At 37.7% G+C, this 144179-nt stretch overlaps 1 protein-coding gene and 1 long non-coding RNA gene across 2 annotated transcripts; one reads left to right on the top strand and one right to left on the bottom strand.

Annotated features, from left to right (window-relative positions):
* Window positions 1-54682: 54682 nt before the first annotated feature.
* Window positions 54683-139006, bottom strand: DTHD1 (death domain containing 1). The gene is made up of 10 exons (XM_015471609.3): window positions 138597-139006; window positions 136028-136640; window positions 132259-132589; window positions 128205-128384; window positions 126896-127140; window positions 110545-110709; window positions 108881-109170; window positions 99226-99470; window positions 63491-63548; window positions 54683-58485 (listed from the first exon to the last, which is right to left on the bottom strand). Exons 1-10 carry the CDS (start codon window positions 138865-138867, stop codon window positions 58124-58126), a joined length of 2760 nt encoding a protein of 919 aa, XP_015327095.3. The 5' UTR covers window positions 138868-139006; the 3' UTR covers window positions 54683-58123.
* A 35-nt stretch (window positions 139007-139041) lies between these two features.
* Window positions 139042-143413, top strand: LOC112447062 (uncharacterized). Its single transcript, XR_003035123.2, has 2 exons — window positions 139042-139252; window positions 143172-143413. It is a non-coding gene; the product is annotated as an uncharacterized lncRNA (long non-coding RNA).
* The last annotated feature ends 766 nt before the right edge of the window (window positions 143414-144179 follow it).

Raw genomic sequence — 144179 nt, 5'->3', positions numbered from 1 at the left:
CTCTTGAAGAATTTTCCACAGTTTATTGTGGTCCACACAGTTAAAGGCTTTGGCATAGTCAATAAAGCAGAAATAGATGTTTTCCTGGAACTCTCTTGCTTTTTCAATGATCCAACGGATGTTGGCAATTTGATCTCTGGTTCCTTTGCCATTTCTAAATCCATCTTGAACATCTGGAAGTTCATGGTTCATGTACTGTTGAAGCCTGGCTTGGAGAATTTTGAGCATTACTTTACCAGCATGGGAGATGAGTGCAATTGTGCAGTAGTTTGAGCATAATTTGACATTATCGTTCTTTGGGATTAGAATGAAAACTGACCTTTTCCAGTCCTGTGGGCACTGCTGAGATTTCCAAATTTGCTGTCATATTGAGTGCAGCACTTTCACAGCATCATCTTTTAGGATTTGAAAAAGCTCAACTGGAATTCCATCACCTCCACTACCTTTGTTTGTAGTGATGTTTCCTAAGGCCCACTTGACTTCACAATCCAAAGTCTCTGACTAGGTGAGTGATCACACCTCGTAGTCATCTGGGTCATGGAGATCTTTTTTGTATAGTTCTTTGTGTACTTTACTTAGACAATAACATATTTGGATTCCTTTTTCTTCCCTCGTTGACCTTCTTTCATATTTGGCCTATTTTCCTTGTGTTTGAACTCTCAAAGACTGGTGGTACAGAACATCTAACAATTCTCAGATGATGGTTCTAAACTAATACGGCTTTCAAAGATAGTTTTCCTAAAATAATAGGTTATACTCTGAGAGAATTTTACTTTTAAGTCCCAGAAGCTCCATCACCTTTCATTACATGAAAGCCATGATGCATTCTTTATAATAGTCTGAAATTCAGGTGAATGAAAAGTACACAATGACTACTGGCTAATGAAACAAAAGATACATTAATTTAAAATTAAATGAGGAAACACTTTGCCCTAGTTTCTATGACAACACAAGGATAACCCAATTCTACACAGTTTGATATTCAGATTCTTCATTGGCATGGGTTTATTCCATGGTAGATTCAATTATGTTAATGGCATTATGCTTGCATGCATTCTAAGCCAGCATTATGAGAAGTCTTTTTAACACATTTTATATCATTTGATTTTGCTCTATAATCTTGTTTGGTTGCTGTCATGTTCTAAATAGTTCAGCAGCAAGATTTTAAACCACTATCCCCATTAACTGGAGAAGGAAATGGCAACCCACTCCAGTATTCCAGTATTCTTGCCTGGGAAATCCCACGGACAGAGGAACCTGGTAGGCTGCAGTCCATGGGGTCACAAGAGCTAGACATGACTTAGAGAATAAACAGCAACAACAATCCCCATTTACATTGATTTGTTTCCCAGGAAATCTCAATGCTGTCTTTTTTCATTAGAAAATAAATGACTAACCAGTCAACCAGCAATTTTTGGTATCCTTGACAACAAAACAGGGTGACTTCTTTTCAATACAGACCCTAGAGAAATAAATCATCTGTGTTCTGAAAACATTTTTCTCAATTAATATTTTTAAAGGAAAAAGAAATATGCCAGTCTACTAATTAAATCACACTGGACAGAAACACGTGTGAAGTAAATTGAGAATCAAATCACATTTAAAAGAATAAACAGTTTTAAAATAGGAGGAAGAATGTTGCATAGGAATTAGCACAAAGAACCTACACCTATTTGTTACCTATGAATTATTAAATAGGTAACAGATTTTCATCTTGAAACTAATGCTTTAGTGTATTCCTGTACTTTCTCTTTTCTCATCTTCATCAAAGACAGACTAAGTTCTCAGGATCAAATGTACAGCATGGTGACTATAGATAATAATAAAGTTGCTGAGAGTAGATCTTTGGAATTCTCAGCACAGAAAGTAAGATAAAAAGGAGTTAACTGTGTGAGGTAATGGACGTGTTAATTATCTTGATTATGGTAATCAAGATCCATAATCCATTTTATCCCATTTGTGTGTGTGTGTATATTCATCTCATTGTATACTTTAAATATTTACAATTCTATTTATCAAATATTCACAATTCTGTTTATCAAATATTCACAATTATATTTATCAAATATTCATCAATAAAATCAGGAAAAAAGCTGAATAGGAAAGTTGTCCTATTTAGAATTGCTTCCTAAGAATTACTGGTTTAAAAGGAAAATCTTTCATACAACTTGACCTCAAAGCAATTGTGGAAGGAAATTGTTTATATTCAATTGGAATATTTGTCTTCTCCGTCTGAAAGACCTGGGTGGAGCTTCCTGCCCAAGAATGGGCTGATGAGATCTGAGCTAAGCAGATGTTATTTTTGTCTCTATGAAACAGAAGATTCTCAGGCTGGGTAGCGTGAACCAGGATATTTATATAATTCTTTACAGTTTACCAAGCATTTCCTTAAATTATTTAATCATTTAATCCTCACAGTAATCCAGTAACTTAGACACTGCTGCCTGTGTTTTTAAAAAGAAGAATTTGAGCCTTTGAAAAACTGAGTCCCTTGCCCAACTTCACATAGCATTTAGCTCATTCCTCACTTGAATCTCATAGATTTTTCTGTTAGAAAGACCTTACCTCTCAGATGAGATACCTTAGGCAATGCTTCTGTGTTAGCCTGCTAGGGCTACCATAACAAAATACCACAAAATACACCGTATCTGTGTAGCTTAAACAACAGAAATTCACTTTCACACAGCTCTGGAGGTGAAAAGTCCAAGATCAAGGAGGCAGCAGGGTTAGTTTCTGATGAAGACTCTTTCCCTGGGATGTAGACAGCTGGTTTCTTGTCATCACATGACCCTTCTGCTCTGTACATTCACAGAGAGAAAGAAAACTCTCTCACCTCTTCTTCTTATAAGGACACCAGTCCTACAGGATCACTTAACCTTTATTAACCTCTCCCTGTTTTCAAATACAGTCACACTGCGGACTAGTCTGTTTCTCAGGAGAAACCTAACACAGCTTTGTGTGCTCCAAGACTTTAGTGATATTCATATATAAAGTATTATTCTTATACCACTAGGATTGTACTAGGGTCTCTTAAAAGTATCTCATTGACACAATCCTCAGTTACATTGCACTGTGAAATCTTAGACACAGAAGAGAAGCCCAAAGACCTGTCACTCGATTTAAGAAAAAGGCTACAGTGATGACTTTTAATCACCAGGAGGCATCACTAACTCAGAAACTGGTTCTTTAATGCAAAGACATTTTATTACCAGATACATAGTTAAAGTTCCTTCACTTATTCAGAGAAATAATTACTGAATACAACACATGGGCCAAACAGTGTTCTAGATCCTGGGAGACACAGCTATGAATAAGAAAAATGAGATCTTTATCCTGAGCTTGTTTAGATTTCAGTCAAAAATGATGGTTTGAACAGCCTAAACTGGTAAGAAATATGACACAAACAAATGGAAAAAAATCCCATGCTCATGGTTTGGAAGACTTTATATTGTTAAAATGTCTATACTATCCAAAGTAATGTACAGATTTTATGCAATACCAATCAAAATCCCAAGGACATTTTTCAGAGAAATAGACAATTTTAAAGTTCATACAGAACCACAAAGGACCAGCAATAGCCAAGTCAAAATTAACAAAGAAGAAATCCATAGCTGATCTTTGACAACAGTATTAGGAATACACGTGAGGAAATGATAGTCTCCTCAAGAAATGATGCTGAGAAAATTAAATATCCACAATCGAAAGAATAAAACTGGACCTTTATCACACATCATTTACAAAAATCAACTGAAAATGGATTGAAGACTTAAATGCAAGATCGAAAAGTTTAAAACTCCTAGAAGAAAACATAAAACTCCATGATGTTAGTCTTGGCAATAATTTCATTGATGTGACACCAAGAGCATGGACAACAGAAACAAAAATAAACAGGTGGGACTACACCACAGTAGAAAGCTCTTTATAGCAAACCAAATGACCAGCAGAGTGGAAAGGCAATTTACGAAATGGGAGAATATGTTTGTAAACCATCTATCTAGCAAGGAGTCAACATCCCCAAAATATATAAGGAGCTCCTACAACTCAATAGGAAAAAAAAATGACCCAATCTAAAAATGGGCTTAGAAGTTGAATAGATATTTTTCCAAAGAAGACTTACATATGGCCAACAGGTATATGAAAAAGTACTCAATATCCGAATCATCAGTTCAGTCCAGTCACTCAGTGGTGTTCAACTCTTTGCGACCCCATGCACACCAGGCTTCCCTGTCCATCACCACCTCCTGGAGCTTGCTCAAACTCATGTCCATCAAGTCAGTGATGTCATCCAACCAACTCATCCTCTGCCATCCCCTTTTCCTCCTGTCTTCAATCTTTCCCAGCATCAAGGTCTTTTCCAATGAGTCAGTTCTTCATATCAGGTGGCCAAAGTTTTGGAATTTCAGCTTCAGCATCAGTACTTCCAGTGAATATTCAGGACTGATTTCCTTTAGGATGGACCGGTTGGATCTCCTTGCAGTCCAAGGGACTCTCAAGAGTCTTCTCCAACACCACAGTTCAAAAGCATCAATTCTCTGACACTCAGCTCTCTTCATAGTCCAACTCTTACATCCATACATGACTACTGGAAAAACTGTAACTTTGACTAGATGGAATTTTGCCAGCAAAGTGATGTCTCTGATTTTTAATATGCTGTCTAGGTTGGTCATAGCTTTACTTCCAAGGAGCAAGCACCTTTTAATTTCATGGCTGCAGGCATCATCTGCAATGATTTTGGAGCCCAAGAATCATCGTAATCACCAGGGAAATGTAAGTCAAAGCTACAATGACTTATCACCTCACATCTCTCTAGAGAGCTATTATCAAAAAAGCAAAAGACAGCAAATGTTGAATGTGAAGGACACAGAGTAATTTGAACCCTTTCCCAGTTTGTGGAAATGCAAAATGGTGCAGCTGTTATTGAAAACAGTATGGAAGTTCCTCAAAACTTAAAAATAGGACTATCATGTGATCCAGCAATCTCACTTCTCAGTATTTACATAAAATAAATGAAATCAGAATCTCAAGAGATATTAGCAGTTCTTTGTTCACTGTAGCACTGTTAACAATAGTCAAAATGTGGAAACAACCTAAATGTCTATCAACAGATGAATGGATAAGGAAAATGTAATATGCACTTATAACAGAATACTAGGCAGACTTAAAAAAGAAAATTCTGCAATATGTAACAATATGGATAAATCTTGAGGAAATTATGCTACATGAAATAAGTCAGGCACAGAAGATATATACAGCATGAAGGTAAAGACAGTGAAAGCAAAAGTCACTCAGTCATGTCCGACTGTGACCCCATGGACTAGACAGTCCATGGAATTCTCCAGGCCAGAATACTGGAGTGGGTAGCCTTTCCCTTCTCCAGGGGACCTTCCCAACCCAGGGATGGAACCCAGGTCTCCTGCATTGCAGGCAGATTCTTTACCAACTGAGCTATATCAGGGAAGACTGATAGCTTCTGTATATCATGCTGATATACATCATGATTCCACTTAAATGAAGTATCTAAAAGAACCAAATTCATAGAGTTCCATTCCACTCACCAAAGAGTGGAATGTTGGTTGCCAGGGATTTGAGGGAGGGAGAAATGAGAAGTTACTAATTGATGGGCATAAAGTTTTAGTCAAATAGGATGAAAGTGCTCTGGAAATCTGTACAATATTTTACTTGTCAACAATATTGTACTGTACCCTTAAATTTAAGGGTAAATTTCATGTCAAGTGTTCTTATCACAATAAAATAAAATAAAACAAAATTTAAAAATTGTTGAGGGATCAGACTATCATTTTATTTTGGACTGGATATTCAGTAGTAAATGAGACAAGGTGGCCCTAGTTTTCACTGACTTTACGACACAGTGTGTGCTAAGCCGCTTCAGTCCTGTCTAACTCTGCGACCCTATGGGCTGTACCCTGACAGGCTCCTCTGTTTGTGGGATTCTCCGAGCAAGAACACTGGAGTGGGTTGCCCTGCCCTCCTCCAGGGGATCCTCCCCACCGAGAGATTAAACCTACATTTCTTACCTCTCCTGTATTGGCAGGCAGGTTTTTATCACCAAGGTAGTAGGGAACACAGAACTAATTTTTAAGTGTCCAATTAAGACCAGTGATAATCTGGTAAATAAATTGCAAGGTGATAACACAGTACACAATAGGGTAACCCAATTATCTTTTTAGAGTTTAAGGAAAGCTTTTCTGAAGAAGGAGATGAGTAAAAATCACCAGGGAAATTTTTTCCAGGAAGACATTCAAGAGAGAATTAACTAAAAACAACTCAGTTAAACATGGCATGATACAGGGATGAAGGAAGAAGTGTTTAAGCACTAAGAGGGTGCATAGGAAAAGAGGCTGCATAGGAAGCTCTTCTAATTTTATTTTCTTCGTGGTGATCTGGGACATATCTGTTAATCTGCAGGTAGTTCAGAGTAACCTCAGCCTTACAACAGCCTCAGGACCAATCCAGAGCCATAGACTTCAGACATGTGCTGGATGTTGCTTGTTGAAACAAAGTAAAGCTCATTGAGTTTAATTAGGATGAGACTGCTGCTGCTGCTAAGTCGCTTCAGTCGTGTCCAACTCTGTGCGACCCCATAGACGGCAGCCCACCAGGCTCCCCTGTCCCTGGGATTCTCCAGGCAAGAACACTGGAGTGGTTGCCATTTCCTTCTCCAGTGCATGAAAGTGAAAAGTGAAAGTGAAGTCGCTTAGTCGCGTCCGACTCTTCACGACCCCACGGACTGCAGCCTACCAGGCTCCTCTGCCCATGGGATTTTTCCAGGCAAGAGTACTGGAGTGGGGTGCCATTGCCTTCTCCGTAGGATGAGACTAGCTCTCAACAAATAATAAATTAAATAGCAATACATGTGACTCATAATAGAAAATGATGGAAAACATGCCAAAAGTTCAGGGCAAAAATGCAGCATAATGCTACACAATCAAAATTAGTTTCATTTTAAGTAAGAATGGCAATTAGTGTGTCACAGGGTTGGAGATGGAGGGGAGGAGGGCCAACAAGAGATCAAGGTACTTTCATGAATCTGATAAAATGACAGCATAGATATTTTAGGCATATTTAGTTAGCTTCATGTATGAAACGACTCAAGTTTTTGTATTTTTCCTTTTTTTTAAATAGATCTGAGATGACTCTTTTTGAAAAGTGAAAGTGTCTTTTGTAAATAAAATGTATTATTAAGCTTACATATTTTTCTCTTTTGGCTTCCTAGGAAAATGATTTGAGAATGAGCTAAAATGTAAAATTAAAGGGAATTTTAAAAAAAGGACTCACAAGAGCTGAATAAGAGGATAAAAGAATGCCAAAACAGAGGCAGGGGAAAAAAAAGAATATTAGTTACATTTAATTATTTAGTAAAATTAGTAATTATCTATTGAACTACTAAATGACAAATACTGGATTAGACTCTGAAAATGAGACACTGGCAATATTTTAAAATTAGTAATATTTGCATCTTATCTTTAAGATTTTCCAAGTTTGATCCAGATGAGAAATACAAAAATAATCACAATACAACATGATAAATTCTGTAACCTAGGAGAATACAATCCAAATTCAGATGTGAGGAGAGATCAAAACAAAGAATAATAGAGTGCAGTAACTACCATAATTTTTGTCTGTTCATTATTTCTTCCCCCTCCTTTCTCGGGTGATGGAACTTTTGTTTCCTGGGAAAAACCATATCATGTGTTTCTGTGAGGCCATAAGGATATTTCTTGTGAGATATGCATATTTAGTCGCTTCAGTCATGTCCTACGCTTTGCAACCCTATGGGCTGTAGCCCACCAGACTCTGTCCATGGGATTCTCCAGGCAAGAACACTGGAGTGGGATGCCATGCCCTCCTTAAGGGGAGCTTCCTACCCAGGGATTGAACCCAGGTCTCCTGCACTGGTAGATGGGTCACTGGCACCACTTGGGAAGCCCTTCTTGTGAGGTAGGTCTACCCAAACAGGGCTCTGTAGAGCCCTGATCCGAGTGATTAGTGTTATATGCTAGAGAAATGTGCCCTTTTGTGACTCTTTTTTAAGGGCTGTTGGGAAAGATTATCCTTCCACTGAGGTTAGTAAACTTGAAAGATTTAAGTGGAGGGCTTCAGCAGCCATTTTGTGGACCACCTGAAGAGCAGAGATAGCGAGAGTTACAGAATCTGAAGGAGCCTTAGGACCTAGCCATTCATAAAAGCGACCATACCTCTTTACATCCAGGAAATTTAGTGTGAGGTTCTTTTTCTCCTGATTGAAAGTAAAAATAATTCTGACTTATATAGGTGACATCACTATATAACTGTTAACTAGTATATATATATTTTTAGAGAGAAAAAACATCTTGATATTCAATCTTGAGTATTTATTAAAGAATTATAAGGTCATAATTTTTCCATTCAAAGACAGACATGTCTAATGAATTCTGATTTCTTTTTTGCATTGCTAGTTAGGTAGATCTGAAATAGTTCAAAAGCCTAAAATAGAAAAGCAAGTTTATGAGATATTAGACTACAAGACTTCTGAGATGATTCAAACAACACAATGCCTTCTGTTAGATTCTGAGATTGTGAATCTGACATGAAGATGAAAATACACACAGGAAATGAGGTGGATTAGAGAGTGTGTGGAGAGAACCTAATTTAAAACTCATTGTAAAAATTACCTAGTAACAATTTAGGCCACTGTACATTCACTTATAAGTGTATTTTAATAGACTAAAATAAGAAGGAGAATTTATGAAGTGTTTAACTCCCAGCATAAAGCTGCTGGAGTTGACAAGTTCGTTTTTAATATTTGATTTGAAAATCTTGAGCACAGCAGTAGCAAGTTAAGATATGAATTAAATGTTTCAGGCAACAGCAGAGATGCACATTTTAATCGAATTTCCCATGAATAGAAGGTTATAATGTCCCCACTGGAGGGAAAGTATCATCATCTCACAGCCTGAATTTCACTTTGGATGGTTTGGAAGCAATTCTCCATGTTCTCTGTCTTCTTTTTCTGTTCCCCAGTTTCATGAAGAATCTCAGAATATTATCAGAAGGACTAGTAGAACATAAGCTTTATTTACTCCAATATAAAATAAAACATTTAAAAAAATAAAAGCAGTCAGTCAGTTACAAAGGTGACCAAGTGAATGAATTCCATGTGATTTGGGATTAGCAGCAGATGCCCTGATAAAGCAATTCATTCCTTCAAGGATATCTGCCCATGTAATGCTGGACTTGCCTTTGCAATTAAATGTCATCTGCAGATTTTTCTCTCTGAAAGAGCTCAGTGAGTCTAAAGTAAAAATTAAATCCCTTGTTCTTTGACCGCCTAAGGGCAGCCAGCCTTTTCTCTTCATGTACAGGAAGTTCTTCATGAAGCTTCATATTCAACTTTCAAGACAAATGCAGAAGCTTAAAAAAAAAACTGCTATTATCAACTCTACTAATGCTGTAATAAATTGCCATAGTCTTACCGTATTCCCTGAGAGACCCAGAGGCTCCCATGTGATAGGCTCCCATTTTGTGTCTAATGCTTTCTCCATAACACAGTAACCACACAGATACATAAGAGTTTGCTGAGAAAAGAGCAATACAAGAAGGAAAATGGCATCAGGAATCACATTTTGAGAGCAAGAAGATTATTACGTTCCTTTGCTGATGTCAATGATGAGATTTCAGAGAGAAGCCAAGGACTCAAAATAAAATACTATCAACAGAGAAATTGCAGAATGGGAGGTGAGAGTGTGGCTTGGGTCCAGAGCCCAGCTGTCATGTTGGTGGCTGTGTGAAGTCAGTCCAGTTCCAGGCAGAACTGGTCACCACAGTGGTAACTGAGACAAAAGACAAATGAAGCTGAAGGACATTGAAGGCTTGCAGAAAAGGTGTCTACGACAGGGGGACTGATAGAAAACTTAGATCCAAGTTTGTAGTCAGTGAGTGCTCAGAACCTATACCACACAATTTGACATAAACTCATTATTTTTAATTAACTGTTTAATCTGGGGGTCTGTCCCCAAACATCCTCATTTTTTTCTTTGCTTGAGAGTAAGTTCAGTTCAGTTCAGCTGCTCAGTCATGTCCGACTCTTTGCAAACCCATGAACTGCAGCACACCAGGCCTCATTGTCCATCACCAACTCCCGGAGCCTACCCAAACTCAGGTCCATTGAGTTGGTGATGCCATCCAACCATCTCATCCTCTACTGTCCCCTTCTCCTCCTGCCCTCAATCTTTCCCAGCACCAGGGTATTTTCAAATGAGTCAGCTCTTTGCATCAGGTGGCCAAAGCAGTGGAGTTTCAGCTTCAACATCAGTCCTTCCAATGAACACCCAAGACTGATCTCCTTTAGGATGGACTGGTTGGATCTCCTTGCAGTCCACAGGACTCTCAAGTCTTCTCCAACATCACAGTTCAAAAGCATCAATTCTTCGGCTTTCAGCTTTCTTTATAATCCAACTCTCTCATCCATCCATGACTACAGGGAAAACCATGGCCTTGACTAGATGGACCATTGTTGGCAAAGTAATGTCTCTGCTTTTTAATATGCTGTCTCAGTTTAGTTCAGTTTCACAGTCGTGTCCAACTCTTTGCTACCCCATGAATCACAGCATGCCAGGCCTCCCTGTCCATCACCAACTCCTGGAGCCTACACAAACTCAGGTCTATTGAATCAGTGATGCCATCCAGCCATCTCATCCTCTGTCGTCCCCTTCTCCTCCTGCCCCTAATCCCTCCAAGCATAAGGGTCTTTCCAATGAGTCAACTCTTTGCACGAGGTTGCCAAAGTATTGGAGTTTCAGCCTTAGCATCAATCCTTCCAATTAACACCCAGTACTGGTCTCCTTTAGGATGGACTGGTTGGATCTCCTTGCAGTCCAAGGGACTCTCAAGAATCTTCTCCAGCATGACAGTTGAAAAGCATCAATCCTTCAGTGCTCAGCTTTCTTTACAGTCCAACTCTCACATCCATATACGACCACTAGAAAAACCATTGCCTTGACTAGATGGACCCTTGTTGGCAAAATAATATCTCTGCTTTTTAATATTCTATCTAGTTTGGTCATAACTTTCCTTCCAAGGAGTAAGAGTCTTTTAATTTCATGGTTGCAATCACCATCTGCAGTGATTTTGGAGCCCCCAAAATATAAATTTAGCCACAGTTTCCCCATCTATTTGCTGTGAAATGATGGGACCATATGCCATGATCTTAGTTTTCTGAATGTTGAGCTTTAAGCCAACTTTTTCACTCTCACTTTCATCAAAAGGCTCTTTAGTTCTTCTTCACTTTCTTCCATAAGGGTGGTGTCATTTGCCTATCTGAGGTTATTGATATTTCTCCCGGCAATCTTGTTTCTAGGTTGTGCTTCGTCCAGCCGAGCGTTTCTCATGATGTACTCTGCAAATAAGTTAAATAAGTAGGGTGACAATATTCAGCCTTGACATACTCCTTTTCCTATTTGGAACCAGTAAATAGGTCTTTACAATTATAACCAAACTTATAACTGAAACCAAACAAAATAAAAAACCCCACTATTGATAAATACTATATCATACAGAGTTTATAGAAGGCAGGCAAAATTCAACATTGCATATGATGAACAAAAAAAAAGGTTACATTTCATAATGCTTAACTTAGTTGGATTTCTACCAGTACAAATCTCTGGCATCAGAAGCATTTTTTCCCTATAATAACCAAAAACAATTATTAATACTATATTGAAAATTCCTTTTGGCTTTTACCTTTATATCTTATTTGTGTCTTAGAAACTCAATAATTATTCCATTACTTATGAATTTCCACAATTATATTATTACATGTTTGTATGGATATGTAGAATATATTTATGTACATAAACATGAAATAAATACAAATAATATATATGTGTGTTATATATATATATATATATATATGTATGGAGAGACAGAAATGGGAGGGTTAGGGAGATTACATACACTTTATTATTTACTACTTGATGAAAACATAAAGTTGATGTTTATTTCACTTATTCTAATTGGTCTAATGCACATTTTAACATATTACATTAAACATATTTAATTTTAACATATTAAACAGAAAGCACTTTAGTAATGGCACTGTCCTCATTAACAATGATCCAGAGAAGAAATTACATTTCAATTTAGTCTGCAGCTATTCCTAGGAAATGTAAAACTATTACTGTGTGAAATTTTGCATATTTAAATATTTATACTTGGTTTATAAATATTTATACTTTAATAATTCTGTAGATTAAAAGTAAATGAAAATCTGTTATAAATATATACTACAACTAAGTGAATAACTAATATATACTACAATTAAGTGAATGGATGGTAGGTGGTAGTTTTCAGATTGCTCAGTGTTATAGTGGGAGGTTACATAGAAGCAAGGAGAAGAGGCTAGAATGACCCGCCTGGTAGTGGGTTACAGTTGGAGACATTAGTATGAACTCATTTAGCTGAATATAGATTCAGATGGTTACATGTGGAAATATATGTAGATATTATATATACATAGGTTACTATATACACCTTTATCTCCTTACTTTGTTGGCCTACAGGACATAGAAGCAACTTGGAAGCAATGAGCACACCTCATGCCCTGATCTTGGTTGCTGATACCATTCTCCAACAAAAGATACCAGGGCTCCTTGGGTCCTGGGAGAAAAGTTTGACCATGATACTGGTCAGGAAATACATAAGATGAGGTTGGAGCATTTTGTAGGGGCAGAAAGTAAGGAAGTGCTACATTTTTAAAAATATATAAAAAACTATGTTGATGGGAGTATGTTAAAGGCACCAGAGGAGCCAAATGAAAGAGCTCCAAATGCCAAAGTTGAGGAACAAAATAATATTGGATTATAACCCCAAATATAAAGCAGGTACCAATAAGTCCATTCTAATATAAATAAATGAGGTAGACTATAACTCCCCACTCTTTAAGTGTGCATTATATATAACAACTGTTACGGGTTAAGTTGTTATTGTTCAGTTGTTAAGTCCTATCTGACTCTCTGTGACCCCATGGACTGCAGCACACAAGGCTTCCCTGTCCTTCACTATGTCCAGAAGCTTGCTCAAATTCACGTCCATTGAGTTGGTGATGCCATCCAACCATTTCTTCTTCTGTCTCCCCCTTCTCCTCCTGGCCTCAATGTTTCCGAGCATCAGGATCTTTTCTAGTGAGTCGGCCCTTTGCGTCAGGTGACCAGAGTATTAGAGCTTCAGTTTTAGCATCATTTGAACTGTATTCCCCCAAACTTTATTTGTTAAAGCCCAAGCTTTTGCTACCTCAGAATTTGACTTTATTTGGGACTAGGACTATTGCAGATGTAATTAGTCAAAATGAGGCCATACTGGAGTAGGGTGAGCTCCTAATCAAATATGACTAGAGTCATTTTTTTAAATTAGTTTTTATTACAGTATAGTTGCTTTACTCTGTTGTGTTATTTTCTGCTATATGGAAAAATGCATCAGTTATAAGTATATCCCTTCATTTTTTGGATTTACTTCCCATTTAGGTCACCACAGAGCACTGAGTTCCCTGTGCTATATAGTAGGTTATCATTAGTTATCTATTTTGTACATAGTCAGCCCAATCTATCCCACTCTCCACCTCCACAACTTGGATTCCATATGTTTGTTATCTACATTTGTGTTTCTGTTTCTCCTTTTAAAATGGGGAAATTTGGACACAGTCATGAATGCACACAGGGACATCAAGTAAACTTGAAGGTAGAGATTGAGATGATGTGTGTACAAATCAAAAAACTCCAAAGATGCTAGCGAACAGCAGAAACTGGGAGAAAGGCATGAAGCAGATTCTCCCTTACTGTCCTCAGAAGGAACTGACCCTGCTGACTTTTTTGACCTCAGGCTTTCTTGCTTCCAGAACTGTGAAACAATAAATATCAGATATTTAAGCCAGCCAGATGGTGGTACTTTCTTATGGCAGCCCCAGAGAATTAAACCTTCCTTCAGGTTTAATTAAGGAAGCACCTTCCTTTCAAAGAGTAGAATATGGAAAGAGAAAATCGAGTAACCCTATAGTTGAGGAATTGGAGAGGGAAATAGCAACCCACTCCAGTGTTCTCGCCTGGAGAATCCCAGGGATGGCAGAGCCTGGTGGTCTGACATCTATGGGGTCACACAGAGTCGGACAGGACTGAAATGACTTAGCAGCAGCAGCAGCAGCATAGTTGAGGAACCTGACAACACCGTCTCAGCCAGGTGATGGGGTTAACATCAACTGTGATGAGTCACATTCATAGTATTTACCCATAATATGATGTAATTAAAAGGGCACCTTCCCTCTATGGTCTTCCTCCCCCAAACCTATAACCCCAGTCTAGTCATAAAACAACACCAGACAAATCCCAAATGAGGGACAGTCTACGAAATACATGGCCTGTATTCCCCCAAATTGTCAAGGTCATCAGAATCAAGGGAAGTCTGAGGGACTATCACTTCCTAGAGGAACCTAAGACCTGTTAACTAAAATTAATGTGCTGGATCCAAGAACAGAAAAAGGGCATCAGAGTAAAAGTAAGAAAATATGAATAATTTATGAACTTTAGTTACTAATATGTCAACATTAATTATAACAAATATGCAATATGTTCATAATAGACGGAAACTGGGCCTGGGTTATATAGGAATTCTCTGTATTTTCAGCTTTATGTTAATCCAAAATGTTCTGAAATTAAGTTTATTTTAAAAAGAAAATGAAAGAAATTGAATCTGTTACCTATCTGGTAATATATTTAAGATGCGTAAAGCAAAGTACTGTGAAACAGATATATTTCATGTGAAATTCAGTTTGCAATAATTCCCAACATGCTCATAAAAGTTACTGTGCCACATTAAATAAAAAATAGTCTAATCATAAATTATTAATACAAATTATGTCATTCAATGAGGCAGAATGACATTTCAAACATGATGTCCAACACTTTTTTTTTAATCATTTCATACTTGAGACTAATAAATCATTTTTTCCTATCAATTTACTATCATAATATTCTTTGACATATTATCCTCAGACAGTTACATAAACAACTTGTGGCTCATTTATTTTCAGCTGAATAATTTTTTATCTTCTACAGTAAAGACTTTAAAAAAATTCAAAGATTTATCAGTATTTTTTAATTCTATGTGTTACATGCAAAATCAAACCTGTTTGGGGATTTGGGACAGACTTATTCTGTCATTCTCTGCTTTGTCAATTTCAGGCTATTGCTTTTTAAAATCAAGAGAAGACAAGGTAGACCATTTTAAAAAGCAGCTGAACCACTAAACTACCAAGCCGTGTGTAATATATTAACTTTCCAAATAGGATAAACTTTTTTTCATAATTACTTTTTTGTGTGTGGGAAGCGGCAACATTTGAAATCTACCCTCATAGCTCAGTTGGTAAAGAATCCGCCTTCAATACAGGAGACCCTGATTCAATTCCTAGGTTGGAAAGATTGGCTGGAGAAGGGATAGGCTACCCACTCCTATATTCTTGGGCTTCCCTTGTGGCTCAGCTGGTAAAGAACCCACCTGTAATGCAGGAGACCTGGAGTAAGGGAAAGGCTACCCACTCCAGTATTCTGGCCTGGAAAATTCCATGGGCAGTATAGTCCATAGGATTGCAAAGAGAAGGACACGGCTGAGTGACTTTCCCTTTCCCTTTCTTCCTTTCTCTTAGCATAACTTTCAAGTATATAACACAGTATTGTTAACTATAGTCACTATGCTACATATTAGATCTCCAGAACCTGGCTTATAACTGGAAGTTTGTACACTTTGACCAACAGCTCTCAATTTTCCCCAGCTCCCAGCCCCTGTTAACCACCATTCAACTGTTTTTGTGAGTTTTATACTCTCTGAATTTAGCATTTTTAGATTCCAAATGTAAGTGAAATCATACAGAATTTGCTGTTTTTTGTCTGACTCATTTCATTTAGCATGATGTCATCAAAGGCCATCCATGTCACAAATGGCGTGATTCCCTTCTTTTTACTGCTGAATGTGTGTGTGCATATGCATTTATTACATACATGCACTCACACACACACACACATCTTCTTTATCTGTTGGTGGACACAGGTTGTTTCCATGTCTTGGCTATTGTGAATGATGCTATAGTAAATATGGGTGTGCAGATATCTTTTCAATATAAGAAAAACTTTATTATTTTTTAAAAATTTAGATATGGTTGATGTACAATATTATATAAATTTTACAGGTATTGAACACAGAGATTCACAACTTTTAAAGGTTATACTCCGTTTATGAAAGAAAGTGAAAGAAATTATTAGTTGCTCAGTCATGTCCAACTCTGCAACCCCATGGACTGTAGTCTGCCAGGCTCCTCTGCCCATGAGATTCTCCAAGCAAGAATACTGGAGTGGATTGCCATTCCCTTCTCCAAAGGACCTTTCCAACCCAGGGATCAAATCCAGGTCTCCCATATTGCAGGCAGATTCTTTACCATCTGAGTCACCAAGCAAGTCCATTTACTTCTGCTGCTTAGTCACTTTAGTCATGTCAAACTCTGCAACCCTGTAGACTGCAGCCTGCCAGGCTTCTCTGTCCGTGGGATTCTTTAGGCAAGAGTAGTAGAGTGGGTTGCCATGCCCTCCTCCAGGAGATCTTCCCTACCCAGGGATCAGACCAAGGTCTGCTGCATTGCAGGCAGATTCTTTACCACTGAGCCTACAGGGAAGCCTGAACCCATGTGTAGTTATTATTAAATATTAGCTGTATTCCTATGTTATACACTATATCCTTGCAGCTTATTTACTGTATACATAATAGTTTGTACCTTTTAATCCAATGCATCTATCTTACCTCTCTGCCCTTCCCTCTTCCCACTGATAACTACTCGTTTGTTTTGCATATCTGTGTCTGTCTCCATTTTGGTATATACACTATACACACTAGTTTGTTGTATTTTTCAGATTCCAAGTATAAGTGATATCATACATTATTTGTCTTTCTTTGTCTGACTTATTTAACAGTATAATACTCTCCAAGTCTATTCATATTATTACAAATTCCTTTTTATAACAGAGTAGTATTCCATTGACTCAGATGGTAAAGAATCTGCCTGCAGTGCAAGAGACCCAGGTTTGATCCCTGAGTCAGAATGATCCCCTGGGAGAAGGGAATTGCTACCCACTCCAGTATTCTTGCCTGGAGATGTCCATGGTCAGAGGAGCCTGGTGGGCTACAGTCCATGGGGTAACAAAGAGTTAGATACAGCAGAGTGACCTTCACACACACACTACAATATTTCATTGTATGTGTATGTGTGTGTATATGCATATATGTGTACGTCTTTTCTGTCCATTCATCTGTTGATGGACACTTTGGTGGCTTTAATATCTTAGATATTATAAATAATGCTGCTATGAACATTAGGGTCATTAGGGTCTTGTATCTTTTCAAATTAGTGTTTTATTAATATGCACCCAGGAGTGAAATTGCTGGGTCATATGATAGTTCTATGTTTAGTTTTTTAAGACATTCATGCTGTGCAGTGGCTGCAGCAACTTATATTCCCACCAACAGTGTATGAGGGTCCCCTTTCTCCACATCCTTGCCAGCAGTAGTTATTGGTGGTCATTTTGATAATTGTCATTTTGACAGATGTGACATGACAGCTTGTGGTTTTAATTTGCATTTATCTGATGATTAATGATGTTGAGCATCTTTTCATGTGCCTGTTGGTCATCTCTTCTTTGGAAAAATGTCTTTTCTGGTCTGTCCATTTTTCAATCGAGTTATTTGTTTTTTTGATGTTGAGTTGTAGGAGCTGTTTATATATTTTTGATATTAACCCTTATAGGTCATGCCATTTGCAAATATTTTCTCCCCTTCAGTAGGTTGTCTTTTTGTTTTGCCAATGGTTTAATCTCCAACCCACCTAGGCATGGACTGTCCTTAAAATATTTAGAGAAGCTAGGTCCACTGTTGGGTTTCTAACATATCAAGGGTCTCTACCTTCTTAGACCAGGAGAATCAGTCTTTTCTAACATCCTTATTATTCAACAGCATTACTCTCCAAACTCTTTACATGATTGCCCTCTTAAAGGCTCGTGGTGGTCATGTTGGATTTTTGCTTCACTCTTCAGACATTGTCGTGCTATCTTTGCTCAACCAACTGCTGTGACTTCCCAGCTCTCAAAGGCCACTTTATAACACTGTAAGCCGTGTGTCATGCTGTCACCCCTCTTCCTGTTAGTTCCTGGGTGTAGCAAATGCCACGGTTGTTTCACATAACCCTTGCCGTCTCTGGCATATAAAGAGGAGAGAAAAGTGTGGTATTTTAAAGCCTACAGCCATTTCTAAATTATAAGGCAAATGCCAGCATCCTCCCTTTGCTATTATAAGGACCTCCTTGGTGACTTTTTTAGCCTCGCATAAATAAGACCATGAGAAAATGAAAATGCTCATTTTTCAGATCAAGCTGTTGTTAATGTTTAATTATGTAAAAGACTTTGCTAATTTTGAGTTAAGTTAGTCTTTGCAAAGATTATTTTGTTGTTAAGACATATCGATTTTCTCTGCCTTGAGCAAGTTTGGAGAGTGAAATAGAGCTGAGAAAAGATGAATTTATGCCAAAGAAAGAGAAGCAAGCCCCAGTGATCTGGAAATAAGCAGCAGCTGACAAAGATATGTCTGGTGGGAGAACTTAGATTAAAGAGAATGAGATAACACATTAGAGGAGAAAGTCTTCAGATGATCAGTTTTAACCTTTTCTTCTGTAGATTATAATTCCCTTCCATTTAAGAGAATGAACTCTGCAGGCACTGTCTGGGATTAAATCCTGGGTTAATCACGTATTAGTTAAATGTCTTTGGGAAATTTACATACCTTCCCAATGCTTCAGTGTCTTATCTAGAAAACACGGATAATAATAATACTTTGTCATAGGATTGGTGGGGTAATTAAGTCAATATATACAGTCTCTCACCCTAGCAAGTGCTGAATACATTATTGTTATTATTGCCAATATTATGCTCTCAACACTTGGTAAAATGGCTAAAGATAAGAGTACTGCTCTAGCTGTGTTTAGAGGATTTTATCTATGTTTTGGGATGAAGTATGTTCAGGAATAAGAAAGTGGTGATGAGAAGCTTGGGGGCAATCTGTAAGGGAGAAAAAGAAGTGATAAGCAAGACAAAATAGATTTTTAGGACACATAAGGAGTGATATCAAAAATACTTGGGTAGAAAATTAGACTTCCCGCAATTATCCAGTATGGGAACTCAGATCATTGTGGAATGTATATTAAAAGTAATAGACATCCTGAAGGTCTGAAGAACTTCAGGATACTGAGAGTTTGATTATCATCTTAATAAAGATTTTTATATGTCACAGACATAATTTATTGATCTTCTGCGTATACCTGACACTTTATAGGTGTTAGAGATATAGCTAGAACATACATTTTGGTTGAGAAGAAAAATAATGAGCTAGTAAGCAAATACATACCAGATAATTACAAATGATGATAAATGCTATAAACAGCATAATGACAGAGAGTAATTTTATAACACATATTTTCTGTAATGTTATCAGGAAAGGGTTCTCTGAGAAAGGAGTACATAGGCCAAAATCTCAAATACATGAAAGAAGAAGCCTAAAATGTCAAGAGAATAATTTCCCAGGCAGAGGGACAGCAAAGTGCAAGTGTCCTGAAGCCAGAAAAAGCTTGATGTGTCCGAGAAACAAAAAGCAGACCAATCTGACTAACGTCTGGTGCAGCAAGTGGTTCACAGGGTGGTTCCCTAACATCCAGCAGACAGTCATCAGCCAGAAACACAAATTGCATTAAGCCTATCGACAGAAGACTTATATGGAATTGGTGAAGTGGATGCTGAAGCCCGGTAACAGCCAAAAGCAGCTGTAAGGTGAACACCAGATAGAAAAGGCAGGAAGCAGCAACTACCTCAACAAGTAGGAGAAGCAGATGGAAGGGTTTGGGACTATCAGAACCCTGAGTTCAGAGGAGTGGCCATGGAGATATGGCTCAGACATCTGAGGACCTAGTGTTGGGATGTCGGAAACTCAGAAGAGTCCCTAAGCTTTGCTCTGGTATATTAGAGGAAGGACCATTGCCCCACCTGCACTGATGCTTCAGAGGAGCAAATAAGGGAACTGGAGAACCAGACCTGGGACTGTGAGATTGTGGCTCTCTGGGGTCAAAATGAGACTAGTTATGAACATGCCAACAAAAATTGAAAACTAGAATCAAATTTTTCCCAGAGTGTAAGTGCCACTTCTAGAGTGATGCTGACAGGTACAAAGCAAATAGGAATCATGAAATTCCTTCTTTCCTTTTCCCACATTCCAGTCTCCTCCTAGTGAGCTCTGTTTGAAGAAACTAGCCAGCAATAGAGAAATATAACTTACAGAGTTCCAACCATCAACCTGCAGAACATAGAATCAGAATGCCTTGACTTCTGGGCTCTATTCATAGAAAGTCTGATTCACTAGATCTCAACTGAGAAGCAAAAATCTGTGTTTTAAGGTATCCAGGTGAGTCTGAAGTTCAGCTGAATTTGGAAACCGTGGGTCCAGAACAAACCCTTCAATCTACAGTGAGGAAACTGAACAAAGGCAGTGAAGTATCCCATGGTCTACGAGGGCTCATTGTATGTCTTAGTTTGCCTGGGCCATGGGGTACCCAATATATTTTAGTCAAATATTATTCTGGGTGTTTCTGTGTTTTGCATGAGTTTAACATTGAAGCTGATGGACTAAGTAAAGTAGTTTGCCCTCAATAATGTGGATGTGCTTCATCTCATCAGGCTCCATAGAGTAAAAAAGCCGAGGAGAGAACTTCCCCTCTCTGACTGACCTTGAGCTGGGACACTGGCTTCTTCTTGCCTTCAAACTGGAAATGAAACATTGAATTTCGAGCCTGCAGGTCTTTGAAATAAATCAACACCATTGACTCTCCTAGGTCTCCAGCTTATTGAATGCAGATATTGGAATTTATTTTGTTGTTTAAGATTTTTTTGGTTGGTTTTGTTTTTTTTAATTAAAGTATAGTTGATTTACATTTCAAGTGTACAGCAAAGTGATTCATTCATACACATGCACACAGAACACGTGTGTTCTTTTTCAGATTCTTTTCCATTACAGGTTATTACAGATATTGAATAAGCTCCCTGTGCTATACAGTAGGTCCTTGTTGTTTATACATTTTGTATACAGAGTACATAGCAGATCTTAGAATTTGTCAGCCTCCATATTTGCATGATCCCATTCTTATATCACTTTCAATATATATACATCCTAATGGTTTTATTTCTCTGGAGAATCCTGACTAATATATGGTCCGTAACACTGAAGTTCTGGTTAGATGTAAGAAAAAAATGAAAACTTATTATCCTATTTGTCATCAATAATCACTGCCTGCTTAGCATGGATCATTTGTTATTCTATAATTGGTTTATTGATCCACTGGCTATAAATTATGTTTCACATTTGCTTGAATGAAAACATACTCACATATATTAGATTATAATGATATCTTGTAGTTTTCCCCATATAATTAGGAGATAGCCATAGGGTACCATAAAGCCCAGCTGAATGATGTCTAACAAATTGTTAGACATTAGACATTTTAGATCTGGAAAAGAGAAAGATAGTAGCAAATATGTAAAATATGTGGATAATGCAACGATTATAAATGATGCAGCTAACAGTAAAGGGAAAAAATGGAGTAATCATATTTTGGGGGGATTTTATGTTTACAGAATGAACAGAACAGAAGTTAATATGGAAGAAAAATCCCAGTCAGTATAGTATACAGTTAGAAAAATATTCCAGTAAGATATGAGCAGCCTGAGAACAGGGTGTGACTGTGGGAAAGTTACTCTGTAAATTTAACAAACAGATTTGGTGGGGAAGAATAGCATGTTTTCAGTGTGTCATAAATCTGCATGATTTAGATTTCAAACTACCCAGACCATTGATCAAAGAACAGAATCAATGCTGTGAAAAGCACTCTAAATTTACCCTGTCCTCCATACATTTTGGAACAGCACAATTACTAAATTTACTAAATTACTATGAGGGCTAGAATGCCCATGGAGAATAATTAGAATAACTGTACTTTAAAATATAAAGCTAGGAATACTTGATTGCTTCTTTTCTTGAGTGTTTCTCTTCTCCAAACATATTAAATATCCCATTGCTTCTCTTCTCCTCAAATATATTAAAATATAAATTATCTTTAATTAAATTTACTATTTGCAAGGAAAATGGAGATAATCCTTGGTGTTTCAAGCCTATAAGAATTTTTCCTTGATTTCATACAGTTGTTCTACTTACCAACAATAAGTAGAAAAATACATGCACAGGACTCTGTGTAACATCTACTGGTTAAGGGTGTACATGTAGCAAAAGCTCATGTTTTTCCACACACATCAGTGAACAACTTCTTAAGGCTGCCCATATAAGGACAATGCCCACTGGACCAGGGACTTCCTTTCACCCAAAGTGTCCCACAGATCCATTCTTTAACAGCAGGATTTCATTTTACGTAAGTCAACACTAATAAATTAGAGGACAAAAGACAGTCTGATTGGAATGTCCTAACCTCCCCATCTCCCGTATCTGATTATTTTCTTGAGTGCTTTCTTCTGAAAACACAGTAACTTAGTAAACCAGAAACTGAAGCAAACTTGAAAGCTGGTGAATGATTTAATTCAGCAGTGACTTACAGTAACACAGAAGGTGCATGGTAGGGATGACAATTTGTAAGATCAGTATGATCTGAGGTCAAGAGGTAAGCCCTCATCACCCCAAAGTATTTCTTAACATCATCTTAAATTATGCTATTAGAAGATTCTATCTTTAGTTTAAGGTATATCTCTCATTAATATGTAATAGTTTATCCATTTGCAACATAAATAGAATTATTTTTGTATTCCAAGATCTCCGCTTAATCTCTCATCTGGATCCAGGCTTTAACATCTGCAACCCCAGGTCTCCACCAAAACAGAGTGCATCACGCAAGTTCCTTTGCTGGCTGGCTTCCGGCAGCTCTGGTCAATGGAAGGAAGCAGCAGGAGGACAGGCGGTAGGAGGAGGGAGTATCACGGAGTTTTTCCTTCCTACTTTCATGCCTGAGTGCTGTGCCTTTGGCAAAGGCTGAGTCTCTCCTGAGCATAACTCCTATCCAGGGCTCTTCATTCTGGGTTCATGAACTTGACATTGTTAGTTTCCCAGTGTCTCCACCATCCTTTCTCATTCCAGCAGCTTTGGTTATGCCTCTTTAAGTAGTGACTTCAATATAGCTCTTTTTTTGAACTCTATCTTCATTTACCAAGTTCTTTAATGATGATTTTCTAAGGGAGACCCACTTTCTGTAAAGGGGAAGAAGCACAAGGAGAGGAGGGTTAGTAGGAGAAGGAGGAAAGGCAATAAATGTTAAGGAGGCTGCAGAGTGGACCCCAGTTTCTTATTTGAGATGGACTTTCCCCAGATGACAACACCTTGGTATGTGAAAGCTCCTAATCTCCAAATTAACGTTCTATGTCTGAGGGCATTGATTTTGTATATTATTCTGGTAGATTTTTAACTTTATAAAAGTGGAGTAGTTTTTGGTTTTGTGTTGTTGTTCTTGACTGTTTTGTCTGCCAGTAACCTAATCCTAAAGCTGAGCATATAGTAGCTCATCAATAAGTATTTGTTAAATTGGAGAAGTGACAGGATTCTTGTTTGAATGTGTAAATTAATGGATAGATGAATGTTATAGAGAAGGATTTTACCTAGATATATTTGACATAAATACATTGTACAGTAATAAATAAATTAAACTTCCCAGCTATTGCAAAGAAACATGTTTATGTATTAACTATAACAAACAGTTTTTAACCAAATGTCTAGTCTATCTTCTGGATAAGTTACTTAAGCTCTTGATATTTCTATTTCTTCATCTACATAATAAGATACAGTATATTATACTCTTTACGAGCAGTGATGTGCTGGTAAGGAAAAAAAGCATGGAGCCTCTTTCTACCATTTGCTGAATTCTGTGCTATAAATATTGCCACTAACCTCCTTAGTTTTCTATTGCTGTCATACCAATTTCCTACTCACACTCATCTTTCTGAGTCTGCTTCTGTTTTTACATCTCTTTCTCGAACTACAGTTGGGGAAATTTCTTTACTTTTAAGGATTAATGTTATCAAATTAACCCACCTAGATAATCCAAGATAATCTCCCCACAGTCAGTATCCTTAATAGCATGTAAAAAGTCCCTTTTTCCATGAAAGAAACTTGTTCACAGGTTCCAGGATAGTTAGGACACAGACAACTTTGAGAGGACATTATTTTGCTGATGACTTTCACCATGGCCAGTTTCAAACTACCAATGTGATATCAACTGGCTCACGAGGTTCCTGAAAATTTAACAATCAGCTCTTGTGAGCCAGAAGAAGCAGCTAGTTCCTGATATCAGAATTCAGAGCGTAAATTCCAGTCAGAATGCCTAGATTTGAATCTTGATTCAGCAGTATAGAACTCTGTGTTTTGAGCAAGTTACTTAACTGCTATATATCTTAATCCTTGTCTGTATCAGGGCAATAAAAAAGTAAGATTTCATTGGACATTTGAGAGAATAGACAGCAGAGATAATACATGTAAAATAATCAGAAAATTCAAGCACTTTGAATTTTCTTTGTATGGTAACTCTTTGCTTTTCCTTGTATCACCTTTTTATGGAGGTACAATTGACATATAGAATTGTGTTGTACACATGAAATAAGTATAATGGTATATTTGTATATATTGCAAAATGACCACCAAATAAGTGCAGTTAACATCTGTCCACGTATATTGTGACAAACTTTTTTCTTATAGTGAAGATTTTTAAGATCTACTCTTTTATCAACTTTCAAATCTGTGATATAACATTATTAATTATAGTCACCCTGCTGTATATTATATCTCCCATTATTTCTTTCTTTCTTTATTTTTTTGTCTTCTTTTTTTTTAATTTTATTTTATTTTTAAACTTTACATAATTGTATTAGTTTTGCCAAATATCAAAATGAATCCATCACAGGTATACATGTGCTCCCCATCCTGAACCCTCCTCCCTCCTCCCTCCCCATACCATCCCTCTGGGTCGTCCCAGTGCACTAGCCCCAAGCATCCAGTATCATGCATTGAACCTGGACTGGCATCTCGTTTCATACATGATATTTTACATGTTTCAGTGCCATTCTCCCAAATCTTCCCACCCTCTCCCTCTCCCACAGAGTCCATAAGACTGTTCCATACATCAGTGTCTCTTTTGCTGTCTCGTACACAGGGTTATTGTTATCATCTTTCTAAATTCCATATATATGCGTTAGTATACTGTATTGGTGTTTTTCCTTCTGGCTTACTTCACTCTGTATAATAGGCTCCAGTTTCATCCACCTCATTAGAACTGATTCAAATGAATTCTTTTTAATGGCTGAGTAATACTCCATTGTGTATATGTACCACAGCTTTCTTATCCATTCACCTGCTGATGGACATCTAGGTTGCTTCCATGTCCTGGCTATTATAAACAGTGCTGCAATGAACATTACCATTTCACACCAGTCAGAATGGCTGCGATCCAAAAGTCTACAAATAATAAATGTTGGAGAGGGTGTGGAGAAAAGGGAACCCTCTTACACTGTTGGTGGGAATGAAAACTAGTACAGCCACTATGGAGAACAGTGTGGAGATTCCTTAAAAAACTGAAAATAGAACTGCCTTATGATCCAGCAATCCCACTGCTGGGCATACACACTGAGGAAACCAGAAGGGAAAGAGACACGTGTACCCCAATATTTCTTTATTTTATAACTGAAAGTTTTTGCTTCTTGACCCCTTTCACCCATTCCTCCCACCCACCCCCCAGCCCCTGCCTTTGGTAACCACCAACTGGTTTCTGACCTTGATTCTGTTTTGTTTTCATTCTAATGTAAGTGACATCATGCAGTATTTGTCTTTCCCTATCTGACTTATTTCACTTAGCATTAATGCCCTCAACATCTAAGTTGTCACAAATGGCAATATTTCTGTTTTGAAACTGAATAGTATTCCATTGTTTAGGTATAAAACATCTTCTTCATCCATTCATTCATCAGTGAATCCTAAATAATGCTGTAATGAACATGAGAGTATGTTCTGTATTGACTTTGTATCCTGAAATTTTGCTGAATTTGTTTATTAGTTCTAACATTTTTTTCACAGTCTTTAGGCCTTTCTATTTATACATGTCCTCTGCAAATAGTGACAATTTTACTTCTTCCTTTTGAACAAGTAACTCAATTTATCCAGCTAGGTCTTTCAAAACTATGTTAAATGTTAGTGGCAAGAGTGAGAATCCTTGAGTTATTCCTGTACCTAAAGGAAAAGCTTTGGTTTTTTCACTGTTGAGTATTAATATTATGTTAGCTACTGGCTTTCAGGTATCGTCTTCATATTGATATTAGGGTAACAAATGATCTTTATTCCAGTAAAAATAAATTATTAAATTTTCATGTATACAATGATCAAGTAAATAGAAAGTTCAAACCATTTATTTTCCTCCCAAGGCATTCTGGAATGCCAGACATTGTGGAATGCAAAGTCAAGTGGGTCTTAGGAAGCACCAATACAAACAAACCTAGTGGAGGTGATGGAATTTCCAGTTCAGCTATTTCAAATCCTGAAAGATGATGTTCTGAAAGTGCTGCACTCAATATGCCAGCAAATTTGGAAAACTCAGCAGTGGCCACAGGACTAGGAAAGGTCAGTTTTCATTCCAATCCCAAAGAAAGACAATGCCAAAGAATGCTCAAACTACCGCACAATTGCACTCATCTCACACACTAGTAAAGTAATGCTCAAAATTCTCTAAGCCAGGCTTCAACAGTACATGAACAGTAAATTTCCAGGTGTTCAAACTGAATTTAGAAAAGGCAGAGGAACCAGAGATCAAATTGCCACCATCTGTTGGATCATTGAAAAAGCAAGAGAGTTCCAGAAAAATATCTACTTCTGCTTTATCGACTATGCCAAAGCCTTTGATTGTGTGGACCACAACAAACTCTGGAAAATTCTGAAAGAGATGGGCATACCACACCACCTGACCTGCCTGTTGAGAAATCTGTGTGCAGGTCTGGAAGAAACAGTTAGAAGTGTACATGGAACAACAGACTGGTTCCAAATAGGAAAAGGAGTATATCAAGCCTGTTTATTGTCACCCTGCTTATTTAACTTATATGCAAAGTACATCATGACAAATGCTGGGCTGGATGAAGCACAAGCTGGAATCAAGATTGCCAGGAGAATTATCAGTAACCTCAGATATGCAGATGATACCACACTTATAGCAAAAAGTGAAGGAGAACTAAAGAGCCTCTTTGATGAAAGTGAGAGAGGAGAGTGAAAAAGTTAGCTTAAACTCGAACTTCAGAAAACTAAGATCATGGCATCTGGTCCCATCATTTCATGGCAAACAGATGGGGAAACAGTGACAGATTTTATTTACTTGGGCTCCAAAATCACTGCAGATGGTGACTGTAGCCATGAAATTAAAAGACTCTTGCTCCTTGGGAGAAAATTTATGACTGACCTAGATAGCATATTAAAAAGCAGAGACATTACTTTGCCAACAAAGGTCCATCTAGTCAAAGCTATGGTTTTTCCAGTAGTCATATATGGGTGTGAGAGTTGGATTATAAAGAAAGCTGAGTGCCAAAGAATTGATGTTTTTGAACAGTGGTGTTGGAGAAGACTCTTGAGAGTCCCTTGGACTGCAAGAAGATCCAACCAGTACATCCTAAAGGAAATCAGTCCTGAATATTCATTGGAAGGACTGATGTTGAAACTGAAACTCCAATACTTTGACCAACTGATGCAAAGAACTGATTCATTGGAAAAGACCCTGATGCCAGGAAAGAATGAAGGCAGGAGGAGAAGGGGACCACAGAGGATGAGATGGCTGGATGGCATCACTGACTCAATGAACATGAGTTTGAGTAAACACCGGGAGTGGTGATGGCCAGGGAGGCCTGGCGTGCTGCAGTCCATGGGGGCACAAAGAGTCGGACACAGCTGAGTGACTGAACTGAACTGAAAGCTTATGTAATTTATGTTCATAGTGATTATTTTTAAATATATCAAAAGACTCATGGACCTCCTGAAATTTTGAAGAAAAAAATGCAATGAATTTTGACAGGTTTGTGTTGCTTCTACTTTGTTCTACCAAAGTTCTTAGCTGTAATGTTGTTAGAATTTCAAGTAGTTACAATATCAAAACTTAAGAAAGGGAAAAGGACTCTAAAATAGACAGTACACTTGGAGTAAAATAGCATTGCAGTATCACCTTGGAAGAGAGAAAAAATGAAGTCTTTGGCAGTATCTGCTGCTGCTGCTAAGTCACTTCAGTCGTGTCCGACTCTGTGCGACCCCATAGATGGCAGCCCACCAGGCTCCGCCGTCCCTGGGATTCTCCAGGCAAGAACACTGGAGTGGGTTGCCATTTCCTTCTCCAATGCATGAAAGTGAAAAGTGAAAGTGAAGTCGCTCAGTCGAGTCCGACCCTCAGTGACCCCATGGACTGCAGCCTTCCACGCTCCTCCGTCCATGGGATTTTCCAGGCAAGAGTACTGGAGTGGGGTGTCATCTCTTTCTCCATTATTTAATTGCTAACAAATATTTGTTGTTATTATCCAGAAATTATTTACAAAAGAAGCCAAAGTAGGACAAAGAACATATGCGGTTCAGATAGGATCTGCAAGTTTACTTACTGCTCTCAGATCAGATCAGATCAGTCGCTCAGTCATGTCTGACTCTTTGCGACCCCATGAATCGCAGCACGCCAGGCCTCCCTGTCCATCACCAACTCCCGGAGTTCATTCAGACTCATGTCCATCGAGTCAGTGATACCATCCAACCATCTCATCCTCTATCGTCCCCTTCTCCTCTTGCCCCCAATCCCTTCCAGCATCAGTCTTTTCCAATAAGTCAACTCTTTGCATGAGGTGGCCAAAGTACTGGAGTTTCAGCTTTAGCATCATTCCTTCCAAAGAAATCCCAGGGCTGATCTCCTTCAGAATGGACTCGTTGGATCTCCTTGCAGTCCAAGGGACTCTCAAGAGTCTTCTTCAACACCACAGTTCAAAAGCAGCAATTCTTCGGCGCTCAGCCTTCTTCACAGTCCAACTCTCACATCCATACATGACCACAGGAAAAACCATAGCCTTGACTAGACGAACCTTTGTTGGCAAAGTAATATCTCTGCTTTTGAATATGCTATCTAGGTTGGTCATAACTTTCCTTCCAAGGAGTAAGCGTCTTTTAATTTCATGGCTGCAGTCACCATCTGTAGTGATTTTAGAGCCCAGAAAAATAAAGTCTGACACTGTTTCCACTGTTTTCCCATCTATTTCCCATGAAGTGATGGGATCAGATGCCATGATCTTCGTTTTGTGAATGTTGAGCTTTAAGCCAACTATTTCACTCTCCACTTTCACTTTCATCAAGAGGCTTTTTAGTTCCTCTTCACTTTTTGCCATAAGGGTGGTGTCATCTGCATATCTGAGGTTATTGATATTTCTCCCGGCAATCTTGATTTCAGCTTGTGTTTCTTCCAGCCCAGCGTTTCTCATGATGTACTCTGCATAGAAGTTACATAAACAGGGTGACAATATACAGCCTTGACGAACTCCTTTTCCTATTTGGAACCAGTCTGTTGTTCCATGTTCAGTTCTAACTGTTGCTTCCTGACCTGCATACAGGTTTCTCAAGAGGCAGATCAGGTGGTCTGGTATTCCCATCTCCTTCAGAATTTTCCACAGTTTATTGTGATCCACACAGTCAAAGGCTTTGGCATAGTCAATAAAGCAGAAATAGATGCTTTTCTGGAACTCTCTTGCTTTTTCCATGATCCAGCGGATGTTGGCAATTTGTTCTCTGGTTCCTCTGCCTTTTCTAAAACCAGCTTGAACATCAGGAAGTTCACGCCACATATTGCTGAAGCCTGGCTTGGAGAATTTTGAGCATTACTTTACTAGTGTGTGAGATGAGTGCAATTGTGCAGTAGTTTCCTAAATCCGCTTGGTGTAAATGTATTGAGCAGATCCTGAGTTATCTAAGGTCATAGAGTAATTTAGGTGTTTATTCTCTTTTGGTCCATGTGACTGATAAAGAAAAATGTGGAAGAGACATCCCAGATCCCTAAAGTTTTTGACAGAGATGGAAAATATGAAAAAATATGTACATGTGGAAGAGCTGAATAATGTTAAAGTCCAATAATCTTAAAATTTTGAAAATATCTGATTGGTTATCCAACAATTCACAGATCTGGAAGCATCCAGTGTAGAAGAAGTTTTAAAGAATTGTATAAAGCAAGAGGATTTTACAGACCACAGTGAAAGTGGAAGTCATTTAGTTGTGTCTGAATCTTTGTGACCCCATGGACTATACAGTCCATGGAATTCTCCAAGCCAGAATACTGGAGTGGGTAGCCTATCCCTTCTCCAGTGGATCTTCCTGACACAGGAATCGAACCAGGGTCTCCTGCTTTGCAGGTGGATTCTTTACCAACTGAGCTATCAGGGAAGCCCATAGACTGCAGTGAGCAGAACAAAGACGTTATCCTGGGTGTTTGCTGATTGGTTAAAGCAGGGTTTCTTTCTTTACCTGGAGCAAAGGGAAGTCTTGCAGCCAGGTCCGGAAACTTGAGCTGAGGAGCCAAACACTGAATGGTTGACCTTGGCTTTCCTTTTCTTGAACAGCTGAGCATATAGACTTAGTTAAGTTCTGGTTTGCTGATGTGGAGTTTAACATAAGCAACTCCATTTTGGGCTTAGTCTAGATACTTTAGTGGTAATAATTATGATCTAAAAAAAAAAATTCACGAAGCAACATTTGGTTAGGCAGAGAAATGGGCAATAGAGACAAGTCTAATGACTTCAAAGGAGATCACAGTGGTTGGAAGAGCCATGAAGGAGAAATATTTGAGAATTGTTTCATTTGGGTAGAAGGCTCAAGAGAAGAGTTTATTCCAGGTATAGATTAGTAGCATGTGCCGAGGGCCAGTGCTGTCTGTGATGTGCTTGTGGGTAATGAGGAGAACATTTGGAGTAACCTCTTACTTAGAATTTTCCCCTTTCAACCCCATATAATGACTTTTTAAAATTATTTATTTATTTTAATTGGAGGATAATTACTTTACAATATTGTGATTTTTTCCCCATATATCAGTATGAGTCAGTCATAGGCATATATACATCCCCTCTCTCCTGAACAACTCTCCCACCTCCCTTCCCACCCCATCCCTCCAGGTTGTCACAGAGCACCAGCTTTGGGTGCCCTGCGTCATACATCAAACTCCCACTGGCTATCTATTTTGCACTTGGTAATGTGTATGTTTCAGTGCTATTCGCTCAAATCATCCCACCTTCTTCTCCCAGGGTCCAGAACGCTGTCGTTTATGTCTGTGTCTCCTTTGCTGTCCTGCATATCAGATGATTGGTAGCATCTTTCTAGATTCCATATAATGGACTTTTTATTTCAGTCATTACAAACTACACTTTCCAGTTTTTCTTATATATATTAAAAAAACAGTCATTAAAAAACAGCCATAGCTTTTATTTTCTTCATATTACTTTCTTGGTGTGGCCTCTACTTAAAACCTATTTACTTATTTTTAAATTTCTATCTTCTAATAGCATTTGTAAAAGAAAGGAAATCTAATTCTAACTTTCTGCCCTGATATTTAAGGATGCTGAATGTCAAAGAATAAGACAGTCTGCTGGAGGGAAGTTTCCATGACAAGAATCCAGCTGTGTCACAATGCTATTCCTTTTAGACTCTTTTTGTACTGTGTGCTCAGAGGCTCAGTTGTGTCTGACTCTTTATGACTCATGGACCATAGCCCACCAGGCTCTTTGTCCTTGGGATTTTCCAGGCAGGAATACTAGAGTGGATACTGCTTCATGCCATTTCAATGTGAAGAAGTGTCCTGAAATATATATCAGTATATTGAAAACAATATACTGATAAAAAGAACATATTTATTACTGCTTCTCCACATTTTTATCAGTTTTATATCTATAATTGTACTTTCCAAAATTTATTTTGCATTGAGCCTAATATAATATACTAATATGAAAAATATATATCAGATTAATCTTTTTAGTTAACTGCTCTTGTTTCCAAGGAAAAGATTAACCATGGTTCCTCCTCCATATAGGAAACAGGCTTCTTCTTTTTCTTCCTGATTGTTTAGTTCTGAAAGAATAAGTTGCCTTTCTGGGAGTTTTCAGTCTGTGGCTCCACCCACAAGTCAGAGAACTTAGATTTTCAGTATTCTCAGCATAGCATTAAAAAGAAAACTGCAAAATAATGAGGGCAGACACCTGGCCACGTGTGCTTTTGTTTACTATTGTATCCTCAGAACATGGCATAGTATATGGCACATAGTAGGTGTTCAGATAATATATGCTGAATGAAAAAATGAATGAAAACTTCTTGAGAAAAAAATTTTCAAGCTGTTGGAGTCACAGCATCTAACATTCTACCTGACTCTAGCTGATTGGTGTTTAATGATTAATTGGATGACAAAACAATCATGAATGAATGAATGCAAGAAATGATCTCCATTGAAAAATGCACACGTGTTCAAAAGGGATGGGTACTACATCCCATTTGCTTTTCTCTAACAGGAGAGACTCAAAATTGCAATCTATCCACGGACTCTATTGTCCTAACACAGTCAAATGAATACACTGCCAGCTTGCCTCGTGAGCAGAGTCATATGGAAGCCCCAGGCTGCAGGCTGATGAATGAAGTACTTTCTCATTGACCCTTGCAAACTATGCAGGGCAGGCTTGGCTCTGCATCGTTACTGTTGCTCACAGCGCCCGTGTCACCACAGGTACACTTGCTGACTTTTAGCTCTCAAGGAAAGTATCTTTGCAGAGTCCAAGGAAAGATGCCTATGTTTTCAAGTATGTCTCTGGAGTTCAACTGTCAGATGAATGAATGGAACAGATATTTCTACCAAGAAAAAATAAATAAATAAAAGATAGAGTGGATCTCTTTCTCCAAAGCAAGAACCATCAGTCTCATACTTCTGCCAGAGCTCAGGGGAGATGCACTTCTGTTCTTACTACGTGGCCTCAGTGTTGATCCACGTGCTTCCTGTTCAATTATAGAGTCATTTATAGCATCAGTCCCAGTCTTGTTGGCATGAGACACCATTTCCATGGGGGACAGTTTTCCACGGACTCAGGTAGGGGGGCTGGTTTTGGGATGATTCAAGTGCATTACATCTGTTGTACACTTTATTTCTATTATTATTACATCAGGGCTTCCCTTGTGGCTCAGCTGGTAAAGAATCCACCTGCAATCCGGGAGACATGGGTTCAACCCCTGGGCTGGGAAGATCCCCTGGAGAAGGGAAAGGCTACCCACTCCAGTATTCTGGCCTGGAGAATTCCCTGGACTGTGTAGTCCATGAGGTCGCAGAGTCAGACACACCTAGAGACTTTCAGTCAACCAATCATTATTACATCAGCTCCACTTCAGATCAGCAGGTGTTAGATCCCAGAGGCTGGGACCCCTGCTCTATAGTCGACCTTAAGTTCCTTTTACTTTGACTCCCAATCTACAGGAGAAACCTTCCCAGAAGTAATGTTTCTTATAAAAGCATTGACATCTAGATATTTTACTGCTCAAAAAAATTTTTCTTAAAGGGTATGTAGACCCTAACTGCACTTCTGATCTATCTACAGAAAATTAAAGGTATTATAATTTAATTCTTTCATATTAGAGTGTGCTCTTCTTGAGGAAAAAACAAAACAAAACAATGTATTCATCTCTTTATTTCTGATAATATAGATGCTCAATTAATGCTTGCTGATTAGTGTGATGAATGGATGGAGGGACAGATGGACAGATGGGAGGGACCTGCATATGTATACCAAAGCATAGCAGCCCTCAACAGGGAAACAATATGAGGAGGAGTCATCTCATTTCTTTGCCCTTGGTCCCAGAAATGTTATGCTAAATAAAATATTTCTCCAATCCTCAAAAAATTTGCAATCTAGCTGGTAAGTGATGTAATAGAGTGCTTGCTTGGGAAACACTTCCTATAAATGGAAATTCTAAATTACTTTTGAGAAAGTTGTACCTGACAGATGATCAAAGCAGCATCTCTCTCAAGAATAAGCAACGTGGCAGGTGAGGTGGTATAGGGAGAGAACTGACTGCCTTTGGCCTCATTTGGGAAGAACTTAAACTGGCATATATGGTAAGTCAGGGGTGATTCATAGCGTTCCCAGAAACCAGCCTGGGATCATGGCCAAGCTAACTGGGAAGCATTTTTTAAATTTGAGAGATTGACATTTTGTTTCTCTTCTTCCAACAAAAAAAGATTCTGTACTATTAAATGGAACATTTTCCCTCTCTATATTCATGTGAATTTATTGTCTGTTTTGTCCATAATGATAATAATGGTAATGTGTTTTTACTTATATTTTTTGTTTAAAAATCAAGTTTCATGTATAAGTCATAAAATATTTTGGTAGAAATATGTGAAAAAAAACTGCTCCAAAAGAGCAGCCTCAAAATTAGGCAAATTTAGTAACCCCTTTGTGGAAATAATTGAAGGAGGCCAGGAAGGCTCTCACACATTCTACCATTGCCCCAAATGTCTGAATTTGTGCATTGAAATCTATACATCTTATTATCTAGCTTTTCAGGCTTTTGGAGGCTCCTTATGAGAGTGGTAACGTTTATTGGTATTAAATCATCTTTAAGTTGAGTTCTCCAGGTATGTGATGCATGATCCATCATAACATAATCATCTTCTCTCCTTCACTCATAAATTGGTCCCAGTACTCATGGAGTTAGAATCTTCAAGACAGATTTCTAGGCGGCCATGCCAAGGGGTTGAGATTGAGCTACAAAATGATGTCTATTTCTCTCCCAGTTCTAAATAGATACACTCAGACCTGGCAGAGAACAAGAGATTAACCTACCTTGATCTCAGAATAAAGCAACGCAAGTGATCACAGAAAAAAAAAAAAAAAAATCCCAGTGATAATTTTGCGCTTATCAATGATCAAAACGTTAGTCACTCCAAAGGAAAATATAGCAATCATCTAGGCTTTTAACACTTGCGATAAATGAGTGATGTAAAGTTAAGGAAAAGCACAAAGAAGCATTCATCTCCATAAAAATTGATTTTGTGAATAAATGCTCCATATCCATTTTGAACATTGTCATGTAGGACCCCAAGGAAATTGAATAAATATATATGTTTTGCCCTAATGAAGTTTCTAATCAAAAGGAAAGTTACATTGTTGAACTATGAAACCATAAAATTCCATTAAGGAACTGAGTAAAAATATAAAGCAAGGACTAAGAAATTCAGAAATTTTTTAAAAATTGGTAAATAACATAGCATAGTATAGTAACTTAACTGATTTAATACAGCATTTAAAAAACCTGTTTTTCCATACCATTTTCACAATTTTTTTTATCATTTCTACATATGACTTATATAATTATTGAGATAAGATTTAAATTTCTATTGAAGTATAATTGCTTTACAATGCTGTGTTAGTTTCTGTTCTCTGCGTGTGTGTATGTTCAGTCGCCAAGTCATGTCTGACTCTTTGCAACCCTATGGACCGTAGCCTGCCAGGTTCCTCTATGCATGGAATTTTCCAGACAAGAATGCTGGAATAGGTTGCCATTTCTTCTTCCAGGGGATGTTTCCAACCCAGGGATCGAACTCCTCTCTCTTGCATCTACTGCGTCAGCAGGCAGGTTCTTTACTACTGAGCCACCAGGGAAGCCCATAGTTTCTGCTATACACCAAAGTGAATCTGCTATCTATATATATCCCCTCCCTCTTGTGCCTCTCCCCCATCCCTCCGTTCCCACCCATCTCGGTCAGCACAGAACAACGAGCTAAGCTCTCTGTGCTGTACAGCAGGCTTCCACTAGCTATCTATTTTATACATGGTAGTGTAGATACGTCAATCCTACTCTCTCAGTTCATCCCACCATCTCCCCCACTTCGCCGTGTCCACATTTCCATTCTCTATGTCCATGTCTCTATTCCTTCCATGAAAATAGGTTCATCTGTACCATTTTTGAAGATTCCACAGATATGCATTAATATACGATATTTGTTCTCTCTTTCTGAGTTTCTTCATTCTGTATGACAGACTCTGGGTCCATCCACATCTCTGCAAGTGACTTAATTTGTTCCTTTTTATGAATGAGTAATATTTCATTGTACATATGCACCACATCTTCTTTATGCATTCCTTTTATGAAAGCCATTTGTATTGCTTCCATGTCCTTGCTATTGTAAACAGTACTGTAATAAATATTGGGGTACATGCATCTTTTTAAATTGTTTCTGGCTATGTGCCCAGTAGTGGTATTGCTGGATTGCGTGGTAGCTCTATTTTCAGTTTTTTAAGGAACCTCCATGCTGTTGTCCATAGTGGCTATGCCAATTTATATTCCCACCAACAGTATAGGAGGGTTGCATTTTCTCCACACCCACTCGGCATTTATCATTTGTAGATTTTTTGATGATGGCCATTCTGACTAGTGTGAGGTAATACCTCACTGGAGTTTTGATTTGCAAATCAAAGCAATATTGACTTTTTAGTCTATATGGAGTCTCTTCTTATTCTCAAACTTTATTTGATAATTGCTGGCATAGAATTTTTGTGAATGTCAAATATCACATTAGAAATATTTTTATTATATAAATCAAATAGAGCTTTTAATCTGACTGTCCTACTGACTTACCAGACTGAGCATCCCTGGTTATTGTGGGAGAGCAGTACTTCTGATGGACCTATGGGTTGGTTTCCAGGTTAAATGTGAGGTACAAAACCTTTAGTTTCTGTAAGCAAGGCACAGACTCCAGTCGAACCTTCTAGATCTGCCGGCCCCAAATCCCCATGTCTCCTTTGTGGTGATATGTCGAAACCAATCATATTTGTAGAACTCACACTATACACAGTATATCAAATATGATGATATAGTGAGGCATATATATAAGGAGGATGGTTTTATTCTTTTAATAAGCTTACAATCTCAAGGAAAACAAAGAGAAACAGTACCTAACGTCACCCAATGATGAGTGCCAAACCCAATACAAACAAACTCTTAGTTTCAAATATTGTACCATACATATTTTCAGTGCTAATAGCAACAATGCTAAAACTTAACTGATAGAATGACTTAAGGTACACACTGAATCAAAATCACCAGCTTGGTCCCAGAAATCTGAATTTTTAGAAAACTCAGCAGTGACTCTGATGATCAGCCAGAATTGGCAGCCACTGTTTTAAAGTTTAGCAAAGTGAGGAACATTCTGTTAAAACCATTTTTTACTTCTAATAAGATAATCACAGTGGTGTGGAGGGAAATGCCTTAATGAATGCTAAAGAAGGTAAGGCTTGCACTCAGGCCGGAGCAGATAGTACGAGCTTTAAGGAAAAACAGACAATGTTTAGCGTAAGGATGGAGGGGTGTGTTGATCACTCTGTTTCTTGTCACAATGAGTGTCCCAGAACCTGGTACCCTCTGCTCATAAGGATATATTGAGGACGGTCCAAATACTGTTAGGTGAAGGTCTTGATCATTTTGGGTGAGATTTCTTGTTTTCAGAAACAATTGGAAGAAGCTAGGACAGTCAACCCCCTGCATCCTCCAGTTCCACATCCACCAACAGTGAATCAAAAACATCTGGAAAAAAAATTCTAAAGAGTTTCAAAAAGCAAAACTTGAATTTACCAAGCATGGGCAAGTATTTATGTAGCAATTACATTGTATTTACTACTATTTATATGAGATTATATTATATTAATATATATTTATATATTATATATTTTTATATAAATTAAGTAATTATATTTATAAGTAATACAGAGATAATTTGAAGTATATGGAAAGATGTTTCTAGGTTATGTGCAAATACTACACCATTTATATAAGGACATCAGTGAATTTTGGTATCCATGGGGGTCTTAGAACCAATCCCTCAGGGATACTGAGAAATGACTGTATGCTACAGCCACGGGTGAAGCCAGCCTGTGTTCAAGGACAACTCATTGACAAGAGTGGATTTGAGAAGCTCACTGAGAATTAGTATAAAAGCTCCAAAGCCCTCCTTTTATAGGAGAGGATGCTCTAAATCTCTCCCAAACGATATACTTATCAGTAAGCTAACTCATGACTTCACTTTATTGTTTTCTCTGCTTTGAGTTAAATTTTGTCTTTTTTACACCCTAAACCAATGTAACAATTTATTTATTAAATATTTACTGAGCACTAATTTTGGATAACATATTATTCTCAGCACTTAGGAAATATTAATGAACAAAATAAAGAACCTGTCTACAGTTTGGTGACCAACTGCCATCATGTACTACAAGCTATTAATAACTGGAAATATTTCCTTCTTTGAGGGTAGGGAGCTATAGTGTTTGCACCTAGCCAGTTAGTCTAGTTTTTTGATTAATATGATCATTCATTCAGTAATGATTTATGGACGCCCTATAAACTAATAACATTAATTAATCTATTTAGTGTATGTACTTGTTAGTACATTAATAATGAGTTTTTTCCTTATATAATAGACTTTTTCAGTTCAGTTCAGTTCAGTTCAGTTGCTCAGTCATGTCCGACTCTTTGCGACCCCATGAATTGCAGCACACCAGGCCTCCCTGTCCATCACCAACTCCCAGAGTTCACTCAGACTCACGTCCATCGAGTCAGTGATGCCATCCAGCCATCTCATCCTCTGTCGTCCCATTCTCCTCCTGCCCCCAATCCCTCGCAGCATCAGAGTCTTTTCCAATGAGTCAACCCTTCGCATGAGGTGGCCAAAGTACTGGAGTTTCAGCTTTAGCATCATTCCTTCCAAAGAAATATCAGGGTTGATCTCCTTCAGAATGGACTGGTTGGATCTCCTTGCAGTCCAAGGGACTCTCAAGAGTCTTTTCCAACACCACAGTTCAAAAGCATCAATTCTTCGGCGCTCAGCTTTCTTCACAGTCCAACTCTCACATCCATACGTGACCACTGGAAAAACCATAGCCTTGACTAGATGGACCTTTGTTGGCAAAGTAATGTCTCTGGTTTTCAATATGCTACCTAGGTTGGTCATAATTTTTCTTCCAAGGAGTAAGCGTCTTTTAATTTCATGGCCACAGTCACCATTTGCAGTGATTTTGGAGCCCAAAAAATAAAGTCTGCCACCGTTTCCACTGTTTCCCCATCTATTTCCCATGAAGTGATGGGACCAGATGCCATGATCTTTGTTTGCTGAATGTTGAGCTTTAAGCCAACTTTTTCACTCTCCTCTTTCACTTTCACCAAGAGGATTTTTTGTTCCTTTTCACTTTCTGCCATAAGGGTGGTATCATCTGCATATCTGAGATTATTGATATTTCTCCCGGCAATCTTGATTTCAGCTTGTGCTTCTTCCAGCCCAGCGTTTCTCATGATGTACTCTGCGTATAAGTTAAATAAGCAGGGTGACAATATACAGCCTTGACATACTCCTTTTCCTATTTGGAACCAGTCTGTTGTTCCATGTCCAGTTCTAACTGTTGCTTCCTGACCTGCATACAGATTTCTCAAGAGGCAGGTCAGGTGTTCTGGTATTCTCATCTCTTTCAGAATTTTCCACAGTTTATTGTGATCCACACAGTCAAAGGCTTTGGCATAGTCAATAAAGCAGAAATAGATGTTTTTTTTGGAACTCTCTTGCTTTTTTGATGATCCAGCAGATGTTGGCAATTTGGTTTCTGGTTCCTCTGTCTTTTCTAAAACCAGCTTGAACATCTGGAAGTTCACGGATCACGTATTACTGAAGCCCAGCTTGGAGAATTTTGAGCATTACTTTACTAGCGTGTAAGATGAGTGCAATTGTGCAGTATTTTGAGCATTCTTTGGCATTGCCTTTCTTTGGGATTGGAATGAAAACTGACCTTTTCCAGTCCACTGGCCACTGCTGAGTTTTCCAAATTTGCTGGCATACTGAATCAGCACTTTCACAGCGTCATCTTTCAGGATTTGAAATAGTTCAACTGGAATTCCATCACCTCCACTAGCTTTGTTTGTAGTGATGCTTTCTAAGGCCCACTTGACTTCACATTCCAGGATATCTGGCTCTAGGTGAGTGATCACACCATCGTGATTATCTGGGTCGTGAAGGTCCTTTTTGTACAGTTCTTCTGTGTACTCTTGCCACCTCTTCTTACTATCTTCTGCTTCTGTTAGGTCCATACCATTTCTGTCCTTTATCGAGCCCATCTTTGCATGAAATGTTCCCTTGGTATCTCTAATTTTCTTGAAGAGATCTCTAGTCTTTCCCATTCTGTTGTTTTCCTCTATTTCTTTGCATTGATTGCTGAGGAAGGCTTTCTTATCTCTTCTTGATATTCTTTGGAACTCTGCATTCAGATGCTTATATCTTTCCTTTTCTCCTTTGCTTTTCACTTCTCTTCTTTTCACAGCTATTTGTAAGGCCTCCCCAGACAGCCATTTTGCTTTTTTGCATTTCTTTTCCATGGGGATGGTCTTGATCCCTATCTCCTGTACAATGTCACGAACCTCTGTCCATAGTTCATCAGGCACTCTATCTGTCAGATCTAGTCCCTTAAATCTATTTCTCACTTCCACTGTATAATCATAAGGTATTTGATTTAGGTCATACCTGAATGGTCTAGAGGTTTTCCCTACTTTCTTCAATTTCAGTCTGAATTTGGCAATAAGGAGTTCATGATCTGAGCCACAGTCAGCTCCCAGTGTTTCTTTTACTGACTGTATAGAGCTTCTCCATCTTTGGCTGCAAAGAATATAATCAATCTGATTTAGGTGTTGACCATCTGGTGATGTCCGTGTGTAGAGTCTTCTCTTGTGTTGTTGGAAGAGGGTGTTTGCTATGACCAGTACATAGACTTTTTAACATAGTTCAAATCCCTCTGCTTCAAGGAGGAACTTAAAATAAAAATGAAGAGATTTACATATTTTAGTTTCCTACAGAAGACTGCCTGCTATGTATGTAAGAGAACAGACATTATTTTCACCCTTAGCCATGAGTTAGATTTACTAGTGGTTACCCAAAACATGATTTTGAACTATATAAATGTTGTGTTAAATGCTACTCTTTTCCCATTGACTGACATTTCCTTCAGGCCCCCATTAGGTCATCTTCCTCTCTACTTTCTATCTAAGCTTCCTCTACTAGAAGGCTTGTAAATACGTGCCCCATCTGAATGAAGTCATCTAGCTCATAATCTCATATTCTCTGACACCATAGGGGCTTTGCCTGTCTACATTCCCAGCCTGGCTCTTGAGATTTAATAACAGTTATTCATATTTTAATGAGAATTTTACTTAATATGCTTCCTGTCTGGACTATTTCTACTTTGTCCATTTCTCCTTGTAATAAAAATGCCAAGCAGGTAAAGGAGACTTGTAGAGAAGGAACACATCTTGGCATGCTGTCACATGCCACAGGTGTGGCCACCAACTCATCCTGTTTGTTCCAACCCTGCTTTCTTTTAATCCTGTCATCCTCTGAAGTTATTGAACTTAAAAAAAAAAATAATTCCTTAAATCACTTATGTTCCCAGTTTGATCTTATCTCTTTTATAGTTTCTGTCAATGTGTAGTCTTAATAAATTCCCAAAGAAAAGGCAATTTTTATGTGCTTGGTTCAAGACCTGCTAAAAGTACCCGTCACTAGTAGACTTTTTTGATATTTTAATAATTATATTATTCAGGCTGTAAATTCTCTAGGGAAAAAAAAACCTTGGTTCATGACTTCATTCCATGCTTTAAAATGGAAGACCCTAAAGTGTTTTTTTTCTTCTTGTTGATTATATCTGGCTATATTTATCATATTATAAATTAAAACAAAATTCATGACATGTTTATTGATAAATTTATTTAAAAATAACAATTATAAGTTAATTATATATTAATAGAAATACTATATTTTCATTAAAAATACTATATTTTCCAAAAGAGAAAAACAATACAGAAGAGTAGCATAGCTAGGTTAAGTAAAGTTCTTCTAAACAGCAGTGTTTCTCAAAATGTGATCCTCAGACCAGAAAATCACAAGTACCTAGAAACTTACTTGGAGAAGGCAATGGCCATCCACTCCAGTGTTCTTGCCTGGGGAATCACAGGGATGGCGGAGCCTGGTGGGCTGCCGTCTATGGGGTCGCACAGAGTTGGACACGACTGAAGTGACTTAGCAGCAGCAGCAGAAACTTACCAGAAACACAAATTCATGGGTCTTAACTCAGACATATTGAATCATTCACCAGGAATGGGGCCTAGCAATCTGGGTTTCAACAAATGCTGATGCACACGGATGAGTGGGAACCACTGTGCTAGCAGTCTATTCTACTCAGGAACAAAGTATATCCCACATTAAGAAAAGATGAGTAAATAAGACACACAGCCAAGAACTGGAGCAAAACCGGGCCTTCTTTGAGTCATGTAAAACTCTTTCAGTTAGCAGGTACGACAAGAAACATAGAACTCTGGATAAATAGGAGATTATTTGGGGACCATCTGTTCCTAGAGAGGTATATTGTTTCATGCTAAACAGTAACAATGTATGTTGAAAACCACTGAGTTTAAGAATGAGGATTTTGGCTGAATTTGGATGAATGATTGAATGAATTGTGCCACCATCAACTATGTGTTATGGATACGTAGACATGAGAGAACAACCCTCAAGCAGTATTTATGCTATCTTAAATGTATCTAACCCTTTCAAACTTAAGTGAAAATAGTTGAGACAAAGATATTAAGGAACTTGGCCAAAAGTCAACAGTGAGTGAGTTTCAGAACCTGAACTAGAGATTCAGGACATCTGACCCACAATCTAATACTAACGCTTTCACATATGTCATAAGGCAGTAGCTTCACAACCCATACGATGCAATTTTACATATTTTAACACAGACTCTTCTACAAAAAGCAGAGTTGTTCCTCTGCCAGATTTTATTAAGTAACTAAATAGCTCCTTTAGAACTGAGTACTGCATTCTGTTCAATGACTGGGAGTGGCAATTTAGCTTCTTTACATGTTATTCAAAACAGTGCAAGTCCCAAACAGACAAGACAAGAACAATTCTCTTCTAGAAAGACAACTTGATACATTAATTGAAGCAATGTTACTTAATCCAAAAGTAATTATATTCCCAAATACTTAAGAAGAATAAAGAGGGGGATTGTTTTCTTGAATAGAGACATATAATTCAATGTAATGAATTAAAAGGGAAAGAAAGGGAAATTAAACTTGGATAAAGGACATCCTGACAGTATATACTAATGAATAATGGAGCACACTGCAAGAGAAACGCAACGAACATCCATTACTTAGGAAGCTGCTTTCTCACAGCAAGATTTCCTTTTGTAAAGCTATAGGATGGAAGACCAGTTTTCTGCTTTTATGCCTTATTTTGTATTTGGAATAAAATATTTCATAGATCTTGGAAAGGGAAAGGATTCTCTTAAAATAAAGGTCATATATTTGCCATATATTTTAGTGGAACAACATTTCATTAGAGATACATATTACAAATAGGAAAAATTAAAACTATTCTTGAAGTTTTTGCTATAGAAGAATAGTAAGGTTAAAAATGATCTTGCACAAAAACTACAGGGATTCGTCCAAAAAAATCTTAGCTTGTCAATGAATATTTAACCTTTGCTGTATAAATGCAGAGAGAGGAAAAAGCCAAAGTGAATACAGGTCAAGATTATGGTAGGAAATACATACATTGACAGAAAAGACTATAGTAATGAAAGGGCCCTTACGTTTGTTCATACTAGTCTCAGGGAGAAACCTTTTGCATAGACTCCTGAGACTCATATAAGGAAACAATGAAGAATTCCTGTCCAATCAAAGTTATATATTGTGGGTAGACCACCACTGCCACAAACTTTTACCAGAATCAACAACTTAGTATATCTGGCAAAATTAATAAAATCCATAGAAGAACTTTGAAAAGAAGGGATTTTAGAGGTCATGAAATCATAGATAATAAAACCATAAACTTTGATATAGAAGAAAGCTTAGAGATCCTCTACTAAAATCATTTCTCATTGCTTTTCTTTTTTATTTTTTTTGCCTTGCTCTTTATTGAACATATTTCTAAACTCTACCATCATACTTTCCTACTTGTTCAAGCAAATAATTCTGAACATAAATTAAACTTTGAACTTTGATTAATGACTCAAAATTACCAGCCTAAAGGTACATGCATTTAGTTTTCTCTTGCTATACAGTAAATTACCACAAAATTAATGACCTGAAAAATGTGTCTTTATATGCTTATAGTTTTCATGGGTCTGGCCTGTTTTAGCCAGTCTACACTCAAAGAAATAGAGGAAAACAACAGAATGGGAAAGACTAGAGATCTCTTCAAGAAAATTAGAGATACCAAGGGAACATTTCATGCAAAGATGGGCTCGATAAAGGACAGAAATGGTATGGACCTAACAGAAGCAGAAGATATTAAGAAGAGGTGACAAGAATACACAGAAGAACTGTACAAAAAGGATCTTCATGACCCAGATAATCACGATGGTGTGATCACTCACCTAGAGCCAGACATCCTGGAATGTAAAGTCAGCTGGGCCTTAACCCTCTTACACTGTTGGTGGGAATGCAAACTAATAAGCCACTATGGAGAACAGTGTGGAGATTCCTTAAAAAACTGGAAATAGAACTGCCTTATGATCCAGCAATCCCACTGCTGGGCATACATACTGAGGAAACCAGAAGGGAAAGAGACACGTGTACCCCAATGTTCATCGCAGCACTCTTTATAATAGCCAGGACATGGAAGCAACCTAGATGCCCATCAGCAGATGAATGGATAAGAAAGCAGTGGTACATATACACAATGGAGTATTACTCAGCCATTAAAAAGAATACATTTGAATCAGTTCTAATGAGGTGGATGAAACTGGAGCCTATTATACAGAGTGAAGTAAGCCAGAAAGAAAAACAGCAATACAGTATACTAACGCATATATATGGAATTTAGAAAGATGGTAACAATAACCCTGTGTACAAGACAGCAAAAGAGACACTGATGCATAGAATAGTCTTATGGACTCTGTTGGAGAGGGAGAGGGTGGGATGATTTGGGAGAATAGCATTGAAACATGTATAATATCATGTATGAAACGAGTTGCCAGTCCAGGTTCAATGCACGATACTGGATGCTTGGGGCTGGTGCACTGGGATGACCCAGAGGGATGGTATGGGGAGGGAGGAGGGAGGAGGGCTCAGGATGGGGAACACATGTATACCTGTGGCAGATTCATTTCGATATTTGGCAAAACTAATACAATATTGTAAGGTTTAAAAATAAAATAAAAATTAAAAAAAAAAGCATCACTATGAACAAAGCTAGTGGAGGTGATGGAATCCCAGTTGAGCTATTTCAAATCCTGAAAGATGATGCTGTGAAAGTGCTGCACTCAATATGCCAGCAAATTTGGAAAACTCAGCAGTGGCCACAGGACTGGAAAAGTCAGTTTTCATTCCAATCCCAAAGAAAGCTCAAACTACTGCACAATTGCACTCATCTCACACACTAGTAAAATAATGCTCAAAATTCTTGAAGTCAGGCTTCAGCAAAACATGAACCGTGAACTTCCAGATGTTCAAGCTGGTTTTAGAAAAGGCAGAGGAACCAGAGAACAAATTGCCAACATCCGCTGGATCATGGAAAAAGCAAGAGTTCCAGAAAAACATCTATTTCTGCTGTATTGACTATGCCAAAGCCTTTGACTGTGTGGATCACAATAAACTGTGGAAAATTCTGAAAGAGATGGGAATACCAGACCACCTGACCTGCCTCTTGAGAAACCTATATTCAGGTCAGGAAGCAACAGTTAGAACTGGACATGGAACAACAGACTGGTTCCAAATAGGAAAAGGAGTACATCAAGGCTGCATATTGTCACCCTGCTTATGTAACTTCTATGCAGAGTCCATTATGAGAAACGCTGGGCTGGAAGAAGCACAAGCTGAAATCAAGATTGCCGGGAGAAATATCAATAACCTCAGATATGCAGATGACACCACCCTTATGGCAGAAAGTGAAGAGGAACTAAAAAGCCTCTTGATGAAAGTGAAAGAGGAGAGTGAAAAAGTTGGCTTAAAGCTCAACATTCAGAAAACGAAGATCATGGTATCTGGTCCTATCACTTCACGGGAAATAGATGGGAAAACAGTGTCAGACTTTATTTTTTGGGGCTCCAAAATCACTGCAGATGGTGACTGCAGCCATGAAATTAAAAGACGCTTACTTCTTGGAAGGAAAGTTATGACCAACCTAGACAGCATATTCAAAAGCAGAGACATTACTTTGCCAACAGAGGTCCATCTAGTCAAGGCAATGGTTTTTCCAGTGGTCATCTATGGATGTGAGATTTGGACTGTGAAGAAGGCTGAGCACCAAAGAATTGATGCTTTTGAACTGTGGTGTTGGAGAAGACTCTTGAGAGTCCCTTGGACTGCAAGGAGATCAAACCAGTCCATCCTAAAGGAGATCAGTCCTGGGTGTTCATTGGAAGGACTGATGCTGAGGCTGAGACTCCAATACTTTGGCCACCTCATGCAAAAAACTCTGATGCTGGGGGGAATTGGGGGCAGGAGGAGAAGGGGACAACAGAGGATGAGATGGCTGGATGGCATCACCAACTCATTGGACATAAGTTTGGGTAAACTCTAGGAGTTGGTGATGGACAGGGAGGCCTGGTGTACTGCGATTCATGGGGTCACAAAGATTCAGACATGACTGAAGGACTGAACTGATACTCAAGCTTTGTGTCAGAAGGTTGATTTCAATGAAAAAAAAAATATATAAGAGTAAAGAGTGTCTTGAAAGCTAATTTTGCTGTATTCTACTTTTATAATTAATATAAAGTGTTATTTGCCCAGTCATGTCTGACTCTGCAACCTCATGGACTGTAGCCCACCAGGCTCCTCTGTCCATGGAATTCTCCAGGCAAGAATACTGAAGTGGGTTTCTATGCTCTTCTCTAGGGGATCATCCTGACACAGAGATCAAACCCTGGTCTCCTGCATTGCACCCAGATTCTTTACTGTCTGAGCCACCAAGGAAGCCCTTATGATTAATATGTGTGCCTGCAGGCAATGGCACCCCACTCCAGTACTCTTGCCTGGAAAATCCCATGGGTGGAGGAGCCTGGTAGGCTGCAGTCATGGGGTTGTGAAGAGTCGGACACGACTGAGTGACTTCCCTTTCACTTTTCACTTTCATGCATTGGAGAAGGAAATGGCAACCCACTCCAGTGTTCTTGCCTGGAGAATCCCAGGGACGGGGGAGCCTGGCGGGCTGCCATCTATGGGGTCGCACAGAATCGGACACGACTGAAGCAACTTAGCAGCAGCAGTAGCAGCAGCTCAGTCATTTCAGTTATGCCTGACTCTCTGTGACCCTATGGACTGTAGCCTCTAGGTTCCTCTGTCCATGGGATTCTCCAGGCAAGAATACTGGAGTGAGTTGCCATGCTCTCCTCCAGAGAATCATCCTGACCCAGGATTTCGAACCTGCATCTCCTGCGTTGTAGACAGATTCTTTTCCTCTAATCCACCAAGAAAGCCCCAAATAGGAAAAGGAGTCAGTCAGTCAGTTCAGTCCCTCAGTCGTGTCCTACTCTTTGCGACTGTTTCTGTCATGAAAGTAAGCAGTCCATACAGTCACATACCACCTTACCAAGTCTCTCTCTTTTACCCTTCCCAGTTCAGTTCAGTTCAGTCACTCTTTCATGCCTGACTCTTTGTGACCCCATGAACTGCAGCATGCCAGGCCTCCCTGTCCATCACCAACTCCCGGAGTCCACCCAAACCCATGTCCATTGAGTTGGTGATGCCATCCAACCATCTCATCCTATGTCGTACCCTTTTCCTCCTGCCCCCATTCTTTCCCAGCATTAGGGCCTTTCCAGTGAGTCAGCTCTTCGCATCAGGTGGCCAAAGTGCTGGAGTTTCAGCTTTAGCATCAGTTCTTCCAATGAACATCCATCCTCTAGGATGGACTGGTTGGATCTCCTTGCAGTCCAAGGGACTCTCAAGAGTCTTCTTCAACACCACAGTTCAAAAGCATCAATTCTTTGGCACTCAGCTTTCTTCACAGTCCAACTCTCATATCCATAGATGACTACTGGAAAAACCATAGCCTTGACTAGATGGACCTTTGTTGGAAAAGTAATATCTCTGCTTTTCAATATGCTATCTCGGTTGGTCACAACTTTCCTTCCAAGGAGGAAAAGGAGTACGTCAAGGCTATTGTCTTTTAAGTCTCTGTTTCATTTATTTCCCTGCCTTCTTCAAATTAAGTCTGAATTTGGCAATAAGGAGTTCATGATCTGAGCCACAGTCAGCTCCCAGTGTTTCTTTTACTGACTGTATAGAACTTCTCCATCTTTGGCTGCAAAGAATATAATCAATCTGGTTTTGGTGTTGACCATCTGGTGATGTCCATGCACAGAGTCTTCTTTTGTGTTGTTGGAAGAGGGTGTTTCCTACTACCAGTGCATTCTCTTGGCAGAACTCTCTGAAGTTCTATGAAGAACTCTATGAACTCTATGAAGCAGCCTTTGCCCTGCTTCATTCTGTACTCCAAGGCCAAATTTGCCTGTTACTCCAGGTGTTTCTTGACTTACTACTTTTGCATTCCAGCCCCCTATAATGAAAAGGACATCTTTTGGGGGTGTTGATTCTAGAAGGTCTTGTAGGTCTTCATAGAACTGTTTAACCTCAGCTTCCTCAGCATTACTGGTTGGGGCATAGACTTGGATTACCATGATATTGAATGGTTTGTCTTGGAAACGAACAGAGATCATTCTGCCGTTTTTGAGACTGCATCGAAGTACTGCATTTCAGACTCTTGTTGACTATGATGGCTATTCCATTTCTTCTAAGGGATTCTTGCCCACAGTAGTAGATAAAATGGTCATCTGAGTTAAGTTCACCCATTCCAGTCCATGTTAGTTCGCAGATTCCTAAAATGTCAATGTTCACTCTTGCCATCTCCTGTTTGACCACTTCCAATTTGCCTTGATTCATGGATCTAACATTTCAGGTTCCTATGAAATATTGCTCTTTACAGCATAGGACCTTACTTTCATCATCAGTCACATCCACAACTGGGTGTTGTTTTTGCTTTGGCTCCATCCTTTCATTCTTTCTGGAGTTATTTCTCCACTGATCTCCAGTAGCATATTGGGCACCTACCGACCTGAGGAGTTCATCTTTCAGTGTCCTATCTTTTTGCCTTTTCATACTGTTCATGGGGTTCTCAAAGCAAGAATACTGAAGTGGTTTGCCATTCCCTTCTCCAGTGGACCACATTTTGTCAGAACTCTCCACCATGACCCGCCCGTCTTGGGTGGCCCTACATGGCATGGCTCAATAGTTTCATTGAGTTAGACAAGGCTGTGGTCCATGTGATTAGATTGGTTAGTTAACTAACACACAGTCAGCATTCAATAAATTGATATCTATTATTAATCTTTCTTCAGTGGCATAGTATTTGGGCTTGCCATATCTATAAGTGACCTTCTCTTCCCCCCATTTGCTATAGCAGTCTGCTCTTAACACCAGTGATTCTAATCTTTGCATTTTTTGCTGCCCTTCTTATCATTTATTTTTTACCTTGCCTGTAAAGCCCAAGGCTCTATTCCTTTTCTTAAAATCTTAGGACTGATAACCAATCACAGTATTTTCTTGTTTATGCTTGATAAATTAATTACCTCAATCAGGATAATAGGAAGTTACAATGAAACATATTTTTCTCACATAGTTTTTATACTATTTGTTACAAATAGGCTATGAATTTCTCTTCCATGCTCCAGGATCCAGACTGATAGAACTTTCTTATTTGAGACATTGCTGATCTCAAAGGAATGTAATGGAAACACTGGATGGCTCATGTAGCTTCTGCTCAAATATGATACCCATATGTCACTGGGCACTCTAAATTATATGACCAACAGTAAAAACCATGGGGCAGGAATTCACTGCCTTTCCACAGAGAGAAGTGGCAAATATTTCAGTACAATCAATTACATTTTAGTGGCCATCTTTGTAGCTTGATTATTTTCAGCTGTCATGCCCATTTTTTCTTTATGTTCAAGGGCTGTTCTATGGCTATCACACTGTGTTTCATGATGCTTTGTGGAAGGGGTAATATTCATCATTTTTTATAATTTAATCTCAGAAGTACATTATTTTAAAATTGCAACCAAAACATTCTGAAAATATTATTTGATTATTTTAAAATAATATTTATTCAGAAATCTACTCTGAATATATGTAACCCATTTTTATTTGCTGGCAAACCATAGCAACACTTTATTCAAAATATTTCAAAAGCAAGAAGGTAATTATTTAGAAATCAAATAATTCAATCACATTTATTTGAAAGTAAAGTGAGTCAAAAATACATATACTCTGTAATACTTTTAATAGTTTATACTTTAAAAACTTATTTCCAGATAATTTCAGAGAAATTACATCATTTCCTATGATCAGTAATAGATTGCACTCTCAAGTCTATTGCATTAACTGAAGAAACAGAAGATACAATGTAACATAAAGGTGTCTATAATGCAAGAGTTTTTATATATTTTGTTTTTATGTCAAATGAGAGTTGACATTTCAGAATATTAGAGCATAATTTAGCCACAAAATGATGTACTATTACACTAACAATATACTGATCATGAATGAGGCTACGCTCCAAAATGACTTATAACAAATATTTTTAAAGTGTCATGCAAAACAATTATTTGACAATATAAAGAGTTTTCTCTGTGAAGTCTTGAACATTTCCTTAGTTTTATCTGAGATACAGAGGCCCTCTTGTGGTGGCATCTAGGCATTTGCAGTGACTGTTTTTTAAGTTTCAACTTGTATGGCACAGACATGGGCTTTTCAAGTGGATTAAGTCCTGGGTCATTTAAAATTTTTGAGGTCTTTAGAATGTATAAAAATGGCCAAAAAGATGTCTACAAATAATATAATATAGTTCATTTAAACTTTTTAGCACACCTACTAAAATGAAATATAAATCTGCTCTTTAAAATGAGAGAAAAGATCAAAAATACTAATTAACAGTGTATTATTGGGTGTGTAGTCTATCAACAGAACCAAATTTAAAGGTGTACAATATTCAGCTTTCAGGGGAGTCAGTTTATCTCTGTGATTTTGGCATGACTGTTTCTGGTAACACAGATGAGTAAAACTCAATATTTAGTTCCTCTGGGTCAAATGTTCCTCTTTCCCCATTGTCCCAATTCCCTGCCTCAATTCCTGATACCACCCTACCTAGTCTTGTGAACAGATGAATTGTCTCAAAAGACTATAAACTAAGATAAAAAAATCTTTTATATCTAGCACAGTACACAGCCTGCTCTGTTTTCTTTTTTCCTCCTGTGTTACTCTAGGGTCTGTGCTAACCATGAAAAATCATAATTGAGAGAGTACTTTGAGCACGAATTATACAGAATGGGCAGTGTCCTTCAGCTTCCCTGTATGTAAACATCACTTGAGATATTCACTGAGAGTATAGATTCTTCAGGTCTGTAGCCGAAATTTCTGACTTAGGGGACTGAGTTGTGGTCCTGTGAAACTGAATTTTAATGCCCATTCCAGATTTTTTTTAGGTCCATTTCTCTACAAGACTAATTCTTAGCTTTGGCTGTAGAATCAACTGAAGGACTTTAAAATTCTGATTCCTAGGACTCACTCAAGATTACTTCAATCAGGATTTCTCAGAATGGGTCCAGGCACCTCCTGCTGATTCTAACATGCAACTAATTTGAGAACTACTAGATTAGAGCACAGAAGCATGGATGTGCTAGCCCAAACAGCCTAGGACCACCAGGTACCCACTTAAAGTTCAACAAAGTTGGGCTGATTGTCTCATTGCAATGAGGGAGATTGCACACTGAAGGAACAGTGGTGTCTCATTGAGGAAAGGCAAAGACAGGGTTATTTTAGGTCATGGGTATAGGGTGGAGTTGAGTGTTTTGATAGACTCAAAGCAAAACAGCTTGTATAAAGAGATCAACATCAGGTCTGCACTGAAAAGGACACCTAGAGTCCTGTTTCCTTGGAAACACTAACGTTGAGACAGAGGGGCAATGCTGTATCCAGAAACCCTTTATCAGAGGCTCTGCACTCAGGTTGTCAATCAAGACCATTTTTCTGTGTCAAAGTGACTTACATCCTCCAGGCAGAGAGGGATATTTCCTTCTTACTGATATGATTTCAAACAGCAAAGTTTCTGATAGTCTGTGATTTTGGATAACAAAGTTTTTCTGTATGTAAGAAAGCAGCAGTCACTCAAAGAGGACACTTTACAGCTGCAGTATATTTAGTGAAGAAATATTGAATCCTGGTAACTTTGCAATTGGTTTCATCTGTGTCAGTTATTCCAGCTTGATGAATGACAGCAGAGTCTGATCTAAATTTTACCTTTTCAGACAGAACATTGGCTCCAGCTCTGTTGCTTCCAGAAGGAAGATGGCACAGGAAGAGGGCCCAAGCATGACAGTGTATAGATATGATTCATGCATTAATTCAGCAGAGACTTGTTGAGCCCCTACTACGTGCTGGGACCTGTGCAGGGTACTAGAAATTCCACAATGAACAAAACTCAGTCTCTTCCGTCAAGAAACTTACAGACTCGTAGAAAAAACAGATACATAGGCAAATACAACGGGGTATAAGTGCGGTAACTAGACCTAAGTCTAGGCTGCCAAGGACAACTAACTGAGTCTTGGTGGTTCAGGGGACTGGAAAAAGTTTACCCTAGGTTATGGAAGAGAGAGGGCTATGGAGGGGACGGGGGCAAGGGAGTCAAGGGCAAAATGTTGGAAGCAGAGGAAAAAGGACTTTGAAAACAGAATCATCTAGGCTCTGATCCAGGCTCTACCAGACTGGGTATCACTGTAACCCTGAACTGCAGTTTTCTCATCTGTAAAATAAGGATACCAAAACAGAGACACATTCAGTAAGTGCCAGACAAGAGTACTGAGTAACAAAATTACATCAGTGAACAAAAGAGACAAGCTCCCTCACCCTTGAATAACATGTACTACGGTGGAGGTTTACAAAAATAATAACTATAATTGAAGTATAAAGTATTTAGTATATTGGCTAATAAATGCAGAGTGGAGAAAACTGAAAGTGCCAGTGGAGGACATGAGAGAGAATGGCAAGTGGAGGTTTAAGGATGTGAAGTTAGTCAAAAACCTGTGACATAGTCCAGGGGCATACTGATGAGGTTAGGGACAAGAAGCTAGCTTGACTAAGCTACACGGGAAATCCGAGATCTGCGTCAGCCACTATTTCGACCTCACTTGATACTTCCCTTTCTTCTGAACTACTGTTTTTTTAAATTCAGGGAACCCATGTGCCTTAGATGAAGTCCTCATTCTGTACACAGCAATGATGCCCAAGACCTCATTGCTAAATGGCCTTGTTTTGCAGCCACTGTTTTCAAGGGCTCTCTATGTGTCTAAATAGCTAGTTATGGTAGTATGGCTCCAACTATTGGTGATTACTGATATCTACTGCAAATATCCCAGTATTTGGGCATCACCAGTCTGTGTTAGGTCAATATGCAATATTATCCTAATCTGTCAGTCTCTTAACTCTAAGAGAACATTTAACTAACTGAGCTGGGACACATATCAATAATCATAACCCATCCCACCTCCTGGCCCTTTTCCCATTCCCATCCTCAAAACTGGTATCTGTTTGTACCACTGATATGAATTAGAAATATTGTTTTTCAAAATGAGAAGTAGGAATAGAGAAAGTTTAGGAAAAAATAGATATATCCATTTCCCTTTTTTATTCTCCTTAGGTTAGTAGCAACATGATGTGGTAGGAGCCAAGCCAACAACCTACCTTTGGATCCTCTGTCACTCAACTGTGACATTAATCAAGGCACTCAATCTTTATAATCTTATTTCCTCTCTTGTAGAACTGGGCTGTGTACCTTCCTTTTAGGGCATTGGGAGAATTAAAGAAGTAACTACTTGCAAAAGACTAAGCCAAAAGAGCCTGATTCATTACAGGCAATGAACAATATATTTATCTCATTCCTTGGTTCTTTTTTTTTTCCTTTAACCCATAAAGCATAACCCAGGGGACTGTCTCTTACTCTGTTCTGTGCTCCTGGCATTAAACAGATTGCCTGACCCAGGGTTTGTATTCAGTAGTACATATATACTGAATAAATGGATTTAACATTTTTTCATTGAAAACTAGCTATATTTGCTAAGGTCTCTGACATCCTGGAATCTTCCCATACCTGCTATATTATTTCGCTTCATATACTTTTTTTTAAACTGGCAATGACAATAGGATATGATCTATTCATTCGTAGAAGAAATATTGTAAAAGATTTAAGCTGATATCTCTTTTTTCCAATAGAGCAATTAAAGACAATCCAAAGGCTTACTTATGATGTAGAATTTCATGTTATTCACCTCAGTGATTAATTTATATAAATTAATATGAATTTATATAAAAGTGATTGATCGATTAATAAATGTAATTAATCAAAGCCATTAATTTATATAAATTATATAAAATTACTTTATATAAATTACTAATTTATATAAATATACTTAAATATGCTGTTTTCCTATGAATCTTCATAACCTGACAATTAGAATATAAATGGCAACTTAGCAATGTGAATCAAGAGCCTTAAAATTGTTCCTAGTAAGTAATCCCATTTCCAAAAATGTATCCTAATGAAATAATTTATATACACATGTAGAAAATGATCGTGCATCATTTTTTGAAAAGAAAATCATCTGAATATCCAACAAGAGAAGAAAGGATAAATGAATTAGGGTAACCAATTATAGTCCTCTTAATTAAATGCTTAGAAGAAATTAATATATATGTTCACCAACAGATATTTACAGAAAGTTAATAAAAACCCTGTTCATGAGAGGTACAAACTGGAATCTACTGAAATGCCTAGTTACAGTGAAATGGATATGTAACTTATAGTAGCTTCATATAATGGAATAGTATTTATTAATGAGAAGGAGCAAACTATTGCCACACAAACAACATGAATTAATTTCAACAAAGTAAATTTGAATTCAAAAGCCAGACATAAAAATATATATACTGTATTATTCCACTTTTTAATTTTTTTAATGGATAATACTAAAATTATGCTATGACTGTAAAGTGAGATAGTTATTAAAACATTTAAAGATATTGGAACATGCTCATAATTTAATAAAAGACAATAACATTTAAAACTATATATAATATATGATCCCCATTCTGCAAAAAAAAAAAAAGAAAAGTTGCTGTGAGAAATATCAGTCAGGATCTCAATAGGAAATATATGACACACTCAAATTAGGATAATTAGAGGAGGCTTTGTCTTAAAAGCCTGGGCAGGGTGTGGGGAACCACAAGGGGCAGTGATGCAATAGAGTTGTTACTACCCCAGACCTGATGAGACATGAGCAGGAGAGGCTCCCAGTGCCAGGAGAGAGCTGTTCACAGAGGAGAGGGTCAGTGGCCCTTGGGTGAAGATGCAGCCTGGCTGCAGTGAATTCAAGGGAGGAAGAAAGGGAACATCCAACTCATTCTCCATCCTCCCAGCTTCCCACTGGGGCTCCCCGTTAACCTTGAAGCCAAAGTGCTATGGCTGTGGTCCTTACTGGTCAGCCCACCAGGTAGAGCACAGGCTGCACAGGGGAGGGGGTGGGCGTGGCACACATGCCCTCTGATTGCTGAAGGGAGAGGAGGGGTTACAGAGAAGACCCACTTTGTTCTTTATGTACCTATTATTATACTGTTGCAATAATATACAAGTTTTTTAATTCTAGGGGGAAATGTGTGTCAGAGTGTGTGAAGAGATGTGAGCCTGTGAGGTTATGAATGTAAAGGAATTTATGTGTGTGTGTGAGACACAGTGCAGGTGGGTATGGGTGAGTGTGGATGTGAAGGTATACAGGTAATGTGAGATGGTGTATTTGTCGGTGTATCTGGGGGGTATGCATGTTAATGAGCATGTGTATGTATGAGTTGTGGGAGGGAGGTGTGGGGTGTGCATGTTAATGAGCGTGTGTATGTATGAGTTGTGGGAGGGAGGTGTGGGGTGTGCATGTTAATGAGCGTGTGTATGTATGAGTTGTGGGAGGGAGGTGTGGATGCATTTGTGAAAGCATGTGTGTGAGAGTACACAAGTGGATCCAAGGTGGTAAGGTGTGTGTGTCCCACACACATCCAAGATGTGTAAGGTTGTCTATGGTGGGGAGTTGTATGTGAAAAAGTATGTTAGTATGGGAGGCTGTTTGTGTGTGAGAGTGTGTGAATGCATGTGAGAATGTACAGGTGGATGAGAGTCTCTGTTCCTGTAAGGGGCAGACATGTTTGTGACAGGTGTGTGGGAGGGGACGTGTGCATTTATATGAGTGAGTATCCTTGTTGGGGTGTGAGGACAGAGAGAGGGTGTGTGAGACGTGTATGAGTGAGAAGGAGGCGGGTAAGACTCTATGTGTGAAGAGATTTGTGTGTATTAGCATGTGTGTGTGCATATGCATGCACATAGGTGTATTTATATATTGATACATCTGTATACATAGAAGTAAAAACGTTTCCTTCAAGAAACATTTCCTTCAAGAAAATAGAAAACTGGAACAAAATATTTTCATAATAGTGATCTCTAGTGGTGGAGTAAGAGGCAAATCTAATTTTCTTGACTCTTCTGTTATTTTGTAGTCAAAAAAAAACAATGAATATTTCAGTCTGTTTCCTTCATTCCCAGAGCACATGGGAAATATTGTACTTTTCTGGAAACAGGTAAAAATAATAAAAATTCTTGACTGTTATAAGGTTTCTTGATAGCAATGTGTTTGAAAATTGGACTTCTCTCTTTCTTAACATATAACCATACAGATATCTTAAGTCTCTGGTTAATTTATAGAATGGGATCCTGTCTTTAAATATGAGAAGCATATAAATGTGTAATCTTTCATATAACTTCATTAATTTTCAGCTGTTCCCATAATCGAAACTAATAGTTATTGGTATTTGCAATCCAAGGCCCTATGGTCTTCCATCAGTGGATTGGCGTTATGAATCTAATGAACCATCATGTCACACTGTTTTAGGAGCTAAAGTGCTTTAGGGTTACCAAAGCCTCAAAGTGTAAACACAGATGTTAACAGGGATTATCAATGATAGAGCGGCTTAGGTAATTATTACTGTTTTTTCTTTCAGTTTTTTCCTTTTTAAGGCAATTGAAAAAAAAACAGTGATCCTATAGGGCTTATGTAAGAAGGTTTCTGTCAAACTGGTTTAGTAGCAGGTTGTTTTCCTAAGTCTGGGCAAAAGACACCACTATTCCATCATCTCTCTGCTGCTTCACTTCACTAACAATAAAATATGAGGCTTTCCAGATTCTAGGCTGTATCTCACTAAAAATTTGTGGCACTCAATGGCTGGAGTGTTAGTCTATTTTTAATTTATTTCAACCTTGGCTGTTTTTTTAAAGTGATTTTCTATCATCAACATCAGGCCTCTGCAGCCTAATTTATTTTGCATTGTTACCTGTGGGCTCCACAGTATACCTAGAATGTGAATTAGCTACTTGGAGTTCTGAGTGACTAGTTTACTTTTATGTAGATAATAATAAAAATGAATAATAAAAAGGAATATATTATATCATATATATATATATGATATACAGAATTTATACAGAATTTATTTCCTTTACACTTAACATGCTACCTCAGCTATTAAAATATACACAAGGCAAACTCTATTACAAATGCTATTAAGTTTGGCTTAAGACAATCTTACTTCCAGAACATACACTACTGAACCCTGAGCAAGGACTCAAACCCGCAGATGCTTTTTATGGTCTGATTAGTGCTTCTCTGCTTGTCTCAATATTGCATCTATCAAACAGTTCACTTCAAACAACATTACTGGGAAACTGCTAGTAAAATGTTAATGGAAACCATCTTCAAACCATCTACGACCCTTTTTCTAGGGCTAAAGCAAGAGCAGTGGGGCTTAATTCGGCCACCTCAGACCACTGCTGTGGTTCAGTGAACACTTTATTTTCCCACTTGAATTTGAGCTCTTCTGCAAGATCATTCCTGCCGATCTTGCGGAGATGGCGAGCCAGGAGGCGAAGTTTGTCGGTGGAATTTGGGAGTGATCTTTTCCAAAAACAAAGAAGTTCATGGGTCTGTTCTGTGAGATCATCAGGGTTCTTCAGTTTGATGAGCTGAATGGTGCTGCGGCGAAGAGGGAGTGAGGAGGAGAGACACAGGGCATTCTCCTCTGAGAGCTCATCCGCCAGCCAGTAGAGCAAGTTGTCCCACAGGGCTTCTGCCAGGCACACAGGGGACATTCAGAGTTAGAACCCTTTCCTGGGGGGTGTGCTCATCCAACCCTCCACCTGTTCACAGGAAACCTACTCAGTCTCTGGTTTGGCCTCTTGGCAGCAGAAAGATATCGGCCCACCCAGAACAGCTGAGAGCCTTTGGGATCTTCTTCTGAGGGAACCACCTATTGCAGAGGGTTAGAAATGCTTCTCCAATGTTAACTTCCATGAGATCAAGGAGGGCTTGTTAACATGGTGCTCATGTCCCCACCCTGGATAGTCTAAATAAGACTAGGATATGGGCAAAACTTAGCATTTTTAATAAGCACCCAGATGACACTGATGCTGAGGTCCCCAACCACATTTGGATAGTACTATGTTAAAATACATTTTTAGGTTCAAAAAATACTTCTCTTAATTCGTGCTAACCTAATACATAAACTATAGCAGCAGTTAGGCAATCCTCACACCCCAGTCCCCCAACTACAGACACACACACACACACACACACATAAACTCACCAAGATCCACTCTCCAAAGATGAGTTCTATAGAAGATCCATTGCACGTCCTTCCCTTGGTTTCTGGACTATTTAGAACCATAAACATCTCTGAATATGTCCTATATGTTCAGCTTACCCTTTCCCTTACCCTGTGACTCCTGCTACCACTTAAATGTATGATTCTAATTTTCTATTGTTGTTGTTACTTATTTTATTGTGTAGCCCTCACTCTCAGAAAACCCCTCAGACCCCACCATCTCTCTCCTTCCTCATGTAAGTTCTAACCTGCATCACAGCCACTTTCTCCCACTCATGCAGAAGTCTGCACCAGTTTCCCTGGTTTGGTGTCAGAAAAGAGCTCTCTGTCTGCCACCTTTTACTTTATTCTATCTACCTCCTCACATAGATTGCACCTGCTTTTACACTATAAATCATACCACTTTTCTGTGAAAGCTACTCAGGAAATGGAGCCAACACATCCGTCCTCTCCACTGTCACTTTACCAACATTCCACTTCCTTCCTGCAATATATTCATTTTAATGCCCATGCCACATGGACAAGCCTTCTTCTCCCTGACTGCATCATCTGTCTCTTGCCGTTGGCAGGCCCCGTCATCAGCAATCCTGTTGATAACGATTTGCGCCTCTGACCTCCTCATTTCTAAATCTTGTCAACATCACTGACCTGTGTGATGACTCCATATTAGAAACTGACTTTCATGGCCAATCCTTACATTTCATCACCAGCCAGAATTATTCTGTCTCCTTGGCTTCACCTGCTCAGTATTATTGCTAACCACTGCCCCCTAAACCTACACAGCTTTTATTCCTTTGCTCCTACTTAATATGCTTCTTGCCCCATTGCTAATACAGCAAGTCCTTTGATGCTCACACCATTCCGTCTGCCTCTGAACACATACTACCATAACAATCAGCTCTATATGTCAATAATGGGTTTGCATCCTCCTTAAAATCTGCTGTCCTCTTTAGCTTTCAATGTTCTCAATTTGTCAGCCATCAATTCTGTCTTACTTACATGGCAGTCAACTACTGGGATATCCCAGGTTATAAAAGAAACAGAATGTGATCCTCAAGTTCTATGTTTTGCACACATTTTAAGTCTTTAGCAGCTTACAAATTCATTAAAAAGTCTGTTTCCCATTTAAAATTTTCCACAGCAGTGTCAATCAAGTCTCAATCTCACTCTTACTGTGTTTCACTTAGCCAGCGGCTCTTCCTCCTAACTTTCCACAAAGCCATTTGACCTGAGTTCTCATAATCTCACTTTCATTTCAAAATCACTTTCTTATAGAATCTCACTCCACCATGCTTGATGGGTGCCATCCCCACAGTGTTTTTCATCAAATAATTTCCCTCCACACCATTCCCTTAACCACTCTTCCATCAGATTCTTTCCAGGCTTCCCACAAGTACTCTCAGGCTTTCCTTTCCCTTGTTTCTCCTACTGTTTCTAGCTCCCAGGCTCGCTCTCTCCCTCCTTTTCCATAAAACCTTTTCGTGCCTAACGTAAATTTGATGCCTTAAATCCATCAATATTAATGCTTTCCTAGGCCCTTGCTTTGGGGTTATATAACCTCTTTTAAAAAATTTAATTTTATTTAAGTATAGTTGATTTACAATGATGTGTTAATTTCTACTGTGCAGCCAAGTGACTCAGATATATATACATTATTTTTCATATTCTTTTCCATATAGTTTATCACAGGATATTGATATCCTCTTTTAAAACTCTGTTTAAGCTTTTCTTTCCAATCTTTCTAGAGCCCTCCTAGATAATACTTATAGCAACTGATTCTTAGTCTGCATCTTCTCCAGCTTCCACATAGCATTTTACTTCTTCCCTTGGGTTCCATGGCCTGCCCTGGTGTTCCTCTTTTCTCTCTCTTCCCTCTGTGCTGACTTTCCTCCTCCTAATTGTGCTGAATTACTGCTTCCTAGCTCAGGCCCCTTCTATTTCTGCCCCTCCCCTCGAAATTCACCAACTGCCATAACCATCTCCTCTATGTGAAATATTCCAGATCTAGCGTATCTTCAACTCTGTTTTCCTAAATCCTGGTACAGGCACACCTTGTTTTCTTGTGCTTTGCTTTATTGCCCTTCATGGATACTGCATTGTTTGTTGTTGTTGTTTGAAAATTGAAGATTTGTGGCAACTCTGGGTCAAGCAAATCTATGAGTGCCATTTTTCCAACATCTTTGCTCACTTTGTGTTTCTGTGTCACATTTTGGTCATTCTCACAGTATTTCAAATTTTTTCATTATTTTATTTGGTATGGTGATCTGTGATCATTGATGTTACTATTGTAAAAAGATTATGACTTGCTGAAGGTTCAGAAATGGTCAGCATGTTTTTTTAGCAGTGAAGTATTTTTAATGTATGTACATTAGTTTCTAGACATAACTCTATTGCACAATTAGACTAGAGTATAATGTAAATGTAACTTTTATATGTACTGCTGCTGCTGCTGCTAAGTCACTTCAGTCGTGTCCAACTCTGTGTGATCCCATAGATGGCAGCCCACCAGGCTCCCCCGTCCCTGGGATTCTCCAGGCAAGAACACTGGAGTAGGTTGCCATTTCCTTCTCCAATGCATGAAAGTGAAAAGTGAATGCGAAGTTGCTCAGTTATGTCCGACTCTTAGCGACCCCATGCACTGCAGCCTACCAGGCTCCTCCATTCATGGGCTTTCCCAGGCAAGAGTGCTGGAGTGGGGTGCCATTGCCTTCTCCGTTGTATGTACTAGGACACCCAAAAATTCATGTGACTTTATCATGATATTTGCTTTTTTGTGATGGTTTGAAACCAAACCCACATTCATCAGCAATATTCATCTCCTGGTTATCTTTACCAGTTTATAGTATAGCCAATTTAAATTCCACATTACTAAAATTGAAATAAACTTTAGTTTTTCCCTCCCTCCACCTGATCCTTTACTCTATTCACTATCTTAGTAAATGGGACCACTCCAAGGAAATGGCAACCCACTACAGTATTCTTGCCTGGAAAATCCCATGGATGGAAGAACCTGGTAGGCTAGAGTCCACGGGGTCGCAGAGTCGAACACGACTGAGCGACTTCACTTCACTTTACAGCTTAGTATTACTAAACACACATAAGATTATCCCAGTTTCTCAAAGCTTATTATATCTTATCACCTATACTCAAGTTCTATTGGCTGTAACTGTAATCATACCTCAGATGTTTCTCCCACTTTATAGTCTTATGGATTCAATCATGTCCTACCTCTTTTTTCTGGAAAATTATAAGAACCAGGGTTATAACTCATACCCCTGCTATCAGTGTAGGCTGACTTTAGTCTCCTACACAACTAACAAAGAGAAGTTTTCAAAGTCTAATCTGATCTTGTTCATTCCTTGTTAATACATCTCTTGTGGCCTCCTTCATTGTCTAAACTTCTCAACTTAGCATTTAAGGCTGTTTATAACTGTATCCTGCTCTAACCTCATCTACCATCATCCTGCAGCAGCTCAGATGGCATTGGCCATGCAAGACCACATTGTATAGCAGTTTAGGACTCCCTGGTACACTTAAGAAAGATCCCTGTACCCTTGTCCTCTCTGCTGGTTGTTACCAGGGGGAGTGGGAGAGCTTTTATTTGAACACCAAGTTCTTCAAAGTTAACATTATCACCCTGCTCGGTTTTCATCTACTACTATTGTTGTTTCAGTGGGGATTTTTTGTTTGGTTTTGGGGGTTTGGGCTTTCATGTTTTCTTTTTGCTCTATATCCTGCTCTCACTGAAAATATCAATTTTATTGCCTCTGAAAGAGTGTATAATGCTAAGGTTTATGCCCATCCTACCTACTTATAATTTAATTCAGCAGCTTGTAAAGTTTTTATACACTTCCACAAAGAAAACCCCTAAACGAAATGTTATGCCATCAGTTGGGAGACTGACACAATAGTCAAGACATATTCACTGATATCTTTTGAAGACCTATAAATTGTCACAATAGTAATTGTTAGCATCACAAAATGAATTGTTTCAGAGACTAAAATAGAATAAAAGTGTCAAATTCTGAAATATGTGTCATTGTTATGTAGCTGAATTAGACATAACCGCAGTCAAATTTTATATTTCTCTTGTGGTTTCATACCTCTATATATACCTCTATTTAAGATCTATTTTAAGATTCAAAACCTAATAGTCAACATTTAAGAACAAACCATAGTAGTTTGTTGACCAAATAAAGCAATTACTAGTTCCCTTAGTTAAACAGTACTTAGAAGAATTCATATTTCTTATAGACTTTACTAAAAGTGTAACTACATCTCCATGTAAGAATTTTGTTCCTATGTGCATGACTTATAAAGGAAAACTTATTTATTCAGCTGATAAGAAATGATTATTTAGCAAATTATTGTTAATAGCAAAGTTCTCTGTTTGTCCTAAGATTCACATAAAATATAAAATATAAGAAGGAAAGAGCACTATCATAATGAGGACACAGCAAATATTTCTTACCGAGTGGATCTGTAGAAATTCTTTTGGTACTCTGTGGACGGTTGATTAATTTTTCATGCTTTGGGGAGAAAGGGACACAGAATAAGCAGAAGAAATCATTAATTTGTGAACAAGCTACACATTAAAGTCCTTCTGAACTTCACCCCTGTTTGGGAAAAGTCCTGAATTGCATGCCTTGCAAAATCACATTGTGTATTTTTGTCTGCATGCTCAGTCAGCAGTTGCTTTCCCAAGATAAGGCAACATATATTAACACAAATCTTTCAGAAAATTTAAATTAGGAATACGCATATAAATATTATTATAGCAGTTTAATTAACTCTGAATAAACACTTTCTAAACTAAAATTTAAAACTGTTAATACAGCTAACAAAGAGCAAGCTACCTCTATGATACAAACATAATATTTAGTAAAAGCCCCTGCGGACCAGGCACCTTGCTCAACACTCAGCATCAGGCCTGGTACCTGGTGGGTATTCAAACATTAGTTTTTGTGAATAAATGAGTGAATCAATGTGCAGACATAATGCTAAAAACAACCAAGTCTTTAAGCCAATATTATTCTGAATCAATATTTTGTCAAGAAGAAATCAAATATATAATCATTACTTTTCTACACTGTCCACAGAATGGTTTGTTTTCAGTTAATATAGAATCAGGAAAAATAGCACAAGAGAGTAAGTTAAAATATATGTTTGAAAACCTGTTCAGTGCTCTGGACAGTTTATTTCCATCCTCAGCCTCAGCTCTGAAACATGATTTAATAAAATGCACACATACACACACACACACCCCTCAGAAAACTGTACACAGATATTCATAGCAACTTTATTTGTAATAGCTAAGGTGAATGGCTAAAAAAACTATTGAACGTCCACAAGGTGGGATACAATTAAACAATAAAGAGGATAAGTCATTGATAAATGCAACACCTTGCATGAACTTCAGAGTTGTGCTGAGTGAAAAAATTCAGTCTCGAAAGGTCATATATTCTGATTCCATTTATACCACATTGTTGAACTTACAGAATTACAAAGATATAGAATAGATGGGTGATTTCCAGGGGTTAGGATGGTGGTAGAAGATTATAAAAAGATATCACAAGGTAGGTCTTTGTAATGCTAGAACAGTTGTATATCTTGAATGCAGTGGTTACACAAATCTACACATCTGATAAAACAGTAACAGTACTATATACACGTGTTTAATTGATGTCAACTTCCTGGCTTTGATATTTTGCTATAGTTATGTAAGGTGTAACCACTGAGGAAAACTGGGTGAGAATATCTAGCACCTCTCTGTACTATATTTAGCAACTTCCTGTAAATCTATAATTATTTCAAAATAAAACTGATTTTTTAAAAAGTCTTCTCATAGCAATGATACAAGAATGATGTAGAACTCTATATTAATGTATTGTAAACTGCTTCATTAAAAGCACTAATTTATTAAATCAGAATATAATATTTTGTAGGTATTCTTGTCATGTATACTACATAGACATGTATATAAAATATCCATTAAGGCATACAAGCAAGATGGTGGCATAGAAAGCTCCTGATCTAAAAATAGATTAAAGATCTGAATGTAAGATCTGAAATCATAAAAATCCTAGACAAAAACATAGGCAGTAACATTGTGGATCTCACTTCAAAGGCAAGGGAAAAGTAAAAATAAGCAAATTGGACTACATAAATTAAAAAAAAAACTTGTGAAGAGTTAAGGCAAACTGTTATCAAAATGAAATAGCAACCTACTAAATGGGAGAAGATATTATTTATCTATGGGGTTAATATCTAAAATACATTTTATAGTAGAGCCTGAAGTCAGGTAGGTTGATTCCTCCAGTTCCATTCTTCTTTCTCAAGATCGCTTTGGCTATTCGAGGTTTTTTGTATTTCCATACAAATTGTGAAATTATTTGTTCTAGCTCTGTGAAGAATACTGTTGGTAGCTTGATAGGGATTGCGTTGAATCTATAAATTGCTTTGGGTAGTATACTCATTTTCACTATATTGATTCTTCCAATCCATGAACATGGTATATTTCTCCATCTATTAGTGTCCTCTTTGATTTCTTTCACCAGTGTTTTATAGTTTTCTATATATAGGTCTTTAGTTTCTTTAGGTAGATATATTCCTAAGTATTTTATTCTTTCCGTTGCAATGGTGAATGGAATTGTTTCCTTAATTTCTCTTTCTGTTTTCTCATTATTAGTGTATAGGAATGCAAGGGATTTCTGTGTGTTGATTTTATATCCTGCAACTTTACTGTAGTCATTGATTATTTCTAGTCCCAGAGGGATGGTATGGGGAGGGAGGAGGGAGGAGGGTTCAGGATGGGGAACACATGTATACCTGTGGTGGATTCATTTTGATATTTGTCAAAACTAATACAATTATGTAAAGTTTAAAAATAAAATAAAATTTAAAAAAAATAAATAAATAAAATACATTTTAAAAACTCACATAACTCAATAACAAATAATTTAAAAATGGACAGGGAATCTGAACAGACACTTTGCCAAGAAGACATAGAGATGGCTAACAGGCATAGAAAGATGTTCAACACTACTAATTATTAGGGAAATGTCAATCAAAATTACAATGAGATATTACTTGCAGAATGGCTATTATTGAAAAGAGAAAAAATAACAAATGTTAGAGAGGACAGGAGAAAAGAAAACACTCATTGTTGTGGGACTGTAAATTGGTGCAGCCACTATGGAAAACAGTATGGATGTTCTTCAAAAATTAAGAATAGAACTAACCATATTTCCACTTCTTGGTATTTATATGAATAATATAAAAACACTAAGTTGAAAAGATAGATGCACCCTTCAGTTCAGTTCAGTTCAGTTCAGTCACTCAGTCGTGTCCGACTCTTTGTGACCCCATGAATCGCAGCACGCCAGGCCTCCCTGTCCATCACAAACTCCCGGAGTTCACTTAAATTCACGTCCATTGAGTCAGTGATGCCATCCAGCCATCTCATCCTCCGTCGTCCCCTTCTCCTTCTGCCCCCATTCCCTCCCAGCATCAGAGTCTTTTCCAATGAGTCAACTCTTATGTTTATTGCAATATATTACAGTTGTCAGATATGGAAAAAACCTGTGTCCATCGATAGGTGAATGGATAAAGAAGATACATTATATATACATATATAGATATATGTATATATATATATACCCGAGGCTTCCCAGGTGGCTCTAGTAGTAAATAACTTGCCTGCCAGTGCAGGAGAGATAAGAGACAACAGTTTTGATCTCTGGGTCAGGAATATCCCCTGGAGGAGGGCACGACAACCCACTCCAGTGTTCTTGCCTGGAGAATCCCCATGGACAGAAGAGGCTGGTGGGCTATAGTCCATGGGGTCGCAAAAAGTTGGACATGACTGAGTGACTTAGCATGCACAAATATATACAGTGAAATACTGCGCTGTGTGCTTAGACACTTAGTTGTGTCTAACTATTTGAGACCCCTTGGACTGTAGCCCACCAGGCTCCTCTGTCTGTGGGGATCCTCTAGGCAAGAATACTGGAGTGGATTCCCGTGCCCTCCTCCAGGGGATCTTCCCAACCCAAGGATCGAACCCAGGTCTCCCACATTGCATGCAGATTCTTTACCATCCAAGCCACCAGGGAAACCCAAGAACAGAGTGAAATACTACTCAGCCATAAAAAAGAATGAAATTCTCCCACTTGTGACAACTTGGATGAATTTCAAAGGTATTATGCTAAGTGAAATAAATCAGATGGAGAAAGACAAATACCATATGATTTCATTTATATGTCCAATCTCAAAAGAAAAACCCAAAGGAATAAATAAAATAAACCCAAAGCAAACTCAGATCCAGGTATCAGAATTGTGGTTTCTAGAGGAGAAGGGGGCTGGAGGGGTTAGTGAAATGGGTGATGGAAGTGAACTGTACAAAGACGAATGTACACTAGACTTGTAGTGGTGATCACTGTGTAATGTATACACATATTGAATTCTAATGCTGTACACCTGAAATTTAAAAAAAAAAAAACTTACAATAAGAAGTTTTAATGGGAGGAGATTAAGAATCAACATAAGAAAAATATAAATCCAAGAGTATTGATACTGTAGTATTTCAAAAGAAGTGCACAGATTTTTGAGGCATTAACTTTGCACTTAATCGTCTCCAAAAAAATTGAGAAATGCCAGTTTAAATCATGCAGCAGATTCTGTCGTTCCCACCAATGGACATATGGCCTGGACTGAGTCTAGGACAAGAGGTACACATTGGATTTTTTCTTTATTGTGTGTAAACAATTTACCACCCACCCCTCCAGTCATTCTTTCTTCACAGATGGCTCGAAGCAACTTGATGCACTGAAAGTGATTCTGGTGGTCAAGTATGTGTATTTTTTGAAATATGTGAAAATTCAAGCCATGTTCTTTATCTGGAACCCAACTGCAGAAGCAGTGAATTGTGGATGCATGGGAAATCTTGGGTCTTTTATACTTCCAGGCAGTATGCTGGTCTCCCATATATTCTCATCATTCAGGGATTTTCAAACACCCTTCTTATTCCTTCCCTCCCCCTTTCTTTCTTTTTTCTTTTCATTCCATTTTTTTTTTCTGTGCACTATTTTTGCCTTGCATACCACCTTTAAAATGTCACTGGTGCTCAGGGTCAGCTCCAAGCCAAGCAGGGAAGCCAGTGCTTGTCCTACAGTGTCCGCTCCCACAGATTCTGTGTCTACACAGGGTTATCTGGATGCCTTCATTGGCAGGATTGACTCTGATTTTTCCCTACTTATCTCTCTTCTCTTCTTCACATCAACAAATGCTCTTCTGTTGCATCCCCTAAGGGTCAACTATTTGCTAGAGAAAGTTTGTTATTCCTCTCAGGTAACTTGCTCTTACATTAATACTGTAGACTTTATTTTGCCAAATAAACTTTCTAAAATGCCACTTTCAATATGTTACTTCTCAATAAGGCTGTCTAGCAAATCTAAACCTGACTCTCAAGTTTTCAGTTTTACACACATACCTTGTAGAAGGGTGCAGTAGGGTTTATGCGGCAGTTTTTTCTTCACTATATGCCATCAGTATACAAGTATAAATAATTCAAATATATACAACTATGTCTTGTTACAACACAGCTCTCATTGACTTGGAAGTGTTTTTAAAAGATTGGAACTAAAAACAGTCACTTACACCTGGAAGGGGTATTGTGTCTTGAGTCTTACAGGCCCCTGCTTTTAAGTCTATTGTCTCCATGTTCCTTAAGTACAACCCTGTGACTGAATTTTTAAAACGTAGGAAACATTTTTAGTTGAGCTTATACCAACTTGGTCTTTTGTGTGCAACAACAAAAATATTAACTTGAGCACATCCTTTATTTTATCCAACATTATTTTTAGTGATGCACCTAAAAGTTTCCCTTCATTGTATCTTTTCACCACTCCAGAAACCAGCCATGATCAGTCTGGGCTCTGCGTATTAGACTATCATCTCTTTGAGGGCCAATAAAGTACCTTGTTCCTATATTAATTCTTTACCATGCTTTATATGGTATTGACACGTACACATAGGGTAGTAAGAACTATTTAACTTATGTGATACTTTCTCTTGACTTGAATGATCTCTTCCTTCATATCCTACCATGTTTTCAAGACCACTGATCATTTCCACCTCTTTTATCAACTACTCTGGTTCCTGGTTTCTTATTTGAGAATTTATGTACCATCAGTCAATTTATCTCTTAATGTCTTGTGCTGTCATCAATGCCACTCATACCATTACTTGTATATGTTTGTTTTCCCTCCCCAGTTAGACTTTTGGTAATTTTTGTATCCTTTTATTGTCAATAAAATAATTACTTTTATTACCATAATAATATTTCCCCTCATGGTAAAGTTTTGACTTCAAATAATTGTCAGGTTGGCTACTCAAATGAACTTATTGTTGGGTGATTTATGGAACATTGAAGATACCTGTTTCCTGTCCAGGTTAGGGCCCATTGCAGATAGTCTTCACTTTCCTTCCCTAGCCTCTCAAGGGCCTTTGCAAATACCTCTTTTATTTTATGTCCAGAATCCCCTGAAATGCATCCAGGTATAATATCAACTTGAACAGAATGCCAAGAGCTCATCTCCTATTGAGATCTTGACAAGGACTCTTCCATCTTTTGACATGGAAACCACCATGTCAAAAAAGCTGAGTTAGGCTATCAAAACAAAATGACCAGACTGATTACATCAGATAGTGTGCCACACAAAATTTAAATTTTCAACAAAATACATATCTCCTTCTTAGGTCTTACACAGAAATTAAAGTCCCAAAACACAGACGATACCATCCTCTACCCCTTCTTCTGATTCATCAGTCTTAGCCAAGTCAACCATATTCAAACTCCCTGTAAGAGTCTGGTCCCCTGCACAGCTTCTTTAGCAGTTGCTGCATGAAATCATGTTTCAGAAATAGCACCGCTCCTTTGGCAGACACCTCCAGAACTACAGAACTCCAGCTCTGAGTCCCATGAGCCACACAGCACAGCACATACTCAATATTCCTGGGAGCTAGCTGGTCACACAAGAAAGAGCAAAGCACCTCGAGATTTAGAAATAACTGAAAGCCCAGAAACAAATGTAGCTACTGCGAGATTCCTTACAGAAGGCTTGCAGCTTCTCTTACTCCTGCAAGAGCCTTTATCACCAATTCTCATATGTGAGGGCATTTTCCAAACAAAAGTTACTTCCTCAAACAAAATTATTTAACAGTTAGTTACAACTCATATTGAGGTCATTAACCACAGACCATAGCAGGACATTAGTGTAAGTGAGGACAGTGTGTAGACAGAAAATAAGGAAACAAAAGATTCTATGATTTCAGCTTCCTCAGGGTCTCAGCCAATCTCCACTGCTTAACCAGAATCCGTTAGACATAAATGGCTGACCTTCCTTCACAACAATTGCTTTTCTTTACCTGCCTGACTAGGTCAGCCAACATCTGTCTCTGTCATCTTTGCAATCTCCTTTGCCTTCTCCTCCTTCTTGCACCTTTTGGTCACTCTGCCCTTGACTCCATTGATTTTGAAAATAATTCAGAGTGCTTTTCCCAAGGCTTTCCACCTGTGTTTTATTGGAAGAATTTATTGCCCATTTCCTACAGCCTGATCCTATTATGTCATATGCTTTTCTGTGCACGCCAGTGCGAGGCACAATAGCCTCCTGCACCTCACTGATGACTGGAAACAGAAACTGCTCGAAATGTTCCTCAGGCTGCAGCACTTCCACTTTCTCTGGTTCCTCTAGTTCCATGATGCCCAAGAGCTGTCTTTCTTTGCTTCTTCAGAACCACAGAATGGATATGAGCACAGAAGCCGTGAAACATGGAGACCCAGAGGCCAACTGGAGCTCTCAGTGTCATGATCTCTTTCCCTACAGGACAGTGCCTCTGTTGAAATAAATCTGTAGGCCCAAGAAGAATCCACACTCCTTCCCAGGATGCCACATCAGCAAAGCAAAACGTAGAAAACATTCATGTCCTCATAAATGTTCTGCTTGACCAGACATGCAGTGTATCCAGTCGGCCAGTCCATAAAGGCCAAGCCCAGTCCAGCCTTCTCACGCCCATCAAGGGTGACTTTGTGGCCCCAGCGAATCGGATATTTTCTATTTGTCTCATCCTTGCTCTTTTTCTTATCTTATAAAGGTTTCTTACCTTTTGCCCCATTTTGTAGTTCTTTGAAAGGAGACTATCCACTTCATGAAGTCTTAAACAAAGTTTACTTGTATGACTTAAGCTGTCTTCTTTAACCATTGTTAAATTTCTTTACAGTTGTATATTGGTAGGTCCTATTGTATCATTTTCTGTGTTTTCTTTTATATCAGTGCTTCTATTTACCACAGGGTGACTACACCATACCCTCAAGCCTCAATTCTTCATAGCTTTGGGGATTCTCAGTGGACAATTATGAAGATTGTTATCACCACAAATTTAAAGTCTGTTGTTTCAGATGGGGACTGGGACTGCTCAGCAATATTTTTATATGTCTCTGAAGACCTCTTCCACCATTGCTTACAGAAATTATTGCACACATTTACCACTCTTTGCAAGACTTCTACCTCACCCTTGCCCAACACTCTCATCAAGGGGCTTTGTCTTCTACTCACTGAGAAAATAAGGCTGTGTTCTCAAACCATAGCATTCATGAAAATGAATCTTAAGAAAAAGGCAAAAATTAAGTTCATACTTTGAATTGGTCTCAGATAAGGCCAAATTTGTAACACAGATGGTTCTTATTCCGAAGTATGGTGGCTCCAGTTAGAAAAGCACCATTGAGTTGGACTTAACATCAGTTATCACCTAGCATTCCAAATGTATCCCAGCAGTGCATGGAAGAATGAAACACATATCTTTATCCAAGAAATGATGGAGATTTCTAATATCATGTCAGGGCCAAAGTGAGATTCTGATTGCTTCTTACACAACCAATGCTATAGAGGTACAGTAATAAATTAATTTCTCACTCAAAAGTTGCTTCATAGGAGTTGCACAGATGACTTAACTCTGGTGCGTACATAGAAACTCCAACTCTGGCAAAGTCCCATCCAGGTATTTCTGGCAGTCTTATGGGCTTTCCTTTCTTGGTATCCACACGTTCCCCCAGGTTCAGCACAGTGGTCAGCCAGGCGACACAACCATCAAAGCCCTTTTTGTGGGCACAGCAGTTCCCCTTCCTGTGCATATCCCAAGTAGTGCCATGAGTGTTCTACCCACGCCACGCTTTTGCTCCCAAGGTTTCACGTAAGCACAGTTATTCCATATCAGTGGTTACCGTGGGTTTGTTCTGTTGCAACCCCACTACCATTCTGCTGGATCCTTCAGCAGTGATACCATTCTAACCTGCTCCACATGAAGCCCATCATCTCTCCTACTTTTCTCCTGAGCAAAGCAGTTCTCCATCAGTGACCACTCTGAGCTCTCCTGGTGTGTAAATTGTGTGGTAAAATGTGATAGAATGAAGTAAGCGTCTCCCTACCCCTTGGGTTACGTGACACTACAGTAATATGAACTTTGCCCTGTTGTGTCACAGGACTCAATTAAATATGTCTTCTGTTTTTAAATTAAAATCATTCCCCTTAGGACAAGGGGCTGAACTGAGAATCAGATTTCATTAATAATTATAGTACTCTGTTCTCAACATCTGATGGCCTGTATGCTTTAAATATATTTTAATATGTGACACATTTAACATAGAATATTTGGTATATATTTAGATGTCTTTAATAAAAAATTATTTATATTCTAATATATATAAATATGTGTGTAGGGAGAGCAAACATACTCTGAGTCCCCTGCAAATAGAACTCTGTCAAGTCATATCTCATATTCAGTTATTTCAGACTCAGCAGTGAATGCAGTTTAATTTCTTACTCCAGGAATCACTTCAGCTTCTATGCAAATACTCTTATGAGTTGGATGAATCTCAGCACTTATTTATCAGGCTTGTCTGAAACTGTCAAAACTGAGCCTGCTTCAGAGTTATTTACAAAGTGTGTTCTTCTGGGTTATCTCGTCTATCTTTCCCCAAAATGCTGTGAGGAAGATGAGGAGTTCTTACTCTTTTCCTCTTGGATGAAAGAGACTATCAAGGCTTAAAAGTAGTGAGGCCTTGTGGCTGAGACTTCAGAGCGAGGGAACTGTGGGCTCAATACCACTCTGATGAACTCCAAAATATATGCTTTCCTTAATACAAGGCTGCTTGAACCTGAGGGCTCTTGGGTAAGACTGAGTCTAAACTTCATTCTATCAGTTGTTGACCCCTGAGTCAATTCATGACTTGGTTCCCTAAACTTTAAAATTTCTGTCATCATCTTGTCTCCTTCCTAGATGTGTAGTGAACTTTATATGAAATACAATGTGTAACATACTTTAGATGAAATAAAATGGAATAGATTCATTGAATTCCTTGTACAGAGTGTGTGCTCAGTAAGTCACTTAATTTTGTCACACAATTCTTGATAGAACTAGAGTCTCATTTTGTATCAGAAATGTTTTGATACCTCGCAGATTACAATACAATAAATGATTGTCCAAAGATCCATTTGTAGAGAAAGGCAAATATCCTATATTAACACGTGTATGTGGAATCTAGAAAATGGTATGGATGATCTTATTTGCAAAGCAGAAACAGAGACACTGATGTAGTGACCAAACAAATGGATACCAAAAGGAAGGGCAGTGGGATGAACTGGGGGACTGGGATTGACATATATACACTACTGATACTATGTATGAAATAAATAATGAGAACCTACATATAGCACAGGGAGCTCCATACTCAGTGCTCTGTGGTGACCTAGATGTGAAGGAAATCTAAAAAAGAGAGGATATATGTATACATACAGTTGATTTATTTTGCTATACAGTAGAAATTAATGCAATATTATAAAGCAACTCTACTCCAATAAAAATTAATTTTAAAAGATCCATTTGTAAATAAGGTAAATTCTATAACTTTATATATAGTGAGACACAAGTTAAGTGTTTCATGACATAATGGTATTGGAGACAACCCCTTTCCCTGCGGTCTCATAGCCCACCTGGGTTCAGCAGCTGCAGACTATCGAGTTTCTGATAGAAAGAAGCTCAGAGTTTCAATCTTGGTCAGGACTCGCCCTTATTATAGGCTTTCAGGAATCTTAGGATGGCGCCATAGTTAAGTAAGGTAACCTCATGCTAGGAGTGTGTTAAGTGAAGTGTTTAGTCACTCAGTTGTGTCCGACTCTTTGTGACCCCATGGACTGCAGCCTGCCAGGCTCCTCTGTCCATGGAATTCTCCAGGCAAGAATACTAGAGTGGGTAACCATTTCCTTTTCCAGGGGATCTAGGAACATACACCAAAAAGACTAGAGTGAAAAATAAAGCAGTGGAAACAGCCATTATAGGTTGGGTTCAGCACTGATTTGTTTAGTAACATCATATCATCACTGTGCCTTCCATTCCAGCTTAAAATAACAAATATGGGTAAAATTAGGGAATTCAACAAAGTTGTTGGGTGAAATTTCTGCAGGTTCACCATGATAACCCATAAAACCAAACTGAAAGTAAAAAAGAAGTCAGGAAAATTATAAATCCTTACTATAATAAAACATATTTTGAAGTGAAAAATGGAAAGAGTGACATGAAATGACATCTTTTGTGCCTAAAGTAATATCCTATTTTTTTGTTTTTTTTAAATTTTACTTTGTATTTGATTGACAATGCTGTGTTAGTTTCAGGTGTATGGTACACTGACTCAGTTATTTGCATGCTAAGTTGCTTCAGTCGTGTCCAACTCTTTGCAACCCTATGGACTGTAGCCTGCCAGGCTCCTCTGTCTATGGGACTCTCCAGGCAAGAATACTGGAGTAGGTTGCCATGCCTTCCTCCAGGGGATCTTCCAAACCCAAGGACTGAACCCATGTCTCTTATGTCTCCTGCATTGGCAGGCAGGTTCTTTACCAGTAGCGCCACCTGGGAAGCCCCCAATTATAACATGCGTGGTCACTAACTTCAAGGATACCTACAATAATTCAATTCAGTTCAGTTGCTCAGTTATTTCTAACTCTTTCTGACCCCATGGACTGCAGCATGCCAGGCTTCCCTGTCTATCACCAACTCCTGGAGCTTGCTCAAACTCATGTCCATCAAGTCAGTGATGCCACCCAACCAATTTCTCTGTGTCCCCTTCTCCTCCTGCCTTCAATCATTCCCAGCATCAGGGTCTTTTCCAATGAGTCGGTTCCTTGCATCAGGTGGCCAAAGTATTGGAGCTTCAGCTTCAGCATCAGTCCTTCTGATGACTATTCAGTACTGATTTCCTTTAGGATGGACTGGTTTGTCTCCTAGAAGTCCAAGGGACTCTCAAGAGTCTTCTCCAACGTCACAGTTCAAAAGAATCAATTCTTCAGTGCTCAGCTTTCTTTATAGTTGAACTCTCACATCCATACATGACTACTGGAAAAACCATAGCTTTTACTAGATGGACCTTTGTCAGCAAAGTAATGTCTCTGGTTTTCAATATGCTGTCAAGGTTGGTCATAACTTTTCTTCCAAGGAGCAAGCATCTTTTAATTTCATGGCTGCAATCACCATCTGCAGTGATTTTGGAGCCCCCCAAAATAAAGTCTCTCATTGTTTCCCCACATCTATTTGTATGAAGTGATGGGACTGGATGCCATGATCTTAGTTTTTTGAATGTTGAGTTTTAAGCTAGCTTTTTCACTCTCCTCTTTCACTTTCATCAAGATGCTCTTTAGTTCTTTGCTTTCTGCCTTAAGGGTAGTTGTCATCTGCTTATCTGAGGTTATTGATATTTCTCCTGGAAATCTTAATACATCTTCTGCTTTATCCAGTCTGACATTTTGCATGATGTACTCTGCATATACATTAAATAAGCATGGTGACAATATACAGCCTTGATGTATGCCATTCCCAATTTCGAACCAGTCTGTTGTTCCACATCCAGTTTAAACTGTTGCTTCTTGACCTGCATACAGATTTCTCAGGAGGCAGGAAAGGTGGTCTGGTATTCCCATCTCTTTCAGAATTTTATAGTTGGTTGTGATCTACATAGTCAAAGACTTTGGTGTAGTCAATAAAGCAGAAGTAGATGTTTTCTGGAATCCTCTTGTTTTATTGATGATCCAACAGATGGTGGCAATTTGATCTCTGGTTCCTCTGCCTTATCTAAATACAGCTTGAACATCTGGAAGTTCATAGTTCATGTACTGTTGAATGCTGGCTTGGAGAATTTTGAGCATTACTTTGCTAGCGTATGAGATGAGTGCAATTGTACAGTAGTTTCAACGTTCTTTGGCATTGCCTTTCTTTGGGATTGGAGTGGAAACTGACCTTTTCCAGTCCTGTGGCCACTGCTGAGTTTTCCAAATTTTCTGGCATACTGAGTGCAGCACTTTCACAGCATCATCTTTTAGGATTTCAAAAATAGCTCAACTGGAATTCCATCACCTTCACTAGGTTTGTTCGTACTGATGCTTCCTAAGGCCCACTTGACTTCACATTCCAGGATGTCTGGCTCTAGGTGAGTGATCACACCTTCATGGTTATCTGGGTCATGAAGATCTTACTATTGCTATTTGGTGGCTATAGAAATAACAAGTTATAGACTTTTCTTCTTTAATTTCTACATGCCTACTATTTCTTGGGGGCTTCCCTGGTAGCTCAGACAGTAAAGAGTCTGCCTGCAATGCAGGAGAGCTGTGGTCGGGAAGCCCCATGGAGAAGGAAATCGCAACCCACTCCAGTATTCTTACCTGGAAAATTCCATGGACAGAGGAGTCTGGTTGGCTACAGTCCACGGGGTTTGCAAAGAGTCAGACATGACTGAGCAAGTAACACACACACACTAGTTCTTGGAATCTCTACTGAAGAACCAATTTTTGTGTAAAGTAACATGCTAAAAAGTTTCTGATACTTTAAGTACCATCTAACATGGATGCCACAGAGAATTATAGCTAAAGGGCAGCATTACACATCCAACAAAAAAAATGTGATGCTGATATTAGCATTTTTATCATTTACCTTAAGGCAGTTATTCATGGAGACATTTTCACAGGTAATTATGATAATATCTTGTGGCAACAACTCCTCCATCCAGCCTTAACCGTCATACTTCTCCTATCCCCAAACACTTCTTGTAGACTTTTCTGATAAATAGGTCATTTATTTTGTAGTCAGAAGATATAAAAGTGGAAGTGGAATGAATAATAAATCAAGGGAATATATGTAATTAGTATATTTTTGTGTATTTTTAGCATGGATTTTGCCAAAAGCCTTTAAGATACCATAGCTACATACAAGTTTTAACTGCTTACTTTATTCTTTATTTATTTCATATAGCGGCCTCTTCAACTAAGTAATAGCGGCCATTTGCTTAACTTGAGTTCATTTATCACATCATAGTAATAAACTGTAGAGTCTCAAACTTCATAATGTATGACTCCTATAAAACTCTTAGAGATTTTATATTATAAATACATTAGATAGAATCTTGATCAAAGAAGTAATCTGATATAAAATATTAATGTTAGCATAAAATCTCTGTGCTTCAGTTATGGGTCCAACATAATACAAATCAAATAAGAGCTTATAGTAGCACTGAGTGAGGACCTACTGGCATGAAGAACTAGGCTAGATTTTCAGTTTCCAGTTAGGCATGTGAGAGGCCAGAAGTTGCCATTCTGTCCTAAACAGTGAAAAGCAGAACAAGCTGAATAATCAACAACTGTCTTTAAATTTGTCAGAGAAATAAGGTCACAGGGGCAAACCTCTTAGTCAGATTTGAAGAGACTGACAAGGAGCTACTGAGAATCACAACTAACCAGAGCAGAAACCCACAGCACAAACAACCGCAGGAACTAGGCCCAGGGTAAGGAAACCTGAACTGTGATCAACAAATTCCTGGAGGTGCAGAGCAGACAAGTCCAGGAGCTCCAGGAGAAGACTCCAGGAGCACCCAGGCATGGGGAAATTTCCCACACTTCTGTGAATTTTACTTCCAGGAACTCAACCAGGTTCTTATAGTGAATATCTGAGAAAAATCCCATTGTGGTTCCTGCAGGGAGAGAGGAAAGGAAGCCTTTTGAAATATCCCAGAGTACTCTGTCTGTAGAAGGCCTGCCCTCAGAAGAAACTATTTAACCAAAGCTTAATTTGCTGGTGTTTTATCAGGGTGTAACTGACCTATGGGAAGGGGAATAGCCAACTTCAGGTCCCTCTAGCCATCCTGTCCCACCAAAGGTGGATGGGAAGGAGACACAGGCTCACTGAAGACTGAGACCAAGTCATAGACCTGTAGAACACTTGCCTTCCCTCACGCTTACCACCACGTCACTAAAGGTCTATTTATAGTAGTTCCGCTTACCCAGTACATCGTGTTCAGCTATCAAGAGAAGCAATTACAAGACAGCCTAAATGACAAAAAGCAGTTTGAAGAGACCAAGTCAACATCAGAACTAGACTCAGATATAGCAGTACTATGAGAATTATCAGATAGGAATTTTTTAAAACTACGATTAATATGCTAAAGGCTCTCGTGTAAAAGTGAACGGCATATAAGAACAGATGTGCAATGTAAACAGAGAGGTGGTAAGTCTCAGAAAGAACCAAATAGATATGCTAGAGATCAAAACATGTAAGAGTAATGAAGAATGACTTTAGGATTTTTAGTACATGGACATGGCCATGGAAAGAATTTGAGCTTGAGGATATCTAAACAGAAAACCCCAAACTGAAAATCAAGAGAAAAAAGATAAAAACAGAACATCTAAGAACTGTGAAATGACTATGAAAACCTGTGTGCAATAGGAATTCCAGAAAAAGAGAAAGAAACAGAAGTATTTGAAACAATAATGGGTGAGAGTTTCCCAGATTAATATCAGACACCAAATCACAGATTCAGGAAGCTCAGAGAATACCAAGCAGGACTGGTGGCAACAATTGGGCTAAATGTGTAACTATATTATCTCATTCCAAACCACATTTGAAAGTTTGTCATTCCTCTTTCACAGATGTAACTTCTCCAAGGTAACATGGGACTAATCTTGAATTCCAGTTCTGTCCAAAGCCCTGTCTTAAAGAATTCCAATTAAAGTCCTGAGTTAAACATTAATATTATTTCCTCCAGATAATGATATTAGCTACAATTTTAATTACTTATCATGTACCAGTAATAACTTTAATAACTGAAAATATATTACATAACCTTGGTGGAGTCTAGTATATCTGTAACTTTGTAAGGTAATTGTTATACTTACTTTACAAATGAGAAGACTGAAGTTTATTTTTTTAATTGAGATATAGTTGATTTACATTGTTAATCTTTGCTCTACAGCAAAGTGATTCAGTTATACGTATATGTGCGTGTGTTAGTCACTTAGTTGTGTCTGACTCTTTGTGACCGCATGGACTGTAGCCCACCAGGCTCCTCTGTCTATGGGATTCTCCAGGCAGAAATACTGGAGTGGGTAGCCATTCCCTTCTTCAGGGTATACATTTTTCTTCTATTCTTTTCTACTATGGTTTATCCTAGAGTACTAAATATAGTTCCCTGTGTTATATGGTAGGACATTGCTATTTATCCAGTCTCTATGTAATAGCTTATATCTGCTAACACCAACCTCCCACTCCAACCCACCTCCAAACACTTCTTCCCCTGGCAACCACTCGTCTTTTCTCTACATCCATGAGTTTGTTTCTGCTTTGAAGATAAGTTCATTTGTGTCATAATTTAGATTCCACATATAAGTGATAACATATATTATTCGTCTTTCTCTTTCTGACTTATTTCATTGAGTACAATAATCTCCAGTTGGATCCATGGAGCTACAAAGAATATTATCTCATTATATTTGTGGCTGAGTAGTATTCTGTTGTATACATGAACCATATCTTTATCCATTCATTTGTCCATCAACATTTAGGTTGTTTTCATGTTTTTGGTATTGTAAATAGTGCTGCTATGAACATAAAGGCGCACTTATCTTTTTTGAATTATAGTTTTATCCAACTATATGCCCAGGGCTTCCCTGGTGGCTCAGAGGTTAAAGCGTCTGCCTGCAATGCGGGAGACCTGGGTTCGATCCCTGGGTCAGGAAGATCCCCTGGAGAAGGAAATGGCAACCCACTCCAGTATTCTTGCCTGGAGAATTCCATGGATGGAGGAGCCTGGTGGGCTACAATCCACGGGGTCGCAAAGAGTCAGACACGACTGAGTGACTTCACTTTCATTTTCACTTTCATATACCCAGGAGTAGGACTGCTGAATCAGGAGGTAATTCTCTTTTTCAGTTTTCTGAGAAACTTCTACACTGTTTTCCACAGTGGCTGCACCACTTAAATTCCCACCAACTTACATTCCCACCGACTTACATTCCCACCAACAGTAGAGGAGGGTTCCCTAGAAAACTGAAGCTTAGAGAGATTAAATAATTTGACCAAAAACATACATACTAAGTAGCAGATGTAATACTAAAGCTAAAATTTGTAAGACTATGGATCCTTTATTTATAACCTGTGTATATAAAGGGAAGGATGTGAGACTAGGCTTTCCCTTGGCCATTCTAGTACCTCTTGTATTAAGCTCAGCAGTCACAAATATCATCACTGCTCTGGATTTGGAAGCAGTATTAGAAAGAGGGAAAGAAATCAATTCCTAATGATATCAACCTTGTGATCTTACAGGTTTGTGTCCCACTTGCCTCATTCATGAATCTGACATGATGATATATAGTATCTGCTTCATAGTGCCCTTAAAAGAAATCTTTCGCTACATCATATAACTTTGAGAAGATCATTGTATATAATAAGTACTCAAGATAATAGCTATTACTTAACATTTTTCTTTAAAATTACTTTTTTACCTACACAAATACATTTAAAAAATCGTATTTCAGGCATAAGTGGAAATACCATTTAACTTGTATAAACACATGGAAATCTTAAAAAAAAATACAGTTAAAACAATATTATTATCTTGCCAGCCAAGATCTCTGAGCCTGAGAGTTGCTCTCTGCTTGTTAACTCTGCAGGTATTTGAGAGAGCTAAAAACATGTAAGCACCAATCTAAGATCTACTGAGTGAATCAGGGATTCAAAAGAATTAAAAATAAAATAACTGCCTCACTATGTGAATCCATTTTATTCAAAGCTGTTATGTTATTGTTCTAAAAATAAAGTACTTAGAATTCTGAAATTTGGGGAAAATGTAACTGAGCATTGACTTTTATTTGCCAGTAATCTTACCTTTTACCATCTTTTACTGTAAACATGCATGGAAAGTATTTTTGTTCTTTTAAAACCATAAAGAACATTTTGAGGGTATCTGAGTGATAGGTCAGCAACAAAAAGTTAAAAAATGTGAACTCATAACCTGAGCCAGAGAAAGCCGGAGCTTTCATCATGCTAAAAGGATAGCAGTGACTCTGCTCTGAAAATGAGGAGCTATGACCTGTCTATGTGGATAGAACAGAGGAACCTACTGGGCTATTCAGAAGTCACTGTGTATGTGAAACCAAAATGATAGAGAAATCTGCTTCTGCCTCAAGAGCTTAAAATTCCAGATAACAAAGGAAACCACCTTATGAGACTAAGGTTGCTCTATTAGCTTCAGCAAAAGATTCAAGCACCCTGGCTTCCTGAAAGATCCAGAGTTGCCAAATACATTGAAAGGGGCAAGAGATATGAGAGGAAATATGATGTAGTGACAAAAGTGGCAGACAAAAGGAAACAGAAGACCCAGCTTGTGTAAGGAATGAGGGAAATGTAAGAGCATGAGATAGGAATGATTTTGAAAACTGGGCCTTCGCACAGCCTCTGCCCTGTGAGATTATGCAAGTCGAGGCAAGTCATCTAAACTCTTGCTAAAATCTCAAATTGGTGAAACAGAGACGATGGCTCCTACCTCTGAAGTATGCTCTGAGGCTAGATTAAGGTGATGTCTGTAAAGGATGTCACCTACACTGAGAATTCAAAAAATGGAGGAGGAGACTCACAAGCCAAGTGCAATGTATGGATGGATACTTTTCAGAACTTGTTTTTTGAACAAATTAATAGTAAAAGGAGGAACGTGAGTCAGTAGGTAAATATATAACATGGGTTGGGTAATAGATACTATTAGTAATAACTACTAATTCTATGCAGATGACACCACCCTTATGGCAGAAAGTGAAGAGGAACTAAAAAGCCTCTTGATGAAAGTGAAAGTGGAGAGTGAAAAAGTTGACTTAAAGCTCAACATTCAGAAAACGAAGATCATGGCATCCGGTCCCATCACTTCATGGGAAATAGATGGGGAAACAGTGGAAACAGTGTCAGACTTTATTTTGGGGGGCTCCAAAATCACTGCAGATGGTGATTGCAGCCATGAAATTAAAAGACGCTTAATCCTTGGAAGGAAAGTCATGACCAACCTAGATAGCATATTCAAAAGGAGAGACATTACTTTGCCAACTAAGGTCCATCTAGTCAAGGCTATGGTTTTTCCAGTGGTCAGGTATGGATGTGAGAGTTGGACTGTGAAGAAGGCTGAGAGCCGAAGAATTGATGCTTTTGAACTATGGTGTTGGAGAAGACTCTTGAGAGTCCCTTGGACTGCAAGGAGATCCAACCAGTCCATTCTGAAGGAGATCAGCCCTGATATTTCTTTGGAAGGAATGATGCTAAAGCTGAAACTCCAGTACTTTGGCCACCTCATGCGAAGAGTTGACTCATTGGAAAAGACTCTGATGCTGGGAGGGATTAGGGGCAGGAGGAGAAGGGGACGACAGAGGATGAGATGGCTGGATGGCATCACTGACTCAATGGACATGAGTCTGAGTGAACTCCGGGAGTTGGTGATGGACAGGGAGGCCTGGCGTGCTGTGATTCATGGGGTGCAAAGAGTCGGACACGACCTAGCGACTGAACTGAACTGAACTAATTCTATTGGGTTTTGCCATTGTTTGTTAAAAAATCCTTACCCTTAGAGAAACAAACAGAATTACAAGTAAAGTGATGAGTCCATGTAGTTTCATTGTAGTTCCTCTATTTTCGTGTGTTTCTGAAAATTTCCACACACTCACACCTTTAAATATATATATATATATATATATATATATATATATATAGAGAGAGAGAGAGAGAGAGAGAGAGAGAGAGAGGGAAACAGATTAAAAGACACAAGCATCAGTCAATAAATATCCTGTTATTGTTTTCATCACAGTTAACATTTTTACCGCACAGTGTAGAACTTCCTCAAGGCTTGGTCCACACAATGAAAGGAAGGGCTTCAACATAGAAAGATCTGAAGATCCTAATAAGCCTACAGAGAAGTAAGACTACTGTGGAAAAAAAGTAGAAACTGAGTTTAGAGCTAAAAGAACTGACCCAGAGTGGTCTCACTTGGAGATAATCTAGAAATTAAGATCTTCGGAAATGAAATCAGGCTGTTACCAATACTAGAAATGTCCATTTTGTTTCATTCAGATCTTTTTTAGTTTTAAAACTCTACACTTTTTACTGCAGCCAAACTTTTGTTTCCTCATTGTTTTTTAAAATTACTTCTTAGAAAATGACTCTATTTAAGGCTTCAATTTGAGTATGACTTTCTCCAGAGGAAGGAATTGATTATCTTTCAGCCTTTGAAGGAGTCAATCACAAAAGAAGACAACCTGAGGACCCAGGAATCTAGATAGACCAATCCAAAAAACCCTAAATGATCGAAAGAGCTGGCACAGGGAGAAGGAAGAAGTCTTAGGGATGACTGCAGGCATAAAGTAAAGTAAGGTCCTGGATAACTCAGGAAATACAGACAGCACCATGCACTCAATGGACATGAATTTGAACAAACTGCAGAAGGGCGTGGAGGACAGAGGAGCCTGGTGTGCTGCAGTCCATGGGGTTGCAAAGAATTGGACACAACTTAGCAACTGAACAACAAAATGGAAGACATGTGGAATCAGTAAAGGAAAGTCATCAAGAGCAGTCTGGAATAGATAATATATAAATTAGTATCTCCAGATTGATATTTTTATCTACCAAAGGGTGAGGCATTAGACGTAGTATGTGGGGTTGCGGTGAAGATAGACTTAATGCACATTGAACACTTCAAACGTACCTGGAATTTACCAAGTACTCCATCAGTGTTAACTATTGTGAATATGCTTAAAAGCTTGCTCACTATTCAAAGCAGTTCTGGCCAAAGCAGATGCTTTTGATGCATAAATGCAGCTATGTGGGAGACCATATTGATTTTAAAAACAACTCAACGAATCAAAGATAAACAGCACTATTAGAACTTGTATAAGCTTTCACCTTGTCTCTTCATTGTTTCACTTTTAAATTATAATCCCAAGTTTTTTTTCAGGCACAAATATCTGTCAAAGTTCCTGTTCAACTCTGAACAAAATTCTCTGGAATATTCTAACAGATTTTTTTTTTTTTTAATTTCCTGGCTTGTTTTTTCCTGCTTCTAGATGGGAATAACCTTTCCAACAGAAAGGGGTGATGATGTGAATGTGCTGGGAAAGGCCTAGATAGCTTACAAACATCTTCCTCCCATCTGTGGCCAGTGTGTGAAATCCCCACATTAATCATTCCTTTGTAGGCACAAAAGGCTTCTGCTAAATGTAACTGTTAGCTGGGAAAGGAAGCAGGTAAAGCTTTGGTCAGCTATTAAGACTCCACCTTTAATTGTTTTATCAATTTCCCCAGCATGCATTCATCTATCCTTTGATAGTGCAACAAAACATTATTGAATGTATATTAGAGATGGGATTAAAGGATTGAATGAGCTATTCTCCTAGGTCTGAGGAGCTCTAACACAAAAGGAGTCCCTGGGTAGAGGGGTTGTGAATGCCATTATTGGACTCAGACCAACTTGGGTTCTCAAACCTCTCTATATCTCAGGTTCTTCAACCACTGTTTCAGTAAATGGTTTAATACGTGTAAGTGTTTTACCAAGTTACTATCCAAGAACAACAAATATCAGCTATATTATCATTACTTTTATTATTATATAAATTAAATTAATAACAGACCATAGTTAGTACATGTTCAAAGTTCTTTGGTTCTAGCTACTGTGTAGTACCTTATTCTGCCTGGAAAATTTAAGAGCTTCTTCTAAAGAGATGATAATAGAGCTAAGTGTGGAGTCAGTGCTCACAGGGACAAACTTTGGGAAGAGCCATGAGGCAATTAATACAATACTGTGTGAAAAAGTGAGAGCTTAAGTGGAAGTGAAGCAAAATGTTTTTTGGGTAAATGTAATATGAAGAGTTGCAAGGGTAAGTTGTGGGTGTTTGTTAAGGGTCTTATATATGGGTAAGTGGCTTGGACTTTGATCAATAGATAGAAAGTACCAATTGAGATGTTTTAGGAGAAAAGATAAAATCATATTTATTTTTGAGAAAAACTACCTATCACTCATGTAGCCTAGAAGTATTGACAGAAAAGGGGACTGGTGATAGGGCTTCACATAGAAAGTTGCAGTGATCTACTGGATGAGACGTTAGAGGGAACGGAGATGAAATGGAAGTTTGAACACATTCCCAAACTAAAGTCAATGAAACATGAAGTTATGTCAAAGGACAGCAGCTCAATCCAGTGTCCTAAGAGCCACCCTAGAAGAGCCCACTCCACAACTTTGTCCATCTCCCAGTGTCATCTGCCTCCCATCCCCAAACATATTCACTCCATCACCAAGTCCAGTTGCTCCAACCCTGCTCTCCATTTGCCATCCTTGCTGCCATGATCTGAGCATCAGCCTGTCACCATCTAGTCCAAAGGCTGCCTCATTAGATTTCTATTTTACTGTTGCTGAAACTCCTCTCTTTCTAATATATACCTATAGGTTGTCACAGTAATAAGTCAACAAAATTTGATCACGTCACCGTCCTGGTTAAAATTTTCCAATCACTAGCCACTACTTACAGGACGAAAGATAAGCTCAATGATGACTAGTTAGATACCTACTTCTCTATCCTCAGTATGGCCAGACTCATTCCAAGAATCCAGTGGCTAAGAGATTTTGCTGTTTACTCATATCCTAAGGATGTATGGTTTGAATCTCTCCTTTCTACATGATCTCTCTATGATGAAATCAATCACATTCTTTTGACAAATTTTGACAAAAAGATTCCTCCATAACAGTTTCACAGAGACATTTGGATGAACTTAATAAGGCATTCAAATCCCTCTATGATAGTTCCCCAACTTATTAATATGACTTTTCCAAATCTTTCACTCAAGCCATGCTGTTCTGTTCATTGTCTTTTCTTGAAACACACCTTGTGCTTTGATACTTGTAAGTTTCAGCCCATGCCATCCCTCTCATGTGGAACACACTGCCTGTTTCTCTCTTCCTCTCCAGAACCTAAACATTCCCTACAACTATCTTGCTCTGTGAAATGTCCCCAAGTCACCTCAGTCTACTGGAAATTCTCTGAAATTGTCCTAGCACTTACCATCTCAGTCACTTATTTGCAATTTATCATCACTTCCTGTCTTGGGATATTACTGTATTATTGTATTCAATTATTTATATTTTGCATTGTTTTATAACTTTTAAAGTGTTTATGCTTTATTTCCTTCACTGGACCATAATTTCCTTGAAAGTTAGGACTGACCTGTATTCATTTTTTAAGCCCTTCATTTTATATGTGTGTGTGTGTGTGTGTGTGCACGCGCGCACTAAGTCGCTTCAGTCATGTCTGACTCTTTGCCACTCTATGGACTGTAGCCCGCCAGGCTCCTCTGTGAATGGGATTCTCCAGGCAAGAATACTGGAGTGGGTTGCCATACCCTCCTCCAGAGGATCTTCCTGAACTATGGATTGAAGCCATACCGCCTGTGACTCCTGCATTTCAGATGGAATCTTTACTGCTGAGCCACAGTACAGTTCAGGACCTAGAAAATTGTTTGAATTAATGAACATCATTTTTTACTTATTAAATGTTACAGTTTTAACAGAATAAATCCAAATATATCAATTAACCTATTTTTGTTACATTTTTCCAGACAGGCGGGAATGTATGTGCTTCCTTTATGAAAGAATTATTGAAAACCATATGGCCAAACACTGCGCAATTCTTGGTTTAGTTGTACTGCCCACTGAGCAGAGAAAACCTTTCCTTTTAAGGACAGAGGGTTAAGGAGGAAGGCAGAGGGGAGACAGAGAAAGGGGAAGAGCGAGGGGAAGAGATGGGAGAGATGAGGTGAAGAGAGGACAGGGACAAGGAAAGGGAGGGGAAGAGAAGAGGAAGGAGAAGTAAAAGCAAAGGCAATTATTCTCTTCTGATTAAACTGGTGGGCAAAGCACTTTCCAAAACATTAGGATCCTGTTGCTGACTAAACCAGTTTCGCTCATTCCCTCCCTTTTGTGTGTCATGTACAATATAAAGTTCTTTTTTCAGTGACCTGGGCAAAATTCTCTTTGAAGGTCATTCTGATGGCTTAGAGGAAGGTTAGGCTACAGGCTGGGAAGGCATGTTTAAGCAGCACCCAGGACGCTGGCATTGAAACACTGGGAAGAGTGAGAAGGCTTTTAAAACTTTCAGAGGATAAAGACATTGACATGATGCGTCTACTTACCAAGATTCTAGTGTTTTTTTTCTATAATTGGTAGGGGTGGAATATGAAGCAGTACAGTATTATAATTAGTACAGAAAACATGAGACTAAGTTATCAAAAATTTTTAAATTACTATTTTAAATTTACCATCCCCCCCCCCCCATCACACACAACTCTGATTTCTCTCACAGGTTATCTTTTTTTTTTAATTTTTTTTTTAATCTGCTTTCTTACCAGTAGCATTAAAAGTTCCATTTCATTGTTGAAATGTAATATAATTTTATAAATTGTTACAACTAAAAGCCTGGATAGAACTGTAGTACCTGTGAATATAAACATTTTCAATAGTGGAAACATCTCATTTATTTAATCAAGGTCATTTTTTAGTAGTCATATTGTTGGGGGGAAAAAAATCATACAGCAAAGAAAGTCAGCCTTTGCAGGGCAGGGAGATGCTAAGGAAAGTCCTAAATGGTAAGAAAGTGGTGATTCTGAAGAACTGAATGTTGCACCAGCCTCTGCATGCTTCCTCCCTTTGACACAGCAAGTTATTTTATGTGGTGAGAAAGTAAGGGTTGATGCTGTACCATTATTTACTAGAAATCACATGTCAGGAGTTCATTTTAAAAAAATTAAAAAAAAAGAGGAAGTTCAGGCTAAGTAAAACTTGGGTCAACGGCTGGCTTACGTAAATATGAAGGTTAGGTATGACTGCGACTTTGAATACAGTCCTGCAGAAGCAGCCACCTGGAGCCTTTCTCTCCTTCAAAGCAAAGCCTCTGAGCAGACAGGAAGAGTCACCACTCAAAGGCAGCCACAACTCAAGCTGGTGCAAATAACGGAACTGCACAGACAGACATCTACATGACGTGATTTCAGAAGCACAGACGCACACTACTTCCTGCCACCTAAAAACCTTTGACACTTCTTTGAAACTCTCCTGGTTTCCACCAAAGCACGAATAGACATCATGTGAACTGAACTGGCTTGAGTATTTATAAAAGGAAGAAGTTTGAAGCACATCTTAAGAAAAACTTGGAAATAAATCACCTTTTTCAGCCATACATTTTCACACATATATTGATTATGTGACTATTTTCAGAAGATCATATTGAAATGCCAACTATCATTAGGACCCTCTTTAACTTTCAAACCTCAGGCCCTTTCTCTGTCCCTCATGTGTGCATTCACTGTAGTAGTCTTCCTTCTAGTCCTTGATAAGAAGCTCATGCCCACTGCCATTTTGATACCTGCTGTTTGTCAGCCTGGGTGCATTCCTGACCACACAGCACACAGACTTCTTGTCACTGTGACTCTTCAGCCCAAAGGACACCTCCACAGTGAAGCCCTTACTGGCCATCTTGTCCATAAGCAGCCACTGCCAATTCTGTCAACCCTCTGATGCTAATTTAGTTTTCTTCTTGTTGCTTCTTACTTTCTTCTTTACACTTCTGGTATTTTGAATGAAAGCTCTATTTATGAATTCACCCATGCAACAAACATTTCTTGAGGACTTAACATATGCTAGATGTTGCTGCTGCTGCTGCTGCTAAGTCGCTTCAGTCGTGTCCGACTCTGTGCAACCCCAAAGATGGCAGCCCACCAGGCTCCTCCATCCCTGGGATTCTCCAGGCAAGAACACTGGAGTGGGTTGCCATTTCCTTCTCCAATGCATGAAAGTGAAAAGTTAAAGTGAAGTCGCTCAGTTGTGCCCAACTCTTGGCGACCCCATGGACTGGAGCCTACCAGGCTCCTCCGTCCATGGGAATTTCCCAGGCAAGAGTACTGGAGTGGGGTGCCATTGTCTTCTCTGATGCCAGATACTATCCTATAATAATTCCTTGTGATTCATTAGTGAACAAAACAGATAAAGACATCTACCTTCAAGGACCTTATGTCCTGGCTGTGGAGTGGAGGTGCTCCTACAATAAACATAATACATGAGGAAATAGATGTTTGAAAGTAGCACTGCTTTAGAGGAAAGAAAAATATCAGGGCAATTTCAGAAGGATCAGGAGTGTCAAATTGTATGGGTAGGAACTGACTGCAATAAGAAATAGAATCAAGGTGGGCCTCAGGGAGAAGCTGAAATTTGATCAAACTGAAGGAGGAGATGAAGGTGTTATCCATGTAGGTATCTAATGGTTGGAAGAGTATTCCAGGCAGGGGGAACCACTAATACAAAGACCTAAAGCCTATGCATTAGCAGCAAGTTCCAAAAATAGTCAGAGAGCCGTTGTGACAATAGTTAAGTAAGTAAAGAGGAAACAAAAGTCTTAGTGTCAAGGGGGCAAGTTCATATAGAATCTTTTACTCTGAATGAAACCGAAAGTCACTGCAGTGTTTGGAGCAGAGGCAGGAGGTGATCTGACTGATGGTTTAAAGGCTCACTCTACACTCTGATCTGAGAGTAGTCTGTAGAGATGCAAGGGAAGAATGAGACCATATATATTGGAACACCACAGTATGCATGGCCCAGGAGACAAAAGATGTGTGTTGGATGAATTAAAATATGAATGAATGGAATATGGAGGCTGAAGAATAAGATAAACAGAGATACTCACAAGCATGAAGTAATGGGTGATATATTCACATTGTTGGAAAACAGAGGTAGTACATTAAGGTCATACATTATAATTATTTGTATGCCAATATGTGCGTGTTTATATCTATATACATAGATATGAATATTTACTGCTTGCCTTCTCTGTGGAAAACACTTTGAATTTTGACAGATGTTTTCACCTAATTTATGCCACATCTATAAATGTATGTGTATTGTAATATGCATTAATGCCAAGCTCCATATAATGCGGCTACTTCCATTCCTGAAAAATAGCACATCCTAGTACTGTCTAGCTGAGATGGAATTTTTTTAAATTCTGAACTTTATGGAAGAAGTCTGTTCTCACAGAAATAGAGGTCACGGTTTCAATTCCCATTTAGATATGTTAGTTTTAAATGAGGGAAATAATTTTCCAGCCACAGATTCTTTCTCAATGCCAAGAAACTTACTTGTAAAGAGTTAGTTTGCATGGATGCTCAGTTGTGTCTGACTCTTTGCAATCCTGTGGTCTGTAGCCTGCCAGGCTATACCGTGAGAAAAGGTCAAAAGAGTAAATCTGGAAATCCCTATACAGATCTATCTAGGAGGGAAAAAAAGACAGATGGCATACTTGCTATGTGTTTATATAAGAAAGGCAGCAGACATTTAAAATGTATTTTTTAACATGACAATATAGTCTCAAGATGATTAATTTCAAGGTTGGACAATTTTAGGATTTGAAAAATTATCTCATTTATCTAATTATTTAGTTACTAAGTTGTGTCTGACCCTTTCCCGACCCCATGAGCTGTAGCCTGCCAAGCTCCTCTGTCCATGGGATTTCCCAGGCAAGAGTACTGGAGTGGGTTGCCATTGCCTTCTCCAGGTAAATAATTATCAAATGTGTACTATAAACATAGCACTGACAATCCAAATTTGAGCAGAGTAGTGGACGCATCTGCATGGTTGATTATACTCATTCCCAACCGAGGTAACATCACTCTTAAGGAGAGAAAATTTGTTGTTAGGTAAGACAAAAAACCTTAAAGTTTTAATATAATATATATATATATATATATACACACACACACACATACAATACATAAACAGTTATACAGTCTGAAGATCCCTTAGGAAGAGAAAAGAGATTGAGAAACACTTGTCTATTGGAAAGCAAGTAATTATAATAAAATATAATAACTCCAGTGATAGGGAAAGCATAGAATGTCGTGGAAACACATGCCAGGAGCACCTAACTTGGTAGAGAAGGAGGTAGGGGAAGGCTTCCAGAGAGAAGTCACACTTCAGCAGAGTTGTAAGGGATAGCCAGTAGGAATTGCTCAGGCAAACAGGTGGAGAAGTTGTTCTAGAATTAAAGTGAAGGAAGAGCTCATACAAAAGATCTGGACAATCTCTAAATGGACTTTCATTGAGAAAAATCCTGTATAAACCTCTTAATTTTCTAGCTTGGCTAATTTGACTAATTAATTCATGAAGTTGGGCTACAGAGAAATCACTGCAAATTGAAAGCTGAATTTGGGTCACATTTTGTACCTCAAGTTGTCCTGTCTCACATAAGAGCCTTTCTTTCCATTTTCTGAAACTCTGGCCAAATCCTGTCAGAGAATCCCAACAGCCTCCCTTACTTGTCTCCCTCTTTGTTACCCCATAGCATTAGAACAACATAATGATCTTAGGAAGTAAAGTGCTAAATCAAAGTGTCTAGAGTGCACCCCTGATGAATCCTTTCTCTGCTCTCAAATCCTCAACATTGATCCAAATCAACCCCTTGGCCTACCTGCCAAGTGTTTGAACACAGCCTATAAATCACTGATATGGGAGTACTCAAGTATTCCATTAAGTCAGTAATTCCTAAACTTTAGTAGAAGCTAAGGGACTCTGTAGACTTCCCCTCGTTCAACCAGTCACAAATATTTAGAGTGCCTACAGTGTAAGAGGCATTTTTCTAATCACTAATGCTAGAGCAAGAACATGGACCTTGCTCTCTCAAGAAGCAATTGCAAGTAGAAATAAATAAATATAATAATAAATAAATATAATAATTTCAATTAATGATAAGTGTTATGAAGTAAGTTTTAAAAGGTTCACTAATTAAAGAGCACCTTGAGATAAGGAGATGGAGGAATATAGATAAGGAGGTGATGTCTGAGCTAAGACCTAAATAAGAAGAATCAGCTATACCAGTCTACCTTACCTGCCTCCTGAGAAATCTGTATGCAGGTCAGGAAGCAACAGTTAAAACCTTAGATGAAACAACAGACTGGCTCCAAATCAAGAAAGGAGTACATCAAGGCTGCATATATTCACCCTGCTTATTTAACTTATATGCAGACTACATCATGAGAAATACCAGGCTGGATGAAGCACAAACTGGAATCAAGTTTGCCAGGAGAAATATCAGTAACCTTGGATATACAGATGACACCACACTTATGGTAGAAAGTGAAGAAGAACTAAAGAGCCTCTTGATGTGAGAGTTGGACTGTGAAGAAAGCTGAGCAACAAAGAATTGATGCTTTTGAACTGTGGTGTTGGAGAAGACTCTTGAGAGTCCCTTGGACTGCAAGGAGATCCAACCAGTCCATTCTAAAGGAGATCAGCCCTGGGTGTTCTTTGGAAGGAATGATGCTAAAGCTGAAACTCCAGTACTTTGGCCGCCTCATGCGAAGAGTTGACTCATTGGAAAAGACTCTGATGCTGGGAGGGATTGGGGGCAGGAGGAAAAGGGGACGACAGAGGATGAGATGGCTGGATGGCATCACCAACTTGATGGACGTGAGTTTGAGTCAACTTTGGGAGCTGGTGATGGACAGGGAGGCCTGGCGTGCTGTGATTCATGGGGTCGCAAGGAGTCGGACACGACTGAACGACTGAACTGAACTGATGAAAGTGAAAGAGGAGAGTGAAAAGCTGGCTTAAAATTCAACATTCAGAAAACTAAGATCATGGCGTCTGGTCCCATTACTTCATGGCAAACAGATGGGGAGACAATGGAAACAGTGAGAGACGTTATTTTGGGGGGCTCCAAAATCACTGCAGAAGGTGAAATCAGCCATGAAATTAAAAGACACTTGCTCCTTGGAAGAAAAGCTATGACCAACCTTGACAGCATATCAAAAAGCTGAGACACTACTTTGCCAACCAGTGTCTATCTCATTAAAGCTATGGTTTTTCCAGTAGTCATGTTTGGGTGTGAGAGTTAGACTATAAAGAAAGCTCAGCACTGAAGAATTGATTCTTTTGAAGTGTGGTGTTAGAGAAGACTCTTGAGAGTTCCCTGGACTGCAAGGATATCCAACCAGTCAATCCTAAAGGAAATCAATTCTGAATATTCATTGGAAGGACTGATGCTAAAGCTGAACCTCCAATAATTTGGCCACCTGATGCAAATAACTGACTCATTGGAAAATATCCTGATGCTAGGAAAGATTGAAGGTGGGAGGAGAATGGGATGGACATGAGTTTGAGTAAGCTCCGGGAGTTGGTGATGGACAGGGAAGGCTGATGTGCTGCAGTCCATGGGTTCTCAAAGAGTCAGACACAACTGAATGACTGAACTGAACTGAACTGATGTGACTATCGGAGGGAAGAGACCCCCAAACACAGGGAGAAGCAAAGGCACGGACCCTAAGTGGAAATGAAAATGAACAATGGATAGTGAATATACACCTCTCTAGCTATAAGTACGTAAGTGAAGTCGCTCAGTCGTGTCCGACTCTTTGCGACCCCGTGGACTATAGCCTACCAGGCTTCTCCGTCCATGAGATTCTCCAGAATACTGGAGTGGGTTACCATTTCCTTCTCCAGGGGATCTTCCTGACCCAGGGATCAAACCCAGGCCTCCCACATTGGAGGCAGATGCTTTAACCTCTGAGCCACCAGGGAAGATGCTATACCTTTCTTAAAATGTCATTTTCTGTATCAGTGGTTTTGCTACAGTCAGCTACCTTACTCATGGCTCTTAAGAACCTCAGGAAGTCTCTCTGAAACCAGCAAGTAGAGTTAATGTCTCTGGGCCCATGCAAATGGCTATTTTCAGTGCCAATGACCAGAATCCATGTCCTGTCACCTCTACACTAAAGCATGTTATACATGAAATTGTCTTACAACTTGCAGGGAGAACCTGAGTGTCCTAAAATCCATCTTGCATCCTTGAATAAAAATTCTTGTGTTACCTGCTCAAGAGGCAATAGTGCTCTGTGATTGCCCATGTGTGAAGCAGATTTTCTGGGTCAGAATCCCAATTCTGACACTTATTAGTTTTTGGTCCATGGACAACTTGCCTAAAATTTCTGTGCCTAAGTTTCCTATAAAATGATAATGCCTCGTGTGATTTTTATGAGAATTTAATGATGCAATGAAGGGAAAACACTTGAAAGATCTTTGGTACTTTATAAATTATTATAATGCTTATTATATGAATTCTGAATTCCTGCTAAACTATGCCTACAATCCCCAGTCAAATTTACTCCATTTCCTCAGCCTAACATACGTTTTCTTCATTTCCAGTGGCCAAATTTCTACATACTTATAAAGCTCAGATAAATTGCCATAACCACCTTGAAATTTTTCTCAAGTTTAACTTTCAGAAAAACAATTTCCCTCCTCTGAATAACTATTAGTACACTGTTTATACCATTAATCTAATCATTCACAATCTTACAAGGTAATTTTGTTCATGTTTTGCTACTCTGATAGATTGTAAATAATTTAGAGCAATGATATCCTATAGAAATATACTTTAAAATATTCTAGTTAAATTTTTTTTAATCAGGTGAGATGAGTTTTAGTAATACATTTTAAACTCCATATCCAAAAGGTTATCATTTACAATGAAATCATTATAAACAAATTAATGAAATATTTTCTATTTTTGTACTAGGTCTTTGAAGTCCAGTGTGTATTTGACATTTTTGGTACATCTCAGTTTGGAGAAGGAAATGGCAACCCACTCCAGTGTTCTTGCCTGGAGAATCCCATGGACGGAGAAGCCTGGTAGGCTGCAGTCCATGGGGTCTCACAGAGTTGGATACGACTGAAGTGACTTGGCGGCAGCAGCAGCAGTTTGGACTAGCCATATTTCAAGTGTTCCATGGAAAGATGTGGATAGTAGCTACCATTCAGGACAATGCAGTTTTAAGGCTTGTATTATCCTATATAACTCAGTATTTATCATAATGCCTAACTTAACACATTTTCCATTTCAGAATTTCAATTAATATTTATCAAATGACTTACTTTAGTAATATATTTAAAGTAAATACAAAATCTTTTCCCATAGAAAACATGTTTCTGCTATTCATAACACAAGTAAAAATATAAAAACCATAAAAGTAGGAAAACTACTCAACTTTCTTTAAAGGATAAAAAATTTGTTCTTCCTCTGGAGTGAAACATTTTTCACTTCTCATTAGAATATAGTTAAGTACAAGTCCTGGATCACTAAAAGAAATAGTATGTATAGCAATAACATCATTGACTTTTTGCTTCACAAGTTGAGGGGAACAATTCAACCCTACTTTCCCAATACAAAGAAGAATTTTAGACAAAAGTAATTGACTCTTTTTTTTAATTGAAGTAAAATTGCTATGTTACATTATTTATGATTCAGGTGTGTATTACCATTTCATGTTTGTATATGCTGCAAAGTGCACAAAACCAAAAATCTAGTTATCAATCATCACCATACAATTGACATTCTTCAACCATTTGCTCATTCCTAAAACCCCCTCCCCTCTGACTGGTAATCACCGATCTGTTATCTGTATCTATGAATTTATTTTTATTTTGGTTTGTTTAATCATTTTCTGTTGTTTTTTAGACTCCACATATGAGTAAAATCATATGGTATTTGTCTTTCTTTTGTCTAACTTATATTGCTTAGTCAATAATATAACTAAGTACCGTAAAGTCAGGCCATGTCATTACACATGGAATATTTCATTCTTTTAATCCCTGAGTAGTATTCCATTGTATATATATACCAGATCTTCCTTTTCCATTCATCTGTTGATGGACAGTTAGGTTGTATCCATATCTTAGCTATTGTAAATAATACTGAAATGAGGATAGGGTACATATATCTTTTCAAATTAATATTTTTGTATACTTTGAATAAATACCCAGAAGTGGAATAGCTGAATCATATAGTAGCTTTTTCTTAATTTTTGAAGTATCTTTATGCTGATTTTCACAGTGGCTGGACCAATTTAGATTTCCTTCAATTTACATTCCCACCATCCCCAAAGTGTATAAATGTTCCCTTTTTTCCACATCCTCTTTAACATTTGTTATTTCTTGTCTTTTTGACAATAATCATTCTATATGAGAAATTTGAGGTATATCTCTTTGCAGTGTTGAATCTCATTTCCCTGATAACTAGTGATCTTGAACATCTTTTCATATGCATATCAACCATCTGCATATCTTCTTAGGTAAAAGTCTTATTCCTGATCTTAGTGTAAATACCTTCAGTTTTTCACCATTTAGTGTGGTGTTTACTGTCGATTTGTCATGTATTGCATTTATTATGTTGAGGTACCTTTTCTCTATACCTATTTTGTTGATATTTTTTCATAAATGGATGTTGAATTCTGTCAAATTCTTTTTCTGCTTCTATTGAGATGATCATATGATTCTTATCATTTATTTTGAAATGTAGTATAACACATTGATTGATTTTCAAATATTGAACTATTCTTGCATTCCTGGGATAAATCCCACTTGATCCTGCTGTATGAGTCTATTGTTGGATTCAGTGTGCTAATATTTTGATGAGGATTTTTACATCTACATTTATTAAGGATACTAGCCTGTACTTTTCTCTTTTTTGGTGGTATCCTATTTGATTTTGGTATCAGGGTAATGTTGATTTCATGAATTGAGTTTAGGAACATTCCCTCCTTTTCAACATTTTGGAAGAGTTTGAAGGATAGTATTAAATATTTTTTTAAATTTTGGGGAGAATTCACCCCCAATGCTTTCTGATCCTAGACTATAGTTTGTTAAGAGATTTTTTTTTATCACCATTTCAATATCCTTATAAGAAATCAATCTATTCAGATTTTCTTCATGATTAAGTATCTTCTATTCAGTATATTTATCCATGACTAAGTCTTAAAAGATAGTTTGTTTCTAGGAATTTATCCACTTCTTGTAGGCTGCCTAGTTTGCTGGTCTATAATTGTTTATAGTAGTTTCTTATGATATTTTTTATTTTTATGGTGTCAATTATAATTTATTCTTTAGATGTTACATTTATAAATATATATGCACCCAGTAGGGGAGCACTATAATAAAGAAAGCAAATATTAGGGCTGACCTGAAGGGAGAAACTGACAGCAATACTTGGGAGCTTGGAGTCTTAGCCACTGGACTACCAGGGAAGTCCCGCTTTAATATTACACTTACATCAATGGATACATCATCCATGCTGCTGCTGCTGCTGCTAAGTCGCTTCAGTCGTGTCCGACTCTGTGCGATCCCATAGATGGCAGCCCACCAGGCTTCCCCATCCCTGGGATTCTCCAGGCAAGAACACTGGAGTGGGTTGCCATTTCCTTCTCCAGTGCATGAAAGTGAAAAGTGAAAGTGAAGTCACTCAGTCGTGTCCGACTCTAGTGACCCCATGGATTGCAGCCTACCAGGCTCCTCCGTTCATGGGATTTTCCAGGCAAAAGTACTGGAGTGGGGTGCCATTGCCTTCTCCGACATCATCCATACAGAAAAATAATAATCAAACATCAATTTTAAACAACACATCAAACCAAATGAACCTAATAGATTAGATATACATATACAGAGAAAGAAAAAAGAAACATTCCATCTAAAGCAGCAGAATACACAGTTTTCTCAAGTGTACATGGGCCATTTCCACACACTTAGGTCACAAAACAAGTCTCCATAAATTTAAGGAAGCCAAAATCCTGTCAAGCATCTTCTCCAAACAACAATGTCATGAAATTAAAAATCAACCATAAGAAAAAACAGAAAATCACCAAATTTGTGGAGATTGAACAATATGCTACTGAATAACCAGTAACCAACTAGAAATTCAAAGACACAAGCACAAAATACATAGGCGAATGAAAACAGAAATGTAAACACAAAAATCTATGCTAAAACAGTTCTAAGAAGAATGTTCATGATAATAAAACAGGCTTACTTCAGAAACAAGAAAAATCACAAATAAACAATCTAGTTTTGTACCTAAAAAAAAACTAGAAAAAGAAGAGCAAAAAGGCCTGAAGTTAACAGAAGAGATGAAATAAGAAAGATTAGAATGGAGATAGGGGCTTCCCTGGTGGCTCAGATGGTAAATAATCTGCCTGCAAGGCAGGAGACCTGGGTTCAGTTCTTGGGTTGGTACAATCCCCTGGAGAAGGGAATGGTTACCCACTCCAGTACTCTTGCCTGGAGAATTCCATGGACAGAAGAGCCTGGCAGGCTCCAGTCCATGGGATCCCACAGAGTTGGACACAACTGAGTGATTAATACTTTTCCTTTTTTCAGAGTGGAAATAGATGAAATAGAGTCTGAAAAGACAGTAAAATAGATCAGTGAAACTAAGAGTTAGTTCTTTGAAAAGATAAACGAAATTGAAAAAACTTTAACTAGACTAACGAAGAAAAAAAGAACTCAAGTAAAATCAGAAATGAAAGAGTAATTAAGTCTTAAATGTGCAGGATTTGTTTATCCTGAATGTATTTCAAAACAATTTTTCTGCTCACCACACAATTTTTCAAAGTGTTGTGTTCCAAATATTTTCAATGTTTTTATAATTGATTTTTCTAGTTAATCAGATGCAGTTATAGAAATGAATGACATTTTTCATTAGTCATTAACAACATCCTGTCAGGATCAAACCAACTTGAATTGTTCCTAGAATAATGATGATATGAAAGAACTTTATATCCTGATATGTATTCTATTACTCTTAAATTGGGGCTACTCACTCCTTCCTTGTCACCATTATTCCTAGCTTTCCTTTTAACCATAAGTATCCATATATCTGCAATATTGAATTTGTAGAGAATTACAGGAAATTAACAAAATATAGTAATTAGGGAGGTAAAATTACTCACCTTTGGTAATCTCAATGCTAATTTGCAAATTGGCAACTGATAATTGTTTTCATTAAATATAAGAGATTCATCCAAGTTGCGGACTATCTTTTCTTTAGGTACTTTATAAACTACAATGGCACCCTTATAATGAGGGCAGCTATAGTTTCCAAATTCATCCACTTCTTTGATTTGGAGTTCCAGTCTAGGTGTCCTTTGTAAATGAAAAATAAGCTTGTAGTCTTTCCCATAATCCTTCCCATTGCCTAAATAAAAGCAAAATGTATTTGTTACTGTTAATACATACCACAGATCTAACTTAATTTTTAAAAATTCAAATAATCATTCATTTTTTAAATTTATCTGTTGTGTGTAAATACTTCTTATCAAAACATAACCTAGCAAAGCAGCACTAGACTGAGATTGTGTAAATTGCTAAAAGAATTCTCATCTATACTTGAACTACGTTCTCTCTGGCCGCTTCTTCTAGATCTCATATCCTTGGTTCTTTTCTTTTTTTATGCATTTGTGGGAATCATCATTGATCTGATTTTCACTTTCTGTTACATTATGCTACAAGAAACCATTGGAAATATTTAGCTGTTTCTCTACTTAGAAAATTGTTTTCACTTCTTAACAATGACATTTTTTCCTTTCACTTAACTATCCATTTCACATTGCACACTATCATGACCTCACAATGGACATTCTAGAAATATATTCTCCTATATGGTAGCAACATGTAGCTTTTAAAATTAAAGTTGAAACTAAGATTAAAAATTCAATTCCTTAGGCATTGTAGCCACATTTCAAATGTTCAATAGCCACATCTGTCTGTAGCTACCTTATTGGAGAGTACATATATAAAACATATTCACCATGGCAGAAATACAGTGCTGTTCTAGAACTTTCAACTGTAATAGTTTCTAGATTTAATAGTTACTGAAATTTCTATTAAAACCTAGTGAATCCCCCCACACAAGGATATGTAAAAGTCTTCTCAATGATCCACTAAAAATAATTGAACTTTAGTGAACGTAACATTTCACTCATAGGGGTTTTACCATGACTATCAGGCTATTTCACCTTCTCATTGAAATAGTAAAACAGACATGGTCACATTCCCTAAGGCAGGTGTGCATTACCCTTCACAAATTTAAAAGTAAGCCATAAAGTCGCAGTTATAATATGTCTCTGACATAAAGATCTAGATCCAAGTTCAGCTTCTAGTATTTATTTACATGGCAATATTTATCCAGTTCTTTCACATCTGAACTTCTTAGAACCTTCACTTCCTTACCTTTAAAACAAGAAAAATAAAACTTACCTCCTAGGATTGTTCTGGGAATGAAATGAGATAATGTGTGGATAGAATGATTAGGAAAGGATGTGGCACATAATAAGAGCTCAGTAAACAAGAGCAAGACAACAAATGAGAAAAAACAGATGGGATTCTTACATTGTTTTGAATTTGTGTTTATGACAAAAACAACCCACTGGAATTTCTTTAAAAAATGTCAATATGAAGCTTTTATATCAGCAGCAACTTCCTGCTGCTCTGAGAGGCCTGAAAGTTGACTACTCCAAGATCTCTCTTTCTCTATCTACCTATCTCTATCTCAATCTACCTCGCTATCTCTCTGACTGGAAACTTCCAATCTTCCCAATGACATAAGAGTTCTTTGAGAGATGCAGATGACATCAATACTTTTCTCATTGTTGTGACTGCTAGAGGTCATTTTGGTGGCTTTCTAAAGCACAGTTAAATCTAGAATTAGAATAACTCCAGGTTATGGAAGGTATAGCAGTATGTTCCTTTGCACAAGTCTGTGTTTTAGGGGCAACCTGGTTCGTTGAACAAAACAGATTCCTAAGACATTCTAAGATAAGCATGACTAGACTGATTTGTCTTAAAAGAATCACTCTGGTTAAAAAAAAAAAATGGGGTAGGAGGGCGGAAAATTATTTGGAGTCACTGAAACTGAAATGCCATCTTGAAAATAATAAATTAGAGTTTCTGGATCACGGCGGGGGGGCAACCTAACAAACTCCTACTTCCATCCCTCTATAGTACTAGCAAGAAAAACATTGCGACTTTTGTCCCAGTAGAATATAATTTACTAAATTTCTATTTCCATCTTATGAATGGTGCTCCCTGCCAGGTATACAATTACTCATAAGGAATAATTTACATACATACATTGTATAAAGATTGAGGAACTTATCGACCTTTTTTGCCAGTTAATTAAAAAAAGCTAAAGATCTAAAATGTAAATCTCTAAGAATCACATTTACATATGAAATAAGGATAAAATTATTGAGCATTTACTAGTAATAAATAACATTACCTTATTGTTCTATATAGAAAACATTATGTAGCTTTTTAAAGGTGGAATTTCACTGTCACTAAGATATACTGCACTATATTTGGAAGACCCTTTGTCACAGTTTTAAAAAAAATAACAGAACCAAAAGAGGATGAGTAGCACAGAAAATTGCACTGTTTTATTTTTTTTCTCCCACTCTGTCATATTTAGAGAAGTAAAACCAGAAGTCATTCATTACATACCAAAATTATAAAAGCAATCATGAGTTGACATTTTGAGAACCTTTCTTTTTGTGCATGTTATGTATACAGTTCCTAGTAGGAATAGTAGGGTAGTAACTATACAGTAAAAATTTATCATAGAAAGAAGAGCAGGATTTATTTATATTTTGTGTTACTAGATATTTCTTATAGCAATATATTTTCTCAATATTGGGTTTTGGAGTATTTTTCACTGAAAACATAGGAAGTACAAAGGTAGTAATATGTGATTTTACTTATAAAGGCAAGATGAGGAAGTAACAGGCTAGGGACGTGGAAAACCAGAAGACTCTCGTGAAAACCACTGGCTCGGGATATTTCTCTGTCCTAACACATCTCTACTAGTTATAGGTACTTTCACTGTAAGCATATTTGCTATAGACAAATAGGCTATAGTAAATAGTTATAGGCTCTTTCTCAGAGCCTTTTTCCACAAACTTCTTTGCCATATAACTCTCAGGCCATAGGGCTTCCCTAGTAGCTCAGCTGGTAAAGTATCCACCTGCAATGAAGGAGAGCCTGGTTCAATTCCTGGGTCAGGAAGTTCCCCTGGAGAAGGGATAGGCTACCCACTCCAGTATTCTTGGGCTTCCCTGGTGGCTCAGACGGTAAAGAATCCACCTGCAATGCAGAAGACCTGGGTTCAGTCCCAGGGTTTGATGGGCTACAGTCTAAGGGGTCATGAAGGGTTGGACACGACTGAGTGACTATGTACAGCACAGCATGTGTAATATCACAGATTTAGTGATCAGGCCACAAGACAATTTTGCTGTAAGAGATAAAATACCTGGTTAATAGGTTCATTTGACATATACAACCAAAAAATCATGACAGATGACAATGATTTACCCCATGAATTGTTTTTTTTTGTTTTTTGTTTTTTTTTTCTTTGAAACACTACATTGGGGTAGAAAGAGGCTGAGACCATGGGCCTGAGAGACCCAGAGTTGAACACATATTCCCTTGTGGCTTATCTGGTAAAGAATCTGCCTGAAATGTGGGAGGCCTGGGTTGGGAAGATCCCCTGGAGAAGGGAAAGGCTACCCACTCCAGTATTCTGGCCTAGAGAATTCCATGGACGGTATAATGCATGGAGTGGCAGAGTCAAATGTGACTGAGTGACTTTCACTTTCACTTTTCCCATAGAACTTTGGAACATGTATCAATGGACATGTGACAATATACCAAGGACAGACAGTATTTTTGCAGTGCTCCACAAAGCTCAGTTACAAATATGCATCCCAGTATTTGGAAACTGATACCTCTCTCAGTGATGGATGACATTTTAGTGACTAAAAAAATAAAAACAATGCTAAATAAATAAGTAAAAATATATATAAAAAACAATGAACAAATACTTAGAGACAAGTGCTTAGGTACAAGTCACAAAATCAGTTATCTGTGCAGCATTGGCATGAAACTACACACATTTTAATTGTATTTAAATATTTTATATTTCACAATAAAGTCTTTATAATTTTGTTATTCATTTCTCATGATTCATTAGGTGGTTTTGTTGTTGTTCAATCATTAAATCACGTCCGACTCTTTGCAACCCAATGGACTGCAGCATGCTAGGTTTCCCTGTCCTTCACTATCTCCCAGAATTTGCTCAAACCCAAGTCCATTGTGTCAATGATGCCATCCAACCGTCTCATCCTCTGTCGCCCTCTTCTCCTGCCCTCAGTCTTTCCCAGGATCAGGGTCTTTTCCAACAAGTCGGCCCTTCACATCAGGTGGCCACATGTGATCTTCAGCTTTAGCATCAGTCCTTCCAATGAATATTCAGAATTGATTTCCTTAGGATCAACTGGTTTGATCTCCTTGCTGTACAAGGGAACTTCAAGAGTCATCTCCAGCGCCACAGATTGGAAGCATCAATTTTTTGGCACTCAGCCTTCTTTATGATCCAACTCTCACATCCATACATGAGTACTAGAAAAACCATAGCTTTGACTTCGGAACTTTTGTCAGCAAATTGATGTCTCTGCTTTTTAACTTGCTTACTAGGTTTGTCATAGCTTTCCTTCCAAGGAGAAAGTGTCTTTTAACTTCATGACTGCAGTCACTATCTGTGGTGATTTTGGAGCCCAAGAAAAAAAAGTCTGTCACTGTCTCCACTTTATTCTATTTGGCATGAAGTGATGGGACTGGATTCCATGATCTTTGTTTTTTGAATGTTGAGTTTTAAGCCAGCTTTTTCACTCTCCTCTTTCACTTTCATCAAGAAGCTCTTTAGTTCCTCTTTGTTTTCTGCCTTTAGAGTAGTATCATCTGCATGTATGAGGTTGTTGATATTTCTCCCAGCAATCTTGATTCCTTCTTGTGATTCATCCAGCCTAGCATTTCACATCATGTACTCTGCATATAAGTTAAATAAGCAGGGTGACAATATACAGCCTTGATGTACTCCTTTCCCAATTTGGAACCAGTCCATTGTTTCATGTCCAGTTCTAACTTTTGCTTCTTGATCTGCATACAGGTTTCTCAGGAGGCAAGCAAGGTGGTCTGGTTGAGAATCTTCCACAATTTGTTGTGATCCACACAATCAAAGGCTTTAGCATAGTCCATGAAGCATATTTTTTTCTGGAATTTCTTGCTTTTTCTATGATCCAACACATATTGGCAATTTGATCTCTGGTTCTTCTGCCTTTTCTAAATCCAGTTTGTTCATCTGGAAGTTCTTGGTTCACGTAGTACTGAAGTCTAGCTTAAAAGATTTTGAGATTTACCTTGTTAGCATGTGAAATGAGGACCATTGTATGGTCATTTGAACATTTTTTGGCATTGCCCTTTTTTGGGATTGGAATGAAAACTGACCTTTTCCAGTCCTGCGGCTACTGCTGAGTTTTCCAAATTTTCTGATATATTATGTGCAGCACTTTAACAGCATTGTCTTTTAGGATTAGAAATAGCTCAGTTGGAATTCCATCACCTCCACTAGCTTTTAAAATTTGCTTTTAAATTTCCCTTTTTTATTTTTTGTCACTGTATCTTTTATGGCAAAATTGCGTTATGGTCAATAAGTTATTCAGTAAAAATGCTCACAGCAAAGATGTCTATGGCAAAAATGCCAGACATGATTTCCAATATGTTTGCCTCTAAACCTCCAGTATTCTTTGCTTGGTTCATTGCAATGGCTTATTAATTGATTTCCCTGCTGCTAACTTGCCTTACATCATCTGATTTCAACACAGATATAATCTGACCCAGATTGTGTGACAACCTTGTTGAAAATCCTTCAGGGCTCCCCATTTCACTTAGAATAAAAGGAAAAGTCCTTAAAATGCCCTTCAAGGCAGGAACAGTATCCATTTCATCTCCTCCAAGTCTCCTCTCCCTCCCTCTCATCCAGCCATCTCAGCCTTCTTGCTCTGCCTGGGACAGACTCTCCTGGGATAGGATCGTGGCTTGCTCTCTCATCTTTGAGTCTCTGCTGAAATGGTACTTTCTCAAAAAGATCTTCTCAGATGAGTCTATTTAAAATTACAAATCTGCCACTCTCTCTGAGACTTTCTATGTCCCTTCCCTGCTTTATTCTTCTTTAAGGAAGCTTCCATCTCATTAAGCTGTACATTTTATTTACTTATTTGCTTCTTCTATGTCTCTCTGCAGTAAAATACAATATAATAAAGGAAAGGAATCTTTGTTAAATGAATAAAAGGATGGCCATTTTAACACTCTAACACTTGTGTCTGGGAAAACTACTTCTCTAGGCCAAAGGGTATTTGGGGAAACTTGGACACACACAAACCTCTTTAGGGCATTACTTAGTGTTATGAGTGAGTTGTGCTAAGGCATCATTATGTACAATTCTCTCTGCCCCTTTCCCAGCATTTTATGAATTTTATGAGCACTGGAGGCTCAGATGTGATACACTAGAAAGCTTAAGTGCTATATCAACATGTATAACCTAGAGAAAGACAGCAGATTCTAGCAGTGTCCAGAGGAATGCCAAAGGCCAATGTAAAGGGGAAATATGTCTAATTTTCTCTTAGAAGTAGAAATAATCTCCATGTAGCGAGATCCTCAATCAAAAGAATCATTATATTCCATGTAATGAATTTAGAGGGCTTCCTTGGTAGCCCGGACTTCCCTGATCGCTCCAGCTGATAGCTCAGTTGGTAAAGAATCTGCTTGCAAAGCAGGAGACCCCAGTTTGATTCCTGGGAAGTATACGCTGGGAAGATCCCACTCCAGTATTCTTGGACTTCCCTGGTGGCTCAGATGGTAAAGAATCCACCTGTGATGCAGGAGACCTGGGTTCGATCCCTGGGTTGGGAAGATCCCCTGGAGAAGGTTATGACTGCTCATTCCAGTATTCTGGACCAGAGAATTCCATAGACTATATAGTCCATGGGGTCACAAAGTCCATGGAATCAGACATGACTGAATGTCCAACTATGTAATGAATTTAGAGATTTTGATATTTCTCAGAGAGAAGCCATCTAAATTTATTAAAGTTTTAAATACTTTTAATCACACAATACTATAATGTTGAGTTTATCCCCAAGGTTTTATCTTCATTCTTTGAACAAATACTTCGTATAGCTTTTAGGTACCATTCTAGGTGCTGGGAATTGAATAGTCCTCCCTAATTAAAGAGACAGTCCTCTCTTGGGACTGTAGTCACAGACACTGATGTTGATCAAGCAATTAAAAAATAAATAGAAGATGAAATCTATGGCCATTTCCAATGAGAGTTACATAGAAATCTGAAAAAGTAAAATACAAACTGATATAATCAGGAAAGACAGGAAAGGCTTCTCTGAACATGATCATTATAATGAGATATGAAAATATAGTAGGAGACAACTGCAGAAGCCCGTGGGGATAGGTCAAGAGATGGACCCCCAGGCAGACAACCTCTGGCTGTTTGTATTTGAGATTCACAGAGGCTACCACAGGCCCTGATGAAAGGATGAGGTAACAATTCTGTTTTTTGTTTTGTTTTTTTTTTATTGGAGCATAGTTTATTTAAGATGTTGTGTTACTTTCTGCCATACAACAAAGGGAATCAAACAGAGCTATCAGTTTTTTGCTGAGGGTCTTGCTCCTCTTAGATTGTACTGGGGGCTTATATGTGATACACTAGAAAGATGGATGGAGAAAATCCAGTGAAGCTCCATGTCTGAATATACATCTCTAAAAAAGGCGAAGCAGGAAGGATCCTGGCATTCTGCCTGGTGCATTTTCCCTGACTGAAGAGGAGTATTCCATTCCTATATTGAGGAACTGTGAACACACTGCCTGTCTCCAGGCACTTTTATTTTAGCTTATGCTCTTCATTCCCCCTTATAGATGACAGTACACTTCACCCCTGCCTATGAGAATCACAGTAACTCTCCTGTTTAGGGCAGGAAGTAAACACAGCTGCTGTCCCAAGTATTACAGGAAGTCTTCTGCATCATTAGTTTGGGTGAGACACTTCCAGGTTTTGACTGTATCTTAGAGAGATTGTCCCAGGGTGGTTTCTTCCCTGGAAGCCAAGTAGGAGGGATGTCTTTCACCCTTCCTTCCTTTCCTCCTCTCCTTTCCCTTCCCCTTTTTCTGATATTGTGTCACTTACTCCCTAGGTCCTGACAGCTGGCTCAGATGGCTGAGGCAATGTCTGTGACAGTGGAAGAGATACTTCAAATTGGGATACTTTGAATCTCACTTATTTCTGAGAAACCAAAAAAGGTCAGCTGAAGCTTTAAGCCACATCATTTTGGAAACAACAAAGAGCAAAGAGCCAGTGGAGCTTGGAGTAATTTTCAAAATTAGAAAACAGAAACCATTAAAAAATCAATGGGATCTATATTAATTTATAAATAGAGAATATTACTTTAAGTCAAGTCTATAATGAGCCAGAAATCCCCACAAAACCCATTTCTGAATTTCCCCCCACACCTCCTCCTTTACATGCACACTGTTAGATCTTATTCTACCTCAAGGAAGGGAGTTAGAAAGGGAAAGTAGTCTTTTTAATAAAAATAAATGCCTGTGATGGCAGCACCCCCCAAAGATTTTTTCTTCCCTTCTCTCACACAGCTGTTTTCTCTCTGTTCTTTTTGCTTACTATTTTTTTTTTTTTTATCTCTTTTTAGCTTTTCTACCTCAGTCATTTCCTTACTTCTCCCACCTCTCCTGTCACCTCTCATAGTCATTCACCTTGTTTTCCTTGGCATCATATATTCATTTATTCACTATGTATTTATTGAAAGCCCTTGAAGTGCCAGGAACTACTCTGGTCTCAGGGATGCATAGCAAGAAAGACACAGTCACTGCCCTCATGGAATCTACATTCTAGTCAAGAACTTAAGTATAGGAATGAAAAGTATAAGAACAAAAAAATAATTTCAAGTTGTGGTAAGATTTGTAATAGAAATAAAAGATCACTAGATAAATGTAAAGATAAGAGGTAAGCAGGGGTATGTCATCTGGATTTGAGGTTCATAGCAACTTTTGAACCCTTTTTGAGTGTGGTGAAACTTACTGACTCCTTCTCAGTGTAGACTTTTAGGTATACAAAATAAAAGAAATGGAATTATAAATAAGGCAATTATACTGAAACATATTTCTATCCATACATCTCTTGGGAGTACACTGACCCTAGATCAGATTCTTTGCAGAACAACATAAAGAGTTTTGATATTGTTTGAAGTAGAATAGGAGGTAATTATAAAGTTTTAACTGGGGGGAGTAATAAAGTATGATTTATAATTTTAAAAGATCACTGCTGTTACTGTATGGAAATACATTTTGTTTCACATGGCTAATAGTAGAAGCAAAGGAATATTTAGAAAGCAACTACATTGGTGTTGGAAAGATGATCCTAGCATAGTCTCAGCTAGAGCAGTTATGGAGAGAAGACTATTTCCAGAAGAGTGTCACTTAGAGTAGGCCCATAAGGGAACATGCATGCCCTAAAAAAGAGAAGAAACAGACTGGAAAGAAAGACATAAATAAGTCCTTGTCCTTTTCCTACTTTTCCAAAGCCTTCCCTCAGTCCTTTGAAGACTCTTTTGAAGCACATTTAGGGAACTCCATCTGAAGCACGTGGCTGATAGCCCACAGTTATATACAAAACAATTTCATGATACTTACTTGAAGCAAATATATTTCCAGTAAATCGTAAAAGAAGCAGTTCTCCTTCTTTCACTTGGAAATGGCGAGATGGTTCTGGAGGACCACTAGAAGCTTCTGAGCGCAAGTTCCCAAGCACCTGGTATAAATCTTTAGAAGGCACCACTAAAATAACAATTCTATGTGGGTTGTCTTTCTGGTAATAAAGTATAACACAGGCAGTGGTGCTGAACATGGCTTCCTCCAAAGACTTCACAAAGGAAACCAAATGGCCGTTGTCCACACTGGAAGAAGAGTGAAGCACGATAAACCTGCAGAGAGGTAAAGAGGAGACCTGAGGGAAAACAACCGGTCTCAAAAATATCACAAATAACTAATCACACCTCCAAAAGGCCATGATAAACCAAACCTCCTTTAAAAATCAAGCATTCTAAAGACTGATTAAATCCATTAATGGAATGAATTTGAATGAATGACTTGAATGAAACTCTTGGCAGTCAGGAAACCAGCTTAAATCAAGCTAAATCTAAAACAGATGCCCATAAACAAAGAAATCATCAGGTTAGCTCTACCTATGGCAGCATATTTTAAATTACATTTTACCTAGCATTACCAGAGTACTCCTTCAAAAAGAGAGAGAGAATCAAGATAATCCATTTATTATCAACAATATCCTAATATCAATAGGATAAAAATATACATCATATTCAGTGGGGATAGAAATATTCATCTCATCACTGTGTGATAAGGGTTGTTATAGTGTACCCCGAATGATTTGAATTGTGTCACCTCCACCCAACTTCTGTATTGGAGGCCAAATCCCCAATACCTCAGAATGTGGCCTTCTTGGAGGTATGTTCTTAACAGAGGTAATCAAATCAGTGTGAGGTCATTAAAGAGCCCCCTCAGCCCCACATCCACAAAGACTAACTGATGAAAGAGTGTGAAGCCAGTCTCCTTGGTACTCACATCAGGGCTCTCCTGAGGTGTCAGGCTGAGGTCAAACCTCAACTTAAGCCATAGTTTCTCCCATTTCTTCCCTTGCCCCTATCTGTTTTTCTCATTCCTCAGCAGGAGTCCGCTGGGAGCCTTCTCTCAATCTATCACCTGCATTCTCATTTTAGACTCTTTCTAGGGAAACTGACCCACAACAATTGTAGATGTAACTCTTCCTTTGTAAGATAAAGGTTGTCTTTGGACATGTAATGGCCCTCTCTTTATGAGTGTCTACTTCTCATGAACCTTTAAATGTCTGAAACCCTTAGAGTAATGAGCTGTCTAGAAAACATGGAAATGAGAAAGCAAAATGAGGACACAGAAATAACAAATTCAGTTAATACATACGTAGGAGATGAGCATAATAAGAACAGTTAATTACTATCTCCATGGAATTTCAGAAATGAAGGCACTATTTTAGAACTATTTTGGAGTTAGAAGAAAGCTGTAAAAATAAATCTAAGTTAAGACTGGTTTCCAACAGCACTTATTAAACTATCATGAATGAAATTACAGATAGTGTATTCATGTCAGATCTAGTTTGCATTTTAAACACACCCTAAAGGACTATTCATATTTCTATCTGAGAAATAAAAAAAATCGAATCCTATGATTCTACTTCTATAAACATCAATTACAAGCCATCAGAATAGAATATCATCAACACTTATTGTTTACTATTGTATTACCTCTCTAGATGTTCACACAATTCAAATGATATCAGGCCACTCTGCACAGATCTCACCACGACATCATCAAGCACAAACCAACCACTCTCCCGGCTTTTGAATCCCAATAATTTCAAAGATTCGCAAGCATTGTTTCTGGGTTTTCTTATGGAAGTGCTTTTTGTCCTATATTACAGTAGCAGGAGAGAAATTTGTAAGGTTTGTATAGCATAAATAATATTTAATTCATTCTTTCATTAAGTGAACTATCCAATAACAGTTCTTTAAGAATATGTTGTGTGCCAGTCATTATACCATGCATCAAGAACACAAAGGTAAGAAATATTTTGCCCTCGCTCAGTAGAAGCTCACAGTATTAATCACAGGACAAGGTGATCTGTGTAGTAATGAAGGGAATGTATGAGACGGTTTAACAGCAGAAGGAGAGCTTGCAAAGTGGCAATGCTAATATTCAAGATGAGCCTTGGAGAATGAGAAGCATTTTGCTCCTGGTCAAAGAGTTAAGGGAATATCCCAAGACAGTAAACTCACTGATGTAAACCCAATATAGCAACCATAAATTCTGGAGCAATGCTACCTACTTCCAAATTCTGGATGGCTCTGCCTTGACCTCCCTATATCTCAGTCTTCTCATCTGCAATATGAGTGTAATGATACTATCAACCTTGTAGGATTAAATGAGTTACAGTTTGTAAAGCACATAAAATTGTATAAGCGTAAATGGTATTGATATTCTCATCCTAATTCCTACAGTAGGCATGGCCAATTAGCTTTCTTGTACAGTTCTCCTTCTTGCTAACCTGCCCCACCTTAAAGCCTTAAAAGAGGCAGTTGTATTGTATTATGTGATACTTTCCCCCAACCAGAGCTGATTTCGCTAACAGTGGATCAATTTCCAACACCTAACCAATTTGATTCCTGTCTTTGAAATTTAACTAATAAAGAGGCCCAGAGATTGTATTATAACTTCCTACCCTTTGGTTGTAGTGCCCTGGGCTATGAAAATGAGTAAGCAGAGAGATTATTAAGAAAGAAATGCCAGAGCAGATGTGAAGAGAGAAAAGGAAAAACAATAAACAAAAAAAAAACAAGATCAAGTAATGTAGGCTTAGAGATGGAGAAAGCAGAGATTAAGTATTGAAGCCTTACAGTAAGTTCTTCTTTTCTTAAATTCATTGAAATAGATACCGGTTCCTCACAATTAATGAAAGAAAATTCCTTGATACTGAATATCTTGCTGGAAAAAGAAAAACAAAACCTGATCTAATGATGCTACATCCCATAAGAGGATAGAACAACTCTAGCTAAGTACTTAACAATGAAGACAGGGGGCTTCCCTGATGGCTCAGTGGTAAAGAAATTACCTGCCAATGCAGGAGATACGGGCTCGTTCCCCTGATCCAGGAAGATACTACGTACAGTGGAGCAACTAAGTCCGAGTGCCGCAATTATTGAGCCTGTACTCTAGAGCCCAGGAGCCGCAAATATTGAACCTACCTGCTGAAGCACGTATGCCCTAGAGCCCGTGCTCCACGAGAGACGCCTGCACACCACAACTACAGAGTAGCTCCAGCTACCCACAACCGGATCAACAGCCTACCCAGCAACAAAGACCCAGCACAGCCAAATATAAATAAGTGAAACTACATTTTAAAAAATTAAAAGAATTAAGACAAGGACTTCCCTGTAGGTCTAGTGGTTAAGACTCCTCGCTTCCATGACAAGGGATGTGGGTTTGATCCCTGCTCAGGGAACTAAGATCCCACATGCCATACTATGGGGCCAAAAAAGTTAAAACAAAAAGAAAAGAAAGAAGAAAAGAAAACAAACAAAAAGAATGAATATGTAAACGTGAATCTCCCATCTTCATTTGTGAATAGAATTAGTTATGTGTTTAAAACCACTTTAGTTTCACAGGTTGAGCTATCTTACGAACCAGAATGAGGAACTGAACTATGTTTAAAATGTCTACCCTTAAAAATTTAGACTATGTTGATCAACCCAGATTAAAAGCAAGAGGATAGGGGAAAATATAAGTTTTTAGCTTTTGGCTTATAACCACAAATATGGTAAATTTTTAACACTTGGAAGTTAATGATCTATTAACACAGGAAGATATACTCATACTGAATCCAGAATTTTGGTCATTTACTATACATTGACTTCATTATGTGTAATATTAATTTTTCTGATAAAAAACTACTTTTTCCCTGCTAATAGCCTAAGTTTTCTGTGAAAATCTACATGTTATCCACTGTGGTGGGGCTGACCCTACCCCCAGGTCTGGGTGAGTGTTTGATTTGAGCCATATAGTACATGTGGCATTCGTCAGTGCTATCTGCCAAAATACCCGATTTCTGCACATTCTGAGCACATGATAGAAACGTACTTCCTTGTCCCCTGTGGTTGAGTGGGGCTATGTGACCAGTTCTGGTTAATGAATATTGAGAAATGTCATTTTGTCATTTTCAGGCTAAGTATTTAACTGCTAGTTTAAGTGTATCCAAGGCTCTTTTTTCTGCTACCATGACAGCAACAAAACAATGACTGCCCTTCAACTTAAGTCTGGGAAGAGATGACCAAGAGGCAGCCTGTCTTTGATGAATCAGGTTTTTGTTATCATGTCATAAACTAGGCGAGTCTGCCTTGTATAGCACGTCTTCCTTTTGGTTTCAGTGATCTATTTAGTGATGGGTTTGTGACAGATTTGGAGTAAGAATAAGACCCAGGGCTTTTACGTATAGTCATGGCAAAAGGAAGATTCTTCTTTTCTACTGAACTTGGAGTTTTGAAGATGTAGAAATATCTCCAGCATGAGGAATATGTCAAAGAATGAAACTGGCACAGAGAAAGGCAGAAAAAGCGGAAATACTGAAAAATAATATTTTAATATTATTCTTTATGGCTCAAGTGAAATATTAAAATAAAACTATCCCTAGATTTGTAATTTACATGGACTAAAGGATTCCCTGTTGAGTTTGTTTTTCTATCACTTAAAATAAAAAAAGTCCTTAATGATATGAAGATCAAATTTAGACTACTTTTTTCCATTGAGATACAATATACATATAAATTTATGTGAGTTTGACATGTGCAATGTGATGATTTGATACTTGTATATATTGACAAGTAGTGCCATAATTAGGTTAGTTAGTACATCTATCACTTAAAATTTAGTCTTTAATATGATAATAGACACAACTTGTATTGAAATTAAATAATTTGATGACATCCTTATTTATTCCAGATGTTCTTAACAACTCTGTAATTAAACTCTTTGTTTTATGATACCATCAGCAAACTTTGACAAGTAGTATTACCTGGCAGTGAATAGCCCTTGATCAGACTCCACAAAAGATGAGATTTTGATATACTAATAGTTCCATAAAACATAATCAACCTTTATTAAATCAACTTGTTTATTCAAGAACAGCTGACTTTGCTATTTCTTGAGTTCAAGACTCTTTCCATGTCCAAAATTTCAGGCATTGAGGGAATTATGTTTGGCCCGTTTGAGGTCAAATATTCAATTATACTGAACACTGAAGAACATGAAAACTTCTATGAGCTCCACATGGATGGAAAAGACAATTTCTAGGATTTCTGGTATAATTACCTAAAAATAAAGTAGAAGGATACACAAACCAGCACATATCCACCCTAGGCTGCTTTTTTCAAGTGTTACAGTGTACTGATAACATAATTCCCAGACACATGCCTTAGTGCCACACAGTTAAAGATTTTTCTCCAAGATAAAAAGATCTGTTCCAAAGTACCTCAATATTTTGTCTTTGCAAATAGACAATACAGGGGACTTTTCAAGGATAATTTCTTTTCTTGTTTATTAAACTATATTTTTAGTGCAGTTTTAGATTCATAGTAAAAAGGAGAGGAAGGTGCAGAGATTTCCCATATATCACCTACTCCCACAAATGCATAACTTCTTCCATTTATCCCCATTCCCCATTCCCCACCAGAGTGGTATGTTTACTATAATTGATGAACTTGCATTGGCGTAGCATAGCCACCCAAAGTCCTTAATTTCATTAGAGTTCACTCTTTGTGTGGCACTGAATGGCTAACAATTAAACAATCTGGCAGTTAGAAAAATACATTTTGGTATTTGGCAAAACTAATACAATATTGTAAAGTTTAAAAATAAAATAAAATTTAAAAAAATAAAAATAAAATTAAAAAAAAAAAAAGAAAGAAAGTGAAAGTGAAAGTCGTTCAGTCTGTCCAACTCTTTGTGACCCCATGGACTATACAGTCTATGGAAATCTCCAGGCCAGAATACTGGAGTGAGTAGCCTTTCCCTTCTCCAGCAGATCTTCCCAACCCAGGGATTGAACCCAGGTCTCCCACATCACAGGTGGGTTCTTTACCAGCTGAGCCACCAAGGAAGCCCAGAAATACTGAAGTGGATAGCCTATCCCTTCTCCAGCAGACCTGCCCAACTGAGAAATTGAACCAGGGTCTCCTGAATTGCAGGTGGATTCTTAACCAGGTAAGCTATCAGGGAAGCCCTAAGTGTTTCAAAGGAGAGGAATGTTCTGACAATGAACATGCCCAGGAATCTTCCTTAGAGGAGGCATCCAATTCTAATTTCCCCTACAGAAACCCTAGAAATGGAAATGGCAACCCACTCCATTATTTTTGCCTGGAGAATTTCATGGACAGATGAGCCTGGAGGGCTACAGTCCATGAGATCGAAAGAATAGGACACGACTGAGTGACTAACACTTCAATGGATTTGGACAAATACGTATTGACACATACCCATCATTATAGTATTGTACAGAGTATTTTTACCAACCTAAAAATTCTCTGTACTGTGCCTGTTCATTTGTCTCCAATGCCAAACTCCTATAACTATAATATTTTACCGTCTTCATGGTTTTGCCATTTCCAAAATGCCGTATAGTGTGTATCAAACAGTAGGTAGCCTTTTCAGATTGGCTTCTTTCACTTAGCAGTACGCATTTAAGGTGCCTCCATGTCTTTCTGTGGTTTGTTAGCTCATTTATTTTTGGTGCTGAATAATATTCTATTGTGTGGGTGTTATTTATTCATTCACCTGCTGAAGAACATCTTGCTTGCTACCAAGTTTTGACAGATAAGAATAAAGCTGCTATAACACCTGTGTGTATACATTTTTAACTCCTTTGGGGGAAATACCAAGGAGTGCTATTGCTGGATCATATGGTGGGATTATATTTAGTTTTGTAAGAAATCAACAAACTATCTTCTAAAGTGTACCATTTTGCATTCCCACCAGCAACGAATGAGAATTCCTGTTTTGCCCCATCTTTATCAGCATTTGAAGTTGTCAATGTCCCAGATTTGGGTCATTCTAATAGGTATGTAGTAATATCTACATATGTTAGAGTGTTATGTTAATACTTATATGTTATAAGTGTTATGTTAACACTTATATGTTGTAAGTGTTATAAGTGAGTCTCACTTATATGATATAGATCATCTTTTTAAATTCTTATTTGGCAACTGTACATTGTCTTTGGTGAGGTATCTATCAAAGTTTTTGGCCTATTTTTGAATCAGGTCTTTGTTTTCTTATTGTGGGTTTTAGGACTTATTTATGAATTTTGGATAACAGTCCTTTATCAGATGTACCTTTTGCAAATATTTTCTCCCAGTTTGTGGCTCATCTTCTTACTCACTTGGCATTTTTTGCCCAGTGTAGAAGTTTCTAACTTTATGTTCCAACAATATCAATTATTTTTTTCACAGACTATACCTTTGATGTTTTATCGAAAAAGTCATCGCCTTACACAAGATCATTTAGATTTTCACCTATGTTATCTTCTAGGAGTTTTGTATGCTGTTGTGTTTCATATTTATGTTTACATGCTACTATTTTGGATTAACTTTTGTAAAGGGTATAATATTTGTATCTAGATTCATTCTTTTTGCATGTGAATGTTCACTTGTTCCAACTCTATTTGTTGAAGAGACTGACTTGGCTCCATTGTATTGCCTTTTTCCCTTCGTCAAAGATCAGTTGGTTGTATTTCCTGGGTTCTCTATTCTGTTCTATTGGTCTATGTGTCAATTCTTAAGTGGTCACTACCACACTGTCTTGATCACTGTAGCTTTATAGTTCACCTTGAAGTCAGGGAGGGTCAGTCCTCCAATGTTGATCTTCCTTAATACAGTGAGTCCCTTATATATGAATGAGTTCTGTTCTAAGAGAGAGTTTATAAGTCCACTTTGTTCATAAGTCCAACAAAGTTAGCCTAGGTATCCAACTAACATGATTAGCTATATAGTACTATGCTGTAATAGGTTTAATATATTTTTCACACAAATAATACATAAAAAACAAACACAACAAATAAAGGAATCATTTTTAATCATGAAGTACCTTGAAAAGTACTGTAGTATATTACAATAGCTTGCACACAGGGGTTGACATCTAGTAAAGAAGCAAAACAAGTTACTGACTAGAGGAATGAGAAGAAGTGAGAGGTGGTAGAGCTGAAGGATCATCAGCAATAGGAGATGGAGGCCAAGCTGCAATTTCACTCATGCCTGACATTGATGGCACAGGTTCTGGTTTCTTGCTGGATTAAATTCTATCTACCCTCTTGGAAAAAAAAATCCAGGGATGTCTGGGTAGTAGCTCTTTTTTTCTTGTCATAGATGACAGGGTAGCTTTGGATTGCATTCTGCAATGGCTGCTGCAACCTTCACGTAACATTCTACATCTGGGTCCTGTCCCTCAAGAATAAACAGTACCTCCTCAAATAAAGAAAATCTCCTTGCCATTTCCCGTGTCACGAATCTCTTTGGTTTTTCAGTTACTCCTTTTTCCTTTGGTTTCTCTTTGTTCTTTCTCTGTTGCACATTCGCTGTCACATCCATATTAAAAACCTCCTTAGGTAAATGAAAGCATTAGCTGCTCAGTTGTGTCTGAATCTTTGCAGCTTTATGGACTATAGCCTACCAGGCTTCTCTGTTCATGGGATTCTCCAGACAAAAATATTGGAGCGGGTTGCCATTTCCTTCTCCAGGGGATCTTCCTAACTCAGGGATTGAACCCAGGTCTCCTGAATTGCAGGCAGATTCTTTACCATCTGAGCTACCAGGGAATACTAAGTAAATACTTGCTTTCATCAATAATTTCTCAAAGTATTTCAGGAAACTCCCAGGCAGCATTAAGCTAAGTGGGACTTGATGCTGATCCAGGTGGTGCTAGTGGTAAAGAACTCACCTGCTGATGCAGGAGACATAAGAAACACTGGTTTGATCCCTGGGTCAGGAAGAGCCCCTGGGTTAGGGCATGACAACCCACTCCAGTATTCTTGCCTGGAGAACTGCAAGGACAGAGGAGCCAGGTGGGCTACAGTCTGTAGGGTCACAAAGAGTCAGACACGACTGAAGCAATTTAGCATGCATGCATTCACACACTGAGAGGTTTCTCCATTTCCTCTATCACTTTTCCATGCTTCTTAAATAGTATTGCCGACATCATTGACATCATCAGCACAACAGACTTCACACGTTCTATAATCTTCACAAGTCTTTTTTCTTTAGAATCATACCAGAACAATTCATGTTATAAGAACAAGAGATGTCTGTCATCTTTTCGCCTCGCTCCACTCTCTCAATTATTTTCACTTTTGTTTCCATCGGTATCTCTTGGCACTTCTTAGCAGTACCAACTGTATCACCACTGCTTTTACTCTTTTTTCCATACATCCTGGACTTGAAATAAAGATACTGTTCTACTGAATAGTCCATAGAACAATAAAGTACACAAAATCACAGCCACTTGTAGAGAATGCATACACATGATGATGTATGCCAGACATGTGAACTAACTTACATGGTTGGGCATGCAGACACATGTTCACATCTTTGAAAGTTCACAACTTGCACATAAGGAGACTTACTGTATTATGTTGGCCAGTCTGAGTGATATTTTATTTTTGATTTGGAAAATTAAATTCTTACTTGACTTTCCAATCCACATACCAAAGCTATATAGTATTTAGGAATAAGCCTAATAAAATGTATATAGTATATGTGTGGAGACTTTTTGGCAATGCTTCATTGAAAGACATTGGAAAACAACACAAATTTAAACATATATTACAGGTAATAGATTTAAAGATACAATATACTAAAGATGTCATCTTTCTCCAAACTGACCCATATGTCAGAGGCAATTACCAGCAAAACCCCAACAGTTTGTTTTTGTGGACCTTAACAAATTCTATTTTATATGAGTGGAAAAATTTCAAGGAAAACAAACCAAAAAATATCTGGATAAGAATAATATGATATGGCTTACCTATCAGGGATCAACTTATTATAAAGCCTTAAAAGTTATGACAGTGTTAGATTAGCTCAAAACTATACAACAAGACTGACCAGTGGAACAGTTCAGAAGAAAATCTGTTATATGACAGAGGAGGCTTCACAGATTGTTAGGGAAAGAAATAACCATTCAATAAATCATGCTGTCTATCCACATAAAAACAATATATGAATTTTTACCTCACATTGTATGTAAAAGTCAATTTCAGATGGATTGAAGACTTACATGAAATCCAAACCTTTAAAATTATAAGATAATAAAGAAGAACACTTTTATAATTTAGGAGATAGAAGTATTTTAGGACTGGGACAAAAAACACTGATAATAAAAGAAATATATGATAAATTAGTCACATAAATATAAAACTACAGGCCACAAATTGACAAAGGTTAGCACCGAGACCATTAAAAATTTACAAATCAATGTAAAAAGTTCAAAAATGAGCAAGAAATTAACAGTCAAAGTACCGCACAATTGCATTTATCTCACATGCTAGTAAAGTAAGGCTCAAAATTCTCCAAGTCAGGCTTCAGCAATATGTGAACCGTGAACTTCCTGATGTTCAAGCTGGTTTTAGAAAAGGCAGAGGAACCAGAGATCAAATTGCCAACATCTGCTGGATCATCAAAAAAGCAAGAGAGTTTCAGAAAAACATCTATTTCTGCTTTATTGACTATGCCAAAGCCTTTGATTGTGTGGATCACAATAAACTGTGGAAAATTCTGAAAGAGATGGGAATACCAGACCACCTGATCTGCCTCTTGAGAAATCTTTATGCAGGTCAGGAAGCAACAGTTAGAACTGGACATGGAACAACAGACTGGTTCCAAATAGGAAAAGGAGTACGTCAAGCCTGTATATTGTCACCCTGTTTATTTAACTTCTCTGCAGAGTACATCATGAGAAACGCTGGACTGGAAGAAACACAAGCTGGAATCAAGATTGCTGGGAGAAATATCAATAACCTCAGATATGCAGTTGACACCAACCTTATGGCAGAAAGTGAAGAGGAACTCAAAAGCCTCTTGATGAAAGTGAAAGTGGAGAGTGAAAAAGTTGGCTTAAAGCTCACCATTCAGAAAACAAAGATCATGGCATCTGGTCCCATCACTTCATGGGAAATAGATGGATAAACAGTGGAAACAGTGTCAGACTTTTATTTTTGGGGGGGCTCCAAAATCACTGCAGATGGTGACTGCAGCCATGAAATTAAAAGACGCTTACTCCTTGGAAGGAAAGTTATGACCAACCTAGATAGCATATTGAAAAGCAGAGACATTACTTTGCCAACAAAGGTTCGTTTAGTCAAGGCTATGGTTTTTTCAGTGGTCATGTATGGATGTGAGGGTTGGACTATGAAGAAAGCTGAGCGCCAAAGAATTGATGCTTTTGAACTGTGGTGTTGGAGAAGACTCTTGAGAGTCCCTTGGACTGCAAGGAGATGCAACCAGTCCATTCTGAAAGATACCAGCCCTGGGATTTCTTTGGAAGGAATGATGCTAAAGCTGAAACTCCAGTACTTTGTTCACCTCATGCGAAGAGTTGACTCATTGGAAAAGACTCTGATGCTAGGAGGGATTGGGGGCAGGAGGAGAAGGGGACGACAGAGGATGAGATGGCTGGATGGCATCACTGACTCGATGGACGTGAGTCTGGGTGAACTCCGGGAGTTGGTGATGTACAGGGAGGCCTGATGTGCTGCGATTCATGGGGTCGCAAAGAGTCGGACACGACTGAGCGACTGAACTGACTGAACTGACATATAAGAAAACACAAATATCTAATAAAAGCCATTATGAAAGATGCCACCTTTATTTTAATCAGACAACTACAGATTAAAGCCACAAAAATCCATTTTACAACTATTAGATTTTCGGATTACAAAATCTGATAATATGCAAGGCTAAAAAATATAAAAAAATACTGGGAGAATGAAATTTAGTTCTACCAGTTTGTAAAACCTGTAAAATTGTACATGTGTATACGCTATGCCCAGCAGTAAGACTGGTAGATACTCTGAAGAAGTGCCTACACAATATACTTTGAGTGAAGAGTAATCATAATAGTAATATCCATGTTAGCAAAAATTGAAACTACACGAATATCCCCCAATAAGAACACTGATGATTGAAATATGAAGCTATTCAATAGACTATTATACAGAAATGAGAACAAACTTTATACAATAATAAATGGAACAGCAAGACCATAAGACTATGCAGAAGGGTAGCATTTTTAGAAGTGGCAAGCACAGACAAAGCCACACAAGACATTATAAATGGATGAATAAAAATATATTGATGAAAGTAAAAAAAGTTAAAAGCAAAGGAATGAGTCAAAAATTTTTAATAGTGTTTAACTTTGGTGAAAATGAAGAGTAATTAGGGTAGGGAGGTAAGAGATAGGATGGGAAGAGACAAGTAAAGAGATGTAATTTTATTAATGATATATAATTTCTTAAGTTATGTGATAGTGTTACCAGTTTCTCCATTTTATTATTTTTATATGACATGTATATTGTACAGATATTCTTGTATATGACTCACATATATTTTGATAAGGTTATCTTAAAACCAATAGCATTTTGTAGAAATGGCATTTTTCATGCAAAAAAAAAAAAAACACAATTTCCCATCTAATTCTCTAAAATATTTCTTGCATAATATGAAATAAGCTTCTATTTAATAAATTAATTTCTCCTTTCATTACTACCAAGAAATCTTTTCTGGCTCATAATTAAATGACTGTCATGTTTTGCCCAGAAATCATTCACACATGAAGGACTGTATTACAACAAAGACCTTTTATTCTTTATTTTCAAACTACATTTTGACATCAAATCATTTTATCTTTTTTATATTCTGAGACACGGATTGCTTCATTGTGTTTCTATTTCCACAGAAAATGTTCAGCTAACTTTTACTCTTTGATATAAGAATGTTAAGTAAATAGTTCATATAGGTTTTTACTTAATTGTTTTATGTTCCTCTAGATAGGGAAAACATATATCCCATGTCTAGCACTAATAGCAGCAGAGTATATCACAATTTATCAATTTAGTATTGTCAGAAAGTACAGAAAATTAATGGCGTGATTTATTTTTCCACAAATTTACTCATTAATTTATTTAATTCACTAAATTCAACATGGCACCAACTATGTTGTAATTATGTTGAGTGATTATAAATGGAAAAGATAAATTTAATAACACTATGCTGTGATTTAAGATATACAAAAGAACAGGGCTGGAACTAAGAGAGGAGCAGTTAATCCCTTCTGTAGATCACAGACTATCTTGACATAAGGAGAGAGCTGAGCTTCAACTTATAGAACAAATGAGAATTCTTCAGCTAATTATGGCAGAAAAAGCAGAGAGATCATGTACTAAGGCAAAGAAAATGAGAAGAAAAAAGAAATTTGGCTAGTTGAGTTGATGACAAATGGCAATCTTAGAACGCCAGACAAAATGACACACACACACACACAAACACACAAGTTAGACAAACTCTGAAGCTGGAAAGAAAATCCCCTAGATCTGGGGGGAAAAAAATCTCAAAAAGCTAGAATTCTTTTTCCTTCCTAGGGAACACAAGGGATTGATTTCATGAATCAGCCTGCCCCAATCCCACCAGTCACGCACACACACCAGATGTGTGGGGTCTGGAGTCTAACATGCACTTAGGCACATTACATACAGCCTCCAGCTGTCAGCTAGAACTGACTCAGTCATAAAACTGGAACCCCCAAAAGGACAGTACTGGCCTTGAAATGAGAAACAACAAAAACAACCAAAATCCCTTTGAACAACTGACTCAAGAAAGCAACAAAGAAGCATACAAAAGCTTCTGTGTGTGGAAAGGAAGGGAGAAGAACAGTTGATCTGATCAAGAAGCATAATCAATACTTGGAAATAAATTTCTAAGGCTAAAATTTGTAGAGTAGAATTAGTATGAAAGACAATTTACTAGTTTATACCATGTAAATAGATATCACAGTTAATATCACGCTCATAGGTAAGATAATCTGAATGAGACTTAAAATGGAAGTGTTTACAATGATTAAAGGAATAAAAGAAGAAATAGTAAGCATAATGAAAAAATAGAGAACCTCAGAAAAGATATTTTAAAAATTTTAATATATAGCAATAGCCTTTTAGAAAAGAGAATTATAATTATTAAAATGAACAACTTAAACAATTGACAGTAAAATTGGTAAAATATATGATAAATCTAAGGAAATCTCCACAAATGTAGCATGTAAAATATTAAAAATATTTAAGATTAAGGTGGACACTCATATAAATTATGTTTAACCTATTTATATTTCAGTTCAGTTCAGTCGCTCAGTCGTGTATGACTCTTTGTGACCCCATGAATCACAGCACGCCAGGCTTCCCTGTCCATCACTATCGCCAGGAGTTCACTCAGACTCACGTCCATCAGTTGGTGATGCCATCCAGCCATCTCATCCTCTGTCGTCCCCTTCTCCTCCTGCCCCCAGTCCCTCCCAGCATCAGGGTCTTTTCCAGTGAGTCAGCTCTTAGCATTTGGTGGCCAAAGTACTGGAGTTTCAGTTTTAGCATCATTCGTTCCAAAGAACACCCAGTGCTGATCGCCTTTAAAATGGACTGGTTGGATCTCCTTGCAATCCAAGGGACTCTCAAGAGTCTTCTCCAACATCACAGTTCAAAAACATCAATTCTTCGGCGCTCAGCTTTCTTCACAGTCCAACTCTCATATCCATACGTGACCATTGGAAAAACCATAGCCTTGACTAGGCGGACCTTTGTTGGCAAAGTAATGTCTCTGCTTTTCAATATGCTATCCAGGTTGGTCATAACTTCCCTTCCAAGGAGTAAGTGTCTTTTAATTTCATGGCTGCAGTCACCATCTGCAGTGATTTTGGAGCCCAAAAAGATCAAGTCTGACACTGTTTACACTGTTTCCCCATCTATTTCCCATTAATATAAATGGTCATTTCATTTATATAATAGTTTCTCTTTAATTTCACCATGCTGTTTTCTTGTTTTCTTTCTGTTACCACTTTGCCATATGAATTTTTACTTTTCTTTTGCTTTTATATAATTTATATTCAATTCTAGATTTTTGAAAATGAGTTAATGTCCTATTCTTGATCTGTTAAATTTTTATTCCCAACTCATTAATTTTATCTATTTATTTTGCTAAGATCAAGTGAGTAGTACATTTTGTGAGCACTTGTATTTAAGAAAAAAAAAAAAGCTTGTTAGGTGAAAACCCTAATTCCACATCTTCCCTTCAAATCTATGAAGGCTTTAGTCCATTTATCATGCTATACAGAATGAGCCTGGGGCGAGACTGATTGTATTCCTTCTTACTTAATCTATTTCTGCTGAATGAATGCTTATGGAATTACCTTTTATTTAAAAATACATTTCAATTTGGTATGTTATGTCTAAAGTATAAGTTTTTTTCCATAAATTTTGAAATAACACTTTCTAACTCAAGGTTTTAGTCAACATCAGAAAATTACATTTCTGTGCCTTTGATTATTACTTCTTTTGTGGTTATTTTGGTCTCTTTCTCAATGGTACTTAAATTTCTTAAGTTATATCACTTTAGATGAGTCCTTATCATACCTTGGCGACTTTTCATCTCAGTTTCTTATCTTTGTATCTCACCCTGTTCTTTATTCTTTTCTGCCCCATCCTGATGGTCATTTCTATATATTTTTGTTGTTGTTATTTTTGTTCTTCTTTGAAGTCTTGGTGTTGATTGGTATTATTTTTTTTCCCTTACCACATCATGGAGGAGTTGGGTATTTTCTTATCTTCGAGTGAACATCTGTTCACCCATTTTCAATTTGGTTGTCATTTGAATCTTTCATAGATCTAGAGGGCAACATTTCTAAACCAGTTTTCAGTGTCTAGTCATTTTTGCCAAGTATAATTTCTCTGGACCAAGGTGTAACATTCTCCTATCGGTACTGACTAGATTTCCAGTACTTCAAGTCAATGAAGTGTATGAAAATGTGCCACCCCCAGTATGCATATCTTTTAGAGATATTATTGCCTCTACTGTTATCCCTATATTTTGGCAATTTCATTTTTGACAGTGCAATACACTGCTTCCGATTTCTCTCCACATTCTGCCCTGTTGTTTCTGAGGGATGTGGAAGTACAGCAAAGAAACATTGATCTAGTCACTTACACAAATGATATTTGTGTATGACAGGGATACATTTTTATTCTCACTGGTGTATATAGACTATGAATAAGATCAACAATTGGGAACAGGAAATTGTTTTATTATTATCTTTCTGGCAAATGTAGCTACTTTGTTTTATAATATAAAGTACATGTCAACACAAATTTATTTTTATTAATCCTTTGCAACCTACCCTAGAGACAACTGAAACATTTACTAGATTTTAGCAATAAGTTACCAGTAAGAATCAAATTTTAGAGTTAAGTTCTCATCTTTAAATATATATATATATATATATATATACACACACACACACACACATATAAAATATATGTATATAAAATGTGAGGATATTTGAAAGAGAATGTCTTAATCTGTTAAGACTAATATGTTTAAGTAGGAAGCTCCAGGATATTTTTGGTTTTAAATCTTACTTTACCATGATATACAAGAACATGGATTAACTCAATGCCAATTAGGATATAATACATATAATGTTGTACAGCAAAAGCACAGACAACTGAATCGTGTCTATACTTCTATGTTCGCTCTCACATACCTAATACTAACAAAAGTTTAACTTGGTTGCCTGGCCAATGTTCTACTATTGTCAGCTTCCTAAATTAGAAACGCAGTGGTAAAGAGCAAATACTCCACCTCTCAATTTCTAATCTTACAGCCTCAAACTAAATACATGGCAGATCCATGTGCTATACAGAGTCATGATTAGAGGTAAAATATGTGAGTCCAAACCCAGCTCACACACTTCTTAGGCACAGTTCCTCCTCAGTATCTGGGTGCAACAGACTGATTCCAGGACTCCTAGAGGTACCAAACTCTTCAAGTCCCTTTTGAAATTGGCATAGGCTTTGCACATAATCTAGACACACATCTTCTTTTTAATTATCTCAAGACTAATTATAATACTTGATACAGTTAAATGGTATATAAATAGTTGCCAGTGCATGGCATATTCAAGTTTTGCCTTGGGAAGCTTGCTAGAATTTTTTTAAAAATATTATTGACCTGTGATAGATTGATCCTCAGATGTACAACCTGCAGATAATTGTAATACAAGTTCTTAGTCTCATTGAGTTTCAGACTTCCAAGTGATAAAATGAAGGTGAGGTGGTGGGCAGATTGGATGAGATAATATACATAAGGAATCTGGTTTAAAAAATTAGCTTCTCAGTTAATAATTGTTATTATTTCTGTCTGAAGTTGTTTCTCCCTCTAATGTTTTTTCCAAAAAGAAAAAAAAAAATTGCCTTCAGAATCAAAAAATGTAAAGGTTCCTGTTTACCTTTCTTGTTAGGAAAAAAAAAAGTGTTAAATGAAAGGACAGAAACAAAGATTAGGGTTACTATTTGTGTGTGTGTGTGTGTGTGTGTGTGTGTGTGTGTGTATGCTTAGTCACTAACTTGTGTCTGACTCTTTTGCGACCCCACAGACTGTAGTTCTCCAGTCTCCTTTGTCCATGGGGTTTTCCAGGCAAGAATACCAGAGTGGGTTGCCATTTCCTTCTCCAGGGGATCTTCCTGACCCAGAGATCAAACCTTTACATCTTTGTAATTAACCATATCATAAATTTTTTGAAAGCGAGGATTAATTTTGCCTCTTTTGTGTCAATCTTTTCTCAGAGCATACTTTTGGACCTATGACAGCTAAAACCATTACCCTTCCAGATCCACAATATTTTGTTTCTATATTAAAAATATTTCATCATATTTCGGTGCTGATACTTAACTATATCTGATTACACTTTTAATCATGTTTCTTTGTTTACCATTAAGTCAACTAGAGCCATTAGGGTCAAACTTACCTGTTGAAGTACAAAGGTATGATTCTGTTTGTTGTGGTACTAGCTGTTCTTTTATGATCTATTTCAGACCCAAGATTTTTTTTGTCAGGGTGTGGAGAGCAAGGTAGGAGTACAGTGACTGGCTTCTGAAAAGAATGTGTTGATGGGTGCTGAACATGAATCATAGGGCTTGTGGATAGTACTGAGTAGGAAGTCTCTTGCTGAGTTTTTAAATATGCCACCAGAGATGGTTCAATTGGTTGAACCTAAACAAAGAAAAATAAAGGATATATATTGCTATATCTTAATAGCAGAAGATGCAAAGTATCAGCACATGTCCAAGTCAATTTTCTAAAAATTTATTAGAACATAGTTTTATACATTTTTCTCTGCATTGTTGGCTAGAATCAACACTATCTTATGAAAGATCATAGCGATTGGTCCTCTTTTTGCAAAGTCTTTGTAAAATCTAGGTTTCTTGTTCTATGTTATAAATAACTGAGAATCACTGTTAATTGTAGGCAACAAAATGACCCAGAAAACAAAATAGACATTTTACATAATTTCTAATTAGAACTATTGTTAGATCAAGTGATCTTCAGAAACTAGACAAACAAGACTACATTTATTTGTTTCCTCTCACATAAGAATGGCTAATAAAAATAACTAGAATGATTTCAAAATTTCACAGTTTATAGAAAATATTTATGAATCAATTATTTATAATATGTTTTCTTCCTGACTTTTCTTCCCTTACCCATTATGGTAACAACTGGGAAAAAATAGGAGACCATGAGGGAGAGTTAGACTAGAAGGATAGGAAATATTGAAGAAATATGTTTTCTAAAATGTATATTGATACATAGTTGTACGTCTTGTATGTAATGCTTGTATGAATTAAATTCTCATCCCCAAAAGAACTGTTTTATAATTAAATATAACCAAATATTCATAATCAGAAATGTTCTAATTGATTAGCTTCTTTTTTAAACATCCTCTCAGGTGGAATTCTTGAATTATACAAAAGCCCCAAAGTCCAACATTAATTCTATCATAGATATTCAACATTTTTTTGGTCAACAAATATCATAAACAGTACAACAAAATAAGACAAAAAATAGCTAGAACAGGCTTTACAATAAGTCAGGGATTTCTTTGGGAATGAGATTTAATATGCTCTAAATCACCACTATTTCACTGATGACACTGTAAGTTAGGTGATTAAAAGTATGAAAATTCATTTATTGCTATATTAAATATTTGTATCTTCTTCCCTTTTAGGACAAAGTTTGATAACCCACACAAAGCCTCACCAGTTTTTAATATTTACCTTTATTTGTACAAGCACTGGTGAGTTGAAAACTCCTAGAGGGTAATTTAAGGATATTCGGGAATCCATGGTTGTCTTATGAGTAAGACCTTTCTTTGTTACTGTAAAGGACTCTTTCTTTAAACAAGACATAACAGAAAAGATCCCCAACTTGTAAACTTTCACTTCAGCACAGGTCCCCTGTGTGGATTGAAGGATATTAAGACAATGACATTAAAACACATTAGTAGTGCATTATTCTGGAAGTATATGCTGTACATATTCTACAGCTGTGGGGAAAAAAGAAAAAACAATAGCTATATGCTGTTTCTGTCATTGAGAATTTCTTCATTAACCCAAAATGGATGGTCCTTTCATGAGATAAACTAGAAGTAGTTACTAGGAGTTTCTCAAACTTGAACCACACAATAGAAAAAAAGAGAAATAAATATATTTTTCAATTTAAATTATTCCCCTGAAAAGGTAAAAGGTAAATTTAGTGTTTTCACAAATATTAATCATGTTTGGAATCCTATCCTTCTTTTCCAGAATGGACTTTAAGCACTGGCCTCTATCCAGAAAGTTTAACAGTTTTAGAAATTCTGAGGGCTAAAATTTCATCATTTGGGTAGTTTACACCAATCCTACAGCACTTATACTGTCAGCAAATTCCTTCCTCTGACAATTCATAACCTCCTGATAAAGTCATTTTCTCTATTTCTCTCTTCCATGCAGGGGGAGCAGATGATTGCAAAGAGACACACTTGTGTTTCTTTTTTATATAGTGACATTTAAATTTGGAATGCATATATGCAAGGACATATTCAAGCTTTTTTATCACACAGAAAGGAACTGTGTACATAAATGAAAACATAATTATCTACTCAATATAATCACCAAAGCTTAAAATGAAGAGGAGGACTTAGAAGTAATCTGGTCTATTCAATGCTTCCCCAAACACCAGCCGAGCTCCACCCAGGCATGAGAGGATAATCATCCAGACACACACACAAACATTTCAGGACAATCACAATGGAAAATAATCTATCATTTGAAAACTGACTAAGGAAGAGATTTCACAATATCTCTGCATGAATCTGTTGCTGGGAAAATTCACGGCATGATGAATGTTCTTAATTGGCCAGAGGGAAAATGGTGAGAGGTAAGAAAAAAGGTTTTCTCGGAACTCATGATGGTTGCCATGCAGTTAGAGTATATTTGGCAGATACTGGGGAAACGGAAGGATTTTTAAGCAGGGGAGTGTCATGAGCAGAATTCTGACGATGGTTTATCTGACTCCAGAATTAGAATTCTTAAATGTCGTATGAACCACACAAAAATTTGGAAGGAATCCAGAGTTTAAATTTTCTTGGGCTAAATATAGGGATAACTACCATTAGAAAACTATTAAAAGAAAAGTATATGCTTTTATTTTTCTGAGTAGAAATGTTCTCCCTTTTTTCTTTTGCGCTATTTATTAACCATCTTCATATCTATTTGGTGAAAAGCATATGTGCTATGAACATTTTTTGTTATTATTATGATAGTCACATGGATAGGTCAATGGTAAAAGGCCACAAGCTACTTCCTAGACTGAATAGAAAACGTCTTAGTTGCACGAATTGGAGTAAATAATTAGAACAGGCACAGCTTTCATATTCAACTGTATAATCTTGTTTATAACTCAGAAAAGACCCAAATTGGAAGAGGAAAAGATGAGTCAAGAAGAATTCTTTGTATGTATGGCGTTTTTTTACATTTATTCCCTACCCACCTCTACAAATAATAACAACTTATATAAAGCTGAAAAGTAAATAATTTTAATTATTTAAAAATAAGTTCCCGTGGTCCAGAGAAGAACTTCAAATTTTAGTTCCCATCAACTCTATGCTCAGTTTAATAATTGTGCATGTATTCTTTCTTCAAAGCATATGATTTTGTCACCACAGATGGCTAGCAGTTCAGTTCAGTTCAGTTGCTCAGTCGTGTCAGACTCTTTGCGACCCCATGAACTGCAGCATACCAGGCTTCCCTGTCTATCACCAACTCCGGGAGCTTGCTCAAATTCATATTCATCGTGTCAGTGGTGCCATCAAATCACCAAATCCTCTGTCATCCCCTTCTCCTCCTGCCTTCAATCTTGCCCAGCATCAGGGTCTTTTCCAGTGAGTCAGTTCTTCACATCAGGTGGCTAAAGTATTGGAGCTTCATCTTCAGCATCAGTCCTTCCAATGAATATTCAGGACTGATTTCCTTTAGGATTGACTGGTTTGATACCCTTTCAGTCCAAGAGACTCTCAAGAGTCTTCTCCAACACCACAGTTCAAAAGCATCAATTTTTTGGTTCTTAGTTTTCTTTATGGTCCAACCCTCACATCCATACATGACTACTGGAAAAAACCATAACTTGGACTAACCATCCTTTGTTGGCAAATTAATGTCTCTGCTTTTTAATATGCTGTCTAGGTTGGTCATAGCTTTCCTTCCAAGGCGCAAATGTCTTTTAATTTCATAGCTACAGTGATTTTGGAGTCCAAGAAAATAAAGTCTCTCACTGTTTCTATTGTTTCCCCATCTATTTGCCATGAAATGATGGGACCAGATGCCATGATCCTAGTTTTTTGAAAGCTGAGTTTTAAGCCAGCTTTTTCACTCTCCTCTTTCACTTTCATCAAGAGGCTGTTTAGTTCCTCTTTGCTTTTTACCATAAGGGTTGTGTCATCTGTATATATGAGGTTATTGATATTTCTCCCAGCAATCTTGATTCCAGCTTGTGCTTCATCCAGCCTGGCATTTTGCATGATGTACTCTGCATATAAGTTAAATAAGCAGGGTGACAATATATAACCTTGACATACTCCTTTCCCAGTTTGGAACCAGTCCGTTGTTCCATGTACAGTTCTAACTGGTGCTACCTGACCTGAATACAGATTTCTCAGGAGGCATGTAAGGTGGTCTGGTATTCCCATCTCTTGAAGAACTTTCCACAGTTTGTTGTGATGCACACAGTCAGAGGCTTTAGCATAGACGGTGAAGCAGAACTAGATGTTTTTCTGGAATTCTCTTGCCTTTTCAATGATCCAGCAGATGTTGGCAATTTGATCTCTGGTTCCTCTGCCTTTTCTAAATCCAGCTTGAACATCTGGAAGTTCTTGGTTCATGTACTGTTGAAACCTGACTTAGAGAATTTTTAGCATTACTTTGCTAGCACGTGAGATGAGTGCAACTGTGCAGTAGTTTGAACATTCTTTGGCATTGCCTTTCTTTGGGATTGGAATGGAATAGATGGCTTTAGAGTTATTATAGTAAAGTCTACCATATAAATGATAGTTTATTAACTACTATAATGTGTTTATGGGCTTCCTTCTATCATCTTGAGTGTATTTTCTCATTTAATCCTTATTACCCTACCTGGTAGACACTATTATTGTATTCACTTTTAAGATGAAAAAACTGGGTCATAGCAAGGTTACATAATTTACTCAAGTGGACATTGCAAGCAACCAAAGTTTGATGTAGGAACCAAACTTCAAACCCAGCAGTCTTCCTCCACAATCCATATCCTAACTACCACATTTACTGTTTTCCATATATATACTAAACATGATTTATAGTAAACATGATTTATCTCAGTGCAAACACATACACAAGCACACACAGACACTCAAATATTTTCTCAACCCATGAATGATAAAAATAAAGCTACTATCATCTAGAGATTCTAAACAGAAGCTCATCCCATTAAAAATGTTAGTCTAAACTAGTCTAAGGTATGACGCTAATTAAACAATGATGTTGGTTTTGCTTTCCAGGCAAAAATATAACACTTGCTGGTTCCTAGAATCAAGTTTTTCACTCCCAAATTTGACCAACAAGCTCTGCTGTTTGATCTTTATGTATAGAAAAATGAAACAAACAAACAAAAATAACACATGGATTCACCAGCATAAATCTCATCAATCCTTCCATTTTTACCAATGAAGCAATTATATCTATACAATGATTTGGTAATCTGAGTAATTAGTTAGAAGAAGAGTCACAGAGAAAATATTGGTGTAATCAAGGATTGACCAACCTTGTAACTTCCTGTCTTTCCCTCCAGTGAATTTGGAGTTAGATAACTTGATCGAAGGTTTATGTCAGACACTTTCACCATGATATCTCTGTAATTTCCCCTGTAACGTGCAGTAAATGGAATCGCAATGCATATTGGAAATGGAATTCTCTTTTCCATGTCTGAGCACTCCACAGTGATGACATTGCTGACCAACTCTTCATTCTCACTCACTATTAAAGAACTCATGCTATTAGTTATCCTGCATTGTAAATGTTGTAGAACATAGGCTGGTGCTGTAATATAACAAGACACTTGGGGGACAGTATCATCACTCAGCACATCAAGATACCTGTAGGGGAAAAGGGGACACCATTGTTTTTCAATTAGTTGATTTATGGACTATATAGTGAAATGTCTAAGAGTATCAGTTCTAGAGCCACGGTGTTGTGGTGTGAATCCCAGCTCTCCCATTTCTGACACTGTGACTTTGGGCAAGATACACAACTTCTCTGTGCCTCAACTTTCTCAACTCTAAAATAGTGAAAAATAATACCAGTCTCATATGAAGGCTGTGAGAATTAAATGAACAATTATACAGTAAAGTCATTTAAAAGCTATGCCTGGCATATAGTAAGTACCATGTAAGTTATCCATTGTTATTGTTGTTATTACAGTTATTATTTAGGTGGTCAATTCATCTCTCAGTTTTGCTCACTTCAAATATAAATCTGAAGATTGCTGAAGCTTCTTGATAAATCAAAAACTAATACCTGGATAGTTTTCTAAGTTTTGATGAAAGGAAATGTGTGTGTGTGTGTGTGTGTGTGTGTGTGTGTGTGTGTGTATGTTGTCCTGGAATTGTCTAAATGCCATAAATCAAGTGATGATGCTTATTACATTTTTAATAAAAATTGAGAAAATATAAAAGTACTGTGAATGTACATTTAATCAAGGTGAATAGAAACAGAATATTCACAGTCCTCAAAGAACCAATCCAAAAGCTTATTTTTACCTTTGGTTTTACTCTTACTTTCTGTATCATCAGCTTTGCCAAACATTTTAGAATCTTATAGATTTGAATTCAAATTTGATATTAGTTACTTACTAACTGCTTTATCTTTAACATCAATAATTCTTATTAAAATAGCTATTAATAATATTTTAGCTCTTTCTATGATCAGGTTTTGTGCTAGACATTATTTCGTTTAAATTCCCATGCTATGGGGTCAGGCATATCCCACTGTCATTACCATTTTATAAATAAAGAAACTGAGGTTTAGAAATTTTAACTTTCTGAAAATTACACAGATAGTAAGTTGTAGAGTCAATAAATGAATCCATCTATCTTTAACACAAAAGCTCAAACTTTCTATTATATCAGACTTTCTCAAACCATTCTAAAATGCTGGTTTCATTATCCATTATAAACTGAAACAAATATCAAATACAAATAATTCAATCTTCACAATAGTGTGAAGATTGAATGAGATAAAATGTTTCAACTTCTTATAATAGTGAATTAACATAAAATGAGTTTTCAATAAACATTAAATCTCTACACAGCTTGCACTTCTTCTCTTCTTTCTATTTCTTATTTCCTACCAGTGACATGACTGAAACATAAACAGTGTCAAAGAGAAATAAGAGAATCTTTAAAAAAGATTTTTTTTAAAAAAAAGAAAAGGATCTTTATAAAATACAGTGTAAATACCCAGTTCTAAAATAATCAGGTTTTAACTATTTTCAATTAATAAATTTAACTTTAAAATGCCCTGTAACACAGAAATCTAAAAAATATGTTGAAATAGAAGAGAGGATTATTTATTTATATTTACAATTCTTAACCCATACAGTGAGAAGGAATAGAAAATTACTCAAGTCATTGGTCTGTTTGAGTATTCTCTGATCATGATGATAATGGTACTTCAGAAAATTAGATACATTGTTTAATGGAAGGTGCAATGATTCTGCCTTGTAACACTTCAAAAATGACTCTCTTCTGTGCCCTGGAAGCCCAACTCAATACACTCTTCTTCCAAAAGACTAACAAAGTAGAGCAAGGAGACCTGTAGATCTAATCAAGCAGATCTAGTCCAGCCACCAAAATAATCATATTGGTTTATTCCAGTGTTGTTTCCCTTTGAGTCTGTATACACTAGGACAACTACCCTGTAAGAGTTAGACTTTTTAAAAAATATTCTCCAGGAAGGAATCACAACAGATTCCAAACTAGGTTTTGTTTATGACACTCATCTTTCTTGGGGCACCATGGCTTCCTAGCCTGAGGAGCTTCAATGAGCAGTCATCTTACGAAACATGCAAGCCAAGCAAAAGTGGTTACATTGCCACAAAGAGGAAATCACTAACAAGAACACCTAAAGGAGGTGTTAGAGGGAGTGGTTCAGCAGTGACTCATTAGTTGATGCATTGAGTCATTTCTGAGTGTGAGGATTCAAAGTGTTAATGTTTTTCTCAAGTGAAATGGGAACCACATATTGACTGCTTTTAACAGTTGTTTTTCAGAAGCATAAGTCTTTCAAACCTGGGGGGGTCTTTCATGCCTTGAATGTGCTCCTGTGACATCTATGAAATTGACTAGACTTTCAGACATGTAGGGAACCTCAGAGCTCATCCCTTTCCTTTCATAGATGAGATAACAAAGTCAAAGTGAGCAAAATGACTTGCCTGAGACCATAGACTCATTTGTGGTGTTGTCCTGGAAATGGTATTGTGTGTCTGAAAGAGCACAGATGGGATAAGTGATGTTTGATGGTGTGTGTGTGGTGGAGAAAGTGAGGATTGGTGGTGGTAAAATAAATCAACATAGAGATGTTTAGCTGAGAGTGAAGGTTGGCCAAGCAACAAGGTACTAGACCCTTTAGATGATTTTATCCTTTGATCTTATCAAATAATCCCAGGAAGTATATATAATTTCTACAAATAAGAAAATGGGTCTAAGAAATGAAACAAGTTGCTCAGGGTCACAGAACTAGTATGGAATAAAACAGGAGATAAATTTATGTCTATCTGTCTTCTAAACCAATGATATTTTTATTCCCCATTGTCTTCTAAGAGTCTTATTTTTACTGGGAAAATATAGCTTATGAATATTTTATTTTGTTTAAAGAAATATGGATTATTATTACCTTGTCTAGGGGCGATGGATTCATAAAATAGACCAGTCAATTTCAACATATTTTTTTGAAGTCATGGGCTCTTTGAAAGTCTGGCGAGAGCTCTAGACCATCTCCAAGGATATAAAGTAGTTGTGAAAATATATATTCAATTTTAAGAATCTCCCGAAGCTTATGCCTAAGCCCTCCCAGAGTTCTACAGACACAGGTTACATATACATGATGATTTATATTAATACATAAAATAAATGTGAGAATTTGAAAATATACATAAAATAAATCAGAGGCTAGGAAATTCTCTTCTAATATTTGAACTCTGCAGTCTCCTAGTTGTTTTTTCCTCATGACAATCTAAAGAGTACTGATTTAGGAAACTGTCCGTGTTCAGGACAATTGTTCATTTTAACCACTTTCTTAAACAATTCCTTCTTCCATTAAAGAAGCATTTTTTTTTTCTGGAAGCTGTAAGAAACTAATAATAACAGCCTTATAAATTTTTATGGTAGTAATTTAAACAGTTATTGATTGCTAATATCTTTAGGAGATATGAAATATAGATATAAAATTTTACTCATGTGTAAATTGTTTTATATACAAGTGGAAACACATATAGGTAGGCGTACACAAGCGCCTCTTACATTGTATTTACTTACTCCTTTTCCATTATGTTATTCTTTTGCTTTAGACTCTCTGAGTCACTGGGAAGACTATTCACACATTTATTGGAGCTATCACATGTTATTGAGGATGTGGTAATCTCTTCTCTTTGGCTTTCTGAAATCTCTTGAATTTCTCTTTCTGTTGTCTGGATTATGTCATGCAACTCTTCCCTGTTTCCATTTATGCTCTCAATAGTCATGTGTTCTATTTGTTTATCATCTTTATTTTCTGCATTATCTGGGAACATTTTGTTCTGTGACTCTTCTTGCCCTGTTACATCTCCATTCAATGATGTATTGTTTTCTTTTTCCACTAATTCTGAACTCTTATGTATTTTATTTTTTTTCAACTGGACCTGGTTTGTGTAATGACTTTCCTCTCCATTTGTGGGAGAAACAGTAGCTGTTTCTATGACATTTTGTTCCCCTCTTGCAGCAATGTCTGTTGCTTTGATATCTTGAATGGTGGACTTTGTCTGCAGTGGAGTACATTCATCATGCATGCCGCATAAATTACACATCTCCTTTTCTTCTTTCTTTAGAAATGTAGCAGTGCTCCCCAAATATTCATTTATTTTCATGAGGCAGTCTATGAACGTAATGGTTTCTACACACACAATACACACAGAGACACATAAAAAGAATAAATACAAAACTAAACCACATTGTTTTTCCACTGACATGTAATAAAGTATGGAGAAATTATCCTAGAAATCTGTAAAGACCTTTGTGTGTATAAGACCCTTACTAGGCTTTAAAGCCTGTATCCCTCTTGAAGAAGTCATTTGTACAACTGTAATTTTTTTAACACATCTAGAAATTGGGGACAAATTGTCTTTTTAACATAATAGCAAAGAATAAATCCAATTCCTCTTGCTTGTGAAAATTCTTTGAATATTTGAAGGTATCATGACCACCAACCTCCCCATAACATGCTGTCTTATTGAAGTCAACATCTCCTTCCATTCATTCCTCATTTGGTATGATTTGGGGGAAATTATTTTTCTTCTTTGAAAGTACTATACAGTTTATCAATGATCCACATATAATGATTTGCCTGAAGTTTAGTGGAATGCTTCAAATAGACTTGGGTAGCAGGCATGCCATATCTACATTATTTCTGCTGATGCAGATGCTATATTTTGTTGAGTACTTTGTTTGCTATTATGATTGAATTAGGTTCACACTATTCATCCTGCTGGGCTTGTGATCACTGACAAATTTTCAATAAGCCTTTCAAAGAATAGCTCTGACACCAATTCTCTGATTGGAACCTGGCTACTCAAGAACTAATAAACCAAGTCAAACCTCTTTGCTCTGGTGTAAACCTCTCATTGTGATCTGATCTGACATAGTCTCTTACTCCATCCCTATTTCTTATTTTATTTTCCTATTTAATCATTCCTCCTCTCCTCACAGCTGGGGTCACTTGATGGCTTCTTATAGGCTTAGCAACTCTCCAATCTTTAAAATTCAACTCTGAACTCAGAAATATGTAATTTAAGGTGCCATATGGCTCAGTGTTTTCAAAGTCATCACTAAAACATCTTCAACTAGTCTAGCCTTATCATTGAGCTCTAGTTCTGACTTTTTTTTTTTTTTTTTTGTCTTGTATCTGAGAACCAGTCTTTATTTTGAACTCCTCTTCTAGGAGCTGGCCTTATTCTCCATGAATAATCACGTCTTCATACATTGCCTAGAATCACATTCAGTTCTCTCTAGAGATTTGATTCCTGTCTCTGAGTTCCAGCTTAGGGTCTCTGGGTCATGCTGCTTTTGGACAGATTTCCCTCAATGTCCACGATCTGCTCTCTAGACTGAATTTTTAACATTATCTGCCCTGGATTCCCAATTGATGAGACCTGCCCACTTGCCTTCACCCCATGTTATTTAGAGTTGGATTTCATGATGCCCATCTTCTTATCTAGAGTAACTGTTGTTTGAGATAATAGGCATTGGATACCACATTCTTCCTGCCATGCTGTACTTAGCATCCATAACTGGGCTTATTCCCAAGAACCTGCACCCCTCTTTATGTGTGTCTTGGGGGTATAATTTCATATTCCATCCCACCCTGGACTTCCCAATATTTTTGCGATTAGCAAGTTCAAGTTTAAATAAGTCTAAAATTAGAATATCATATTTCAATATGGAAAAACTGATCAACCTGCCTCAAACTAAGCCTATATTTTCCTACTTCTAAGTGTTGGATCCTGCTGATAACACCTCTGCCTGGAATGTTCTTTCAACGTGCCCAAGTTCTGGCTGCATAAACCCAATCCATTCCTTCACCCTCAGGTTAGATGCTGCATTTGTCTTAGCAAAATTCTCCACCTGAAAAAGTGTAATCTCACCTGTTTCTGAAGACTTAAGGCACTTCATTTGTACGTCTGTAATGGGACTGTCCTCAGTGTCCCTTGTGTTACTGTGCAGTTGTGTTACTTCCCACATCAAATCGTTCATTCTTTATGGACTGAGACCTTAACGTAGCCTCTGTGTGCTCATTAGCCCTCTCAGAGTGGCTAATAAATATTTTTTAGAGAAAGATTAAATAAATACTTGCCTTGTCTCCAGGTACAATGATTCTCTTTGTCAAGCAGTGCGTACAGCTGCTGGCAGGTGGAGCGCAGAGTCCCTGCAGTGTGCTCCAAGAGTTGGTGAAGGGCCCCACTGAGCTCCTGACCCAGAAAGACCACTGTGGCGATCCAAGAGGCCCCACCAGCCCCTTCACAGTGGTCTTCACCCAGAAGCACCTGCGTTAGCATCAGATTTTGTCTCCAAATCTGCTTCAATATATGGCCTAGTTTACCTGAGCCCATGTCTTCTGCATCCATCTTACTCTCCAAGAGTGGAATGTTTCCTGACAGCAAAGCCTAAAGGTTTAGCAAATTTAATCTTGGCTATGGATTTTTTTTTTTCTTCTAAAATCTAGGAGATGATCCAAGTCAGCTCGCCAAGCACTTTCCTGCCACATAATAGTTTATTCAGCTTCTGTTGACCAGTGAAAAGTTACTAGGTGACCAAAGGAGGGGCATTCCAGCACCCTGGATGCCATTGTGTACAGAATGGTAAACCACGGGGACAGAGTTAGCTCACACAATCCCACTCGCCATGTAAGTTTTACAGTTTTGATATACCGTGGAAGCTCCATACATTTTTCACATTTTAAGGCAACAAAATGTGGATTCTGTGGTAGGATGAGAAGTATAATAATCAAAGGTAAACTAAGTTAATAACATTGCTAATAATTCTATGTGATACTCTAAAATACTTATGCATGAGCTAATATGTTGTCTGAATTGCTTTAAAATAATCTGAGATTGTGGTAGTGGTGTATAGATGAAATAAAATTAGCTATAGGTTAATAATTGTTGAAGCTGGATATAGTTCCATGTGAGAGTCCTTATGATTATCTCTAGTTAGCATATACTTATAATATTTTTACCATAAAGAATTTTTAAAAATATTCCTCTGCTGGAGCAAAGTCTATTACCACTGGGTAGGAGATTAGTTTAATTAGTGCCTTCTTCTATGGCACGTCTGCAGTGAGATCAAGATAGGTACTTGGCCTCTTTCCTCTCTGATAATTTCTCTCTAATTGGATAAAATGCTCCTTCACTAAAAGAAAGCAAACCTGAAGAGTGGCTTTCTCTAACTAGTGAGAAATCTTCACTGTGTATAATTAGAATTCATTCACAGCAAGTTCCCATTGCTGCCTGCCCCTCCATTGGCACATTGTACAGAGGCCAAGGCATTACAGGACTTGATACTGGAGGAGTCCAGGGTGTGAGGAGAAACCCAGAGAAGCCTGCTGCCTCCTCTCCAGGCCCCTCCTTTCATTAGGGAGAGTACAGCACCAGAGGCAGAAGACAGTACATTCCAGACAGGCTCCTGTTCTCTGGGAGACTCTGAAATGAAATGAAAACTTCCAAAGCACAGCCTGAATTCCGCCCTCCCTCCCATGGGCATTGCCTTGTCTCATCTTAAGCACCAGAGTTCTTAGAGCAACACTCAGAACACCTAGAAGATGAAATGGGAAAATACAGCCCAGTGAATAGGGAATAAAGAGTGAATGCCACCACAGGCCTAAATACTGCCCAAGAATTTTTGTGGTGTGAAGAGGCTGAGGAAAAGGAAAAGAGTGATATGGGAAGGGGTGGTAAGGGTTGGGGTAAAGGTGTGGGCTTATTCTCCAGTGGCAATCTTATTTTTCAGGGACTTCTGTTCCTTTAACTCCTGAAATATGTATGTAATTTGCATATGTTGTGTATATGGCTTTAATTTGATACCAATTCTGAGAACTTTCTGTAGCATTTACTGTGGCCCAGGTACTATCTACATGATGGGAACTTCAGAGAAAGGCAGAAAGATGATTGAAATCAGCTTAAACTGTGTTGAGAATTAGAGCAGAACTGTGAATTCAGAGTATCCCCAAAGCTTTGAGGGGTAAAAATTTCACTCGGATTAGAGGCCTGGAAAGTGAAAGTGAAGTCACTCAGTCATGTCCGACTCTTTGCTACTCCATGGGCTGTATCCTACCAGGATCCTCTATCCATGGGATTTTCCAGGCAAGAGTACTGGAGTGGGTTGCCATTTCCTTCTCCAGATTAGAGGCCTAATCCCTAATTAGGAGCTAATGTGTGAGCAGGATTTGAGCAGCTTTCACAACAGAGGGAAGGGATGTTCCAGCATAGGAAATAATATGATCAGAGGCAAGGAAGTAAGACATGACATTGTATGATAAAAAAGAGGAAAGCATGGCTTTTGAAGAGGGTTTATGAGTCTGGGAATGGTAAGAGAAATAATTACGGAGAGTGGTGAAGTTGGAATTGTGTTTTTGCAGACAAAAGAGAGATATTAAATATTTTTGAACCAAATAATTCTATAGTAAAATCTATGCTTTAGGGAGTTAGATGTTTTAGATGGTAGACACACAAGAATTAAGTGACTTGAGAGTCCATGTTAGAGCAGCAACAGTGCAGGCAAAGGAAGGTGATGTTTTGAGAGGAGATTTGAAGTAAAGGAACTAGAACTAGAACAATGGAAACAGTGACAGACTTTATTTTTGCGGGGCTCCAAAGTCACTGCAGATGGTGACTGCAGCCATGAAATTAAAAGATGCTTGCTCTTTGGAAGAAAAGCTATGACCAACCTAGACAGCATATTAAAAAGCAGAGACATTACTTTGCCAACAAAGGTCCATCTAGTCAAAACTATGGTTTTTCCAGTAGTCATGTACGGTTGTAAAATTTGGACCATAAAGAAAGCTGAACACCAAAGAATGGTGCTTTTGAACTTTGGTGTTGGAGAAGACCTTTGAGAGTCTTTTGGACTGCAAAGAGATCAAATCAATCAATCATAAAGGAAATCAGTCCTGAATATTCATTGGATGGACTGATGCTGAAGCTGAAATTCCAATACTCTGGCCACCTGATGCGAATAACTGACTCATTGGAAAAGACCCTGATTTGGGGAAAGACTGAAGGGGGACAACAGAAGATGAGGTGATTGGATGGCATCACCAACTCGATGGGCGTAAATCTGAACAAGCTCCAGGAGTTGGTGATGGACAAGGAAGCCTAGCGTGCTACAGTCCGTGTGATCACAAAGAGTCAGACACAACTGAGTGACTACACCTGACTTGAATTATAACTTCTAAATCATCAGTTATAAAAAGAGAAACAGAAAGTATTGAAAACCCAGTCATCTATTTACTTGAGAAACATTTCTTGGCCACTTGTATAAAACTGTGCTTGGTAATGGAGTATGATTGAAATGTTTGGTTTAGGTGACTGAACAGATAGTAAACCAAATGAGTCAAGGAATTTGGAGAAAAAAATTCAGCTTGATAGGTAGATCATTTGATTAATTTTGGATTTATCATCTTTTAGATAGCATGGGACAATTCTTTGGAATATCTAATACATTTAGGAGAGGTCAGAAAAATATTGGCATGTTTGAATAGGTAGTGAATGAATCCCTAAAAACAGAAGACTTTAATGGGGAATTTACACCATGTACATTTTAAGTATTGAATAAAACTGATAATGAAATGCTGAATCACTGAACCAATATACATTTATTTCTTTCTAGATATGCAGGAAAATACTCTCTCAGGTCAGGAGGAAAAAAGCCCAAACATTTTGCTTTAGCCTCATTGACATTTGCTGTCCTCAAGTCTAAACTTGTTCTCTGTCTGGCTTCCCCAAAATATGTAATATTGCAAGGTGAGACCTACCACAGGCCACGCTTGCTGTGTTTACTCATTAAAACAAGCATCTGCATGTTCCTGCATCTTGTTTTCAGTTAATTGATGTCACTAACCATGGAAAGAACTGACATTTGCAATCAAGGTTTGTGACACCCACAGAAGTTAACTGCAAAAAATTCACCTTGATGGGCTTTACAATGGATTAGCATCTTCATTGTGGTTACTCATTATTATGACTACAATACTTTCTCTACTGAGAATTCTTTGCTTCCACTGACATTAAAGGAATTAGTATGCAGTCTTGAATTCATACAAAACATTATGTGGTTGAAAAGACTGCAGTTCTTCATACAAAAGTATCAAAGTGAGTGCAGAGGAAATTCCAGTAAGCAGGACACTCACTCACTGAACAAGTGAAGAAATATAACTTTGCAATAGACTGGACAGCCTACTGATGCTAGGCAGGAGAGGACAGTAAAGTTTCGAAGTATACGGAACTTTGCTACTTTCTACTTTGTTTATGGTGAGGAGCTGTGGATACATCAGATGTTAGCAACATTATTAGTTCTGTTATCTGATTTTGTTATTTTCTTTGAGTTTCTATGTAGTTACTGACCCCAAACTTTGGTGCAGTCAGCCCACATTAATTTTTCCCCATTTGAAAACTCTTGTTGAATATCTTTTATCTATTTAGAGCAAGTCCTCACAACTGGATGATGAGTGGAAAGAGAAGGCAAAAATGATTGTTTTGTTTTTATTTTCCCCAATAACTTACTGTACTGGGAAAATGCAATTAAATATCAGAATTATCGATTTTAAAATGTCTTTGTAAAACAGGTGGTAAAAATCAAAGCTAAGACTTTTTGGTTAAACAATATAGATTTAATATATATTCTATCTCTGCTTTCTCCTAAAATGCCACTGAAGAAGATAAAACAACAGGTAAACTACAAAGGACAAAGAAAATGGTGATTATATGACAGAGAAAATACGTCAACAAACTTTTGGAAGATCAGAAGCAGATGGACAAGTTGTAAATAACCTAATCAAGCAAATACTGTCCCTATGGTGGAAAATAGACTGGTTCTTGCCGTAGAAGCTCAGGAGAGCCCAGGAATTAGAGGCAGCAAATAACTCTGAACTGAGAATAAAGTTACAGATGTAAACAAGTTTTGTTCAAATTCAGTTTGGGGAGCCATTAGATACCAAGATCCCTCCTCTCTGCCCCACATAGCCAGGCAATAGTCTCTCTTCCACCCACTGGAAGCTAGAGATGTTCTCTATGAAAAAACTGCAGCAGAGGCAGGAGGCTGAGCAGAAAACCGGAAGGGAGTGCCATTCTGACCATAAGGGTAAAGTGAGATTTTAGAAAGTGAAGTCCCACTCTATTCTGCTCAGGTCCAAGAATAGGGCCAGCAAGGTTAACCTCTCAGGCAGAAGATTAGAAGTTTGTTCTCTAGAGTGACTGAATACCCCAAGAAAAAGGCCAATTCATAGGAAATGTTTAGTGCTCCTCTCCCTTCTCCTCACCCTCTGTAGACTGCCCTGCTCCTGTTAGGTCATTCATGATGAAGCACCCAGTCAGAAGCCCTATGTAATTATGTAAAACCTTCCAAACAGTGAGCCTAATGCTTCACTTTTGAGTATGGAATATCAGTCAAGGGGGTGAGGCATTTGAAACAAGCCTCCCACATGCTGCTGAAGACTAAAGCAAACACAAAGAACTTGAAATAACAGAGCCAGGACAGGAAAGAGAAGAAAATATCGAATAAATCTATAATTAATACTCAGCATCTAGGATGTGAGAAGATAATGTACCCACACAATAAGAAAAGATTTTCTTAAAAAAAGAGAAGTACTCAGATAATGAGAAAGACCTCATAGGAGTTAAAATACAACAGGAAGTTTTTAAGCTGGTATATAGGTAAACATATC

Source organism: Bos taurus, chromosome 6, assembly GCF_002263795.3.
Source record: "Bos taurus isolate L1 Dominette 01449 registration number 42190680 breed Hereford chromosome 6, ARS-UCD2.0, whole genome shotgun sequence".
Lineage (NCBI taxonomy): Eukaryota > Metazoa > Chordata > Mammalia > Artiodactyla > Bovidae > Bos > Bos taurus.
Note: the sequence above shows the minus strand (reverse complement) of the source record. Positions and strands in the feature narration are given on the sequence as shown.

Coding starts and splice junctions, on each gene's coding strand:
- DTHD1 (XM_015471609.3), bottom strand. CDS start 138,867: ATGGATGCAGAAGACATGGGCTCAGGTAAACTAGGCCATATATTGAAG. Junction 110,710..126,895: donor ATACCTTTGTACTTCAACAG/GTAAGTTTGACC, acceptor ACTGTAATATAG/GACAAAAAGCACTTCCATAA. Junction 99,471..108,880: donor TGGAAATATATTTGCTTCAA/GTAAGTATCATG, acceptor GCTTTTATTTAG/GCAATGGGAAGGATTATGGG.